The following is a 144,179-nucleotide window of genomic DNA, read 5'->3' on the forward strand; positions in this document are numbered from 1 at the left end:
TATTCCATTATTTTAATATCACATTTTATTCCTTAGCCCTTCAATATATAGGTTGTTTTCCATCAGATATATATATTTCTTATGCATAGTTGTGAATTTCTTTAGGATGCGTATCCAGAAGAGAAACTACAGGGTCCTTTTAAAAAATGTTTCCCTGCCTCAAAGTCACAGACAGGATCCTGTTATTTCCTTCCAAGAAGTTCAGAGTTTGGCTGTTCACATTTCAGTGTTCAAATCCTCTGGAATTCTGTTACTTTATATGTTGTAAAGTTGTATGTAATTTTATTTTCCCCAGTATGGAGATTCAAGTACTCCCAACTATTTTTATTGACTAGGCTGTTCCTCCTACTGTTTTATGATGTCATGCCTAATACACAACAACTTCGCATATATTCACAGGTTTATTTCTAGGCATTCTATTCTGTAAAACTTTTCTATCTACCTATTAATGTACTAATATTACACACTATTAAATGACCATAACTTCGCTATACATATAGTATATGGTAGAAGGTATGTCCTCTCTGTTCTTTTTCAATATTATCTCAGCAATCCATAGACTTTTATTTATGAGGTTTAGAATCATTTTATAAAGATCCTAGAAAATTCCTGTTAGATGTTTAGAACTCTAGCAGGTCTATAGATTAAGTTGGGAAGAACAGACATTTTATAATATTGGGTTTTTCCATCTACATTCTCTCCTTTACTCCAATCTTTTGCCCTTCAATAAAGCTTTACAATTTTTTCATAAGAATCTTGTTCATTTCTTGAGATTATGCCAAGATATTTTAAAGTTAAGTAAAGCTTGGGTTGAGTTTAAAAGAAAGTCTTACTCATTTAGTACACTCGGCGTTTCTCACCTGTATGACCTCTCTTATGTATAGAAAGGGATGCTCTTTGAGAGAATGCTTTTCCACATTCATTACATTCATAGGGTTTCTCACCAGTGTGAATTCTCATATGTATAATAAGTAATGAGCATTGAGAGAAGGCTTTTCCACATTTATTACATTCATACGGTTTCTCCCCTGTATGACTTCTAACATGAAGAGTAAGGGATGAGATTCGAGAAAAAGCTTTACCGCACTCATTACATTTAAATGGTTTCTCTCCAGTATGAATTTTTTCATGTTCAAGGAGGTTTTGTCTCTGACTGAAAGCTTTTCCACACTGATTACAATGATAGGGTTTCTCTCCAGTATGAATTTTTTCATGTTCTGTGAGATTTGATTTCTGACTAAAGGCTTTTCCACATACCGTACATGCATAGGGTTTTTCACCAGTATGAATTCTCTGGTGTCGGATGAGGTTTGACATCTGAATAAAAGCTTTCCCACATTCATTACATTCATAAGGTTTTTCTCCAGTATGAATTTTCTGATGTGTAATGAGATTTTCTTTCCGGCTGAAGGCTTTTCCACATTCATTACATTCATAAGGTTTCTCAGCTGTATGATTTCTCATGTGTACAGTAAGGGATGAACTTTGAGAGAATGCTTTTCCACATTCACTACATACATAGGGTTTCTCACCTGTATGACTTCTCATATGTATAATAAATACTGAGCATTGGGAGAAGGCTTTTCCACATTTATTACATTTATAGGGTTTCTCCCCTGTGTGACTTCTCATATGTAGATTAACAGATGACATCCGAGAAAAAGCTCTACCACATTCATTACATGCATAAGGTTTCTCACCAGTATGAATTTTCTCATGTTCAATAAGATTTTGCTTCTGGCTGAAGGCTTTTCCACATTCCTTACATTCATAGGGTTTTTCTCCAGTATGAATTCTCTCATGTTCAATGAGATTTGATTTCTGGCTGAAGGCCTTCCAACAATCCTTACATGCATAAGGTTTCTCTCCAGTATGAATTCTCTGGTGTCTAATAAGGTTTGACATCTGAATGAAAGCTTTTCCACATTCATTACACTTATATGGTTTTTCCCCAGTATGAATTTTTTGATGTGTAATAAGATTTTCCTTCCTACTGAAAGCTTTTCCACATTCCTTACATTCATAGGGTTTCTCTCCAGCATGACTTCTCTCATGTCTGATGAGGTCAAATCTATGACTAAAGTCCTGTCCACACTGATTACACTTAAAGGGGGTTATGACATGGGATGAACAATGGTAAAATGGTTTCCCATACTTATTACATTCATAACTTTTCTTTTTTATAAAGCCTTTCTCATAACTAAATAAGTCTAAACTATGTTCAAAATCCTTATCAAGTGAGTCACATTCGAAGAACTTTTGTCTTGAAGTAACAATGTCTGAGTCCAGAGGAAATACTTTTGCAACATTTTTATATTCAAGGGCATTTTCCTTAATCAGAGTTTTCTTGGAGATGGATGTGACATTCCTCACAAGGGTTTCCTGTTGCTTCTTGATCTGTTCATCAACTTTCCAAACTTCTAAAATGGAGGACCAAAAATTATTACTTTTGAATATTTCTCCTACTGCTCTATTGATAACATTTCAGAAATTTGCTAAAGTGGGGGGACTTCCCTGGCAGTTCAGTGGTTAAGACTCTGCACTTCCACTGCAGGGGGTGCAAGTTTGATCCCTGGCTAGGGAACTAAGATCCTGCTTGCCACGCAGCACAAACACATACACACACACACACACACACACACACACACACACAATGGAGGATTTAGGTAGGGAGAAGAGTGGGGCTGAAAAAAAAGAGGACGAATTTAAAGTCCGGAGTTACATACTGATTTGAAGGCAGGAACACATCTACATCATGAAGGTACATAAAGGAAGAAGGAGTCCATATGTAATTTAGAACTAGTTTCAATAATGTTCTTGAGGGCTGGAGAAGAGGAATTATATAAAACACAGTCCATAAGGAAATAAGAAAAAATAAACAAATGGAGGAGAAATCAGAATCCTTTAGAGAAGAGTAAAGAAGACATTTCCAAGAAGGGTGATCCCTAGGATCAAATACAGAAGAGACTTTCCGTTTCAGCTTGGTGGAATTAAACATCTCTATCTTCTCTCCTCTCTGCAAACATGAAGAATAAACAGAAAAAGAAATATGTGTTCAATTATACTAAAAGGCAGCTAAACTGCAATTCCAAAGTATAAGGAAAGTCAGAGGATAAACAGAAATAGGTAGGAAAGAAACCAAGAAACAGTGGCTGTTATTTCTTGTCTCAGAGAGAAAGCATGGTGAACAGAGTTCTCCAAAACAGAAGGCACACCCTGTGGACAGAATGAATGAGTCATTTTTTACAACAATGGAATCTGGATGTGTTAAGTCTGCCTGGTGGAACATAATCATCTTGTTCTGGCCCTGTCAAAAGGTAGGAAAGATAGAACTAAATAGATGCAAATATCTGCGGAGATGCAAATAGCTATTATTCTCGTATAAGCACGATATTGACATAGGAAGGTAGAAGAGAAACTGAATGTGAGAGAAAGCATGCAACTGATAATCTCTGATTCAGAAGTAGTAAAGGGCAAACCAACTCTTAACACAAAACTCTGTATGACAAAGGAAGTCGATACAAGCAACAGAGGCTTCCTACTAGCTCAGAGTATTTTTCTGGACAATCTCCAACACTTCTTCAGTAAACAATGGGTCCAGCAGAAAAAATCCTTATTCAAGGATGAGGAATGACAGGTATTCAGGTCTATATGACACTACAAGAACCAAAATATATGAATACAAAAGCTGAAAGGAAAAACTGATATTGACTGATCAATAAGCCTCATAAAGTTCTAAAGCTTTAAAGAAAAACAAACCTATGGGCATCCAGACAAACAAATCAAGTCATGTATGAAGGAACACAATCAGGCTTCAGATTTCTCCAAGCAACATTCAAGTCCAAGAAGCAGTAGAGGACTATCTAAAGTCTTCAGGGAACTGTCTACAAAAACCTCTAGAGAAGACAGTGTGGCCTAAGAATTTTATACATAGCCAACTATCAACTAAATAAAAGGTTTTTTTAAAAAAAGATATTTTCTTAATTTCAAAATCTCAGGAACTCTAGGTCCCATTAAATTATAAGCTCCCTGAAGACAGGACTTTGTTTTTTTATTGTTTTATGCTCATGTCCAGAATAGTATTTTATCTATATTGTTACAACTATTAATGTGGTTTCCTTTTCCTTATATCTTCTACCTGGTTGTTCAAGTATACATGAAAAGAACTGATGTTTACTTGTTAATTTGATATCTTACCATATCACTGAATTCTCTTTAAGTCTGTTGAAGTTGATTCTCTTATGTTTTAAGGGATATAATCTTATCATCTGTAAATAAAGATGGTTTATAGGATCCTTTCCAATTCCGTTAGCACTGCTTGTTTTCTCTTGTCTATTACTTAGGTATAAACTTGGTAAGAAATTTACAAAAGGTATAAAGGAAACCTTGGAAAGCATTTCTGAAGGGTACAAAACAGGCAGATCTGAACAAAGACAGAGAACATGATCTTGGATAGAAAATCTTGACAGTATAAAGATGTCAGCTCACTGAAAGTTCATTTATACTTCTGACACATTCCCAGCAAAAAAATCCAACAGGTTTTTCCCTGGAAATAGATAGTTAAATCTAAAATTCATACAGTGAAGGGGCTTCCCTGGTGGCTCAGTTGGTAAAGATCCACCTGCTAAGAAAATCCCACATGCTGTTGAGCAACTAAACCCCGGCGTCACAACTATTGAGACTGTGCTCTAGAATCCAAGAACCACAGCTACTGAAGCCTCAGTGCCCTAGAGACCGTGCTCTGCAACAAGAGAAGCCACCACAATGAGAAGCCCATGCACACCAAGGAAGAGAAGCAGGCCCCTGTTTGCTGAAATTAGAGGAAAGCCCGCATAATAACAAAGACCCAGCACAGACCAAAAAAAAAAATTCCTTAATTCCTTTAATAAACTGTTCCACCTGAAAATAAAAAACACCAATAAACAAAAAATAAATTAAAAAATAAAATTCATATAGTGAAATAAACAAGAATAGTCAGCACGACTCTGAAAAAAAAAGTGTACTTGGAAAAGAAAGGGACTGAATGTGAAGGGTAAGAGAGAGACTCACCTGTTAATGTTACCTTTTGGATTGTTAATATTTTTCAACAAACGGTGTATATATTATATTTCAAAAAAATTAAAGGAATGAAAGGTGCGAATAAGCAAGGAGGAGGTAACAAACTGTAAGTCAGAGACTTTCAAAGCTATATTGGATTGTGAGAGTTGTGAAGTACAACAGAAAGTGTGAGTATTGTTACAAAACAAATCTGAAGCTTTTCAAAATAGAAAGAAGAAAAGAAATGAAAGGGAATTTAACTCAAATATTGAACACACAAAAAAGAAAACCTGTGAATACAAAGGAATGAGAAAGCTTAAGGATCATAGAAAGGGACACTAATCCTGAAAGTAAGGCTGTAAATGAGCTAGGAAGTTTTAGTATTTAAAATTTGAAAAAAGGAAGAGAGCTGCAACATAAGAAGAATAGTATCTAGGAGTGTCACCATAATTCAAGGCATTCATATCTTTTGCCATTCTAGAAGACTTAAGCAAATCTTGGAAAATGTGAAATGGCATCGACCTCCTGAACAACTGCTATGTGGCTTTCTCATTCAGACCTGCCTTTTCACTTATTCACCTGGACAGTGCCTCCCAAGCATTTCTTCTTCTACCACCCATGGCTCCTCTTCCTGCTCCAACTTGAAGATCACATCTGGTTTGGTGACTTGACAACCTATTTCGAGAGACAGCAAAGGACCTGAATGTTAATGCTGGAGACAACCATCCAGATCTTGGGTTGAGTCCTGGGGACTGGAGGGCCTATGAAAGATGATGGAGGAACTTTCACAATGACACAAAATAATTAGCATTTATTCTAAAGACTAGCACATACAATCATATGAAGAAAGGAAATGCTAGTTAAAGACATATGGCAAGTTGAAGTCTTCACATATTTCAAAAACAGAATTCTGTGTAAGACTGCAAAGCTCCCCTTACCCACTGTAACTAGGTTGCTGTAGTTCTCCAGCATCACATCACGGTACAAGTTCCTCTGAGCAGGTTTCATTTGCTGCCATTCCTCCTGGGTGAGGTCCACAGCCACATCCTTAAATGTCACTGTTTCCTGTTAAAACACAATCTGAAGTCATCAAAGCTAAACACTATGGTCAAAACATGCAAGAACTCATTTAGATAGTATCCAGGTATCAGATACCATATATGCAGTTTTCTAATTTCTAAATACTTAATTTTGTATTTATACTGTGGGAGAAGATATACCATAATAGAAATATCCTGTAGGAATGTGTTATTACTGAATCAGCAAACTTATTAATTCATCATTTATTTTGCAGGACGCCGGAAACAGTTGTCACTGATTTGTACCGGGCTGTGACAGAGATGACACAGATATGATTCACAGGCTCAGAACCTGTCCAAGCAGTTGTGTGATCTAATAAGTAAGAGGACATGGGAACAGTAGGGAAGACAGAAGGTAAATGGGTAAATAAATGGTGGTACACCCAGATAAAGGAATATTACTCTGCTAAAATGAAATGTGCTATCAAGCCAGGAAAAGACATGGAGGAAACCTAAATGCATGTAACTAAGTGAAAGAAGCTGAGCTGAAAAGGCTATCTATGGTATGATTCCACTATATGACATTTTGGAAAAGGCAAAACTATAAATAGAAACAGTAAAAAGATTAGTGGATACCAGGCATTGGAGGAGAGGAAAGAAATGAGTAGACAGAGCACAGAGGATTTTTAGGTCAGTGAAAATATTCTGTATGATACTATAATGATGGATACATGTATATATGTGTGTGTATATGTTAGTTGCTCAGTCATTTCCGACCCTTGGTGACCCATAAACTGTAGCCCATCAGGCTCCTCTGTCAAGGGAATCTTCCAGACAAGAATACTGGAGTGGGTTGTCATTCCCTTCTCCAGGAGATCTTCCGGACCGAGGGATTAAACCCTGGTCTCCTGCGTTGCAGGCAGATATATATACACACACACACACATACACACACACCCCACTCTTTATCAATGAGCTACCAGGCAAGCACCCATATTTATACACACACATATATATACATGTACATACATTTGTCCAAATTCATAGATTGTACAACACCAAGAGTGAGTCTGAATGTAAACTATTGAACATTGGGTGATCATATGTCAATATAGGACCATCAATTGTAACAACTGTACCACTCTGATGGGGGATGTTGATAAGGGGGGAGGCTATGCACATGTGGAGGCAAGAGGTATATGGAGAACCTCTATTCCTTCCTCTCAACTTTGCTATGAACTTGAAACTGCTCGTTAAAAGCAAACAAAATATATATATATATATATGTGTGTATATATATATATATATATATATGTAAAGGGTTACAAACCATTACAAGTGGGATTTATCCCAGGAATGCTGATTTAACAATACTCATTTAACATCTGAAAATAAACTAATGTAATACACAATGTGGACAGAATAAAGAACAAATTCATATGATCATCTCAACAGCTGCAGAAAAAGCACTTGACAAAACCCAATACTTTTTCATGAGAAAAATGCTTACACCTGTTAAAAATAAGACAACAGGCCCAAAATGGAGTCACTTATGCTAAGCCTCACGTCACCAAACTGAGACTTAATTAGTTTCAGCCTCTGCTAGAACTGGACTATTAAACTAGTCAAGCAGAAATCACCTGATGATCATTAGTGAAGTAATCTGTCTGACAGACCCTATCTTCCCCTAAGGGAAAGTAATCGGGCCAGAACCAATCTGCTTTTTGCTACTGTAACTTCCTTGCCCCTTTCCCTCTGCATGTAAAATTAACTTGGTATAGCTCCTCAAAGTTCCTGTATATCTGCTAGATTGGAAGTTCTCTGACTCATGAATCATGAAATAAAGCCAGTAAGATCTTCAAGTGAAGAGGAACTAAAAAGCCTCTTGATGAAAGTGAAAGAGGAGAGTGAAAAAGTTGGCTTAAAGCTCAACATGCAGAAAACGAAGATCATGGCACCTGGTCCCATCAATTCATGGGAAATAGATGGGGAACAGTGGAAACAAGTGTCAGAGTTTATTTTGAGGGGCTCCAAAATCACTGCAGATGATGACTGCAAAATGACTGCAGCCATGAAATTAAAAGACGCTTACTCCTTGGAAGAAAAGTTATGACCAACCTAGATAGCATATTGAAAAGCAGAGACATTACTTTGCCAACAAAGGTCCGTCTAGTCAAGGCTATGGTTTTTCCAGTGGTCATGTATGGATGTGAGAGTTGGACTGTGAAGAAGGCTGAGTGCCGAAGAATTGATGCTTTTGAACTGTGGTGTTGGAGAAGACTCCTGAGAGTCCCTTGGACTGCAAGGAAATCCAACCAGTCCATTCTAAAAGAGATCAGCAGTGGGTGTTCTTTGGAGGCAATGATGCTGAAGCTGAAACTCCAGCACTTTGGCCACCCCGTGCGAAGAGCTGACTCATTGGAAAAGACTCTGATGCTGGGAGGGATTGGGGGCAGGAAGAGAAGGGGACGACAGAGAATGAGATGGCTGGATGGCATCACCGACCCGATGGACATGAGTTTGAGTGAACTTCAGGAGTTGGTGATGGACAGGGAGGTCTGGCGTGCTGTGATTCATGGGGTCGCAAAGAGTCGGACACGACTGAGTGACTGAACTGAACTGAACTGAACTGAAGATCTTCAAAATGTACTCAAGTTGAATTTGTATTTTAACACACCCTTTGACTTGGTCCATGTACTCCAGTGATTGGGCAAGTGAAGAGCTTGCCCCAGGAAGCTGCTGCCCGTTCACCAGAATGAACACAACCTGGAGGAGCTAGGAGCCCATCCCACAGCCTGTGTCAAGATCAGGTGATCTGCAGCCCAAAGCAGAGCCCAAAGTCCACAAAGTCAACCTGCATAAGAATAAAGACCTGTTGTTCTACTCAGAAAAGAAGCAGAAAAGCTGAAAAGAAACCTGATTTAACACATAGTTGATTGAAAATTTTTCAAAGAACTAAGCTCTCAAAATGAAACTGGATTTAGATATTTTTACTGGTCAACAGGCTGTAGAATCCGACATCATGAGTTCAAATCCTGACCTCAAAATTTACTAATTGTGTGGGAATTCCCTGGAAGTCCAGTGGTTAGGACTTGGTTCTTTCACTGCCTTGGCCCAGGTTCAGTCCCTGATCAGGGAACTAAGATTCCCAGTAGCCTCTTGGCATAGCCAAAAACATGTTTTTCTTTTTTCTTTTTCTTTTTTTAATGAATTGTGTAAACTCAACAAATAGCCAAATTTGAACCTCATCTGTAAAGCGGCATTTTCCTCAAAGGGGTGTTATGAGGACTAAATGAGACCAAAAACATGTGAAAAACGCAGAACTGAGCCTAGCACCCAGTAACCATTTAATAAATGTTCAGGAATAAATAACCCTTATTGGGCTTCCTTCGTGGCTCAGACAGTAAAGGATGCACCTGTAATGCAGGAGATCTGGGTTCGATCCCTGGGCCAGGAAGATCCCCTAGAGAAGGAATGGCTACCCACTCCAGTACTCTTGCCTGGAGAATTTCAAGGATAGAGGAGTCTGGTCCATAAGGTTGCAAAGAGTCAGACATGACTGAGTGACTAACACTTTCACTTTTCATGGAATATGAACCATTAAAAAAATAGGCAACAACAAAAACCATATTTTTCACTACCTCTAGTAAATTACCATTAGAACATTTTTCCCACTAACTAGTGTATGAGCATAAATTTCATATCCAAAAAGACTTGACAGAAACTGTAAAAGAAGTAACAAAAGTAAATATCGGTTAATTTCTAGCTGTATACAATGATGAATCAGTGCTTTATAACAGTCTGTTTTCCTAAGATACTGATGCTCTTTACATGTATATATGCCAATAATTCCATCTTTGGAGCAAGGAACAAAGGGGATTGTCAAAAAACATAAATTTAGCTTGTGTCATTAAATTTTTGTTCCTTTTCCTATCAGACAGAACCAAGAAAAAGATGAGAATCACTCTAGCCCTGACAGGAAGCCTTAACATTTCCAGAGGTCCTGCTGGTAATCACAGCAGTCTCCTTCTCCTTCATTTTTAAGATACTTAATATGATAAATCTTTTCTAAAAATAAAGTTTACAGTGAAGGCATAAAGGTAATTACGTATCAATTCTATGGTGTATATGCTGACTGGCAACTTTTTGTAAAAGGATATTTTTTCCTTAAAGTTGTACAAATATTAAATAAATGTTATTCTTTCTAAAGCTTGGAGCATAACACACAGTATTTTTTCATGTTTTTTCTTGGCTATTATATACATTTTTATTTTCCAAATGTCTTCTACACTCAGCTTGAACAGAACTGCCTTATTCTAAAAGGTGTATTTAGAATATCTGAGATTTCAATAAATCTGAAGATTAAAGAGAATTCATATTGATTTAATAATGACATTTTTATTTTTAAAAAGTATACATTAAAAATTTACTCAAATCCTCTTCTAGGTCTCAGTAATGTTTTAAAGGTTTCTTTCTCCCATATACATCTTTTTTTCCTTTAGGATTTTGTTATTACTCTTAACATCTTTCTTCCATTTTATTTTATTTATTTTTAAAATTTATATATTTTTTGGCTGCCCCACAGGGTTTTCAGGATCTTAGTTCCCCAACCAGGGACTGAATTTTGACCATGGCAATGAAAGTGCTGAGTCTTAACCACAGTACTGCCAGGGAATTCCCAGCTTCCATTTTATTTCTGAACTGGTTGTGGTTTATATTAGTATATAGAAATGCTATTAATTTTTGCATATTAATTTTGTGTCCATACTGTTTTGAATTCTCTTGTTTCATCTTCAGGTGTACACACACATAAATGTATCATCTAGAAATAATAATTTTGTATGCACCTTCCCAACTTTTATCTTTTTTCTCTTTTCTATATGTATATAGCTGTGGTGGTGGTTTAGTCGCTAAGTCACGTCCAACTCTTGCAAACCCACAAACTGTAGCCTGCCAGGACCCTCTGTCCATGGGATCCTCCAGGAGAGAATACTGGAGTAGGTTGCCATTTCCTTCTCCAGAGGAATTTCCCAACCCAGGAATCAAACCCCAGGTCTGCATTGCAGGCAGGTTCTTTACTGACCGAACTATGAGGGAAGCCCTATATGTATATAGAATTTTAGTAAATAAATGTGGTAGCATGAGCAATCTGGTCACATTCCTGACTTTAGTAGGAATATGTCTCATTTTCCACAGTAAATATGATTCTGGCTTTTAGCTTATTATGTACGTAAAATGATTTTTTAAAATATCATGTTAAGGAAGTATCCTTTTACTTCTATTTTATAAATATATCCTCCTAAAAGTCTCACATTCTGATTTAAGAAAAATTAGCAGTTCTATGGAGCTGATTATATTTTTTCTTGAATAGGATAAATTAGTGGATTTTCTTAAAATGAAACATCTTTGTGATAGAAAAAAATGTTTCAATTATTCTCTGATTACAGATAGTCCCTAATGTACAATAGTTTGACTTACAAATTTTCAACTTTACAATGGAGAGTAAGTGAAGAAAATGTAGATAGCTCAAATTTTTAATCTTTTCTCATGTTAGCTATATGTAGTAGAATATTCTCTGGTGATGCTGGGCAGTGGCAGCAAGCCATAGTTCCCAGTCAGCCAGATGACCACAAAGGTAAACAACCAATAAACTCTTGCAACTATTCTGTACCCACTCAGCCATTCTATTTTTCATTTTCACTACAGTATTCAATAAATCACATGTGATATTCAACACTTTACTATAAAACAAGCTTTGTGTTAGATGATTTTCCACAACTATAAGCCAATATAAGTGTTCTGAGCACACTTAAGGTAGGCTAAACTAAGCTACGACGTTTGGTAGGTTGGATGTGCAGGCTAAGTCCCTTCAGTCATGTCTGACTCTTTGTGACCCTATGGACTGTAGCCCACTGGCTCCTCTGTCCATGGGATTCTCCAGGCAAGAATACTGAAGTGGAATTTGTAACTATAGCCAAATTCTTCCCTGGAGGAGGGAATCTGGCTATAGTTTGCTTCAAAATATTGCTCATTTTTTCCACAAAGGATTGGGGTCTCCATGCTGCTTGAAGGGAATAGTTTATCCCCAAGCTTTCAGCTACTTGTTGAGTAATTTTAGAGGTAAAGGCAGGTTTAGTATCACTTTGTATAAACTGAGATAATCCGAAATGTGGGATTATCTCCTAAAGCAAGTTTTTTGTTACCTCCGAGACCTGTTCTGTCTGTGTGGGGAAAGTTTCTATTCATCCAGTGAATGTCTTCCACTACTAATAAATATTTGCATCTTCTGGACTTGGGCATCTTATTAAAATTAATTTGCCAATTCTTCTCCATGTTGCTTCCTTGGTGTTGAATGGGTCTAACTAGTGGAGGAGGGGGTGACACTGTTCTAGGATTATTCTGTAAACATGTTATCACATGATTTGGTAACCTGAACCACCACCATATTTATTCCTTTGCTTACAAACAAACTGCAATAAATTCCAAAGGGCTTTCCAAAAAGCCTTGTATCCATAGTGGGTGGTTTCACATAAAGTCTTGATTACTTTCCATTGCTAAACTTGTGGAAACATAAGGTTAGATGTATTAAATATTATTAAATATATTTTCAACTTATAATGTTTTTAAATTATGATGGGTTTAACAGATATAAGTCAGGAAGGTCTGTAGTCTATAATTCTTTGCAATTCCAATTAAAATCCCAACGGGTTTTTTTCCTTAGATAGGAAATAAACGGATTTTAAAATTCAAAGAGAAGCACACAGGTCCTAAAGTAGCTGAGAAATTTCTTAAAAACTAGAACACTGTGCAGATCCCTGTCAATCAAACAGGGTTATTATAAAGTAATTAAAACAATGTAAACACATATACACACACAGAGTATAGTATTGGTATAGATGTAGACAAATAGATTAAAGAAACAGAATAAAGAGCCTAGAAACGGGCTTCGTTGGTGGCTCAGTGGTAAAGAATCCACCTGCCAACAGAGGGGACATGCATTTGATCCCTAGTCCAGGGAAGATCCTACATGCTAGGGAGCAACTAAGTCTATGCACAACTACTGAGCCCACATACCACAACAATTGAAGCCTGCCTGCTCCAGAGCCTGAGCTCAGCAACAAGAGAAGCCACTGCAATGAGAAGCCCTAGTACCGCAACAAAGAGTAGTCCCCGCTTGCCACAACTAAGAAGCCCGAGCACAGCAATGACGGCCCAGCGTAGCCATAAATAAATAAATAAACCTTTAAAAAGTAAATAGCCTAGAAATGATTAAGCATGCATATGGTAAAAGTGGCATCACAAAGGAAGTATTTATTTAACAAACAGTATTGGAACAACTAGTCTACATGCAAAAATAATTTTACTGATATAATTAGCAGCCAATTCCTACCTTGGGCCAATTACAAAATTAAATTCCAGGTGGATCAAAGACTAAATATGAAACACAAAGGTTTGAAAAGAAACTATCCCTATATTATAATATTAAAAAAGATATCTTAGAAAAGACAACATTGGCAACTCATGAAAGAAGACTTCATTAATGTTGCACAGGTCATTTCAAAGAGGGCTTATGAGACCAAAACCAAGAGCTCTTAATGTTGTGACCAAAGATTGAAGTTCTCCATAGAATATAACAGTCACTCAACAGTGCTATGTTTTCCTGAGGAGATAAGATTTAACCACTAATATACAGGATTGGTGATATAGGAAAGTAGAAATAAATGTCCCCCAAGTTTAACAACAATGAAAATTAATGTTGCATGTTAATTTTGATTGAATTCTTATTGTTTGCCATATCTATCATAGGCTAGATATAACTATTCAAATTTAAAGTTTATATACAACAAAAGATACATGATAATATGTAACTGACAAATTAGAAGATACCTGCATAAATCCTAATGCTGAAGCAGGCATTCTTAAAATTTCTTAATTTCAAGTGGAAAAAGGACTAACAACATAAAATGGACAAATAATATGAACAGTCAATTGGCAAAATTTACATTTCTTCACTTAGGAGTGGATTTCCATTTGTATAGTATCATAAGAGGGTGGTCCTAGAGTCAGGCTGAGTGGGTTTGAATCCTCTTTATTATATACTTCATGCATGAAGTTATGAAAGTTTCTTAATCTCTGTGCTTCATTTCCTTTTTCTGTAAAAATTAAAATAATATCGACTTCACAAGCTTCTGGTAATGATTACAGGAAATAAGCTATGTAAAGTTTATAGCACAAAATAACTAGTACATAATAGGTACTCAATAAAGCTATTATACTTATTGCTATAGAATAAGCTGCCATGGAATATAATTTTAACCATATTCTAGAATGAATTTAGGTCTACATGTCTAGAAACATAGGCAGTCCATTTCTAGTTGATAATCCAGACCAAAACGTCTGACTCTGGCATCTGAGAGGAACTACATACATTTTTTGAAAGCTTAGAGTATCCTATATGTAGATCACAACTCGTTACCTCCAGGTTTTTACTTTCTAAAGAAAACTCACAAAGAACTATTTGGAATCCTCTAAAGGATAATCATTACCCATGAATTCAAAATACATCTGAAAAAAAATATCTATCTATACAAATCTGACAGTCTGTTTCTTTGTGACATTTTTATGATATTTTAAAGTATTTACTGGCCACTTGCATTTTTTCCAACTGCTTGCTCATGTTCTTCACCCAATTATCTATATTCTTAATTACTGATTTTAAGAATTATTAGTTGTTTTCTTTTTAATTTTTGGCCACATGCTGAGGCATATGGGACCTCAGTACCCCAACCAGGGATTGAACCTACAACTGCCACAGAGAAAGGTGGAGTCTTAACTACTGGACCACCTGGAAAGTTCCAATATACTTCTATGTTACAAAAAGTGTTTACAGTTTTGCCTTATTACAGTATTTATGGCAGGTTTATTGAAGACAAGGATTACTTTTGTGAACATGAATAAGGCATCTTCTCTTTTATCAGTTTTATATGCTAAACTAAAAAAGTAGGCCAATGAATACAGTTAACAAAAGAAAGTGATATATATATAATAATTATTAACAATATTTATCATTTGTGGAACACTTACTTGTGCATTTAGCCCTCCCAATATTCCTGTGGGATAGGTTCTATTATTATTACATTTACAGATGGCATAACTAAGGCCAAAGAGATAAAGAATAAAGAAACTTGCCCATAATCATGCACTTAGTAAGTCACTCAGCCAAGATTTGAACCCAAGTCTGTCTAGGCCCAGAAAAATCACTCTGCCAAAAGGAGAAATAACTGGATGAGTCACAGGATCATACAATCAACAGAAGTGCATATGTGTGTTTCAAGATGGAAAAGATACGAGCTGAGAAAAAAAGAGCCAGTAAAGTGGGAAATATTTAAAATATAAGAGTGTGAGGGATTCCAGAGTTGGAAACAAAAAGAATCAACAGCAGAGGAAAATGAGTCATTTTGTAAAAATATGAAGAATACTGTCATCTTTTGAGACCATTAAAAAAAAAACATGAAGAGCTATGGATATCAGAACCACAAAAAATTTTGTCATAGAATATTAGTATATATTTTAGCTCAACTTTAAAAATCTCAATGAAGAAAATATTAGATCATTTTAAAGAAGTATTCAAATTACTCTGCCATATAATTCTAATTTTAACCTATGACCAAGAAAGATTTTTAGTAAACTGAGCTTAAAATCATAAGAATTATGGAATTGTTTTGGATTTCTTTTTGATCTGGGTGTCAATGAAAAGGTTTTTTCTTTCCTGAATTATAAGTTTTTTTCCTCAAAAACAGCGTAAGCTATCAGATGAACTTTATGTTGCTTTTGCTTTGTGTTTTTCCTCACCATGATTTTTGACTCATTTTTTTCCAACTTACTGGTAGGTTAAGGTAACTCATTGCAACTGGTTGTAAAATAATACAGGAAACAAATACATGCTTAAAACATACAAGAGAACTGGCCATATCCTCTTCTTCCTGGAAAAGGGCAGAGTCTGGAGAATGCCAAGCTGAGGAAAAAGAAATAAAAACCTATTTACTTTAAAGCTCCAGATAAAGGACTACAGAAATCTTCAACATCACCTACAAGATTACCTGTAACGACCCTCAGAGCTTTGAGAAATATTCACCACCACCAGGCTACAGACACACTGAAATGTACACAGATGGCTTATAATTTAATCCTATAGAATTCTATGGGAATTTCTAGAGGGCTAAGTCTAGGGTGCCCAATGAATCTATTTCCATAGGATCCTGATATAAGGATCCTATTCCTAATAGGAGACATATTAAGTACATAATAATAAATAATACAGAGATTTAAGGATTAAATTATTTATGAAGTACTATAAAGAATTTGGAAAAACTTTAATCATATACAGGTTATAGGCACTGTGGAATATTCATATGATGAAATGAAATACAGTTATAATTCTACAGACATTTTAAAATAACTTAATTGACATTTTTTACCCTAAAAAATTCAGGTCCTTCAGGTTAGAAATCAAAGACTGAACACTTGTATTTATCTCTGTTCTCTCTGAAACACAAGCAAAATCAAAGAAACAAAAGAAAAAAATCTCACAAGGACAAAGAATATAGAAGACTTTGACACATAAGAGATGTCAACACTTCCTTTTCCAGTAAGCAGCCTCAGGTGACCTCTAAAAATGGTGGGCTACTCACTCGACCCAGAAAACCCCACAAAATCATGCAAATCAAGAGGTTCAAATCTTTGTGTTTACTTTAAGAACACTCGTGAAACTGCCCAGGCCATAAAGGGTATGCATATCAGAAAAGCCACCAAGTATCTGAAGGGTGTCACTTTAAAGAAGCAATGTGTGCCATTCCATCGTTACAACGGTGGAGTTGGTAGATGTGCGTAGACCAAACAGTGGGGCTGGACGCGGGATCAGCGGCCCAGAAAGAGTGCTGAATTTTTACTGCACATGCTCAAAAATGCAGGGAGTAATGCTGAACTTAAGGGGGTTAGATGTAGATTCTCTGGTCATTAAGCACATCCAGGTGAACAAAGCCCCCAAGATGCAGCACAGGACTTATAGAGCTCATGGTTGGTCAACCCACACATGAGCTCTCCCTGCCACATTGAGGTGATCCTTACTGAAAAAGAATGGATTGTTCCTAAACCAGAAGACAAGCTTGCACAGAAGAAAAAGATATCCCAGAAGAACCTGAAGAAACACAAACTTATGGCCCGGGAATAAATGCCGCAAAAAATAAATGCAAATAAAAGTTAAAAAACAAAAAGAGAGAGATGTCAACAAAATTTTGAAAGCTAGAGAGCAGACAGATGACTGGTTTCTAACTTAGAGAAGGGTGAAGCTTAACTGAGCTTCAGGTTGGGGAAACCATGGCAGAACACTTGAAAGCCTCAGGAACAGAGGCACTAGTTACTTCTGCAAGCAGGAGATCGGGGTGGGGCTGAAAAACAAGGACCTAAATATAAGGCGGGGTTGAAGCAATGTAGGGAAAATAAGGGAATTAAGTGAAAGTTGTCAGATTGAAAGATGACGTACTCCCCTCAGCTTTTTTCCTTTGTTTGCCTCCCAGTGTTCCAGCTTACACTCCTCAATCTGCCTAGGACTTCTTCCTGGGAGAACTGACTAGCTCAAAAGAAAATGCATATAGATCCTGACACTGGTCAACCTTTAACTTCCAACAAAACACCATATTAAAAAGAAGGGAAAGAACAGTGAGTGGGAGTCAGGATGGGGAGAGGGTGATGAGGAAGGGGTTAGGCAGAAAACAGAGATAAATCCCCACCTCCACTGTCAAAAGTCAATAGGAAATATCTAAAACAGAAATCAAACATTAGCAGTATGAGGATGTTATTCAGGAAAGCAGAGCTGAATACCAGAATATCCAGAAAAAAAATGTTCCAAGTAGTTGCTGATGGCTAGTGGGAAGAGGGTACGGGAAGGAATGGAACAGGAAACTTTAGTGTTTTTTTTTTTTGAAACTTTTGTTTATAGTTATATATTTAACAGCACTTAAAAAAAAATCAAAATGTATTTAAGAGAAATATAAATTACATGAAAATTTTATTTAAAAAGCACTTATCAAGTGAATAGAAACCATCGACAAAGGGACTTCCTTGGTGGTCAAGTGGCTCCATGGTCCCAAAGCAGGGGGCCCAGGGTTAATCCGTGGTCAGAGAACTAGATCCCAAATGCCTCAACTAAGACCTGGTACAGCAAAATTATAAAACAAAACAAAACATGACAACAGTCAATAACCTGTGTAATTTCTTGGTAGGAGTACTGAACTTCTCTTTTTACATCCTCTCTCCTAAATTCTGCTCACCTCTGAGCCACCTCACCTGTCCTTTCCATCATCCGAGTCAAACGCTTCATTGTCACACTGCTACTGTTGATCTCTGAAGGTTAAAATGTCCTTCAGTCCTTCCACAATCCATACAGAGGGGTTAAGACAGGGTGCAGGTCTAGCAATTCCAGGGTCCACTCTATCTCAGGACTCCCCAGCTGGTGGGGAAGGTCTCAGATCAGGAGGTCTCCTTCCATAACAGATACCTGCTCTTCATGCTTCTTTCTCCTTACATCACAGATCTGTCCTATCTTTGTGGAGCCAGGACCTGTGGGTTTATGATATAAATTCAGTTTACCTCATGTCTTCTCACTGCATCCCTATCCTTATGGGAACCAGCCTTCAAGGTGCCCCCAGGGATCACTATCTTCTGGTATTCATGTTTCTCATACACCCCTCCCATACTGAATAGAGTTGACCTGTCTAACCAATAGGATATTGCAGAATGACAATGTGTGACTTCCAAGGTTAGGTCATAAAAGACATTATTGTTTCTCTCTTGCACATTTTTGGATCATGTACTTTGGAAGAAGCCAGCTACCATGACATGAAGATATTCAACCAGCCCTAGGGAGAGGCCTGTGCCAGCAACCAACACCAATTTGCCAGCCATCTTGGAAGCAAATCCTCCAATCCCCATTAGCCTTCTGATGACTGCAGCTCTGCCAACAACTGACTGCAACTTCATGAAATACCTGAGCCAGAATACCCTCCCCACTTCCCACAAAAGCTGAGATAATGTGTTTATTGCTGTTTAAGCCACTAAATTTTGAGTTACCTCTTTATACAGTAATAGATAACTAATATAGTCCCAAACAACTGACTTCCTTGCTTCTAATTCACAGTCCCTGGGGTCACTGACCAGAGATACTGAGATAGCAGGAGTTTGGAAGACAACTCAGACTCAGCAACTCATGTCGAACCAATAGAAACACCAAGAGTCTAGAAACAAAGGGGATAAAAAGTCACGTTCACATAATATCTCCTCCTCAAATATCTTTTGTGAGCATAAAGGTATAGGCCTAATGCACTGACAGATATAAAGCTGAGTCAAAAAACATTCAGATTTTCAGGAACCCCAAACTTGGAGTGAAAGAGAGCTGCATTAAAAGTCCAGCTATCCCATTTCTTATCTATCTTGACAACTGAGGTAAGTAAGAGTTGCAATTTAGAATTCCCATACTCATTTGAAATGAGAACTATACTCATGTCACAGTGACACTGTCATATGACATTAACTCATCATCTATGGTAAAAAAAAATCATACACAAGAGAGGAGACTAATCCTTGTTCTGTATGACAGAAAAGAAATAAAAACAGAAAAAAAAAACATTCAATTATTATAAATTTTGAGAAGCATTATGCCTGGGATATACTCCTAGTATCCCTCACACCATTTCTGTGTTTTTCCAAAGTCCATTATCACTAACAAATTATATAATTTATCATGCATGTTGTCCATCCCCTCATAAAATACATGAAAACAGGGATTTATTTTTGTCTGTTTTGCTCCTGTTAGTAGGTGCTCAGAAAATATGTTGATAAACTGGCATAGCCACTAGGGAAAACAGTATGGCAGTCACAAAATTAAGAACAGAATTAATATACAATCCATAAATTCCACTTGTGGACATATATCCAAAAGAACTGAAAGCAGGCACTTGAACAGGTATTTGTATACTCATGTTTGTAGCAGCATTATTTGCAATAGTCAAAAGATAGAAACAATCCAACTGTTCATTAACAGAGGAATGGATAAACAAAACATGGTATGTACAATCAATGAAATACTATTCAGCCTTAAAAAGGATGGAAATTCTGACACATGCTTTAACATGGATGAACCTTAAAGAGATGCTAAGTTAAAATAGTCACAAATGGACAAATACTGTATGATCTGGTATACAGAGTACATAATGAGGTAACGTCAAATTCACAGAGATAGAAAGTAGAATCGTGGTTGCCTGGAACTGGGGGATTGTTAAGAATGGGGACTTATTATTTAATAGGTACAGAGTTTCTGTTTCACAAGATAAAGAAGTTCTATGGATGGACAGCGGTGATGGTGGCATAGCAATGTGGATATAATGTCACTGAACTTGAAAGTGGTTTCAAGAAGACTTGAAAATGGTTAAGACAGTAAATTTTTGTAGGGTTTTTTTTTCCCTTTATTGAGGTATAACTGATTCACAAAAAACTGCACAAGTTTAATGTATATGTCCTGATGAGTCTGGACATATGTATCTATGATACCAATACCATGACCAACGTACTAAACATATCCATCACCTCCAGAAATTTCCTTGTGCTGTTTAGTTTTTTCAGTAAGAACACTGAACATGAGACCTACTCTCAACATATTTTAAAGTGCATAATACCATTTAAACAATATAGGTACTATGTTGTACAGGTCTCCAAAGTATATTCATCTTACATAACCGAAACTTTGCACTCACTGGAAAACAATTTCCCATTTCTCTCTCCCAGCCCCTGGCAATAACCATTCTACTCTCTGTTTCTTTGAATCTGATTATTTTTGATAGCTCATATGGAAGAATTTTATTTTTGATAGCTCATATAAAAGAACTGTATAAAGAAAAAAAAAGAACTGTGTAGTATTTGTCCTGCAACTGGCTTCTTTTACTTATTTCATAATGTCCTACAGGTTCATCCATGTTGTCACAAATGACAAGATTTACTTTTTTCTTAAGGCTGAGTAATATTCCAATGTATGTATATGCCACATTTTCTTTATCTATTCATCTGTTAATAGAAAGATGTTTCCATATCTTGGCTATTTCAATAATGCTTCAATGAAAATGGGAGTAAGGATATCATGACAGCAAATTTTATGTCATTTGTTATGTTCTCTCTACTTTCCCATAATTTTAAATACACACACATACACACAGAGTAGGCCCTTGAACAACATGGGTTTAACTGCATGAGTCCACTGATACACAGATTTGCTCTCAATCAATCATATTACAGTACTACTACACAATCTGAGGTTGGTTGAATCTGCAGTTGCAGAATCTATGATACACAGAGCCAACTGTAAAGTTCTACTTGGATTTTTGACTGAAAAAGAAGGGGAGGGGATTCATATCCCCATACTGTTCAAAGGTCAACTGTATATCATGGGCAAATGAAATACTACTAATTTCAGGTAATTAAAATTAGAGGAAAGCAATATATCAGATAAGAAAAACAAAAAATGGGTGGATAGTTTGGCGCTCAAGTGTTCTAAAATCTTATTTAGTTTGTGTTTTGATAAACATGCATGTTAAAAATTCAAGGATAGGAAACCAAAGCAGTGGAGAGAGAAAAGGGGATAAGGTAAACCTGCTCAATTAAAAAGAAGGCATAATAGAAAATAAAGCAAACTTTTATCAGCAACCACAATAAATGTAAATGAATTAAACTCACCTATTAAAATAAGTCAAACAGGATAGAAGAGGGAAAGCTCAGCAATATGCTCTTTATAAGAGACAGACCTGAGTATAAAGACATAAAGGGAAGGGGTTGTAAAATGAAATTCCTGGAAAATACAGTAACAAAACCCGAAAAACAATATTAACAGACAAAAGAGAACCGTGGACTAAAAGACATTCACCAGGATAAAGAGGCATGTTTCCTCATGATGCAGATTGAAATCTTAGTCCCAAATTCTTCACCCACCTCTAACAGGATTAGACATTCACACTTTTTGCCATCTAATTTTGCCTCGCCCTCTAATTGTGGGTATAATTAATGTTAAGCTCAGGCATCTGTAACATTAGTATACTTGGGAGCAGAGGTTTTTATGATTATCTTGTACTCTGGTGATCCACCAAGAGAAGAACATGCCCTGGTAAACACTGTCCTTTTTTCCTGAGTTGCATAAAGAACACACGTGGAGCAGGTCTGAACGGATTCTGCAGCCCAGCCCCCCAGGCAAGCCCAGCCCCCCAGGCAAGCCCAGCCTACATAACCTGAACACAGAGATTCTGCCAACCTGTGAATAAGAGAATAAATGCTTGCTGTTGCATGCCACTGAGTTTAAAAGTGGTTTGTTAGGCAGCATTACTATGATCACAATAACTAATACAAATAATAAAAGAAGCCATAGGAAGATGAAATAATACATCTGAAAAAGATCACCAAGGGAAACTGGAAAGTAACAGAACAGGGCTAAGTATGGCTAGGGGCGGGGTGCAAAGAGGGCTGGGAAGCAGACTAAGAATGACCAATAGGGAGGAAAGACCACGTGAAACCAGATACAGAAATTTCTTTCAAGCGGTTGCCAATTATGCCAAAAGGCGACAACAGAAGTCAACTGAGGTAAGACAAGAACCACTACACATCACAATCACAAACATTTCGTCACATTCACACACACTGTACATCTATCTGATAATCACACAGACAACACCGCACGTTATCATACATCACAATCACAAACATCACATGACACAAACATCCCATCTCAAGCATTCCATCACACCCACATAACCACACCCCTCATCATCCTCACATCACAATCTCTCTCTCTCTCTCTCTCACACACACACAGACACACACACACACACAGGGCATCGAAACGTCACAGACCATCATAATGACACACACATACTCTAACTCTCCACCAGTTTCTTGTTCTAAGAACTCCCACCCGGAGCACTCCGCACTGCAACTACTCCACTCTGGGCCTCCTTAAAGGCTCCGCGCGCCAGCCTTGTTGCTTCAGCCAAGAATGTTTCAGGGCCTCCTTAAAGTCCCGCTCCGAGGACGCGGTAGCGTCACCTGCCGGAAACACCCGAATGCGCATCTAGCGCGCAGTATCTGGGACGCCGGGTGAAGGCGACACCCGGGAAGGTCAGGTGCGGGTAACTCCGAACCATCCCTCCGCGCCCGCCTCCCAACGGACGTTCCACAACACAACACCTCCCAGAAGGTCCCGCGGCCGGAGTCAACTTCCGGCCAGAAAGGAGCAGGAGCTTCCTGCGTGAGGGAGGGGGTGAGCCAGGTCCTATCGGGTAGCTGAGCCCAAGCGTGCTGAGATACCGCGAATTGCAACTCCGAGACTGGCTAACCTCTGAATTGAAGGAGCAATCGTTTCGGGTGGGTCCAGGCAGGGCGCTGAGAGGAATCGGCCGTGGGGACAACTCTGGACCACATTTCCCAGAGGGCCTGTCGGCCGGTCACTCTTCTCGCGGGAACTCGAAATTTCATCACGCCTGGCGGGACCGTTAGATCCACGAGGCCAGAGATCGTGGGCCCCTGGGGACCTGGTTCAACTGTGCAGGTTCGGACCTCGGGGGACCCGAAAGGTCTAAATTGAAGAGACTGGAGACCGATACGGAGCTTCTGTGCTGGCGGAATGGAGTGAGAAGGGGGGAGGTTATGCGACCCGTATGCAGATATAGGATGCCTGTCATTGTGGAATTGTGACTGTGTGTCCATATGGTGGTACGTGCTCGTAACACCAAGACAATGGGGTGCCTGCAACTGTGTGAATGTAATTGTGCGTCCTGTGGTGAGTTAGCGATTGTCTGTGTTACCACGTTTGACTCTATGTGTGCGGATGTGCAGTTTGTGTTCTCTTAAGTATGACTGTGCAGAATGTATGGGCTTCCCCGGTGGCGCTAGTGGTAAAGAACCTGCCTACCAATGCAGGAGACTTAAGAGACGCGGGTTCGATTCCTGCGTCAAGAAGATCGTGCGAGGGCATGGCAACTCACTCCAGTATTCTTGCCTGGAGAATCCCATGGACAGAGGAGCATGGCAGGTTACAGGCTATAGGATTGCACAGAGTTGGACACGATTGAAGCGTCTTAGCATCCACGCACGTGCGGAATGTACGAGTCTGATCAGCTGTGCGGTTGTTACTCCAGAGTTCAGTTCTTAGGAAATCTCTGTGAAGTTTGGTTTGATTGGCGTCTTCAACAGCAGTAACTTCAGCTTTCTCCTGAGACACTGGGAATGGACGGGATATCCCATTTTCCTCTGATCTCCTTTACCTGTGTGTATTGAGGGGTGGGGATGATGATGGGGCTGGGCTGGGGCTGACCTGTGACTGACCAGTGTCTTACCATTACTTTCTACTCTCCCATTTCTACCCTTCTCCAGGTGAGGCTCGAAAGAGAAGGAAAGAATGCATGATGAACTTCTGCAAGCAGTGTCCAAGGTATGTTGGGATTTCCTCATTGCTTTCTGTCTTCTGAAAGTTAATGCTTAATAAAGGTATATCATTTGATGATAAGTTCCTATGATTTTCCTACTGGAGAAAAGGATAGTTGAGCCTGCTACTGAAGCACAGTAGCTCCCATATACCTAATGTTTACTTATTTCTACTTCTGTTTGTCAAGTTTTTTTCTTTTTAAATGCAATATTTATTATGACTTTAAAAGCATGACTATTTTAGAGAGTATAAAAACAGAATTACCAAGAAAAAATAAAATAGGACCACTCAAAAACTAGTGTTAATATTTTTGTGTATTTTCATTGTTTTTCCAAAATCAAATTACACTTCATTTACCATTTTGAGTGATAGTCACTCAGTCATGTGTGACTCTTCGTGACCTCATGGCCTGTAGCCTGCCAGGCTCCACTGTCTGTGGAATTCTCCAGGCCAAAAAAGTATTCTCCTCTGTCATCAAATGATCTTTGTAAAGACAGTTTTTCAAAGATACATATTATTTTTTTCATGAATGAGTTTTAGTTTATTCTTCAAATCAGTTGTATGAGACATGAAGTCTTTGCTTTATCTCAGGAAGGGTGTGGAGGGCTGGCAGGCAGCTAGAATTTTGGAGTCTCCTTCTAATAAGAAGAAACAAAAATATCTTTATTCACTTATGTTTCAACATGTCTCTTCTTGGGGAACTCACCAAATCACAAGGCTATCAATCATGTTATTATTATTTTTATTTGAGTTTTAGAGTGTACCCAGGTAGAAGAGTCAGAATAGGGATACTATTTTCTTTTTTTTTTTAATAGTTTTATTTTTGTGTGCAGATTTGCTTAACAGTCACTCGATTTCTAGGCCAGGTTCTGGTAACTAAAGAGCCTTTATAAGTAGTTTATATTGTCTAGACCCGAGGTATGCAGCAAACCCAGTCTGGAGCAAAATGGGAAATCACATCTTTCTAAAGACAGGCTTAGAAATCCTAATCCAGTAATTTAAGATGTTTCCTTTCTCCGGTAGCAGGGCTGAATTATACCTAGCTGCTAGGCCACCATTCACAGAGATAGCCAAGAAAACAGGGTACAGGCCACAGAAAACAAGACCAACCAATTCGCCTCATGTTACGGTGCAGGTTTCACAATGCAGATCACCTGTATTCAAAGGTAAACTTAAAAAATCTTTGTAAGATACATTTGCTGTCAAAAATGGGATCACTGCCCTTGGAAAGCCAGCAGCTATAGGAGCCTGTGTCACTTGTAAGATGCGTCAAAAAAGACTATTTGCTATTAGGCCACAGAGAGCAGCATCAAGTCCAGCATATGTTGATCCATTTCAAGCAGATTCCTTTCTGCTTCTGGGAGTTGGTTAATTTTTCTGGCTATGATATCAGTTAAATTCTTCTTGATGATAGTACCATCTGGTTCATGATTTTCCATCTTGAGCGTTATGAGCTCCTCCGTGCAGACACGGCCTCCGCGGGTCTCCTCTGGCCCCGCGAGGGCTCACGCCACGCTCCCCTCAAGTCGCCCAGGCGTGGCCATTTTGGGCGCTATGTGACTGGCCCCAGGGATACTATTTTCTCAAGGTATAAATTTGGAGCTGAAATTCACTTCTCATGGAACTAAATGTAGAACTCTCAATTTTAAGAATGTGTGTTTGGTACAGAGGCAAAGAAAATCAGGATGAGAATCAGTCTTCTCAAATAAGCTTAAGGCCTTTCTATCTGAATTTCTTCAGAAAGAGTTGAGTCCTTCCAATCCATTCTCCTGTGCCAAAGCCCAAACAGAGCATCTGGTTCCCCTCTCCCGTCAACCTCTAATTACACTCACCAGCTCTATATTGAAGATATTGCCCAATATTAATATTAATATTCTAGGGAGGTAGTAGTATACTGCAGTGGGGAATAAATTGAAATTTGTTTTCAGAAGCTAACCTAATGTTTGATCTGGAAATATCCGAAACATTCCCAGTAAAATCAGAGAAAGACAAGGGTACACACCATTACCAATGTTATTTAACATTGTTCTGTAGGCATTAACCAAAGCACTTAAACAAAAGGAAAAGTTAGGTTAAAAATTAGAAAAGAGGGTGTAAGATGATTACTTTTCGCAGATGACATGACTGTGTACCTGGAAAACCAAATCAACTTATAACCAACAGTCTGAAATAAGCAGTACTTCGTAGGAAGCAAGGAAAAGAATATTTCTTTTCCCAAATTTCCACTCTCAACTCTATGGCTAATTTTTTTGTTGCCCTGGATAAAAGCTTGTGCAGTCCCTGTAATTGTTTTGATCACTCTTCGGTATTTTTGGTTATTTTCAGTCACAAGATCAGTCTTATTTTAGGAATTACACTCTCTGGTTGAGTGTGCTGCTGCTGCTGCAAAGTCACTTCAGTTGTGTCCAACTCTGTGCGAGCCCATAGACAGCAGCAATAATGTGCAAATTTTATTTAAAGCCTGTTCTCTGATCTCAGGCTTACTTCAGGCTAGAAGCTTGCATTGTGAAAAGGAAGACATATGGCCCTAAGCTGCTTTGTTTCTTTAACCTGAACTCCTTTCTTTGCTCTGTAGTCCATTTCTTTCCCATAGTCCTTTATCCTCCTATTCCGAGGTATTACTCTCTGGATCTGCTCCCAGATATTATCCTGGGCCTTGCCTTTTACAATTATACTGGACTTCATTCACCATTCTCATGTTAGTTTCCTAGCTTCTGAATATAATACCTTTCATTTGCTTATTCTCTAGTTTTGATGGAACACATAAGCCAGTACCTTCCCAAGAAAAGCTGGACAGGAAGATATTTAATATTTAAGGAATTAGAGACTTCCCTAATGTTCTAGTGGCTAAGACTCTGCACTCCCAAAACAGGGGACCCGGTTCGATCCCTGGTCAAGGAACTAGATCTCACATGCAGTTAATTAATTAATTAAAAAATCAAGGGATCATTTCATTTTCTTATTTTAAATAGTGCTGTTGAGTCATCCATTGCCATTCCGATTTCTGAAAATTTTTAATGTGATCCACAGAAGGTTTTAAAAAGTCTGTTTTTCCCTGATATTCTGAAATTTTACTCCAAAATGTAACATAAAGTATTTTTTTAAAGTCTATCACATTTCCCCCTCTTTTAGGGCTTAAAGGGAACACGGGAAGGGACTCTTATGTATGCAGACTTTACTGTGGTCAGGCACTGAGCTGCAGGCTTGGTATTTCATCTCATTGGAAAAGTCCACTCTAATTTGCACACTCCTAGACAGATTCCCTCTGTACATAGCAGAAATGGCTTGGCTGATGTAATAGGGTCCAGCTCCTTCAATTAGCTTAATAATCTGTCCTTTTCTGTAGAGCTCTCTACCGTCTCATCCATTCCCATCATTTTCTTCTCTCCTTCCATTGTGAAAGCATGTGTGTCATTTTCAGGGGTCAATGATGTTCAGGGACGTGTCTGTAAACTTCTCTCAGGAGGAATGGGAATGCCTGGACTCTGGTCAGATGAATTTATACAAAGAAGTGATGTTGGAGAATTTCAGCAACCTGGTTTCAGTGGGTAAGGATGACTGTCCCCCCAATTCAGAGTCTGCTCTTGGGAATGTCTCCTTTCTCCACTGTGATTTACTCATTCCAGGTAACCAGCTAAATTCCTGCTCCCTGTCCCCCAAGGAATGGTTGAGTTGGAATGGAATGGAAGAGCTGGAAATGGGCAGCTCTATTGGGATATGGCTGAAGCTTCATCTTCATCTTTTCTCTGGTCCTTCCTGTAGTGGCATCTCTCTTGATCACCAAAGGACTGGAACTGATTTCTGGGACACCAACAGCGTAACCATGTCCCATGTCTTTTCTTGTGATCAGGACTTTCCAGGTCTAAACCGGCTGTGATCTCCTTATTGGAACAAGGAAAAGAGCCCTGGATGATTGACAGAGAACTGACCAGAGGCCTTTGTTCAGGTAAGCGAGAGATGATAGTGCAGGAGTAGAGCCTGAGGAGATATTACCTGTAAGATGTTATCAGGAAACTCCCTTCAAAAACCCAAGGCCTCTTCCATAAAAGATATATCTTGTTTTTTTTCCTCTTATACTTTTTTTTTTCTGTCCAATGTAGCAAGTGTTAATGCCTTCCTTCTTCATTTCCAAGGCAGTTATTCTACCCACTTTTTAGATTTCATTCCTTCATAGGATATGCTGCATTTAGACTTATGTAACAGTAAATATTCCCACCCTAAGAAGTGTGTGTGTGTGTGTATTTGTGTTTTCTCTTCCAATACTGGTTTTCATTTTATCTACTTTCCAGAAAATTACTAGCTGTAATTTTCAGAACTCTTTCCCAATCACTCCCCTCTTTGTCCTCCCCAAAAATACACACTATCTTGACTTCTAACTCTATGAATTAATTTTTGCCTGTTTCTGAGTTGCATGTAAGTGGAATCATACAGTACTTATGCTTTTGGTTTTTTTTTCTCAACTTTATGGGATACATCATCCATGTTATTGCATATCAGTTCAGTTCAGTTGCTCAGTTGTGTCCAACTCTTTGCAATCCCATGGACTGCAGCACACCAGGCTTCTCTGTCCATCACCAACTCCCAGAGCTTGCTTATGCTTGTCCATTAAGTCGGTGATGCCATCCAACCATCTCATCCTCTATCATCCCCTTCTCCTCCTGCCTTCAATCTTTCCCAGCGTCAGGGTCTTTTCAGATGAGTCAGTTCTTTGCATCAAGTGGCCAAAGTATTGGAGTTTCAGCTTCAGCATCAGTCCTTCCAATGAATAGTCAGGACTGATTTCCTTTAGGATGGACTGGTTGGATCTTCTTGCAGTCCAAGGGACTCTCAAGAGTCTTCTCCAACACCACAGTTCAAAAGCATCAGTTCTTTGGCACTCAGCTTTCTTTATAGCCCAACTCTCATATCCATACATGACTACTGAAAAAACCATAGCTTTGACTAGACGGACCTTTTTTGGCAAAGTAATGTCTCTGCTTTTTAATACGCTGTCTAGGTTGGTCATAACTTTTCTTCCAAGGAGCAAGTATCTTTTAATTTCATGACTGCAGTCACCATCTGCAGTGATTTTGGAGCCCCCCAAAATAAAGTCTGTCACTGTTTCTGTTGTTTCCCCATCTGTTTGCCATGAAGTGATGGGACCAGATGCCATGATCTTAGTTTTCTGAATGTTGAGTTTTAAGTCAACTTTTTCACTTTCATCAAGAGGCTCTTTAGTTCTTCGCTTTCTGCCATAAGGGTGGTATCATTTATGTATCTGAGGTTATTGATATTTCTCCCAGCAATCTTGATTCCAGCTTGTGTTTCATCTAGCCTGGAATTTCTCATGGTATACTTTGCATATAAGTTAAATAAGCAGGGTGATAATATACATGCATTTATTGCATATAGCTAATGTTGGTTCATTCTCAGTGCTATGTGGTATTCCATTCTATGGATATATTTTATATTATTTATTCTGTATTGCTAATTATTATAAATTAAGTGTCCTTTCTACTATTGACCGTTGGGTTGTTTTCGAGTTTTTAGCTGCTTTACATAATGCTGCTGTGAGCATCTGTGTACATATATTTTGGCGCATATATATACACATTTTGGTGTATACACAGGAATGGAGTTACTAGGTAATAGGATATGTGTTGGTTCAGTTTTAGTAATGCCAGTTTTCCAAAGTGGTTATGCCAGTTTATATTTCCAGTAGCAGTATGAATGTTGCTATTGCTCTGCATTCTTGGCAGTTCTTGATATTGCTAGACCTTTTAATGTTAGCCATCCTGTGGTATGTTTATGTGCATGTGTGTGTGTTCCGTGACTTGCCCATTTAAGTTTCTTGGTTCTGATCATTGGGTTGTCTTTCTTTCTCTTAGCGATTTAAAGGAGCTCTTGTATATTCTGAATATGAGCCTTTGTAAATATCTACCTCTATCACTTACTTTTTTATTCTCTTAGTGTTGTCTTTTGATGTTATTAATTTTAAGAAGACAAGCTTACCTATCTTTTCCTGTATAGCTGTTGCTTTTTGTGTTTTGTGTAGGATTCATTGCCTACTCCAAAATCATGAAGATACTTCCTGTGTTATATTCTAGTAGCTTTGTTGCTTTACCTCTTACATTTAGATCTCCAGCTCCTTGGAGCTGATATTTGATGTAGTATGAGGTAGGAGTCAAATTTCATTTTTTACCCCCATGTGAATATGCAGTTGACCCAGCAAGGTCTACTGGAAAGACTTTCTCTCTATATAAGGCTACTTTGCCATAAATCACGTGTTGCCGTACTATAAATCTGTCTCTGGACTTTATTATGTTCCATTTGCTTGACTACCTTTGTCTGAATACCATATTACAATGGTACTATAGCATTTTCAAAAACTTGCTCACTGTTCTGTGTTATTGACATTGTTTCCTCTATTCTTTTCCATGAGCACCTGTATTTTTCAAAATTTCTTTTATAACTATAGTCCACATGTCCTAGTGACATTGCCTCCTTTCCAGTACTTTTAATGTATATTAGAAAAAAAAGTGTTTATTAGACATACTTAACAGGGCATTGCACTCTAGTTTTGAAGCTTTTGTTTTTCGTTTTTTCCTTTAAATGCTATTTAAGTCAGTAAAGAAATAAAACCCCAAAAGTACAAACCATAAAGCAAAATCATGAACTGAAAATACATCAAAATTAAGAATTCCTGTTAAATGAAGGACACAATAGATAAATTTAATGCAGAGTAGTTTGGAAGATAGTTGCCAATTAATAGGAAGAAGTTAGTGACCCAATAAAAATACTGATAATGGTTAACAAGGTTAAAATGCTAATTAATAAGCCTTTCAGATATTGACATTTAGTAATTACAAATGCAAATGATGACAATAATGAAATATCACTTTTCACTTACTATACATGGAAAAGTAGGAAGCTGGATAATGACAGCTGTGAGTGGGGACATAGAAATTCTTATGCATTTTTGGTAAAAGTATAAAATGGTATTGCCTTTCTCATCTGTTACTACTTAAACTGGTATACATATGCCCCACTTTTGAGTATATATCTACAATTGAAAATCATACAAAAGGTTAAATACTTAATGTCTTTCCAGTGCCATACCAGTGTATTTTTCACGTTCATTTGAGGATTATTTAATTATTGGGGAAATGTACCTTTGTTTCACTTATTATTTACTACTCATTAGGGACCAAGTTCTCTTAAAATTAGATGTTAAATTTTAAAAGATTGGTAAGTTGCAAATGATTTGTCTAGTGGAAAAGGTAGCCTGGTAGGAATAGGATAATATCTTGTTATCTTGTTCTTATCTAATAGGATTATCCTATTATCTTAGATTTTTACCCTTTTTCCTGTTAATGTGGCTGCTCACCATCTGCTTTTATGCTTGCTTCTGAACATCCTGGGCTTGAAATAAAGATATTGTACTACTGCACTCTATAGCACTGTACAGTAAAATATACAAAAGCACAACCACTTGTAGAGGATGCACACACGTGACAGTGTACACCAGACACGTGAGTTATGTGATTGGACACGTGAAAGATGTACTTTTGCATTTTTGAAAGTTTGCAACTTGAATGTTCGTCTGTAAGGGGCTTACTCTATTGTTTTCTCCATTCAGCCATTCTCTTTTGATTTGAGAGTTTAATCCATTTACATTTAAAGTTATTGTTAATAAGTAATAACTTACTATTGCTATTTTATTATTTTCTGTCCTTGTAGTTCTTTTGTCCCTCTTTCCCTCCCTTGCTGCCTTCATTTTCTTTCTTTATTTGTATTAATATGCTTTAAATCCTTTATTTTTCTTTCATTTATCTTCTATAAGGTGTTTTCTTTGTAGTTATCATGGGGCTTTCAGAAATATGAAAGTATGTTTTATGTTGATAATAGTCACATACAAAAATAATTTTACTTCTCCTTATCCACTCTTTGTGCTATTGACCTTGTACCCATCTGGTATATAGATTAGTTCACCAACCAGGAAGCTTCCTCCAGTCCTTCCAAGTATTTTACTGGAGTGTCATTATTTAGGCAAGTGTGACCAGCCCCATCCCTTGAAACAAAGGATCCACTGTGAACCACCTCTTTATCATAAAGTCAGATATGATCAAAAGACCCTTGTTGTGAATAATGAAAGATAGTCCAGGGGTTTTTGAAGCTCTGCCAGCAACTGGAAACAAAGACTAGATACATTTTCTTTTTAAATATCACAAGTATGTATATTTTCTGTTAATTCTTTCTTCCCAGTTCAGTACCAATGTCCCTGCCTATGCTGGATGTTCCTGACTCCAGATTTTCTCTGGTTCCATTTTTCTAGATTTTCAGTTTTCTTTGAGAATGGAAAACGATAATCATCTTTTCCTGTGAGATGGGGAGGAGATAAACTCTTTGAATTCATCCTTCAGCTTTTACTCTGCTCTGCACTCTGCTATTAGAAGTGCCTGATGCCTCCAGTTCTTATGTATTTGAAGGGATTTGCACCATGAATCAATACTGTGGAATTCACCCACCAGAGCTTGTTTGGTATTCTCTGGTCTGCAGTCACTTATCACTCATCAGTTGACTTTTCAGTTTCCAAGTTCTGTTTCTTCTCCAGTATCTTTTATCCTCATGGGGTTTTCCTTTCCCCTTGTTAAGCTTTTAGTGTAATTTTCTTACGGATTCATGAAAGGCATTGATAAACTTATACCTACAGTCTGCCATTTTTAACAGAAATTATGCCCCCTTTTAAAAAAGTACAGTTGTCCCTCATTAAGTCACAAATTCTATATTTATGAATTCACTTACTCACTGAAATTTATTTGTAAATCTCAAATCGGGACTTAAAGTGTTTTCATGGTCACGAGCAGATATAATGCAGAGTGGCGGAAAATCCTCTTTTCTCACAGAGACTATTTCATTCTTATTCTCTTCTTTCTCACACGCAAGCTGCCTTCCTTCTTAGTGACTGCCATGGCTTGAAGATTCCATTTCTCTCTCCCAGCATCAGCATCACAGAATTTGAAGGCAAACTGTTTTCACTGCATCCCCAACATGTACCAGGCTCTATTCATAGAAGTGATTTACCTGTCTACCATTCTCACCAGTTTCATTCAGCACCCTAGACTTGCTGTGGGCTGTCCCCCAATGTGAATTTGCCAACAGTATACCCTTTGCTTAAAGTCACTAACCCTCCACTGTCCCCATTTATACAGTTCAATACATTTATTCTCAGTAGTCCTGAAAGCATAGACAGTTATCCACAAATTACAAGACATAGTATGGTGCTCTGTGAGTATGTGCTTATATAAATGTATATATGCTTAGAATTACTATGTAATGTGGAGGATAGCCCTGAATAGTGTGGACTCACTGAAGTTGCAGGTGATTCTGATCTCCACCAGGTTCTCTTCAGCTTCCTCTCTTGCCTCTCCTTAATGTCTGTGCTTTTCTTACCAATTTTACAAATTGCTTAGGCATGTTTAAGAAATATCTAACTATTTACTTTCCCAAATATTATTTTCAGTTTAATCTTTGCATTTTTCAGATGTTTAACCTTTCCCAGAATAAGAAAAATAAGCATATGCTTTTCTGTTTTCTTTCAGCTCTGGAATCCATGTGTGAGACCAAGTTCAGTTTAATCTTTGCATTTTTCAGATGTTTAACCTTTCCCAGAATAAGAAAAATAAGCATATGCTTTTCTGTTTTCTTTCAGATCTGGAATCCATGTGTGAGACCAAGTTATTATCTCTAAAGAAGAGACATTTTAGTCAAGTAATATTTACCCATGAAGACCTACCCACTTTTTTTCAGCCAACATTTCTCATTCCACATCAAAAAACTATTAATGAAGAGAAATCTTGTGAATGTAAAATATGTGGAAAGGCCTTTAATCAAAACTCACAGTTTATTCAACATCAAAGAATTCATTCTGCTGAAAAAAACTATGAATGTAAGGAGTGTGGGAAATCCTTTAGTCGTGGCTCACTTGTTACTCGACATCAGAGGATTCACACTGGTGAAAAACCCTATGAATGTAAAGAATGTGGCAAGGCTTTTAGTTGTAGTTCGTATTTTTCTCAACATCAGAGGATTCACACTGGTGAGAAACCCTATGAATGTAAGGAATGTGGAAAGACCTTTAATTATTGCTCAAACCTTATTGATCATCAGAGAATTCACACTGGTGAAAAACCCTATGAATGTAAAGTATGTGGAAAAGCCTTTACTAAGAGTTCACAACTTTTTCCACACCTGAGAATTCATACTGGTGAGAAACCTTATGAATGTAAGGAATGTGGGAAAGCCTTTACTCAACATTCAAGGCTTATTCAGCATCACAGAATGCACACTGGTGAGAAACCTTATGAGTGTAAGGAATGTGGGAAGGCCTTTAGTAGTGCCTCAACACTTACTAACCATCACAGAATTCACACTGGCAAGAAACTCTATGAATGTAAAGAATGTGGAAAGGCCTTTATTCAGAGCTCAGAACTTATTCAACATCAGAGAATCCATACAGGTGAAAAACCATATGAATGTAATGAGTGTGGAAAGGCTTTTAATAAAGGCTCAAACCTTACTCGTCATCAAAGAATTCACACTGGTGAGAAACCTTATGACTGTAAAGAATGTGGGAAGTCCTTTGGTAGTCGCTCTGACCTCATCCGCCATGAAGGAACTCATAATGGATAAGTGATAGTTCCTTTTGATAAATTTGATAGTAATATTTTTAAAACAAGTGATGAAAAAAAAAAGCAAGGGGAAAAAACTGAAGGTTTTTCTGTGTAATAGTTTCCTAGGGTTGCTGTAATGAAGTACCAAGTACCACAAAACAAGGTAGCTTAAAACAACAGAACTTATTCTCATAGTTTTTGAGACTTGAAACCCAAAATCAAAGTTGTTGGCAAGTTTGGTTCCTTCCAGGGACTCAGTAAGAATCTGTTCCACACCCATCTAGCTTCTTATAGCAGCAATTTTTGACATGCCTGGGCTTATAGAAGCATTGCTGCTATCTCTCCCTCCATCTTCACACTGCGTTCTCTGTGTGTCTCGCATCTGTTCTGTAATAGAGACACAGGTCATATTGGATTAGGGCTCACCATAAGGACCTCATCTTAACTAGATTTTATCTGCAGAGACCTTATTTCCAGGTACTATCACATTAACGTACCAGGGGTTTGGACTTCCAACATAGTTCAACCCATTACACTGTTAACACTATTTTTTCTAATGTGTTTGTAATTTTATATATAACATTAATCAAATGTATTTAATAATGTGAATTAATTAATAATGTGAATTTAATAATTCAAGGTCTAAATTAAACCCCCTTTTCCCTCAAAAAATTCTGTCCCCCAAATTCTATGTTTTAGGACCATCTTTTTTATTTCTGTGGCCTACATCATACTACACTGTAAGTTGTGTTGCATAGGCTATCTTTGAATTCATGGTGGAATTATAAATTTGTATTTGAAGAAAGCTCTATTCTTTTTTCCTTTTGTTAAGTTAGTATTTTCATGTTGTTAAAAAAAGACAGAGGGCACAAAGAAATAAAGATTTATAAGCCTGTGAAACAGAAATGACTGCTTTCAAATTATCATAGTATATCCTTGCAGGCTTTATTTCATGTAATCATGACATACATGTTGTACATATGGTACATGTTGTACCATAACCTGCTTTTATCATGCTGCTGTTTAAGTACAGATGTTTATGTATTATTACTTTTAGTGGTGTCATAATCTTTTCTGTGGTTGACTCTCATTTTGCTAAATAACTACTGATAAATATTTTGGTGCCTGTTTAAACTTTTGCAGTTACAGAAGTTGCTTTCTAAATGCAACTTTAGTACTTTTTTTGCTTGAAATTTCAAAACATTTAATTTCAATGTTGAAATAACTAATGAATATTTTCTGCCTGTAAAAAATTGCCAGTAATCCCAAATTCCCTCATAATCACTATTATGAATTTATTTTTATCCGTTGAAACTTTTTTAAAAAGTTTTTTACATGCATGTGCACATACAACCAAATACGTAATCAGTTTAGAAAAAGTGTTGCTTTATACTTTTTTTTGTATAATTACTAATGATGGTTATGTTGGATTGTTGTAAGGATTTAACTCAATTGAGTTAAGTGAAAAATGGGAGTCTTACTAACATATAGTAAGAATGTAGCTGGTAGTTATCCAAAATTAACATTAATATTTTCAACATTATTATTTATGGAAAGGACTTTAACCATGTTTCATCATAATTTGTATCAAAGAATTTATAATGAAAAAAGGACCTATGGCTGTAATGTTTGCAAAAAGCATCTTAGCAACACTTACTCCTTATTCAACATAAAGTTTAAAAAGAAAAATAAAACACTAAGAAAACTCAGAGACAAAGAATGGGTGAATAAGCCTACATTAACACCTTGTACTTCATGCTGCACAATTATCTCATACCCAGCAAAAAACTTATTTATCAAGAATAGTTGAAAACCCATTTGTCAAAAAAGAGACATGAAATATTAAGTTAATAATCACTTCCTAAAAAAATAAAAATTAAAAAAAAATCACTTCCTTCTCAGAAAACCTATAGATCATACTCTTTTCCAGAATGGGAAAAAATTAAAATATAGACAACAATATCTAAATATTGACGATGCTCCTTCAAATGTTGGGGCTTCTCTGGTGGCTCAGTGGTAAAGAATCCACCTGCCAAGCAGGAGACGTGGATTTAATCCCTGGGTTGGGAAGATTCCCTGGAGAAGGAAATGGCAACCCACTCCAGTATTCTTGCCTGGGAAATCCTATGGACACAAGAGCCTGGCTGGCTACAATCCGTGAGGTAGCAAAGATCAGACACAATCGAGTAACTAAGCACACACACAAGCATACAAGCGCATTATGTAGGAAAACTTTTGAGGGTTGGCAGGCAACTAGATCTGTATTTAGATTAGAATGTATAGACTGGGACTTCCCTGGTGGTCCAGTGGTTGAGAGTCCACTTGCCAGTGCAGGGGAAAAGGGTTTTATCTTTGGCCCAGAGTTGGACATGACTGAAGCGACTTAGCAGCAGCAGCAGATTTCATATGTTGCAGGGCAATTAAGCCAGTGCGCCACAACTAGTGAAGCCCGTGCACCCTAGAGCCTGTGCTCTGAAACAAGAGAAGCCACTGGAATGAGAAGCCTAAGCATGGCAACTAGAGTAGCCCCTGCTCCCTGTAATAAGAGAAAGACCCCTGCAGCAACGAAGACTCAGCACAGCCATGTGCCCTGCTCGTGTGCTTAGTCACTCAGTCGTGTCCGATAGTTTGCGACCCCGTGGACTGTAGCCCACCAGGCTCCTCTGTCTATGGGGATTTTCCAGGCAAGAATACTGGAGTGGGTTTCCATGCCCTCCTCCAGGGGATCTTCCCAACCCAGGGATCGAACCTAGGTCTCCTACGTTGCAGGCAGATTCTTTACTGTATGAGCCACCAGAGAAGCCCAGTGCAGCCATACATATATTAAAAAAAATTTTTAATGTATTGGCTTGCTGATAATATCAGGAAATCACTAATAAATGAACTAAATATATAAGACAAAATGTCAGAATAATGAAAGCAAACTAAATTCAAACGTAGAAGAAAAGACTTCCCTGGTGGTCCAGTGGTTGCCATGCCAATCTTCCAATGCAGGGGATGAAGGTTTGATCCTTGGTTGGGGGACTAAGATCCCACATACCTCTTGGTGAGGAAAAAATTAGAGATTGTCAAGAGAATGAGAAGACAATTCATAGGATGGTATAAAATGTCTACAAATCATATATCTGATAGATTAATATCTAGAATATATAAAGAATTCCAAAAGCAATATGAAAAACAGGGGTTTCCCTGGCGGTTCAGTGGTAAAGAATCCGACTGCCAATGCATGAGATACAGGTTAGATCCCTAAGCCAGGAGAATCCCACATGCCTTGAAGCAGCTAAGCCTGTGTAGCACAACTATTGAGCCTGTGCCCTAGATCGTGGGAGCTACAACTACTGAGGCCTGCTCCTTAAAGCCTGTGCTCTGCAACAAGAGAAGCCACTGTGATGAGAGGCCCAAACAATGAAACTAGATAGTAACCCCAACACTGCAACTAGCAAAAAGCCCAAGCAGCAACAAAGACCCAGAACAGCCAAAAATTAATTTTTAAAAAACCTGATTAAAAAATGGGCAAATGTCATAAATAGACATTTCTCCAAAGATAGTATACAGATGGCCAATGAACAGAAGAAAAGATGCTCAATCATTCAGTTCAGTTCAGTTCAGTTGCTCAGTCATGTCCAACTCTTTGTGACCCCATGGACTGCAGCACACCAGGCTTCCCTGTCCATCACCAACTCCTGGAGTTTACTCAAACTCATGTCCATCGAGTCAGTGATGCCATCCAACCATCTCATCCTGTCGTCCCCTTCTCCTCCTGCCTTCAATTTTCCCAGCATCAGGGTCTTTTCAGATGAGTCAGTTCTTTGCATCAAGTGGCCAAAGTATTGGAGTTTCAGCTTCAGCATCAGTCCTTCCAATGAATAGTCAGGACTGATTTCCTTTAGGATGGACTGGTTGGATCTCCTTGCAGTCCAAGGGCCTCTCAAGAGTCTTCTCCAACACCACAGTTAAAAAGCATCAATTCTTCAGTGCTCAGCTTTCTTTGTAGTCCAACTCTCACATCCATACATGACTGCTGGAAAAACCATACCTTTGACTAGACAATTTGTTGGCAAAGTAATGTCTGCTTTTTAATATGCTGTCTAGGTTGGTCATAACTTTTCTTCCAAGGAGCAAATGTCTTTTAATTTCATGGCTACAGTCACCATCTGCAGTGATTTTGGATCCCCTCAAAATAAAGTCTGTCACTGTTTCCACTGTTTCCCCATCTACTTGCCATGAAGTGATGGGACCAGATGCCATGATCTTCGTTTTCTGAATGTTGAGTTTAAGTCAACTTTTTCACTCTCCACTTTCATCAAGAGGCTCTTTAGTTCTTCACTTTCTGCCATAAGGGTGGTGTCATCTTCATATCTGAGGTTATTGATATTTCTCCCAGCAATCTTGATTCCAGCTTGTGCTTCAGCCCAGCGTTTCTCATGATGTACTCTGCATATAAGTTAAATAAGCAGAGTGACAATATACAGCCTTGACGTACTCCTTTCCCTATTTGGAACCAGTCTGCTGTTCCATGCCCAGTTCTCACTGTTGATTCCTGAGCTGCATACAGATTTCTCAAGAGACAGGTCAGGTGGTCTGGCATTCCCATCTCTTTAAGAAGTTTCACAGTTTGTTGTGATCCACACAGTCAAAGGCTTTGGCATAGTCAATAAGGCAGAAGTAGATGTTTTTCTGATACTCTCTTGCTTTGGCATTGCTTGCTATCCCCAATACCAAGAACAGTGCCTGGTTCATGGAAAGCACTCTGTATGCACTTGTGGTAAATGGATATATTACTTCTATTTAGAGTTCAAGAACTCTCAGGAAGGGACTTCCCTGGCAGTCCAGTGGTTAAGACTTTGAGCTTCTACTGCAGGGGGCTGAGTTTGATTCCTGGTTGGGGATCTAAGATCCCACATGTCCTGTGGTGCAGCCAAGGGAAAAAAAAAATTTTTTTTAAGACCCATCAAGCATATCCAGAATACATGGCTCACTCAGCCTTGTTCCAGCACAGTCACCTTCCTGACTCTTTCCTACTTTCAAACTTATTTCCCTGGTGAGGTGGGTAGGTTCTAAGCTGCCTGCAGTGACCACTACCTCCTGAAAAATCTGGAAGGAGGAATTCCTCTTGTTAGGCAAGCGTATACTCCTTGGTTCTGTCTTGTCACAAGAAAGATTTGGAGTGATGGACATTAAAGCCCTCGGTATGTCACAGGTCTCAGGTCTTGGACAGGCTGTGTTATAGCTCTCAGGTCTCAAATGGACTGTGTTATAGCTCTTAGACAAATCAGTGTTACAGCTCCGTGTTACAGCTCTATTTTATTTAGATAATGGCAGGAAAATCCATCCTTGAGGTGTGAGGGCATGTCAACCCAAAGACGCAAAGAGAAGAGCGCCCCATCGTGTGGGAGAGAGAAAGAGGGAGTGCGCTTTGGCTCCTCTTTTTGTATGTTTTTTCCTCCTCCCACCCCGGGCCTGCCCTATGTAAATTGGGTTAGCCAGGAGTTTTGTTTGTTCTACCTGAAGTCCTCATTCCGGTCCTCGGACCTTCTTTTGACCTTCCTTTGTTCTATTTTCGCGGGCTTTTCCCTTCCTTGTCTTTTAGTCACCGCCATTTTGGACTCCTGTTTTCTGTTCTAACTACCTAACTAACACCCTTATGTAATTTCCTCCTCTTGAATGTGACTGGGAACTGTGACTTGCATCAAACCAATAAAATAACAGCAAAGGATGTCACATGCATGATAATAAAGTGTAACTTCTGTATTGGTGAGTGTGTGCTAAGTCGCTTCAGTCGTGTCCAACTCTTTGCAACCCCGTGGATTGTAGCCCACCAGGCTCCTCTGTCCATGGGGATTCTCCAGGCAAGAATACTGGAGTTGCCATGCCTTCCTCCCGACCCAGGGATTGAACTTCCTTCCGACCCGGGGACTCCCAACCCAGGGATTGAACCCTGATAGTGAGAGGGTAACAGGCAGAAAGGCCAGGGGTCTCCAAATGAAGGAAATAGGCTACAAGTGTCAGACATTTTTTATCTCTCTCTTAGGCAGCAGGAGGAAACAAACTAGTGATATATATATATGTATCACTATATATATATCTTAAAACATATATATTTTAAGAGATATCTCCTTTTAAATTTGTATAGAGAAGGAAAAAATATGTATATATATCTCACTATATATATACATATTTTTTATATATCACTGTATATATATATACATATTTTTTTCCCTTCTCTATACAAATTTAAAAGGAGATTTCTCTTAAAATACTGTGTTGCCATAATGACACTCGGTTCCACCTGAAGTTAACTATTCCCAAACCTTGAGTTAACCAATGCATTTTTCTTATGGAAATGTTTGTCTTAAACTATGTTAATATACTATGCATTTACCCCAGACTCTGTCTTCAAGTCGGTTCAGCCTAATGACTCAGAACCCACTTGACAAACCAGTATGTTATACTCAGACATTGTTCCCCTAATCTATGTAAACAAATCTATTTGTATGGTAATCTGTCTTTCTACAAGATTCAAGTCAATCGTTTTATGGCCTGGGATGACTTATCTGGTGCCAAGATTATCCCAAAATACATTTTATGGATGAGGGGCCTGGTGCCATTCTGAGTTTTAAGACATTCTTTTCTTTCATTAACAGACTGCTAGTGACTATATAACATCCAGCTAAAAACAGCAGAGGGGTATTCTTTCCTTCGGGTGTCTATGTCAGAAGCTTTCTCTATCTCCTTTATACTTTAATAAAACTTTATTACACAAAAGTTCTAAGCGATCAAGCCTCGTCTCTGGCCCTGGATTGAATTCTTCTCCTCCGGAGGCCAAGAATCCCGGCGTCTTTTCGCGGTTCAGCAACAACCTTTCAATAGTTCAGTTGGTAAAGAATCCACTTGCAATGCAGGAGACCACAGTTCCATTCCTGGGTCAGGAAGATCCACTGGAGAAGGGATAGGCTACCCTACCCACACCAGTATTCTTAGGCTTCTCTTGTGGCTCAACTGGTAAGGAATCCACCCGCAATGCGGGAGACCTGGGTTCGATCCCTGGATTGGGATGATCCACTGGAGAAGGGAAAGGCTACCCACTCCAGTATTCTGGTCTAGAGAATTCCATGGACGTCTATGGGGTGCACCGAGCAACTTTCACTTTGACTCCTGCATTGCAGGCAGATTCTTAACCACTAGCGCCACCTGGTGTCTGTATTGGTAGCTGATTCCTTATTTGAGGCAAGCTGCTCTGTTGTGAACTGTATATTGGAGAAACATATGGCAGGGAATAGTGGGTAGACTTTGGCCCACAACCAGCACAAAATGGAGGCCCTCAGTCCAGCAGTTCACATGGAATTGAATTCTGCCAACAACTATGTGATTTTGGAAGCAACTTCTTCCCTAGTTGAGGATTGTGTGGTCAACAACTTGACTGCAGCTCTGTGAGATCTGAACTCGAGGACCCAGCTGAGTCGTGTATGTATTGCAGGAAGGGGGACCCTTTCTAGGGCCCCAAACTGGGCTCTTATCTAACACTCGGAAATGAATTGTCTGAGGAGACACATAGGCTGGCAAACCAAGAGATTTTATTGGGAATGGGCACCCAGGCAGAAAGCAGTAGGGTAAGAGAACCCAGAACTGCTCTGCCATGTGGCTCACAGTCTCAGGTTTTATGGTGATGGGATAGTTAGTTCCCAGGTTGTCTTTAGCCAGTCATTCTGACTCATCCTTCCTGGTGGTGCATGACTTGTTCAGCCAAGATGGATATCAGTGAGAATGGTTGGACATGTGGTGTCTCCTTTTGACCTTTCCTGAATTCTTCTGGTTGGTGGTGGCTTATTAGTTCTGTGTTCCTTAACAGGACCTCCTGTCGTAAAACAACTCAAGCAAATGGTTACCATGGTGCCTGGCCAGGGTGAGCAGTTTCAGTCAGTGAGTGCTTTCCCTAATACATGGACTCACAGAAACTGTGAGAAAACAAATGAGGGTTGATTTAAGCTACTAAATTTGTGATAATTTGTTAGGTAGCACTAGATAACTAAAATACTTAGGTGTGTTAGTTGTCTAGAGACCAGGGTTAACAAATGTCATAATTGTTTCTCATTATTATCTGTACTGTGAAGAAGGTGCTTTGTATCAGAGCTAATGATTAGGAGTACGATCCATATCAGAGGTCCGCCGTTGTCTGACCATCAGAATTACTGAAGATGCTCAAAGCCTCTGTCAGAGCTAATCAAACATAATCTCTGGGGCTAATGTGTGCACGCGTGCCGAGTTACTTCAGTCGTGTCCAACTCCAGCCGTGTGCGACCCTATATGGACTGTAGCCTGCCAGGCTCCTCTGTCCATGGGATTCTCTAGGCAAGAATACTGGAGTGGGTTGCCATGCCCTCCTCAGGGCTAACGTGTAATTTTTTTTTTTTTTTTTAAATTATTGAACTTCTCTGGTGGTCTAGTGGTTAAGAATCTGCCTGCCAATGGAGGGGACATGGGTTCTATCTTTGGTTCAGAAGGATCCCACATGGCTCAGAGCAACTGAGACTGTGCGCCACAGTTACTGAGTCTGTGCTCCAGAGCCTGTGCTCCGCAACAAGAGAAGCCACTCAATGAGAAGCCCTCACACAACTAGAAGGTAGTCCCTGCTTGCTGCAACTATAGAGAAAGCCCGTGCACAGCAATGAAGACCCAGCATAGCTGAAAATAAATAAAATAAAAAACAATAAAAAGAAATTATCTGCAAAGTATCCTGCCCTAGATATTAACTACAAAGGCAGAAATAGTAGCTTTAGAGTAGGGAAATCTGACAGTGAGCACCCTGACCAAGGTTAACATCACCAGTAAGATTTATCACCATCATGTGCCTGCTGATATGATGAATGGAAGATGCATCTCTTCTGTAATATTAATGCATAACCCACTGAATCAAACCCAAATGGAGGGATAGTCTACAAGATAACTGGCCAGTATTGTTCAAAAGTGTCTAAGTCATGAAAAACAAAAGACTGAGGAACTATCATAGACTGGAGGAAACTGAAGAGAAATAACAGGCAATGTGGGATCTGGACTGGATCTTGGACTAGACGAAGAACATCACTGGGAAGGGCTTATAATGGTATAGCAATGTTTTCCTGGTTTTGATCATTGTATTATGAGTATATAAAGTATTAACATTAGGGGAAGCTGAGTGAAGACTATTCGGGAACTATTTTGCAATTTTTTTGAAAGTCAAATTATTTCAAAATAAAACCAAAAAAAATCTCTCTACTTGAGGGATTTCTTGAAGTATTGCCTTTTGCTCTTTAGATCTACATGTCTTCTTTTACTCTGGTGATATCCCAAAGACTGGATTAGGGGAAAGATAATAGACCACGCCAGGGTGCCATCCATCTTGTCAGAAAATGAAAACATTTCCCAGGCTTCATGTATTTCAAAACACGTCTTTCCCCTTTATTTTGTTTTTCAAATTACAAAAGTTAATGTTTGTAACAAGTCAAACCTTTAATACAAAGGTATATAAATAAACAACTATTTCTGTTCCCCACCAGGGTAATCAATGTTAATTAACACCTTGTTTTATATCCCTCCACACTTTTCTTTGTCCATATAAACACATGCATGCATATATACACATATAGGTATTTTAATTTTAAAAAATAGATTTTTTAACTTAACAATATACCACAAATATCTCCACAAATGAAAGTTCTACTAACCCTTCAAATTTCTTAATCGTACATTGGACATATCATATGTGGTTCAGATATTTACATATTTTTTCTTCTGGGCTTTTCCCCCCTAAATCTCCCACTAACCACCTACATCACCCACCTCCCCCCAACCCAATGCATACTCTTCTATACTTTTCTCCATGCATATGAAATCTTACACAAACATATGATACATGTTTATCACTCATAGACACCTAGAAGCATTTTGTAACTGATTTACAAAAACAGAGTCATGTTTTACACACTTATTTTTATCTTACTTTTTTCACTCAAGAAAACATTGTGGAATTTCATTCAAGTTCACTAGCATAGTTTTAACCTGTCCACCTTAATGGCTATATATACATCCTATGGAGCGGACACACTATAGTTCCTTCCCTCTTCTAATATCCCTATCTCCTTGCCTCTTCCAATTTCCAGTGTTTATTTTGATGTCAGTGTTTTTTGCCACTAGGAACAGCATCACAATAAATGTAGATGTCTTTTATGTATTGGGGTTTTATTTCTAAGGAAAGATCCCCTAAAGTGAGTACTTTCACTTATAACAGATGTACTTTCAGTTATAATAGATGTCAGGTTGTTTCTCAAAAGAGCTGTAAGAATTTATGTTTCTACCAGCAGTAGCTAAGTTCATTCTTTGTTTCTGACAGCAAAAAGCATTCCTGCTCTTTCTTGCCAGCCTGATTGTATACCGTTATCTCATAAATTTAATCTGCATTTCCCAGCAATTACTAAGGCTAAACATTTTTTGATAAGCCCATCAGTCACTTGGATTTGCTCTTCTCTCAACTATATTCTTTGCCATGTTTCGTTACTGGGCTATTTTTTCCTGCAATATGACGAGCACTTTTTCTCTGACTGCAAATATTTTTCCCCCAAGTCATTGTTTATTGGCTGTTGATGGCATCTTTTGCTGTGCAAAAGACTGAGTTTTTCATGTAGCCAAATATTCATTTAGTCATTTCACAGTTTTTGAGTGTCCTGTATTGGTAAAGTTAATCTCCCCCAGTTTCCAGATTGTACATGTAGTCTCCTTTTATTTCAAGAATTTTATTGTTATTTTAAAATTTTAAACCTTAAGCTCATCTGGAGTTTTTCTCATATGGTTTGTGCTGTTAGTTCAACTTTACTTTCTTCTTGATTAAAAGCCAGTTGTGCCAGAATTTTTTTTTTTAGATAAACAGTTCCTTTCCCCTATGGTCTGAAACTATATGCTTTCCATATGTGATAAAACTCATATACACTGCAGTTTATTCAGTATTTGCTATTCTGTTCCACTGATGTATTTATCAGTTCTTTTGCCAATACTACGTTAATTTGCTTAGAATGACTTCATCTTATATTATGACATTGGCATGAAAATTTCTCTTTTATACTTGTCTAGATTCTCAGGCATTTATTTTTCCATATGGAATTTAAGATCATTTCACATAAGTTTTTTTTTTTTTTAAAAAGGGAGTTCCTTGGTGGTCTAATGGTAAGGATTCAGTGCTTTCCCTGCCATGGCTGGAATTCAATTCCTGGTCAGAGAACTGAAATCCCATAAGCTGCAGGGGGAAAAGAAAAATCAGTGGGACTTAATGTAATTCCAAAAGAAGTGCATGCAAATTTTAAGACGTTTATGGAGAAAATCTCTTGATTTCTATACCCTGTCTTCTTAGAAAATTACCTTTTTAACTCAAAAAAATCTTAAGTCTCTCCATATGTTGATATACAATCCCATCATCAGCAACAGGGAACAGTTTTACCTTTCTTTAAACCTTATTCATAACAATTATTCAATTTTCTTTCTTATCACCTTCACTGGAACTTCCAAGATAATCTTTAGTAAAAACAGATGACAGTGGACATCTATTAAACTATTAAATTCTTGATTAAAAAAAAATGGTTTCAAAATAAATAAATAAATAATGGTTTCAGCATAACATATACTATAGGGTTTTGGTAAAGAAACTCTAGGTAGTTATCATTGCTTATAATTTAATTTATATTTTATTAGATTAGAAATGTTTATAAATTTCATTAAATGCCTTATCAGCAACTATTGATAGCCTCTTCTCTAAGTTAATTTTATTGATATGTTTCCCATTACTATTGTATTGGCTCTTCATATCATAACTTTTCCTTGGTCATTATATTGTTGTTTAGGTATACTGGTAAATTCTGTTTTCTATTATTCTCATTATAGTTTTTGTTCCTATATTCATGAGTAAGGATGGTCTGGAGTTTCCTGTTTTCCTACTACCTTTATTTGGTTTTGGTGTTAAAACTTGTTCTGGTTTCATAAAATAAATTGGGGAGCATAGTCTATAGGATGAAATATTTTAACTAACACTGGAATTACTCTTTCTTTGAAAGTTAGATAGAACGAATCATGAAATCATCTAGGCATGGAGCATTTTTCGATCATGAACCTTTCACTTTTCCAAATTCTCCAATGGTAATTGTTCCATCAAGTTTTCCACTATGTACTACAATTTTTATAGCTTGCATTTTGCTAGAATAGCATCTATTTCCTGTTTCAAAAATATGTTGATCTACAGTTGCATAAAATATTTTATCATTCTTTTTTTTTTTTTTTTTCTTGCCATGCCTTCCAGCTTGTGGGATCTTAGTTCCTCGACCAGGGATTGAACCTGGGCCCCTGGCAGTGAAAGGGTGGAGTCCTAACCACTGTCCCACTGGGGAATTACCCTTATCATTCTTTTAAATACATCTTTATCTTTGATTATATTTTCTTTTTCATTCTAGATTAGGCATTCTTACAGGGAGACAAATCTTGAACAATGTGACCATCTGTTTTCTTATATAAATGACATGGCAGCTCAAAGAGATGGACTTGAATTGGAATGATGAAAACAGTTGGATATCAGTGTCCAGGACACTAGCAGGGAAATGTATAGGGAAGGAAAAAAAATCAATGTTGCTGAATTAATCTGGAGGGAAAAAAGAAAGGAATTCTCCTTCATTGGTCTGTGCATGAAATATTTCTCAATTATAAGACTCATAAAAAGTGTCTTTCCTACTAATCTGCTGCAAGGTATTTTAAGCAAGACTAAGAAAACAGGAATAGTGCACAATATATCAGGGCCACACTACTTTCTGTGCACATGTGCTAAGTTGCTTTAGTCATGTCCGACTCTGCAACCCTAGGGACTGTAGCCTGCCAGGTTCCGCTGTCCAAATCCAGGCAAGAATACTGGAGAGAGTTGCTGTGCACTCCTCCAGGGGATCTTCCTGACCCAAGAATCAGACCCTCGCCTCTTACATCCCCTGCATTGGCAGCCAGATTCTTTAACACTAGTGCCAACACTACTTTCTATTAAGTAATGAATATACTGAGTCATCATTTTGTTCACTGAGTGTTAAGTTGTAAAACCATTCCTTAGCTTTGTCTTTAACATTAAAAAAGGCAAAAAAAAATAATGTTTACTTATTTAATAATATATTTACATACTAAAATAATAAAGGCAAAACAGTGCTTTTTAAAAGTTAAAAACGTTTAATAAAGTTTTTGACTAATTTAACAAAAGATATTAAAAACATTATTATTCAGAAAATGGACCAACAACAAATATTATGGCCATTTACACGTATTACAAAAAGACAGAGAAAATATACTGGTTTAATATGTTAAAGCTTTTTAAAAAAATAGTTGGTCATGCTATTATTATTATTGTTGCTGCTTGTATTGTTAAAGGGTTTCTCAGGTGGCTCAGTGGTAAAGAATAAGCCTGCCAATGCAGGAGATGTGCGTTCAATCTCTGGGTTGGGAAGATCTCCTGGAGGAAGAAATGGCAACCCACTCCAGTATTCTTGCGTGGAAAATTCCATGGATAGAGGAGTCTTGTGGGCTACAGTCCATGGAGTCACACACAGTTGGACACAACCGAGCACGCACACATGTATGTAAAGACACCAAAAGACAATGGTGATATTTAGAGTGAAAAAGTTTGGTGAATGGCATTCTAAATATGTGCTTGATATTCAACTTAAATTCACATTTATAATTCTAAAATATAGTGCTTATTATGTGGGTCACTATGAGACATACCATAATATACTTTTAATTTTCTTCACATATATTTTGTGTTCTGTAATCATTCCATTTAATATATTTTAAACTTTCATAAGCCAAAGTGATCATGTTTATGTTTTAAATATAGAGTACTTTCTATAATCTTTTGTATAAAATTTTCTATCACAATTAGAATATGACTTGCCTTATGATGAAAAACCTGGTCAAAATTCATTAAATATGAGATTTATCCTAAGGATGAATTCCTCCACATAAAATGAAATAGTATATCTTGCTCAAGGCTTTCCTACTATTTTTAGGTCATTCCTATAAGCATTCTTCCTAGCATGAATTTTCTGATGTCTGCTGAGGTTTGGCTTCTGATAGAATGCTTTGCCACATTCATTGCATCCATAGGGTTTTTCTCCTGTATGAGTTCTCCAATGTTTATTGAGGCATGACTTTTGACTGAAAGATTTTCCACATTCTCTACAACGATAGGGTCTTTCTCCTGTGTGTATTTTTTGATGTACATTGAGGTATGACTTCTCACCAAATGACTTCCCACATTCATTGCACACAAAAGGTCTCTCTCCTGTATGTGTCCTCTGATGTTCTCTGCGGTGTGACTTCTGGGTGAAGGCTTTTCCACAAAAAAAACATTCAAAGGGTCTAATACCAGTGTGTATTCTCTGGTGCTTAATGAGGGTTGACTTATGTGAAAAGGCTTTTCCACAGTCAGTACATCCATATGGCTTCTCCCCAGTGTGACTTCTTTGATGCCTAATGAATTCAGACTTGTAGCAGAAGGCTTTTCCACATTCAGAACAGACATGGGGTTTCTCTGTAGGTGGAATCCTCTTACGTTTATACACAAGAGAATCGGTTGCTGGGGGTTTATACATAAGTGCTGGGCTATGGCTGAAAGCTTTTTCACAGTGACTGCATTCCCAGAATTTTTCTTCATTTTGTCTTCTGTCATGCTCTGTATGTTGTAACAGTTTTCCATATCCATAGCACTCATCTTGCTTTTTTGAGTAGTTTTTCTTAAAACCATTTAAGTCTAAATTATTGTTCACACTCTTTCCACAAGAGTCCCAGTTACTGGAGCTTTGAATTGAAGGCAAAAGGTCAGTGCTCAGATGTGATATTTTCCCACACTTATTACATTCATGGCTTCTTTCCTTGGGGAACGTTTTCCTGCTGATGAATGGACCTTGCCTCAAAAGCGTGTCTTGCCGCCTTTTCCTGTGAATGTTAACTTGCCAAATGTTTTCTGGAGAAAATATAGGAAAATGTTCCTTATTAATCTGTGATTATGATCTAGAATAAAACTATTTGGGAAATGCCCTAAAAATTTTAAGGGTGCACAGTATATGAATAGAGGGCATGGATCATAACTAAAGGCACCAATGCAGGGAAGTGTCATATGAGAATAGAAGATTCAGAAACTGGCACAAATGGAATGGACCATGACACAGAAGATAGGAATAATTTTAAAGAAGAGAGGAGTAGTTGGCAAACATGTTCTTAAAGAATCAGAGAGTAAATATTTTAGGCTTTTTGGGCCATATGGTCTTGGTCTCAATTACTTAACTTTTCCACTGTATGGCAAGAACAGACAGTATGTGAATATAAGGGTACACCTGTGTTCCAATAAAAACTTTATTAACAAAATTTGATGGCTAACCTATGGGCTGAAGTTTGCTGATCGCTGTTACAGAGGAAAGAGGTTTAAATATCATATAGCACTTTGTTACCAGCGCATGGTTCTCAATGGTCAGCATCAGCCTCACCTGGGAACTGATATCATGACTGATATGTGGAATCTTGGGCCCCACCCCTAAACCTACAGAATCAGATTCTGCATTTTAACAAATTGCCAATGCTTATCATATTACGATTTGACAAGCATTGATACAGCAGTCAGAGAGTTTATCATGTTGCGATAGTTAGACAAAATATAAATGGCCAGGGCTCTAAGATGAACTAGATAAGGAATTAACCAAACTAACTAGAGTTTAAAGCAGGAGTTCTTAACTTGGTATACAGAAATCTGGGGAGCTGTGAACTTGGATAGGGGAAAAAATTACAGCTTTATTTTCACTAAGTTCTAACTACAATTGAGCATTTCCTTTGATTATGAATGTGAACACCAAAACACACTAGTATTAGCTCCTGTAACTTTGTGAGTAAGGTATTTTCATGTCACATTATAGCTGTCAAAGATTTCTCAAAATGTGTTTACAATCATCTCTATTTTGAGGTCATGACAATTACTTGACCTGATAGATCTCACTATTTATTAATAAGGAAGCATATCTACTATTATCCACTAATATCATTAATATTTTGACATTGCATTTTCCAACTTTATTTCAGTTAATTACTGTATTTTAGTAATTTGTTTTTCATGTAATCTTAAGGATTTTTTTTTTTTTTACATGTTTCACCAGAATGCTTAAGAGCTCTATGGCACAAAAATGATTAAGAATTCCTGACTTAAAGACATTCAGGCATGAGATAATTTGGGTTCAATTTTAGGAGAAGTCAGTGGAAAATGAAACGTAGACAGAAAGATTTAAAGTCATTTTTCAAAGGAAAAAAAAACCAGAACTAGCACATATGCATAGAACAATTAATGAGTTCATGGTAGCAAAACACTGGAATGAGAAGTAAGCTGAGGTAGGTATATGCGTGCACTTGTGTGCATGTGGGGTGGAGGGGAGGCAGCAAGTAGAAAAGAGGATGACTTCAGTTTTTGTCCCCCCAAAACAGGGATGAGTGGCTACAACTATGGAGATGATCCACAGACTGGTAAAATGGTGGGCAGGGGAGCCTAGGTGGTACAAGGGGGATAAAAGTTGGTAAAATGGCAAAGAGGCTAGTTGTGAAGATCTTATGGTTTCAGAATGGATGAACTCTTTAAGGGAGTTACACCATTGAGAAGAGAATCAAGTCTAGAAGACAGAAAATACAGCATTCCCTTGGAAGGAAAAGGCTAGGTTGCAACTAGGGTATTAATATAAGAGGATATAGAGCACTTAGAAAGGAGGGCTGACTGGATAATTTTTTACAATTATATAAAATTCTTGAAAGATGAGAAAGAAAAAGTTGATAGCCAGGTTACAATGGCTTCAGGAAGGTTGATGAGCAATTGCATGAAGCAAAATATACCTCAGAGGGCACTAGACTGTGATGGTTACGAATACTGGTTCTAGGGACTTCCCCAGCAGTCCAGTGGTTAAGACTGCAAGCTTCCACTACAGTGGGTACAGGTTCAATCCCTGGTCAGGGAACTAAGATCCTACGTGTCATGTGGCATGGCCAAAAAACAAAAAAGAATACTAGTTCTAGAGCCTGACCACCTGAGTTCAAATCCTCATTTGGTCCCTTACTTTGTTATATGTTCTTAGACAAGTTTCTTAACTTTTCTGTGATGCTTCCTCATTTGTAAATGGGATCATAAAGGCTAGTAATAAACACCTCACAACTGTTTTAAGGGTTGAATGAGTTGATATATGTAAAGGATTGAGAAAAGACCTGGCACAAAGTGAGCACACACTAAGTGTTGGCCAGGAATTCTAATGCTGTTTCGGTCACTACTACAACCAGTGGAAAGCTGGATAGTGGTAATCCTAAAGACATCATTTTAGGGAGAAGCATGAAAATGACTTGAATGTTTGAAGGTTTTATTTAATATTTAATTCAACTATGTGATTACAACACTAAGTATAAATGGCATAAAGTGATCTGGAAACAGATGGCACTGGCTCTTCATGCTAAACTCATGACTTCATTGAAGAAGCAGAAATCCAGAGGCATCCTAAAGAGTAGGCTACCAACACTCAGAGTACCAGGGATTACTGTTGAGAAATTTTATAGAGCTGATGGGAGAGGGGCAGTTATTCTGAATATTAAATAGAAGGGGTTAAGACAGGCTATCCTCAGCCTCCTTCACTACCCAACTGTTCCTGGTCACTTCCTGGAATTCACTGCTTCCTCCTCTGTGACTTAAGGAAATTGAGGGACTCAGGGATAACTTACAGGATTCAGAAAGGATGGGAAGTGAGACTGAGTATGGCAGGCAGGTCTGGCGCCTTTTACCCCAAAACCGTTAGAGTAGAGGTTAGAAAGGGACCAGCAAGAACAGAAGACTCACAAAACTTACTTGCAAGAATCCTTATATGTGAAAGAGAAATGTACTGATAACCTCAAGAGAGAGAGAGAGAGATCAAGGATTCTGGAGAAAGGGAGATGGAGCAAGCACATGGAGTGGGATGCATGGAGCCTGAAGGGTCACCAAGAAGGCTAAATAAAGCTCTCAGAGAAATGTCTCCAGCTGCTTCAAAGCTCTAAGGCTTTGAAGAGCTGGATCCTGAACAAAATTCTAAAGCTGCCAGCCTCCCATAATACTTCTTTTGCTGGATTGATCATACTTACCCTGACAGTGGCAGCCTGAGCATGCTGCCTCACAAATCCAGGGTGCTTCCTCCTGCTCCAGCTGGAGGATCACATATGGTTTGGTGCCTTCATAACCTGTTCCAGAGAAATGATCCAGGCCTTGGGCTGAGCTCCGTGATCTTCAGGGCCATTCAGGCAACATTAAAGGCTGCACAACAGACATTGTACTTGGGAGGAGACTATACACACACCTTGTCTGGAACTCAAAAGGAACTAGTCATCCAGGACCACTGAAACTCAAGCCACACTTGCTGAGGCAACACAGTATAAGGGTTAGGAATGAAAACTGTGCAGCCAGACTGCTGGCTTTCAAATCCCACTTTGGCTCTGCTATGTACTAGGTGGGTGACACTGGGCAAGAGACTTAACCTGTTTGCCTCAGTTCCCAAATGTGTAAAAGAGTGGTACTAACAGTACCTACCTTGTAAAGCACTTATGAAGATTACACAAGTTAATATTTTTCAAGTGGCCAGGGACTTCCCTGGTGGTTCAGTGGTTAAGAATCCTCCCTGCAATGCAGAGGACATGGGTTTGATCCCTGGTCAGAGAACTAAAATCTCATATGCTGCAAAGAAACCAAGTCTGCACATTGCAACTACTGAAGCTCATGCACTCTGGAGCCGTGCATCCCAACTACTGAGCCCCTGCAGCACAACTAGAGAGTCCCACATGACACGATGAAGATCCCATATGCCACAACTAAGACCTGACACAGCCTAATAAATAAATATTAAAAGAAATAATAAACAAAGTGGCTAAAAGTGTCTGGCACATAGAAAATGTTTGGTACTTCAGTTACTTTTTTAAAAATATTAAATAATTTAATTAATTTATTTTAATGCACCAAGTCTTAGTTGCTGCATGTGGGATCTAGTTCCCTGACCAGGGAATGAACTTGGGCCCTCTGTATTGGGAGCTTGGAGTCTCAGCCATTGGATCACCAGGAAAGTCCCGGTACTTCAGTTACTTTTAGCAACTGAAAGAAGAAAGGTGGTCATTCAAGCGTGATATAGATTGTGCAGCAGAACTGTTCTTACCCACTGAGACGAGGTTGCTGTAGGTCTCCAACATCACATCCCGGTACAGGGCCCTCTGTGCAGGATTAAGCCCATGCCACTCCTCTTGCGTGAAGCCCACTACCACATCCTTGAATGACACAGGTCTCTGCTGAAGATGAAATGACATTGGGTCACACGGGGAAAATGCAGGCAGGAGTGGATGGTCCTGACTTTCTATAATGTTCATAGGTTAGAGCTTATTTTTTAATCACTTACTTAATTTTTTGGCTGTGCTGGGTCTTCCTTGCAGCACGTGGGCTTTCTCTAGTTGCAGCAAGCAGGAGCTGCTCTTTGATGCGGTGCTTGGGCTTCTCATTGTAGGGGTTTCTCTTGTTGTGGAGCATGGGCTCTAGACAAGCAGGCTACAGTAGTTGTGGCACATGGGCTTAGCTGCCCTGAGGCAGGTGGGATCTTCCCGAACCAGGGATCAAACCCATGTCCCCTGCATTGGCAGGTGGATTCTTATCCCCTGGACCACCAGGAAAGCCCCAGGTCAGATTATTCTGATCATTTATCTTTTTTACCTTTTCTATTCCTGGCTTTGGGCTCTATATGGTGGGATTGGAAGCCACTGTCATTTAGACTTTGGGTCAACACATATTGACTGAAGAGTGTGTGTATGACCCAGTCCTGGTCACTGGGGACACAGTCATGGATGGCTCCTGACCTCAAGGAGCTCACAGCCTGGCTGGGATAGCAATATGTAAGGCCATCAGGGTGAGATGGTAAGGGATGTAACAGCAGGGTATCTGGGCTCTAGTATGCAGAGAAGTGAACTGTCCACTAAAATTATCAGGGTCTAGGACTTCCCTGGTGGTCCAGGGAAATGACTCTGAACTCCCAGTGCAAGGACCTGAGTTCAATCCCTGGTCAGGGAACTAGATCCCATATGTTGCAACTAGAGATCCCACGTGCTACAGTGAAGACAGAAGATACCATGTGCTGCAACTAAGACCCAGGGCAACCAAATAAATAAATATTTTAAAAGTTATCAGTGTAGTGAGGCTTCAGTGCTAAGGGATGTGTGTGCAGCTGAGTGTCCTCTGCAGAGATGGAGAAACTGCCTTCCTTGCAGAGGGAACAGCATACGGCAAACAAAGGCATAGGGCAAACAGTGATATGTAAAGGCAGCAACTTAGTTACAGGGGAGAGTACACAGGCCTGTGAGTTATGAGATGATGGACTGGAAGACAATAAGAAATCTATCTAGGAAGTGGTGTGTGTGGAAAGCACATTCTAGAAGGCATGTGAGTTTCCTGCATCCTGTGCCCAGTGGTATAATGCTAACTCTAAGCAGACTGTGAAAAGATGAGTACATACATTGTATCCCTACAGTAATCACTAAACTCACAGTGCAAAGAGGTGTAAACAAAGAGAATTCTAAGAAATATCCCATTAATCCACACAAATACACACACACAAGAGAAAAGAAACAGAGGAACAAAAGCAAATGGGACAAATAGAAAACCTAATACCAAAGATATAAATCCAACCATACCAATAACATTTATATTAAACTATATTAAATTATTGGAGAAGTAAATGGCAACCCATTCCAGCAGTCTTGCCTGGAGAACCCCATGGACAGAGGGCCCTGGTGGGCTACAGTCTATAGGGTCGCAGAGTCTGATATGACTTAGCAACTGAACAACAACATATTAAACTAGAAGGTTTATTTAACACATGATTAAATGCTCCAAAAACTCAGAGACAGTTAGACTGGATAAAAAAGGAATACTGCCTACAAGAGATACAGAACTCAGATAGTTTGAAGGTGAATGGATGGAAAGAGCAATGTGGTGGGCGACCTGGAGGGAGGAGAAAGGAAAGACTCTGCACTAATGCAGATGGAAGATGATGCTCCTAAGTAGGACAGAAACAGTGAGACAGAGAAGGATCACTGTGAGGAAGAGCTGAACCTGCACCTTAACTGGTTGTGGGGGGTGAAGAAGGTATAAGGTTGACACTCAGGTATCTCAAAGGCAACCGGGTGATGGTGGTGGTAAACTGGAGTTGACAAAAACAGCAAAAGTGAAGAGGGCATGCTGTGTTGGGGACACACAGGTGGAGACACTTGACAGGCAGCAGGATGAACAGATGAGCCATGTCAGGATCAAGGTCAGGAACAGAGCTAAAGCTACAGGAGGTGCCAGCACAGATGTGGTAGCTTGCAGTGTGGGATCTCTCTGCAAGGAGACAGGATGAGCAGAGCACTCAGGCCAGAGCCCCAGGGCACACTAATGAGTAAGAGGCCAATGGCAGGAGAGTTCAGCTAGAGACCCAGAGGAGGAATATAGTTTGGGAAGGAGGCTCCACAGCCTGGCAAGCCTCAGATGATAATGTTCATGAAGTCAGTCCTCTGATTTAGGGCACAGAGAACAAATTCTTCAAAGAGCCCTGTGCCCTGGGATAAGACAACTGCTGAGAGAGCTCCACTGGTACTAACCTAAGAAGGCATCTGTTGTGATATTGTGATGTATTAAGAAATATATACTGCTTATAAGAGACCCACCTCAAAACAAGGGACACATATAGACTGAAAGTGAAGGGCTGGAAAAAGATATACCACGCAAATAGAGACCAAAAGAAAGCAGGAGTGGCAATACTCATATCCGATAAAATAGACTTTAAAACAAAGGCTGTGAAAAGAGACAAAGAAGGCCACTACATAATGATCAAAGGAACAATCCAAGAAGAAGATATAACAATTATAAATATATATGCACCCAATATAGGAGCACCGCAATATGTAAGACAAATGCTAACAAGTATGAAAGGGGAAATCAACAATAACACAATAATAGTGGGAGACTTTAATACCCCACTCACACCTATGGACAGATCAACTAAACAGAAAATTAACAAAGAAACGCAAACTTTAAATGATACATTAGATCAGTTAGACCTAATTGATATCTATAGGACATTTCACCCCAAAACAATGAATTTCACCTTTTTTTCAAGTGCTCATGGAACCTTCTCCAGGATAGATCACATCCTGGGCCATAAATCTAAACTTGATAAATTCAAAAAAATCGAAATCATTCCAAGCATCTTTTCTGACCATAATGCATTAAGATTAGATCTCAATTACAGGAGAAAAACTATTAAAAATTCCAACATATGGAGGTTGAACAACACACTTCTGAATAACCAACAAATCACAGAAGAAATCAAAAAAGAAATCAAAATATGCATAGAAACTAATGAAAATGAAAACACAACAACCCAAAACCTGTGGGACACTATAAAAGCAGTGCTAAGAGGAAAGTTCATAGCAATACAGGCATACCTCAAGAAACAAGAAAAAAGTCAAATAAATAACCTAACTCTACAACTAAAGCAACTAGAAAAGGAAGAATTGGAGAACCCCAGAGTTAGTAGAAGGAAAGAAATCTTAAAAATTAGGGCAGAAATAAATGCAAAAGAAACAAAAGAGACCATAGCAAAAATCAACAAAGCCAAAAGCTGGTTCTTTGAAAGGATAAATAAAATTGACAAACCATTAGCCAGACTCATCAAGAAGCAAAGAGAGAAAAATCAAATCAATAAAATTAGAAATGAAAATGGAGAGATCACAACAGACAACACAGAAATACAAAGGATCATAAGAGACTACTATCAGCAGTTGTATGCCAATAAAATGGACAACGTGGAAGAAATGGACAAATTCTTAGAAAAGTACAGTTTTCCAAAACTGAACCAGGAAGAAATAGAAAATCTTAACAGACCCATCACAAGCACGGAAATTGAAACTGTAATCAGAAATCTTCCAGCAAACAAAAGCCCAGGTCCAGACGGCTTCACAGCTGAATTCTACCAAAAATTTCGAGAAGAGCTAACACCTATCCTACTCAAACTCTTCCAGAAAATTGCAGAGGAAGGTAAACTTCCAAACTCATTCTATGAGGCCACCATCACCCTAATACCAAAACCTGACAAAGATGTCACAAAAAAAGAAAACTACAGGCCAATATCACTGATGAACATAGATGCAAAAATCCTCAACAAAATTCTAGCAATCAGAATCCAACAACACATTAAAAAGATCATACACCATGACCAAGCGGGCTTTATCCCAGGGATGCAAGGATTCTTCAATATCCACAAATCAATCAATGTAATTCACCACATTAACAAATTGAAAAATAAAAACCGTATGATTATCTCAATAGATGCAGAGAAGGCCTTTGACAAAATTCAACATCCATTTATGATAAAAACTCTCCAGAAAGCAGGAATAGAAGGAACATACCTCAACATAATCAAAGCTATATATGACAAACCCACAGCAAACATTATCCTCAATGGTGAAAAATTGAAAGCATTTCCGCTAAAGTCAGGAACAAGACAAGGATGTCCACTTTCACCGCTACTATTCAACATAGTTCTGGAACTTTTGGCCACAGCAATTAGAGCAGAAAAAGAAATAAAAGGAATCCAAATTGGAAAAGAAGAAGTAAAACTCTCACTGTTTGCAGATGACATGATCCTCTACATGGAAAACCCTAAAGACTCCACCAGAAAATTACTAGAGCTAATCAATGAATATAGTAAAGTTGCAGGATATAAAATCAACACACAGAAATCCCTTGCATTCCTATACACTAATAATGAGAAAGTAGAAAAAGAAATTAAGGAAATAATTCCATTCACCATTGCAACGAAAAGAATAAAATACTTAGGAATATATCTACCTAAAGAAACTAAAGACCTATATATAGAAAACTATAAAACACTGATGAAAGAAATCAAAGAGGACACTAATAGATGGAGAAATATACCATGTTCATGGATTGGATGAATCAATATAGTGAAAATGAGTATGCTACCCAAAGCAATTTACAAATTCAATGCAATCCCTATCAAGCTACCAGCCATGTTTTTCACAGAACTAGAACAAATAATTTCAAGATTTGTATGGAAATACAAAAAACCTCGAACTGCCAAAGCAATCTTGAGAAAGAAGAATGGAACTGGAGGAATCAACTTGCCTGACTTCAGGCTCTACTACAAAGCCACAGTCATCAAAACAGTATGGTACTGGCACAAAGACAGACATATAGATCAGTGGAACAAAATAGAAAGCCCAGAGATAAATCCACACACATATGGACACCTTATCTTTGACAAAGGAGGCAAGAATATACAATGGAGTAAAGACAATCTCTTTAACAAGTGGTACTGGGAAAACTGATCAACCACTTGTAAAAGAATGAAACTAGATCACTTTCTAACACCCCACACAAAAATAAACTCAAAATGGATTAAAGATCTAAATGTAAGACCAGAAACTATAAAACTCCTAGAGGAGAACATAGGCAAAACACTCTCCGACATAAATCACAGCAGGATCCTCTATGATCCACCTCCCAGAATTCTGGAAATAAAAGCAAAAATAAACAAATGGGATCTAATTAAAATTAAAAGCTTCTGCACAACAAAGGAAACTATAAGCAAGGTGAAAAGACAGCCTTCTGAATGGGAGAAAATAATAGCAAATGAAGCAACTGACAAACAACTAATCTCAAAAATATACAAGCAACTTATGCAGCTCAATTCCAGAAAAATAAACGACCCAATCAAAAAATGGGCCAAAGAACTAAATAGACATTTCTCCAAAGAAGACATGCGGATGGCTAACAAACACATGAAAAGATGCTCAACATCACTCATTATTAGAGAAATGCAAATCAAAACCACAATGAGGTACCACTTCACACCAGTCAGAATGCCTGCGATCCAAAAATCTGCAAGCAATAAATGCCGGAGAGGGTGTGGAGAAAAGGGAACCCTCCTACACTGTTGGTGGGAATGCAAACTAGTACAGCCACTATGGAGAACAGTGTGGAGATTCCTTAAAAAATTGCAAATAGAACTACCGTATGACCCAGCAATCCCACTGCTGGGCATACACACCAAGGAAACCAGAATTGAAAGAGACACATGTACCCCAATGTTCATCGCAGCACTGTTTATAATAGCCAGGACGTGGAAACAACCTAGATGTCCATCAGCAGATGAATGGATAAGAAAGCTGTGGTACATACACACAATGGTACTCAGCCACTAAAAAGAATTCATTTGAATCAGTTCTGATGAGATGGATGAAACTGGAGCCAATTATACAGAGTGAAGTAAGCCAGAAAGAAAAACACCAATACAGTATACTAACACATATATATGGAATTTAGAAAGATGGCAATGACGACCCTGTATGCAAGACAGCAAAAAAGACACAGATGTGTATAACGGACTTTTGGACTCAGAGGGAGAGGGAGAGGGTGGGATGATTTGGGAGAATGGCATTCTAACATGTATACTATCATGTAAGAATCGAATCGCCAGTCTATGTCTGACGCAGGATACAGCATGCTTGGGGCTGGTGCATGGGGATGACCCACAGAGATGTTATGGGGAGGGAGGTGGGAGGGGGGTTCATGTTTGGGAACGCCTGTAAGAATTAAAGATTTTAAAATTAAAAAAATAAAAAACTAAAAAGAAAAAAAAAAATATATATATATATATATTTGGTCTTCTTGCCTGATTCCGGGCACAGAGCTTCTTAAACCCTTGTAACTTCCAGAGTAACAGGAGTCATAGGAAGGTCCTTTATTATTAGTAACAAGCCCATGTCAATTATAACAGAGTTTATACTAACGATGTAACTCTTTGAGGATGGGGTCTGGTTACCAGAGGAACCAACCAGGTATTAGTTGGTTGGGACCTACAGCCATATAGCCCCCAGCCTCTGAGGACAGGAAAGGGATTTGCGATTAAGCTAATCATCAAAGGCCAACAATTTAATTAAGTATGCCTATATAATGGCACTTCCATAAAAATCTTGGAGAGCTTCCAGTTTGATAAACATATCCAGTTTGGGGTGTGCACCCCAAATTCTCTGGAGACAGAAGCTCCTGGGCTCAGGACCCTTCTGTATCTTGCCATACATACCCCTTTCTCTGGCTGTTCATTTGTGTGTGTATTAGTCACTCAGCTGTGTCTGACTCTGCAACCCCATGGATTGTAGGCGGCCAGGCTCCTCTGTCCGTGTAATTCTCTCCAGGCAAGAATAATGGAGTGGGTTACCATCCCTTCTCCAGGGGATCTTTCTGACACAGGGACTGAACCCATGTCTCTTGCACTGCAGGCGACTCTCCTTACCATCTGAGCCACCAGGAAAGCCCAATGGCTGTTCCTTTATATCCTTTAAAATAAATCTGTAATAGTAAGTAAAGTGTTTCCCTGAGTTCTGTGAGTAATATAAAATTATCAGTGGGGAGGTACCCCAATTTATAGTTGGTTGTGAAACAGGAAGGAAGGAGGCAGGACACAACCTTTAAAAGAATGACACAGTTATGGAAGCTATGACAAAAACTGGTCAGAACTGATGATGTCCAAGATGGCGGATGATTCAATTTCCAGTGGACCTTGAGCCTCATTATATGCTCATTGTAATACATTAGCATATGTTAAATGACACACCCACATGTGCCATGACAGTTACGAGGCCAACCATAAAAGGCCAGAAAGGTGAGTAGCAGCCCAATTTCTGAAAGTACCTCAGTTCAGTTCAGTTCAGTCACTCAGTCGTGTCCGACTCTTTGCGACCCCATGAATTGCAATACACCAGGCCTCCCTGTCCATCACCAGCTCCCAGAGTTCACTCAGACTCACGTTCATCGAGTCAGTGATACCATCCAGCCATCTCATCCTCTGTTGTCCCCTTCTCCTCCTGCCCCCAATCCCTCCCAGCATCAGAGTCTTTTCCAATGAGTCAACTCTTCGCATGAGGTGGCCAAAGTACTGGAGTTTCAGCTTCAGCATCATTGCCTCCGAAGAAATCCCAGGGCTGATCTCCTTCAGAATGGACTGGTTGGATCTCCTTGCAGTCCAAGGGACTCTCAAGAGTCTTCTCCAGCACCACAGCTCAAAACCATCAATTCTTCGGCACTCAGTTTTCTTCACAGTCCAACTCTCACATCCATACATGACCACTGGAAAAACCATAGCCTTGACTAGACGGACCTTTGTTGGCAAAGTAATGTCTCTGCTTTTCAATATGCCATCTAGGTTGGTCATAACTTTTGATTCTCCAGGCAAGAATACTGGAGTGGGTTGCCATTTCCTTCTCCAGGGGATCTTCCCTAACCAGGGATCGAACCGGGGTCTCCTGCATTGCAGGCAGACGCTTTAACCTCTAAGCCACCAGGGAAGCCCTCCAAGGAGTAAGCGTCTTTTAATTTCATGGCTGCAGTCACCATCTGCAGTGATTTTGGAGCCCCCCAAAAATAAAGTCTGACACTGTTTTCACTGTTTCCCCATCTATTTCCCATGAAGTGATGGGACCAGATGCCATGATCTTTGTTTTCTGAATGTTGAGCTTTAAGCCAACTTTTTCACTCTCCTCTTTCACTGTCATCAAGAGGCTTTTTAGTTCCTCTTTACTTTCTGCCATAAGGGTGGTGTCATCTGCATATCCCTACCCTTCCCCAAAATAGATGGAATAATTCTCCCACTCATTGTTCAGTCACTCAGTCATGTCTGACTCTTTGCAACCCCATGGACTGCAGCACTCTAGGCTTCTCTGTCCTTTACCATCGCCCAGAGTTCGCTCAAATTCACGTCCATTGAGTCAGTGATGCCATCTAACCATCTCATCCTCTGTCATCACCTTTTCCTTCTGCCTTCAGTCTTTGCCAGCATCAGGGTCTTTTCCAATGATTTGACTCTTTGCATCAGGTGGCCAAAATGTTGGAGTTTCAGCTTCAGCATCAGTCCTTCCAGTGAATGTTCAGGGTTGATTTCTTTTAGGACTGACTGGTTTGATCTTGCAGTCCAAGGGACTCTGAAGAGTCTTCTCCAGCACCACAGTTTGAAGGCATCAATTCTTCAGCACTCAGTCTTTCTTACTGTCCAGCTCTCACATCCATACATGACTACTGGGAAAACCATAGCTTTTACTATATGGAACTTTTTGGGCAAAGTAATGTCTCTGCTTTTGAATATGCTGTCTAGGTTTGTCATAACTTTTCTTCCAAAGTGCAAGCATCTTTTAATTCCATGGCTGCAGTCACCATCTACAGTGATTTTGGAGCCAAAGAAAATAAAGTCTGTCACTGTTTCCACTGTTTCCCCATCTATTTGCCATGAAGCGATGGGACTAGATTCCGTGATCTTGGTTTTTTAAATGTTGAGTTTTAAGCCAGCTTTCTCACTCTCCTCTTTCACCTTCATCAAGAGGCTCTTTAATTCCTCGTCAATTTCTGCCATAAGGGTGGTGTCATCTGCATATCTGAGGTTATTGATATTCTCCTGGCAATCGTGATTGCAGCCTGTGCTTCATCCAACCTGGCACTTCACATGATATACTCTGCATATAAACAGTGTGACAATATACAGCCTTGATGTACTTCTTTCCCAATTTGGAACCAGTGCATTTTTCCATGTCTGCTTCTAACTGTTGCTTCTTGACCTGCATACAGGTTTCACAGGGGGCAGGTAAGGTGGTCTGGTAGTCCCACCTCTTGAAGCATTTTCCAGTTTGTTGTGATCCACACAGTTAAAGGTTTTAGCATAGTCAATGAAGCAGAAGAAGATGTTTTTCTGGAATTCTCTTGCTTTTTCGATGATCCAACGGAAGTTGGCAATTTGATCTGTGGTTCTTCTGCCTTTTCTAAATCCAGCTTGTACATCTGGAAGTTCTTGGTTCATATACTATTGAAGCCTAGCTTAGAGAATGTTGAGCATTACTTTGCTAGCATATGAAACAAGTGCAATTGTGGGGTAGTTTAAACATTCTTAGGCACTGCCTTTCTTTGGGATTGGAATGAAAACTGACCTTTTCCAGTCCTGTGGCCATGGCTGAGTTTTTCAAATTTGCTTGCATATTGAGTGCAGCCTTTTAACAGCATCATCTTTTAGGATTTGAAATAGCTCTTGCTGTTATTGTATCACCCCCACTAGCTTTCTTCACAGTGATGTTTCCTAAGGCCCACTTGACTTCAGACTCCAGGATGTCTGGCTCTAGGTGAGTGATCACACCTTTGTAGTTATCCGGATCATTAAAATCCTTTTTGTATAGTTATTCTGTGTATTCTTGCCTCCTCTTCTTAATATCTTCTGCTTCTGTTAGGTCCATACCATTTCTGTCCTTTATTGTGCCCATCTTAGCATGAAATGTTCCCTTAGTATCTCTAATTTTCTTGAAGAGACTTCTAGTCTTTCCCATTCTATTGCTTTCCTCTATTTCTTTGCATTGTTCACTTTAAAAGGCTTTCTTATCTCTCCTTGCTATTCTTTAGAACTCTGCATTCCCTCATTAGCCTATGAAATTACCTAGTCCATAAATACTAACCACCCCACATTCGGTGTCTCTTGCCTTCTGAGATGGCCCCCACTCTCTCTGTGGTGTGTGTTTCTCTCAGGGCCATTCTCACCTTATGAGAGGGACCATATTCTATGGAATGTGTATCTTTGTAAATAAATCCACTTCTTACCTATCACTTTGTCTCTCACTGAATTCTTCCTGTGATGAGACATACAGAACCTGAGCTTCACTAAGTTCTGAGACCGGACACATGATTTCAATGAAAAGACAATGGATTCAAGTCCCAGTCTGGGTTTTGGCTGGGTTGAAGTCCCAGTCTGAACTGTGTGGTTACAGTTGGTCAGAAGTTCAGATGATAACCTGGGATTTGCGATTGGCATCTGAAGTGGTAGTAGGGGGGCAGTCTTGTGAGACAGAGCCCCTAACTTGTAAGGTCTGCACAGAATTGGAGAATTGTTTAGTTTGGGGAAAAAAAACCTCCTCTACTCTTGTGAGTAAATAGATTTTCCTTCAGTACTTTAGATATATCTTGAAGTGACCTAGAGAATTTAACTTTGCCCAAGGAAAGGTCCACTTCACTTCAAATAGCAAGAAGAGATAAGAAAGCCTTCCTCAGCGATCAGTGTAAAGAAATAGAGAAAAACAACAGAATGGGAAAGACTAGAGATCTCTTCAAGAAAACTAGAGATACCAAGGGAACATTTCATGCAAAGATGGGCTCAATAAAGGACAGAAATGGTATGGACCTAACAGAAGCAGAAGATATTAAGAAGAGGTGGCAAGAATACACAGAAGAACTGTACAAAAAAGATCCTCATGACCCAGATAATCACGATGGTGTGATCACTCACCTAGAGCCAGACATCCTGGAATGTGAAGTCAAGCGGGCCTTAGAAAGCATCACTACAAACTAAGCTAGTGGAGGTGATGGAATTCCAGTTGAGCTATTTCAAATCCTGAAAGATGATGCTGTGAAAGTGTTGCACTCAATATGCAAGCAAATTTGGAAAACTCAGCAGTGGCCACAGGACTGGAAAAGGTCAGTTTTCATTCCAATCCCAAAGAAAGGCAATGCCAAAGAATGCTCAAACTACCACACCATTGCACTCATCTCACATGAATGCTCAAAATTCTCCAAGCCAGGCTTCAGCAATACGTGAATTGTGAACTTCCAGATGTTCAAGCTGGTTTTAGAAAAGGCAGAGGAACCAGAGATCAAATTGCCAACATCCGCTGGATCATCAAAAGAGCAAGAGAGTTCCAGAAAAACATCTATTTCTGCTTTATTGACTATACCAAAGCCTTTGACTGTGTGGATAACAATAAGCTGTGGAAAATTCTGAAAGAGATGGGAATACCAGACCACCTGACCTGCCTCTTGAGAAACCTATAGGCAGGTCAGGAAGCAACAGTTAGAACTGGACATGGAACAACAGACTGGTTCCAAATAGGAAAAGGAGTACATCAAGGCTGTATATTGTCACCCTGCTTATTTAACTTCTGTGAAGTGTACATCATGAGAAACGCTGGGCTGCAAGAAGCATAAGCTGGAATCAAGATTGCCAGGAGTAATATGAATAACCTCAGATATGCAGATGACACCACCCTTATGGCAGAAAGTGAAGAGGAACTAAAAAGCCTCTTGATGAAAGTGAAAGAGGAGAGTGAAAAAGTTGGCTTAAAGCTTAACATTCAGAAAACAAAGATCATGCATCTGGTCCCATCACTTTATGGGAAATAGATGGGGAAACAGTGTAAACAGTGTCAGATTTTATTTTTGGGGGCTCCAAAATCACTGCAGATGGTGACTGCAGCCATGAAATTAAAAGACGCTTATTCCTTGGAAGGAAAGTTATGACCAACCTAGATAGCATATTGAAGAGCAGAGACATTACTTTGCCAACAAAGGTCCATCTAGTCAAGGCTATGGTTTCTCCAGTGGTCATGTATGGATGTGAGAGTTGGACTGTGAAGAAAGCTGAGCGCCGCAGAATTGATGGTTTTGAGCTGTGGTGCTGGAGAAGACTCTTGAGAGTCCCTTGGACTGCAAGGAGATCCAACCAGTCCATTCTGAAGGAGATCAGCCCTGGGATTTCTTTGGAGGCAATGATGCTGAAGCTGAAACTCCAGTACTTTGGCCACCTCATGCGAAGAGTTGACTCATTGGAAAAGACTCTGATGCTGGGAGGGATTGGGGGCAGGAGGAGAAGGGGACAACAGAGGATGAGATGGCTGGATGGCATCACTGACTCGATGAACGTGAGTCTGAGTGAACTCTGGGAGTTGTTAATGGACAGGGAGGCCTGGCGTGCTGCGATTCATGGGGTCGCAAAGAGTTGGATACGACTGAGCGACTGAAATGAACTGAAGGAAAGGTCTGACCTCAGTTCCCAGGAGTTACTCTCTAAGCCCCTGGAATGTCCTCCTAGATAAGAGTGTCTTGGTTTACCTGGGGCCTTGGGCTACACTAGATATTCTAACAACATGATATCTGGGGGAAGCTCTGGCTCACAGGCATCAATTAGCTCAGCCTCCACTAGCAGGCAATCATGTCTACTTGACCAACCCCGAATACACCTCTGGACACCAAGGCTTAGGTAAGCTTCCTGGTTGGCAATACTCTGTACCATCACATGTGGTTGTTGGGAGAATTTCTTACTGTTTGCACTCACTGGGATAGGACACATGGAAGTTCAGTGTGTGGAACTCTCCTGGACTCTGCCCCAAGCACCTCTTTTCTTGGCTGATTTTAATTTTTGTACATCTGCTGTAATGAATCCTAACTGTGAATACATCGTTCTGCGGGTCTTTCTAGCAAATTATCAAAACTGAGGGTGGTGTTGGAAACCTCCACACTTACAAATGCTGCCAAAATGAGAGTGGTTTTGGGACTTCCCTGGTCATCCAGTGGTTAAGAATCCACCTACCAGTGCAGGGTACAAGGGTTTGAGCCCTGGTCTGGGAAGACCCTACATACTGCAGTGCAACTAAACCTGTGTGCCATAACTCCTGAAGCTTGCGTGCCCTAGAGTCTGTGCTCTGCAACAAGAGAAGTGACTATAAAGAGAAACCCTCTGCAACTATAGAGTAGCCCCTGCTCTCTATAACTAGAGAAAGCTCATGCACAGCAATGATGACCCAGCAGAGCCAAAAATTAATTAATTAATTTTTTTAAAAAGAAGCAAAGGTGGTTTTGTGGACTGCTGTCTAACTTTACAGTCACTGACAGACACAAGAGGCAATAGGGCAGATCAGCTAAAAGCATGGACTTTGGGGCTGGACTTACTGAGCTCAAATACATGCTATACCACTAAATGCATGACCCTGGGAAAGCTATTTAACGTCTCTGCCTCAGCTTTCTCATCTGTTGAATGGCAACAATAATAATGTGTGTCTTTCAGTTATTATAGTATGAGGTTTAAATGAGTTAATATATGTCAAGCCTTTAAACTGTGCCTGGAATATGACAGTGCCACATAAAGGTACCTATGTTATTTAATGAGAAAAAAGATTGTAAGTCAATATTTTAAAAATCTGTTAAGAAAGGGAAAACAATTCTAAAGGACAGAAAAAGGGAGGGTGTTAATGGGGTGGAGAGGCCTAGCGCACTGCACAGTGGCAGCGGTACCAGCCCACCACCTCTGGGAGTGGCCAGAGGAAAGAAGCGTTGAGAGGGCCCTGCAGAGACAAAAGGGTTGAGAGCAGCCACTCTCCATTCCTAGGAGACTGCAGGTCTCCTTGATGAATGCTAGTGTGGCACTTGAGGAGTGGCCCACGTAAGTAGATGTGAAGACAGGACCAAAACCAGGATGGAGGCAATGGAAGCTGGCACCTGGGACCCTAAGATTCACACAAAGGCCGTGGAACAGAGAAGGTGCCAATTAGACATCCTCACTGATGCCAAAACAGCATACTGTGGTAGCAGGTGAGCAGCAATCAGGCTTCATCTTAGAGCACAGGGCGTAGCTCTGGGTGACAGGCTCTGGGTCAGTATTCCCCAAACAGAGCTAACTGGAATGGGATGAAATAGGATGGAGTAGAGTGGAGTGGGATGGGATGGGATGAAACACAATGCGGGGGGGGGGCAAGAATAGAACAGAAGAGAAAAAAGTAGAAGAGACATAATTTTGCACCTAAAGGGCCATGCCATTTATATAAGGATGAAAAGGATGGATGAAACACTGAGGCTGTAAAATCAGCAAGACTTAGGTCTCCTGCATTGGCAGGTGAGTTATTTACCACTCACGCCACCTAGGAAGTCCTAAAATCAGGAAGACTTGGTGACTGAGTGTGAGAGATGGAAGGTGGGGAGACGTCAAGGGTAAGTCTCAGGGTCTGGGCTTGCCTGGGGGTTTGGGTTGGTATTATCTCCTGAGATGAGAAACAGAGAAGAGGAGACAGAAAAAATTCAACTTTGCACACATTGAACTGAAGGCAGCCAAAGGCACAGATGTTAGACAAAGCGGTCTAAAGTTCTTGAAGGAGGCCTGGGCTTAGATATGGAGGAGGGAGCCACGTGCAGAATCACCAGCACCCAGGACTTCCCTGGCGATCCAGCAGTTAGGACTCTGAGCTTTAACTGCCAAAGGCAGCGATCTCTTCAATCTCTGGTTAGGGAACTAAGATTATGTGAGGCAGCCAAAACAGAAGAAAAAGAGTGGCACCCCAGAGGCCCCAGAGAAGGTTCAAACCCAGAGGAACATCAGCGTCTGCGACATAAGAAGATGGAAAGAGAAACCCCAGAAGAGGTAGGGAAGCTGTAGGGAAGCACTATCCCTGGCATGAAGGAAGGAGGCCTAAACTTAGTAATAATAACAAACGCATAATAAGGACAAATAGTCTATTTCAAGCACTTTACACATATTAGTTCATTTAATTTACTCTCTGAAGTAAGTGCCGTTATTCCCATATTAAAGAAAACTGGGGCAGAGAGGTTCAGGGACTTGCCAAAGTTGTACAGATGGTAAGGATGGCGATTCAAACTCAGCAATTCAGTTCCAGGTTCTGTGCTCTTACCCAGTATATGGTGCTGCCTTTCAGACACAAGGAGGCAAAAGGTACAGTCTTAATTCAGTAGAACAATCAAACAGCATCTTCTAAATTTAGCCTCAGCAAGGTCACCTGGGACTTTGGCCAGAAAAGTTTTAGTTAAGTGGGAAGAGAGGATTTTGGACTCAAGAAAGAATGAGAAGCAGGAGTGGACACATTAAGAGCAGGGAAATCAATTCAGAAGCTGAAGGAGATCAGGAGGGAAAGGAAAGGACTTTTTGGGTTATAAGCAGTAATGGTTTCCAGGGTTGAAGTTACTGACAATGGTTGTAGGGACAAGGAAAAAGACCAAGGAAAGGGGGCAGGCATGGATATGTTTCCAGAAAGAGATGCCCTTGCTTGAGAAAGGACTCCGAAATGTGGGAATGCAGGAACTCAGGAGCTGAGAAGGAGACCTTCACCATCTCCTTTACCATCAAAAGTCAGTGAGGAAGGTGGGGGAACTGGTGACATCTCACACTGAGACTTGCTGAGGATAAGATGTTCAACTGTTTGCTGCAAAACTAGCAGAGACACTTAAAGAGGAATGACAGTCATTCAAATAATGAGCAGTTCATCGTTTCCTCAATGTAGATACCTTGGACCAAAATCAGAACTTCTATAAACTTGGAGGAATCTTCCTGCCCCCTCACCAAATTGAGCATTTCCCTGCCATTACATATGGGCCACAAAGCACAGAGGAGTTCAAACTTCCTGCAACTTGGATAGAAAACATTGTTACATCATTGGGAGGCTAAGACATGATGGTTTTGGCCACCTGGAGAACTGAGTTTTGTTGTGGTGCTAACACTCAACTCCAAGGGAGGAGTTGAACCACTGTTGAAAACATGCTTCTGTATTTGTCAGTGATTGTTAAAAATTCTGTTCACTCTCTCCGTGCTTCTCACACTTTCAAGCACAAATGGATCATCCAGAGCTTGTTAAACAAAGATTCTCAGGCCCCACCCCCAGTTAACCTGATCCAAAAGGTCTGGGTGGGGTTTGCCACTCTGGATGTTAACAAGCTTCCAGCAGGTGCCTATGTCTTGAGACCACACCAATAGCAGCAGTGCTGCCCTAAGAAGGCTGTTCTCAAAAAGAAGTGCCCTGAAAAGCTAGTTTTTTCCTGGAAATAACAATATGCTCCTTCGTTATGGCCAATGGAAATCATGGGCCATGTCTGCCTGTTTGCTGGGCTACCAGGAAGTCCACTGACTCCTGTTGGACTCGCTCGTTATAAATCTGTATTCCAGCAAAGGATGTTTCCTGCATCGTTGCTTGAAATATCAAACCTGGACACTACCCGAATGTCCATAATATGGAGGGTGGGTTAAATATTCCATGCATATGATGGAGCATTATGTACACTGTTTAAAAAAACAACAACAACAACATGGTTCTAGGTATAATGGTAAAACGTCTGCTGCTGCTAAGTCGCTCCAGTCATGTCTGCCTCTGTGTGACCCCATAGACGGCAGCCCACCAGGCTCCCCCGTCCCTGGGATTCTCCAGGCAAGAGTACTGGAGTGGGGTGCCATCGCCTTCTCTGGGTAAAATGTCTAGGATAATTGAATTGGACAAAAAGGGGAGAGTAGTATGTATAGTAAGTATCTGATCATTATGTGGAGAGAGAGATTGTGGTGTTCCACCCAAATCTCCCTGCAGTACCGAGGTACTTCTCCCAGCTGCTAGGAGACAGCTGGCTATCGCAGGTGTGAAACCTATTGGGAATTTCCTCTGGCCAAAGGGAGCTACTCTAACCAATGTTATGTCCCCTCCATAGCCTAAACCAATGACAGGTTGATTTCAGAATACAAAGGCTTCCTTGCCTCCATTCAGGACAACATTGTGGACTATCCCTGGAGGCTCAATGGTGAAGAACCCTCCTGCCAAGCAGGAGACATGGGTTCGATCTCTGGATCAGGAAGATCCCCTAGAGAAGGAAATTACAACTCACTCCAGTAGTCTTGCTTGGGAAATCCCGTGGACAGAGGAGCTTGGTGGGCTACAGTCCATGGGGTGGCAAGAGTCAGACACAACTGAGCAACAAAACTACTACCAGCTATAGAGCATCTTATAAGATCAGCTGATGCCTCTGTTCAGCAACTCCCTCTGCCCACCTTGCCTCCTTCACTGACTTACAAGTATTCTAAGAGCCTCCCTAGTAAACTTCCTGTGTGCAAATTTTCATCCCCAAGTGTTTTCCTGAGAACCCAACCTATGACAAAGCATACGTGGTTGAAATGCATATATTTTCCAGTTTCCCCAAGAAGGGAAAGTAGGCTCATTAATGTCCCACTTACCTGGTACTCGATCATTTTCTGTTGTTCTTGGGAAAAGATCTGCAGCCTGTGAAGATGGGGGTGGAGAGGAGAATGGAGAAAGAGAACAGAGCTATGAGGGACCAGGCTTGTTTCAGAACTTGCAAATTCCCTATGTAAATCTTGGACAAAAACCCATGCTTTACATCATTGTGGTAGAGGGAAAAAAGGGTGCCATTCAACTTAGAATGTGGATACATACAACAGACTTTCCAGGAAACAAAAGTTGCTACCAAGTAAGAACTGAAAGGGAATAAAATACAAACTCCTTAAAATTTAATCACCTGGCCCCAAGTATATCCTGGGAAAGAAGCTTCTATACCTGTTATGAAAATATTACAAAAGGAACTCAAAGCAAAGTAAAATAACTGTGCAACATTAATAAAACTAATGGTTACTTAAACTGTGGTGCAAACAATTACTGAAAGGCTAAACTTTGTTATTCATCCAGCAGATTATTAAGTGTTGTCATTAAAAAAAATTTTTTTCCCCCACCATTCTGTGCGGCTTGCAAGACTTTAGTTCTCTGACCAGGGAGTGAACCCAGGCAATGAAAGTACCAAGTCCTAACCACTGGATTGCCAGGAAATTCCCTAAAAAATCATTTTTAACAGATGAGAGCAAACAATTGTTACTTTTAATTAAGATGTTTAATTAATGAAATAACTATAAGGCTTAAATCATTTTTTAAAAAGTAAATCATAGTTTAAGAGTATAAGTAAATTCTTTAAATGTCTAATGTCAGAACTATATTAAAATTATCAATGGGATAATTCACAATTTAAAAAAGTTTTCAAAATTAATTTATTTATTTTGGTGCTTCATGTAGCATGTGGGATCTTAGTTCCCAGACCAGGGATCAAACCTATGCCCTGTGCAGTAGAAGCAAGGAGTCTTAACCACTAAACCACTAGGAAAGTCCCAGTTTCCTCTTGACTTGATAAGGTTTGCTAGTGGTTTAATCTATATTACTGACTTTAAAAAAAAATCAGATTTATCAGTTACCCCTTTTTTCTTTTTTAACTGATTAATTTCTCCTTTTGTATCTACTGATGTCTTCCATTTTTCATGTGTATTTTCTAATTTCTTTGACTAAATGTTTAATCAAGACCGAAAATTAAAGCACAGAAAACTACCCACAGTTTGGCAAAACTCAACTGAAGAAACTATCCCACATAATCTCATCTGACCTTTTCCACCTTGATTTTTATAAAAATGCAATATGATTTATATAATTTACTGTCACAGAATCAACAAAACCACAACTTAGCTTTCACAACATGTACAGATCATTTCATCAGGTTTTGACAGTTCTACTACATTTCTGACAGTCCATTTCTTTTCCTTCTCTCACTCCCAAATCCCTCACTATGACAGCGCTTTAGAAATCTATCTGACCAAAGTGGGACCCTAGAGGTTTCCTGTCTATGTGGTCATTTGTCACGTGATCTGACAACTCTTTGTCTGTAAACTGGTCAATCTCTCAAGATGTTTTCTTTGAGATTTAGAGCTCTGGTTCATGATCTAACTCAACATTTTAAACAGATTGTAAGTTTCCAATATGTAGCTTCTCTTTTTGTTTTTAAATATTTACTTATTTGTTTGGCTGCATCAGGTCTTAGTTGTGGCATGTGGGATCTCTCTAGCTGTGGTGCCTGGGCTTAGTTACCCCGAGGCATGTGGGATCTTAGTTTCCCCACCAGGGATCGAACTTTCATCCTCTGCATTGCAAGATGGATTCTTAACCACCGGACCACCCAGAAAGTCCATAGCTTCTGTTTTATATATAACTAGGGCACACTCTTTTATTTATACTGATAAATACATGGGGGATAAAGGAAAGCTCTGACTAATCAATGAAGAAGGAAGGAACTAATCAATATAAAAGCAATTAGAAAAATCATCATTTGGCAACCATAACAGTGGTAACTGATTCAGGCAAAAGTCATTAAAGGATAATACTAACACTAGTGAATAAGGGACTTTCCCTGTAGTCCAGTGGCTAAGGCTCCTTGTTCCCAGTGCAGGGGGCCCAGGTTCGATCTCTGGTCAGGGAACTAAAAACTGAAAGATCCTGTGTGCCACAAGGTAGATCAAAGATCCTTCATGCTGCATTGAACCTGGTACAGCCAAATAAATAAATATTTTAAAAAGATACTAACACTAGTAAATGAAAGTTTGAAGTTATTTACGTGGTCTCAAAAAATGCCCCCATAAGATACTTACTAACATAACTTGATAGTGGACAGCCCTGGTGCATATTACCTTAACCAAATGATCAAGGTGAACATTATCACCAATATGACAAACCAACATCAGGCATCTCCTGACTTGGGACACTGAGAACACACCATTGCTCCAGTAGCAATCATGAATGTACATGACTCTAGACATGAGGAAAATCAGAAAAATTCAACTGATGGTCATCTTATAAAAATAACTGGCTTGTACTCCTCAAAACATCAAGGTCAAAAGAGGCAAAAAATGACAGAGAAAATATCCCAAATTAAAGGAGTCTAAAGAGATATGACAACTAAATGCAACATGTATTTCTGAATTATATTCCTGGACCAGAAAAAAAAAATGCTATAAAGGACATTATTGGGACAATTAAAGAAATCTAAATAACATCTGTGGATGACATTGCTGTAAACAAAGAATGTTATTCACCATTTCAGTTCTACAAGTATTAAGTCACTAGCCACTGCCAGTGCCTACCAACAATAAGCCCTGAGGGAAAAAACAGGAGGCACTCTGTGCTTCGGATGAAGGGCACCTAGATAGTTAAGATGCATATCTAAGAAGAATTTCAAGGACCCCAGATTGTTCCATCTTCTAAACACAGAAAAGCACTAAAATTATGAGATGTCTTTTCTTTGTGATTAGCAGTCATCCTTTCATGCTTGACTACATGTATTTCCCAGTCCCTCCAAAAAATCATATATATATAGGCATTGGCTTCTCCTCTATCTCTTCAGAGCAATTCCTCAGAGCTATCTGAGAGGCTGTCTCCTGGGCTATAGTGCTTAGCTATATAGGTAAGACTGAATAAAACTCAATTCACAGTTTTAACGTTGCGCATTTTTTTTTCCTTTACTTCACACTACTATATTAACAACAATAGTAATATTGCTTCAATGTTAACTTTCCTGCTCTTGATAAGTATCTTGTGGTCATAGAATAAAATGTTCTTGTACTCAGGAAATTTATATTAGGGGTAAAGGGACATCATGTCAACAACTTACTATCAAATGGCAGGCAGGCAACCTCATGAAGGTTTTTTTTTTTTTTGACCATGCCCTATGGCTTGTGGGACCTTAGTTACCCAAGTGGGGATCCAACCCAGGCCACAGCAGTGAAAGTGCCAAGTCCTAACCACTGGACAACCAGGGAATTCCCTGGAAGTTCTTAGCCTTATTCAGGTCACTGCAGCCAATGGTTAGTCTCCAAAGGCTGAGAGATTTTGACCAGGGACTCTTAGGTCCCCCTCCAAATTACCTACAAAGAAGAACCAGCCTTAACTTGTTAACTTCATTAAAAGGATTCTGACTCCAAATCTACTCCAAACCAGAGGATCCACTTAAATGTTCATGTGTTTGGATCCCAAAGGAAGTAACAGAAAACAAGCAATCTCAAATGGCCAAGAAGTGCCATAGAATAAAATTTTACCCTGGTGTGTCTGGTTTCAGAATTTCAAGACAAAACTTCCACATTGTATGAATGGTTTTTGGCTTCAAATAATTTCTATGATTCCATTTAACTCCAGTTCAAAAACAGATAAAACTAATCCATTGAATTAGACCCAGGGTGGCAGTGGTTATTGACTGATAAGGAAGGCTTCAGGGTGCTAGAAATGATGGATATCTTCCCAGATTTTTCTTTTTTTTTTTGCTGTGTTTTGGGGCATGCAGGTGTCTTAATTCCCCAACCAGGGTTTGAACCCAGGCCCTCTACAGTGGAAGCTGCTGCTGCTGTTGCTGCTAAGTTGCTACAGTCGTGTCCGACTCTGTGCGACCCCATAGACGGCGGCCGACCAGGCTCCGCTGTCCCTGGGAGTCTCCAGGCAGGAACACTGGAGTGTGTTGCCATTTTCTTCTCCAATGCATGAAAGTGAAAAGTGTCCAACTCTCAGCGACCCCATGGACTGCAGCCTACCAGGCTCTTCTGTCCATGGGATTTTCCAGGCAAGAGTATTGGAGTGGGGTGCCATTGCCTTCTCCACAGTGGAAGCATGGAGTCTTAACCACTGGACCATGAAGGAAGTCCCTGAAGTGATGCATATCTTGATCTAGGTTGTGTTTACACAGTTCTCTGAAACGTAAAAATTCACTGAGCTGTAGCTTTAACATAAGAATACTTGACTGTCTGTGTGTTATGCCTGGAAATGATCCAGAAAAAATGTTTGTTCCCTAAATAAAATGAAACAATCTGGATTCAAACTTAAAACAATTTTTTTACATGAGTCACTTACTACCACCCCATCATGTATTAATATTCCCTTTAATTAAAGTTCAAAGACAGACAAAACTAATCTGTTATGTAAGAACTGGGAAAATTGTTCCCTATGGTAGGGTAGTAACGGGGAACGGGTATCATAGAGCTTTCAGGGTGTTATAATGTTCTGTTTTCTGATCTGAGCACATTACCCAGAGGTGTTCCCTTTGTGACAATTCATTGAGCTAAATATATATTATTATATGTATCTTATATCTCAATTTAAAAAATTATATTAAAAACTTAAGAAAAGTATTTTCTCCCAAACCTGGCACTAGGCATAGTATAGGTAAAGGAAAAGAGCAATAAGAAAAAGAAAATGCCCCAACTTCTTACCCATACATATGCGTGTTGAGTCACAGAAACTACCTGTTTTTGATTCTGTGCATGTAAAAAGCAGGGACTATCTGTTCTAAAAATGAAAGCTTGACACCGATGGTTTCTAAAAGATGTTACCTGCCTTACTTCTTAACTTCCTTTGTTGCTTAAGATGATATACTCATGTTTTGTCTAAAGACTACAGAAGGATTGATTGTAATATTTATAAAAATAAATACTGTTTCAGCATTTCACCCTTTTATCAAGCTGATGGTTAAAATCTTATTTCCATTACATCTGTGATTTTGTCTCAGTCCATCTTATTCACCATTAACTTGATTTAAAGGTCAGTGAAGAACAGTTTTTACCAGTAGCTTTAACTTTTGTCTTTGTGGTTGGTTGTTATTGCGGTTTTATCTTTACTGAATTGTTCTACCAGGATTTCATAAGGCACTGATTCATGGAAGTCAAATGTGCCATGCCTAAAAAAAACCCCACAGAACAAGGCAAAAAAATTCTTAGAACACAGTAACTTCTAGGTCCAATTTCTTTTCTCTCCATAATTCATATTTTCCCCAGCCTTATAAAAATATAATTGGCAGATAATATTGTGTAAGTTTAAGGTATACAATGCCCTGATCTAATCCATGTATACACTGCAAAATGATTATCACAGTAGGATTAGTCAACATCTTCATAATTACCTCACATAATTACCTTTCTTTTCCTTTCTTCTTCTTCTTCTTCTTTTTTTTTTTTTTTTGGTGTGGTAAGAACATTATTTTTAAGTTAAGCCCAGATTAAAATAATTTCCAAATGTTCTCAAGGTTTGCTCCTTCCACAAAATCTTTTACATTAGACTTAGGTACTTACTCAGTAAATTCTTTGTTTTCTAACCACAGGCAAAGTTACATCCATCCTAGCTGCCATGGAGTCAGAATAGATTTTTAGAAACCAGGCTCACTCTCAAGATGCTGTCACAGATGGACATCTCATTAGATTTTCTAGAAAGAACCTTAAAGGAAATATTAGGACAAATATGCATTAAATCCTTGGCAAAAGCAACAGAGGCCACATCTTAAATAACATGTTACTTTAGATCCTTTTAGAGTACTTTCATTAATGTAGGGAACAAAAAAAAAGAAAGAAAGGCAGAAGGAAGTTTATTTTTGTTTTTCTTTTTTGCTTGTTTGTTTGGCTGCTCTGATTGGCTTGCAGGATCTTAGTTCCCCAACCAGGGATTGAAACTGGGACCTCAGCAATGAACTTGGGGAGTCCAAACCACTGAAAGGCCAGAGAATTCTTGGAGAGGGAGGTTTCAAAAATAGTTTGAGGTGGGCTTTAGCCTTCACAACTTAATAGAACTGGCTGCTAATCAGTTGGGGAATGTCACTCTGCAGAGATGCAGCCTCAACTCCTTGCCTCTCCCATCCCCAACTTCTGCGTTTTGCAAGCCCCAGCATCAACCGGCAGTAAGCCTCTTAGTCACATACATAGCGGGTGTCTCCAATATACAATTATCAGTGGCCATTGCGGTCACAGATATCCCAGAATGTCCAAATATGACTGTCAAAGACCACTAGTCAGTGACTACAAAACTCACTGATCCACTCCGATTGCGGAACAGTGAATTAGGCAGATCTCTGATGGCAAACCCACACTGATCTCCAATGATATCCCAATGACTGGGAACCAATACTGACTTTCACTGTCCCACCTCCCCCCACAGTGAATGACAGTCCCAAATCACTAACCCCCTCCTCCACTGATCCCACTATTCCCCATACTCTGATCTACACAAGTCGGGTCACTGATATCTTCAGATTCCTCTCCAGCGACGATCTAAAGGGTGTCTCCATCACTGATTGCCTAAAGCGTTTCTCCAAACATTGATCCTCACTGACCACCCTCAATGAGTATGAACCTCGAAGTTTCCACAATCACCAGCTTCAGGTACATAAACAGAACTTAGAACCTCCAGTCACTGACCCCTCAGGCTTCTGATCACTGAGTCCTAACGCCGATCAAATCAGCGTCTTCGAAGAAACTCACTTGTCTCAAGACACTTGAAGATCACTATAAACTGACTTCCACGCATTCTGTCAGTCAAGAACCCTAGTTTATTGATTCCCACATACTCCCAATCCATCTTCTTCACAGACACTAACGCTGATTCCCATAAACCCGCCACCACAGACTCTCTCTCCCAAGAGGCTCAGACGCCCAATCACTTAACCCTTCAATCCCCTCACTCTCTGACCCTTACGGGTATCCATGACTGACCCAGTTGGGCCACCGTAGTCGCCTGATCGCCATCCTACACACGTCTTGAATTTTGACTGTTTCTCACATTGATCTTTCCCATTTTCCCCGCATCCGCGCCCATAACCTGAAATTGACTGCCGTACCACGCTGCCTCTCCACGGTATGAGCTCTTCCCAAAACGAGTGGTCGTGCGCAGACTCAGTCGCATCTTTGAGGCTGGCTGCCGCCACCTGGCATCTTTCCAGAGAACAGGATTCTGGGTTTCTGAATGTTAAGAGAAGGTATTATGGCCGCGCCCACTAGCCAACCGCTTGCAGGGGGCGGCCATGTTTGAATCTGCACCGTACAGCGGATGACTAGACCCTTTGTTAGGCTATTAGGCTATTTTAGGGCGGGAAGAAGCAAGTGTTTCTGGGTCCCTAAACACAGATGTCACTGCTGCTTTTAGCATCTCAGAAACCCAAACCTCCTGAGGTCAATATAGCGTCTCCCTGACCTGGAAATTAAGATTTCGTTGTCTCCAGTAGGGCAGACAGTGAGGTAAGATGGCCGCGTACGTTTTATACAGCTTTAAGTGCGGTGTGTGCGGCCATCTCCCAGGAGGAACGTCCGTAAAGCAAGGTACAACTTTGTCTGGGTCAGCTTTGTATGTTGGTGAACAGCGGAAGAGAGAAGCTTTTCTCTTGGGGAGCCTGAGGCCCCGGGAGGAAGAGGAGTCTTTACTAGGGGGGCGGAGCAGCAAGAAAGGGCAAATAGGAAGTACTTAGCTGGTTATTGAAAGAATATGTGAAGAGCCTGGTCTTTATCATAGGTGGCTTTACTCTAGTCACACTAAAAATAAAATGCCCAGTTATTTTACCAGAAAATGGGTTTATTCTGGAATAGCAGGGAACTGCAATTCCAGACAAGCAAGCTACAGCAAAACTCATAGGCAAGTCCAACAAACGAGGAAAAGAAACTTAATTTTATAAAGAAAAAGGAAGGTATTTGGGGGGTGAGGGGAAGGTTGGCGGGGGGCGGTGGTTTTGAAGGAAAGTCCCCTTGGAGAAACGTGAAAGTTCGGAGTGATGACAGTTTCTCATTGGCTGAGTTGCTGGGGTAGTGGATTTCTTATAGGAGGTACAATGTACATCTCTTCTTGTTGAGGCCTGTGAATGATAACTATTTCCTTTTGATTCCTCTGTTGGGGTCTGTAATTGACATTTCTTCCTGTAATTGACATGGGGTGGTACTGCCTGAGATCTCCCCCTTCAGGCCTCCCTACTCTATTTGAGTGAGATTTTCCTCTATTTTCATGCTCCAGAAAACACAAGGGTGTGAGTGCAGTTTGTTTATTTGACAGGTAGGGGATGGGTGAGACCTCGAGGGATGAAGACCCACACAGAGTGCATCCATGAGTAGAGTATCCCTGAGCAATGGGGGCTCAGTCAAGAGTTGATGAAGACGAGATAGTTATATGTCATCTCTGGTTCCTCATTGTTGAGGGCTACTGTAAAGGCCTTAAAGCTGTAGCACTTTCAGCCTGCCTTATGAGCAGGTCTCAGGCAGAGTCTGTAGGTGTGTTCAGGAAGAAGCCAGCCCTCAGCATATCGGCATGGTACAGAGAGCATTCACCAGAGTCTTGTTTTTAATACCAGCCAAAGCAGTGCTCTGCACATCACAGTAATTGTTTTGGAACATCTCTTGAAATGATTGCTTTGTCCTATGAAAATACTTAAAAAAAAATAAACCCATAATTCTATTTGGTGGTCAAAATAGTTGTAACATCTGACTTCTAAAATGACTCCTGGACTTCCCTGGTGGTCCAGAGATGAAGAATTTGCTGGCAGTAGCAGGGAACATCGGTCAGTCCCTGGTCCAGGAAGATTCCACATGCTTAGGGGCAACTAAGCCCTCATGGCACAACCACTGAAGTTCATGCACCCTAGGACCTGTGCTCTGTAACAGGAACATATGAGAAGCCTACGAACCACAACTAGAGAGTAGCTTTTGCTTGCTGCAACTAGAGAAAGCCTGCATGCAGCAATGAAGACCCAGCGAGCAAAAAATAATTTAAAATAAAGTAAAAATAAAATGAAAATGACTCCCAACAATTCCTACCTCCTGGCATTCACACCCTGTGTACCCCCATTCCACGTTGTATCAAGGCAGATCTGTGAGGTTGATAGTATACAATAGAAGAGAGAGTAAGTTGTAAATGACACCCCACCTTCTGACTTGGAGGTGTTCATGCTCTTTCCCTCAAGTAACTTACTCTGAGAGAAGTTAGTTGCCATGTCATTAAGGACACTGAGACAAGACTATGAACAGGCCCATGTAGCAAGGAGCTGAGATATTCTGCTAACAGTCAGGGAGGAACTGATGTCGTTTTGTATCAAGTGGGTCACCTTGGAAACAAATACTATACCCTAATTAAGCCTTGAGATGACTGCAGCCCCCATCAGTACACAGACTGCTACCACATCAGGGACTCCAAACCACCCAGCTAGCAGCTCCCATATCCTTTACTGTCATAAATATTTGTTTTTAGCGACTGAGTTTGGGAGTAATTTGTTATTCAGCAGTAGTTAATTTAGATCCTTTTGGTAAAAATGCTCTAAGTGATCTCTCTGGATTTCTTAAGCTCCTAAACTTGTGATTGTTCTATCAAGTCAGAGGGGATTTTTAGCCATTTCCTCTTCATTTGCATAATACAGAAATTAAAGGTTCTGTTAGATATTTAAAATTTAACAAAGAGTTTAAGAGTCTTGCTTCATTTGAATTAACCCAAGTGGGTTTATGTGACATTTTTGAAATAATTATAGTAATTAACAAAAGTGACCATTTAGAGAGTGCCTGTGACACGCCTGGCCTGTCAATGGCCTTCTCACTTCAAGGGCTACCCTCATTCTAGCACCAGTCATAAAGGTAAAAGGAAAGAGAGTCTTGGAGTGTCTTATGCTTGGAATTAAATGCTCTGCCTCAGAAATGACACAAGTCATTTCCTCTCACTATTCATTGAGTAGTCACCCAACCACATGAAATACAATCCTAACATAGAAACAGAAATACAATCTTAGCATAAGCTTGAAATGAGGACAGCTAGAAATATTTAAGATCCCCTGGAGAAGGAAATGGAAACACACTCCAGCATTCTTGCCTGGGAAATCCAATGGACAGACGAGCCTGGCAGGCTACAGTCCATGGCATTGCAAAGAGTCAAACACTAGTTAGCGACTAAACCACCCACCACAAATTTCAGGATATCCACAAACACTATGAGAACAGTGTTATCATCACCATCCTAAAGAAAATGCAGTATAGAGATGAGGTGACCAATCCATAATCTCTCAGTTAATAAGTAAAACAGAAGGACTCAGAGCCAGGTATGTCTACTTTATACAAAGGTAAAGGATCATCACAGGCTTCCCAGGTGACTCAGTGGTAAAGAATCTACCTGCCAATGCAGGAGATGCATGTTCGATCCCTGGATCGAAAAGATCCCCTGGTGAAGGAAATGGCAACCCACTCCAGTATTCTCGCCTGGGAAACCCAATAGACAGGAGAGCCTGGTAGGCTACATCCATGGGGTCACAAAAGAGTCAGACAATGGCTTAGCGACTAAACAACAACAAAGATCATTACCATTATTGTTAAATTTTTTTTTTATTGTTAAATTTTGCTTCAACATATCTAAGGCACTGAATTAGGGAACAAAGAGAGGACTGAGGTCTCTGATAAAATAAAGGATACTCAAGATGTTGCAGCCTGGTGGGGGAAAGGAATACACAAGAAAATGAGTAAAAAGAGTGTTTAAGAGTATACACTGTAGGATTCAATTTATGTGAAGCTCAAGAACAGGCAAAACAAATCTACTGAGTTATAAATCAGAAAGCAGTTGACTCTAGTAACTATTGATTCTGAAGAGAATCTCTTGGATGATGAAAATGTTCTATATCTTGTTTAGGGTGGTGGTTTCAAGAGTCTGTATAATCATCAGGACTCATCAATGTAAACACTTATGATTTGTGCATTTATTATATGTAAATTGTACCTTAATTTTTTGAAGCCAAAGAGTGTTTAGGGTATTGAGAGATCATGTTAGGGAAAAGAGAGAGATGGGAAAGAACTGACAAAACTTTACCCTAGTTTGTGGAAAGATGAGGCCCTGGTGAGACCATCACAGCACTTATGGCTTATGATAGTGCCCTCTCTAGACTGAGGCATTAGAGAAACAAGTCTCCAAGGATTCATGGTTTGGCAAATTAAAGGCTCTGGGCTAACCTAGCCTGCAGTGACCATCAGCTCTTATTTATTCCCTAGGCTGATAGGTCTCAGCCTGTTGAACCAGATATGGTGACCTTCCACACTGTCATCATTTAAAGGGATGCCAGGCCCCAAGTTTGGCATAAAAGGAGGCATAGCTCCTCCCTACTCTGGAGCAGAAAGAACTGTGCCTTGGCCTGAGCAGAAATAGGCCTTTGCCCTTGCACGAGTGAAGACTGTTCTGGATCTAGGTGGAATGTGACCTGTTTCCTGGATCAAGATAGATCTTGAGAGTAGCCTGGCATGAGCGAAGACCACACCCCATCCTATCCTGTCTTGAGTCACGGCTGTTGTTGGTGGTGGTAATTGGTGATACAAGTCCCAAAGTATAATTTTCAAAAAGTTAGAACTCGTACAGGTACTCATTTAACTTATTAACGAAGGAACTAGCAGGATTGGAGATTTGGTGCAAAGTAGGTGTGATTTGGTTCAAAGTAGTTTCAATCCCTATGTTGGGAAGATCTGCTCAAATAGGAAATGGCAACCCACTCCAGTATTCTTGCCTAGAAGATTCCATGGACAGTGGAGCCTGGCAGGCTACAGTCCAAGGGGTTGCAAAGAGAAACGACAGCATAACACACACACACACACACACACACACACATACACACACACACAAATAGGTATATAGTCAGCGGAATAAAGAATCTTGCAATAAGACTACAAAGTTAGATAGATATAAAACTAATGTCCTTGTAAAAGAACCACTTGTAAAAGAATGAAACTAGATCACTTTCTAACACCGCACACAAAAATAAACTCAAAATGGATTAAAGATCTAAATGTAAGACCAGAAACTATAAAACTCCTAGAGGAGAACATAGGCAAAACACTCTCCGACATAAATCACAGCAGGATCCTCTATGATCCGCCTCCCAGAATTCTGGAAATAAAAGCAAAAATAAACAAATGGGATCTAATTAAAATTAAAAGCTTCTGCACAACAAAGGAAAATATAAGCAAGGTGAAAAGACAGCCTTCTGAATGGGAGAAAATAATAGCAAATGAAGCAACTGACAAACAACTAATCTCAAAAATATAGCAACTTATGCAGCTCAATTCCCGAAAAATAAACGACCCAATCAAAAAATGGGCCAAAGAACTAAATAGACATTTCTCCAAAGAAGACATGCGGATGGCTAACAAACACATGAAAAGATGCTCAACATCACTCATTATTAGAGAAATGCAAATCAAAACCACAATGAGGTACCACTTCACACCAGTCAGAATGGCTGCGATCCAAAAATCTGCAAGCAATAAATGCCGGAGAGGGTGTGGAGAAAAGGGAACCCTGCTACACTGTTGGTGGGAATGCAAACTAGTACAGCCACTATGGAGAACAGTGTAGAGATTCCTTAAAAAATTGCAAATAGAACTACCGTATGACCCAGCAATCCCACTGCTGGGCATACACACCAAGGAAACCAGAATTGAAAGAGACACATGTACCCCAATGTTCATCGCAGCACTGTTTATAATAGCCAGGACATGGAAACAACCTAGATGTCCATCAGCAGATGAATGGATAAGAAAGCTGTGGTACATATACACAATGGAGTATTACTCAGCCATTAAAAAGAATTCATTTGAATCAGTTCTGATGAGATGGATGAAACTGGAGCCGATTATACAGAGTGAAGTAAGCCAGAAAGAAAAACACCAATACAGTATACTAACACATATATATGGAATTTAGAAAGATGGCAATGGCGACCCTGTATGCAAGACAGGAAAAAAAGACACAGCTGTGTATAACGGACTTTTGGACTCAGAGGGAGAGGGAGAGGGTGGGATGATTTGGGAGAATGGCATTGAAACATGTATACTATCAAGTAATAATTGAATCGCCAGTTTATGTCTGACGCAGGATACAGCATGCTTGGGGCTGGAGCATGGGGATGACCCACAGAGATGTTATGGGGAGGGAGATGGGAGGGGGGTTCATGTTTGGGAACACATGTAAGAATTAAAGATTTAAAAATTAAAAAACTAAAAACAAACAAAAAACAAACAAACAAACAAAAACAACAAAAAAAACTAATGTCCTATAGGGCAATAAAACCATAAGCTTGAAGGTAATCTTTTCTTCAGAGAATCAGTTTATATAGAACAAATATATGAAATGTACCAACTGCCAAGTTAACATTTTATCTATGTAGTCTGCATCCTAATTATTAGTAAAAAGTGACCCAAACAAGGGTACATGCTACCAGAGCAGTGGGTTCTCAAACTGGTCGAGTTTTAATCCCCAGGGAACATTAAGCAATTTTTGGAGACAGTTTAGGGGGAGGAGTGGATGCCATGGATGCTTTCAACCACACAGAGAACAACCTGGTACGACAGAGTTATTTGGCCCCAAATGCAAACAGTGCTGAGTTTAGGAAAACTTTCTCAAGAATGGTTTGTTAGACTTTGGGTGGGTTTGTTAGACCATGCTCTAGTATGATTTGAAAAGGCACACAGGATGACACAGTATAGTTTCCTTATTTCCAGGTTTTTGATAATGTTGCTTAACACAAAGTTGGGAAAGTGTTGATAATTGTTGGATCTGGGTAATGAATACTTGGTGATTAATCTTTTCTATTTTTTTGTATGTTTGTATAGCATCTTAGTTCTCTGAACAGGGACTGGGAATTGAACCTGGGACCATGGCAGTGAAAGTACTGAGTCTTAACCACTGAACCACCAGGGAACTCCCTAGGATGGACTTTATGAAAAATAGTAGAAGCCATGTGATTAAGTGCTAATAAGAAAAAGCACAGACTTAAAATTGGACATATTTAAGAATGAAACAAAAATGGTCATATTGCAGATGATGTCACTGGACAACAGGAATAAAAAGACCAAGAAGATCCAAGAATGAATTCATCCCACTCTATATGAGGCATCCTGAAAGAGGATTTTGCATTGAAACAGAAAGTAATTCTGGGACTTCCCTAGTGGCACAGTGGATAAGAATCCATTTGCCAATGCAGGGGTCACAGGTTCGATCCAACCCACCCTCCTATCCTCTCCTTCCTTCCCACAAATTTAGTTCACTCTGTGTGGAGTACTCGGTCAACCTCAGTGCTATTGATATCATTAATCCATCCATTTGACAAACTTGTACTGAGTCTCTACTTTGTGTTGGTGCCATGCTGGGTGCCTTGGACACAGCAGGAGGAAGACAAAGTCCTGACATCATGAGGGTTATGGTCCAGTGGGGAGGGAAGAATGATAAATCAAAAAAAGAAACACTTAATATTAGGTCAGAGGGTGATAAATCAAAAAAAGAAACACTTAATATTAGGTCAGAGGGTGGTACTTGCAGCGCAAATATAGTACAAAATAGGGAGTGTGTACTTCATACACAGTGGTGTGTGTGTAAACTCTCCAAACAAAGAGAGGACAACAAGCTTCATGGAGACTGAGGAAGCAGAGTCTCAAGAGATCACAGCCAAGCAGAGGCCCAAAGAGAAACAAGCTTCCGTGATGTGTTGACAGAAAATAAAAATGGTGACCAGCTACAATTAAAGGGTTTTCCAATCTCATGTCCCCTTTTATTATAGTTATAACTTTACACTATAAACATTAAATGTAAACTTGTAAAAATACAAATAACCAAAATTGTATGTGAAAGACATATGCAAAATAGAAAGTGAAAGTGAAGTCACTCAGTCGTGTCCAACTCTTTGCAACCCCAAGGACGGTAGCCTACCAGGCTCCGCCGTCCATGGGATTTTCCAGGCAAGAATACTGGAGTGGGCTGCCATTTCTTTGGGAGATCGTCCCAAACCAGGGATCGAACCTGGGTCTCCTGCACTGCAGACAGACGCTTTACCGTCTGAGCCACCAGGGAAGCCCGGCTTGCAAAATAGAAAAACTTACATATTCTAATATATAATCATATAGTACATATTATATATCATATAAAATATTTTTATTGTAATAGGAATATACAATAGATACTGCAGTATACTATATTATATACAATGTTATAGTATATAATGATATGCAATATAAAATTATAACTAATGTACAAATCTATATATTTATAATCTAATTTTTAATAAATAATCTTTTATCAAACATAATTTATCATACAGTAAAACATTAATACTTCTGAGATTCATCCATGTTGGAGCTTGTGTCATAACTCAGCTTTTTTATGGCAGAGTAGTATTCCACTGTATAGATATACTATACTGTATTTAGTTATTCACCCATTGATGGACATTTAGGCTGTTTCCAATCTTTTGGTGATTATGAATGCAGTTCCTATGAACATTCAAGTACACACATAATTTCTCATTTCTCTATGGTAAAAACCTAGAAGTGGGATTGCTAGGTCATAGGATAAGTATATAGTTACCTTTATAAGAACTTGTGAAACTTTTGTCCATAGCGGATATACTACTCTGTATCATTCCCACAGCAATACATGAAAGTGTCTATTGCTCTACATTCTTGGTAACTTTTGGTACTGTTATTTATTCACTGACATTCTAACAAGCGTGTAATGGTATGTCATTATGGTTTTTATTTGCATTTTCCTGATGACTATGTCCATTGTCTTTTCATCACCATACTTTCATTTGTAACTTATACAACCATATGGATGAATCTCAGATATTTTAAATGAAAGAAGTCAGACTCAAAAGGAGATACATACTTATATATTTATATGGATACACACACATTCATGACGTGAAAAAGGCAAAACTATAGAAACAGGAAACAGATAAGCAATATCGAGGGGTTGGGAGTAGATAGATTGATCAAAAAGGGACAGGACCTTTCTACCATGTGTAAAATAGCTAGCAGGAACCTGCTGTATAGCACAGGGAGCTCAGCCTGGTGCTCTGTGATGATCTAGAGGAGTGTGATGAGGTGATGAGAGGGAGGGGATATATGTATACATACAGCTGATGCAGGTTGTTGTACAGCAGGAACTAACACAACATTGTAAAGCAATTATACTCCACTTAAAAAAAGAACATTTAAGAAAGAAATACTCATAATTTTTTAAAGAGATAGGAAGGAATTTAGGGTAGTGAACAATCTGTTTTCTTGACTGTAGTGTTGACTCCTTGATTGTATGCTGCATTTGTCAAAAACTCTCAGAACTGTACATTTTTAAAGGTGAGTATTACTGTGTGTAAATGATATCTCAATAAATCTAATTTTTAAAAATACCTCAGTACTATAACACTGGGTTTCCCTAGTAGCTCAGCTGGTAAAGAATCCACCTGCATTGCAGGAGACCCCAGTTCGATTCCTGGACCGGGAAAATCCCCCGGAAAAGGGATAAGCTACCCCCTTTAGTATTCTTGGGCTTCCCTGGTGGTTCAGACAGTAAAGAATCTGTCTGTAATGCAGGAGACCTGGGTTCAATCCCTGGGTTAGGAAGATCCCCTGGAGGAGGGCATGACAACCCAGTCTTCTTTCCTGGAGAATTCCCATGGACAGAGGAGCCTGCTGGGCTATAGTCTGTGGGGTCACAAAGAGCCAGACAGGACTGAGCAACTAAGCATAGCACAGCAGCACTATGATACTATGTTACAGTAAATATAAAAGAGAAATAGTTGAAAGTAATTTATAAAATAACATACATTTCCCTCTGTGAGGTTTGGGTACAGCCATTCAGAGGTTGGTCTTGTGTCAATTTATAACTGGTAATATTATTAACAACAGGGACACTCTTATTGGTCTCTACTAGCTCTGCTCCCCTCATGTGAACCATATTAAATCCCTTCATCTTTCATAAATCTATTTTACAGGTGAAGCAATCAAGGCTCAGGGGAGGTTACTGGGCATCAGGGTTGGCACCAGGATTTTAATCCATGTTGACAGCTTTAGCTATATTGCTTGCATCAGTCCTCATGTAGTAAGTCAGTATCTCAGCATGTGATCTCCTGGGGTCCCCAGATCCTCCCCAGTCTACTCCAGGCCAACAATTCCCTGGACAGTGTGTATGAGGCTAGTACCCTCTCCTTATCCCTTCTCCATCCCCATAGGGTTCCTGTCCATGCAAACAGTGGGGACTTGGACAAGCAATGCAGGGGGACTTGCAGGAGCCACACTAAGTGGCCCGATGAAGCAATGTGAGCAACGAGGAACCAGTAGACATATGTTATTGGGGGACAAATAGGGAAATAGGAATTACCAGGATTTAATGGAAGAGTCACAGATACTGTATTAGTGGGTAATGGTCATTGAGACTTTGTACAAGTTGTTAATGGGGGTCCTACAGAGATGGCTAATGTGAAGTCTATGATGTCTTATCAGTCATTGCCCTTACCTGGGGATAGGGAAGCAGATGAACACAACACACCAATGTTCAGAGAGTATTGGGGGCATCACCACATACTATGTTGGGGATGGTTACAAACACTGCTGTGTGGGGGTAATGGAAGACTGTCACTATCACTATGAGAGACAATTAATGAAGGGAAACAAAAGCCATCCAGATAGAGGTGTCAAAGAATCAGGAGGTAATATTAAAAGTTGGATTTCGTAGGGTATACTATAGTTTCCTACTCTGAGGATTGTTGTAAGCAGTCATCAGTCATGATTTAGGTGAAAATGGGAGTAAATCAGGAGAATGGAGGTTACCAGACTGTTTCACAAATGGGGCAAAGTAATATACATTATGCTGGAGGTTAACTGAGAGATGTAATGAAGAAGCTCTCCAGACATTATTTCCTGAAATTAGTAAGAGGTGACACAGTGATGGAATAAGGTGAAAGGAGGATAATGGAGGGTGTCCAGACATTGTGAATTAAGAAAGGGATAATGGCAAGACCTCCAGACACTCTCCTGAGGAGTTAGCAAACACTGTCCCCAGTTGGGGGATAATGCTGGGTCACAAAACATTTAGTGAAGCCCCAGAAGCAATACTGGATGCAGTAAAAGGGGGTAGTGGGTCACCAGATATTGTTCTAAGATAGTGGGTTCATCAGTTACTGTGAAGCAGTGAGATAAAGAGCTAATGATGGATTAGATATCATCATGAAGGTAATGGGACATGCCACTAATCACTGCCCAATTTGATTATTGGAGATTATATGAGAATCCTTAATCTTGCTCCCTCAACCAGGTTCTGTCCCCATTCTCAATCCCCATGCTGCTATTCAAAATGGTGAGAACAATTCTGTACCACCTATTGCTCACTCTCAGCATTGTCAATGGACTGACCTGGAAGAACCATTCTGCTGGTCCCAGTTTGGCCACCCAACAGCTGATCATTCAATCAGATCCTCTGCATGCATTTGTGAGGCCACTGCTGCCCCAGTCTTAGGCTGCCCATCTGACTTCCAAGGAAAGCCAACCCCTCTCTCTGCTCTTGGTCTCTCCAAATTAGCAGCTTTGGACAGAACTGTCAGGGCATGATAAGCAGGTCTGTACATCAGCTTATGAGGTAGGGAAGGCCCTGTCAAGGTGCAATTGGGGTAGGGCAGGGTTGTGAATGCTTGGACAGAATGAGCATGCTCTTTGTGATCACTTTGGAGCTGACTGAGGTATTTTGGAATCACTGAAGGGAATCTTGAAACATCAAGTATCTATGTGGGACTGATTTCCTGTCTCAGTTCTCTTTTGCTTAAATGGGTTGGCATCAGACCAAAAGGTTTACAATGATGTTACAACTTCTGGGACAGGAAGGAAGGACTGAGGGTGAAAAAGCCTGCTGTATATTAGGTAAGTTGGTTCTCCCCATCAGAGCATCTTATGCTGCAATATAGAAAGCACTGGGCTTCCCAGGTAGCTCAGTGGTAAAGAATCTGCCTGCTAATGCAGGAGACACAAGAGATGGGAGTTCAATCTCTGGGTTGGGAAGATCCCCTGGAGAGGGAAATGGCAACCCCTTCCAGTATTCTTGCCGGAAAAAAATCTCATGGACAGAGGAACATGGTGGGCTATAGTCCATGGGGTCACAAAGAATTGGACATGAGTGAGTGACTGAGCACAGCACACACATAGAAAGCATCAAAGGGAAATCGTGAGAAGAGCAGGGTCAACAGTGCATTAACGTACATTCATGGAAGGACTGCTGTATGTTAGGCATGGGTCTAAGCTCACTATGGTGAACAAAATGGGAAAAAAAAATTCTAGAATGCGAACCATAGACAAACAAGTGAAATATACAGGGTACTGTGGTAATAAGTGTTATGGAGAATGATAAAGGAGGAAGAGGAGAGGGATGGAATTTTAAGTCAGATAGGTAGGGAAGGGAAGGCCTCTGCAAAGAGATGCTGCTGGACGAAAGACATGAAGGAGTAAAGCACACAGATATGAGGAACTGTGCTCTTTGAAGAGGGCACTATAAATGCAAAGGCCCTGAGGCAGGACCTAATTTGATGTGTTTGAGGGACATGGGGGAGAAGGTCCTTGTGGAGTGTATGGAATGAAGATGGATAGAAAGAAGACAGTGAAGGTAATGTTGAGGTTTGTTTTTATGAGTTAGTGATTTATTACTGTCATTATAAAAGGCAAGTCATTAAGGAAGGCAAATGAGCTGGAAGAACTATGACAGCAAACGGCAGACTGAGGTGAAGAGTTGACTGAGATGACCTGAACACTCTTATTTCAGCTTTCCTGAAGGTAATGGGAACTCACAGGACATTATGCTGAGGGGTAATTAAGGGTCAATAAATCTGGGAGATAAGGGTAGTCAGCAGACACAGTATTTAGCATGAATGGGCAGTCATAATGCAATTATAGCCGTCAGAAGACAATGTGCTGTATGGGAGTTGAAGACATCTACTGATAGCTAACGAGGGGTGCTAGAGGATAATGGGTCAGTCAACTGTATACAAAAATAATTTCTCATTTATTGTGGTATCCTTTTCTTGATAAAAATATGCAATAGGGAATTGGATAGACAAGACCATGTTAGATTCAGCAGAAGAATGTCACCCAAAATTCTGTTAGACAATGTGTTCTGCAACAAACACCTCACAGAACTCAGGGCTTATCATTATCATATATATTATGTTGTTCTACCATTCAGCTTACTGGCATGTTACTTATTCCACAGTAAACAGGGTTATCATTAACATGACTTCACATAACGCTTCCACTGCGGAATTTGGTAACAGTGTTCCATTATAGTTTTCATGAGAAAAATTCCACTAATGTACCAAGTTGACACAGTTCTTTCTCAGTATAAATGCCTCAGGGTTTACTGAGGCTGGTGACAATGTGGAAAGGGGCCCTCTCTTTTAGGGCCCTTTCAGAGGTCCTCTTCTGTATACTAATATGTGACATTATGATGGAGCATTTCTATTTAAGATAATATGCATATTTTCTGCTGCATAAATTTCATAATATAAAATCAGATCTGATCTGAGGTTTCTCTCAGACTGTTTCTCTCAAGTGTGAATACTCTGATGCACGTTGAGCACTGACTTCTGAACGAAGCCTTTCCCACAGATGACACACTTATAGGGTTTGTCTCCAGTGTGTGTTGTCTGGTGTTTATTCAGATTTGACCTGTCAGTGAAGGCCTTTCCACACTCTGCGCACACATAAGGCTTCTCTCCTGTATGAATGCGCTGATGCACTTGGAGCTGTGATTTCTTGGTAAATGATTTACCACAATCACTGCATTCATAAGGTTTCTCTCCAGTATGAATCCTATGGTGTATAATCAGTTCTGACTTTTGTCTGAAGGTCTTTCCACATTCAGAACAGATGTAAGGCTTCTCTCCAGTATGAGTTTTCTGGTGTTTACTGAGATTTGACCTGCCACTAAAGGCTTTCCCACATACAACACACACATATGGTTTTTCTCCTGTGTGAATTGGTTGATGCACCAGGAGCTGAGATTTGGAGGTGAAGGATTTCCCACAATCACTGCATTCATAAGGTTTCTCCCCAGTATGAATTCTCTGATGAGTAATAAAGTTTGACTTCCGGATGAAGGCTCTTCCACACTCAGTGCACACGTAGGGTTTCTCTCCTGTATGAATTTTCTGATGCACAATGAGTATTGACTTCTGGTTGAAGGCTTTCCCACATTCATGGCATTCATACTGCCTCTCTCCAGTGTGAATTTTCTGGTGTATATTGAGGTGTGACTTCTGGGTGAAGGCTTTTCCACAGGTACTGCATTCATAAGGTTTCTCCCCAGTATGAATTCTCTGATGTGTAATCAAATCTGATCTTTGAGTGAAGGCCTTGCCACATTTAGGACATATATAGGATTTCTCTCCTGTATGAGTTTTCTGATGTGTAATGAGATTTGATCTGTTAGTGAATGCCTTCCCACATTTAGTGCACGTATAGGGTTTTTCTCCTGTGTGAATTCGTTTATGCACGTGGAGTTGTGACTTGGAAGTAAAGGACTTCCCACAGTGACCACATTTATAAGGTTTCTCTCCTGTATGAATTATTTGATGGGCTATCAAGTGTGCCTTCTGGATGAAGGCTAGACCACATTTCATGCATATATATGATTTTTCTCCTGTATGAATTCTCTGATGCACTGTGAGTGCAGATTTCTGAGTGAATGCTTTTCCACAATCACCACATTCATAAGGTTTTTCTCCAGTGTGAATCCTCTGATGTATAATCAACTCTGACCTGTAGGTAAACGCCTTACCACATTCAGTACATATGGAAGATTTCTCTCTAATTTGAACCTTCTTATGTGTACTGAGGTTGGAATTATTGTTGAAAATCTTTCCATATTCGCTGCACATAAACGGTTTCATTCTTGTGTGAGTTCGTTGATGTACCTGCAGCTGTGACTTGGAAATGAACGACTTCCCACAACTACTGCATTTATACGGTTTTTCTCCAGTGTGAATTCTTCGGTGTGCAATCAAGTGGGTCTTCTGGATGAAGGCTTGTCCACATTCAATACATATATAGGATCTCTCACCTGTATGAATTTTCTGATGCATCTTGAGCGTGGACTTCTGCGTGAATGCTTTCCCACAGTCACTGCACTCATGGTGTTTCTCTCCAGTATGAATTTTCTGATGTATACTAAGATCTGAGTTATAAGAGAAGCCTTTCCCACATTCACTGCATTCGTAGAGCTTTTCTCCAGTATGAAGTCTCTGATGCCTGAAAAGAGAAGATACTTGGAAAAAGGCTTTCCCACATTCACTGCACTTATAGGGCTTCTCTCGAGTATGAGTTCCCTGATGTGTGATGAATTCTGGCTTCTGTACAAAAGCTTTCCCACAGTCAATACATACATAGAGTTTTTCTCCTGTATGAACTTTCAGATGTACCTTAAGTTGTGAATTTTGAGTGAAGATATTTCCAAATTCAGCACATTTGTAAGATTTCACCCCAGTATGAATTTTCTGATGTTGAGAGGGTACTTGTTCATAGCTGAGAATTTTTCCACATTGATTATGGTCCTGTAATTTCTCTCCTGTTGGAGTACACTCTTGTTTAGTATAGGAAGAAATTTTACCATATTCAGTAATCTTATTAATGTTCTTTGATCCACTGTTTCTATTATGATTGCATAAATCTAAATTACAGCTTAAAGCACTTCCAAATAAGTCACATTGATGATGAGGTCTCTTTGGGGAAGGAATGTTTTGGCTCACACAAATTATTTTTCTTATGTCCTTATATGCATAATCCCTTTGTATAGTCAATACTTTCTTGATGAAAGCCACATTTCTTAAAGATCTGTTTTCTCTCTGATGATAGCTCTGTATCTGGTCACCAATCTGCCACAATTCTTCTACAATAAAATACAACAAAACATCATTTGTAGCATCGCCTTCCCTCTCAACATAGAAAAGTTTCTGAGGTTTGAAACCCAAAGTCTCCTTCTCAAAGGAGAATGATTTTAGCTCAAAGAACAGCTAGCAAAGGCAAGATGAGAGGCTCATATGGTTTATCCAAGCTGAACACACTGAAAAGAGTGATGAGGGTGAATCAATGACTTAGCAGACTTGGTGACAGGGGTGATAGGAAACACTGTGGGATCGAATTCAGTTTATTTAGAGAATAAACTCTATGAACTCAATTCACTATGTACAGAAGTGAAAAAAGGGCAAAGAACAAGATATACAGCACAATAACATTTATATAAATTAATAATACATACCTCAAGTCATTTTAAACTTAAAAAGACCACATATGAACTGAAAAATATCTTTCTATCATAAGAAACAATTGCCTATGATGGGAAGTGAGATGAGTATGGGGGAAAAAAGAAAAAAGGAATAAACAGGAAAAAAAATTATAGAGAATCCTTACTCATACTGATGATGATAGTGCATCCTGAATGAAGACATGATCAAACTCAAACCTCATCTTGCGAAGTACAGAAATAAAGCAATTTCAAAAATCAATCAGCCAGGCAGAGACTCCCCAGTCAGTATGAAGTCTCAAGTAATTCTGGAAGGAAAAGTCAGAATGGTACTCCTAACAGTTAAGCGACAGTGAGCCCTAAGTAATCAGTTGGATGAAAGGCATAGGGAATGGGAAAGTGAGAAATCTTAAGTCAGTGACTATGGAGAAAACAGGAAGAGAGCATGACTGGAGATAAAGTTTAGAACCATCTCACAATAAGAAATGAGAGAGGACTAGCAGAAATGGGAGTGTGTGACACACAGTAAGTTTTAAAGAAAGCAAATCCACAAACAGCTGAATACAAAAAGAGTCACTCTCAAACAATGGGGAAAGCTGAAAGAAAAGAGTGTTAGAGAACGTGAGCATAACCAACAAAAAAAGAAAATATTTAATGAGGCAGATTGGCATGTGATCCAGAGCCCAAAAAGCCAAGGAAGAAGATAGTTAGAATTGGCAAAGGCATTTATGTAGAAAGCATTTAGTTATTTGAGAGGCCAATGTCAAGGGCTCTCAAAAAAAAAAAAAAAAATCAGAACCTTCCAGAAGAGTCATACTAATAGCAACTCAAAGATGCTAGCCTTTCTCAAGATGGTTGAGATTTACTCCCCTGTGTCCCATCAGTCTGGGTCACTCTCACTCACCTGGACAGCTCTGATATGGGCCCTCACCTTGCAATGCCCATGGTTCCTTTCCTTGTTCCAACATGAAAACCTCGATTTCAGGAACTTGATATCCTGTTCATGAGAAATGATAAAAGGTCTTGCTTGCTTCTGCCTGTGCTCAGTCATGTCTGACCCTTTACGACCTCATGGACTGTAGCCCACCAGACTCCTCTGTCCATGGGATTCTCCAGATAATAATACTGGAGTGAGTTGCCATTTCCTTCTCCAGGAGATCTTCCCGACCCAGGGATCAAACCGGGGTCTCTTGATTGCAGGCAGATTCTTTACCATCTAAGCCACCAGGGAAGCCCACCATAAAGTATAAACAAATCTACTCTAAAAAGTTAAAATTTATCAAAATTTATGCACACAAAAACTTATAACTGTACATGGCACCATTCACAGAGCACAGAAATGTAGACAAACGTAAAGATGCAATAATAAATTATAATTGCGTAAACTGTAGTACATACTGTACTGCTGTAATAATTTTGTAGCTACCTCCTATTGCTATTTCAGTAAGTTTAAGTGCTGTGAATATCCACTTAAAACATCACTTCATGAGCAATCCCTCTCTCCAATAAATTGCACATAGCACTAAAAACTAATCTCCCTGGGTTGTCATGTACTTTTTCATGTTCACTCAATACCATAAACCTTGAATAATATCATGGAACCCATACTAAGTGCCATTATAAGAAAAAGTTGAATTGCTTGATTAAGGTTCAGCTAATTGTGTTTCAGTCCATGGGGTCGCAAAGAGTTGGACACAACTGAGCGACTGAACTGAACTGAATTGTGTTTCTGAGCCCAATCAGTAAAGTCTTATTGTTCAATGAGGCTTTGTTTTTCAGGAAACTAACCATGTTTAGTTAGAGAACAAAGTACACTTAATCCTTGAACAACAGAGCTTTGAACTGCATGGGTCCACTCACATGGATTTTATTGAAAATATTTTCCAAGCTAAAGCTGTGGTTGCCAGCCATTTCAAGATAAACAAACTCAGTATGAGGACCATTCTAAAAAGAGAAAAAATAATTCATAAAGCATTGCTGTAGCTAAACCAGAAGATACAAAAACCTTGTACTTTTTAAGAAATACTTTTTTATCTTGTATTAAAAGTGGAGTTTGGGGCTTCCCTGCATAGGGCAGTGGCTCAATAGTAAAGAATTTGCCGGCCAGTGCAAGAGACACAGGTTCAGTCGCTGATCCTGGAAGATCCCACATGCTGTGGAGCAACTAAGCCTGTGTGCCACAAAAACTACTGAGCCTGTGCTCTAGAGCCTGGGAGCCACAACTACTGAACCCATGTGCTGCAACTACTGATGCCCTCTGCAACAAGAGAAGCCACCACAATGAGAAGTCTGCACACTGCAACTAGAGTAGCCCCAGCTCACCGCAACTAGAGAAAAGCCTGCACGGCAAAGAAGACCCAGCACAGACAAAAATAAACTTATTTTAAATGTAGTTTTTATGTGGGTTCAGAATTGCTATAAGAGAAGTATATCTAGAAACTCTAATACTATTTGAGAAAAAGCAAAGTAATTATAAGATACAGCAAAAGGAACATGAAGGGCCTAAAGAGAGAGGATATAATCCCAGTAAAGGATGGTTTGATAAATTTAGAAAGAGGTTTGGCTTTTAAAAAAGGTAACAGGACAAGCAGCTTCTGCTGACCAAAAGGGAACACATGAGTTCCTAGATGCCTTTAAGAAAATCATCAAGAGCCGCCAGTCTTTTGGCTGTAAAACAAGAAGGCCTGAACAGCAAGAAACTTCTGGATTGGTTCCACTGATGCTTGTCCCTTAAGTCAGGATGTATCTAGCCAGTAAGAGACTGCCTTTTAAAGTTCTCTTGTTATTGGACAATGCCACTGGCCACCCAGAACCCCACGAGTTCAACACCAAAGGTGATAAAGTGGTCTAGTTGCCCCCAAACACACATCTCTAATGTAGCCCCTAGATCAGGGGGGGTCACAAGGATCATTAAAGCTTATTACACATGGTAGTCCATGGAAAGGAATGTCAATGCTATGGAAGAGAACCTTGACAGAACGTCATGAAAGGCTGGAAGGATTACACCACTGAAGATGCCATTCTTGTTATAGAAAAAGCTATAAAATTCATCAAGCCTGAACCATAAATTCCTGCCAGAGAAACTGTGTCCAGATGTTGTGCGTAACTTCACAGGATTTACAGCAGAACCAATCAGGGAAATCAAGAAAGACATTGTGAATGAGGCAAAAAAATTGGAGGTGAAAGTGTAAAGGATTTGAAGATATGGATCTTAGAGAAATTCAAGAGCTAATAGACATCACACCACAGGCTTGGTAAATATGAGGGCTTCCGAATCAGTGCCAGATGGTAGGAAACAGATATAAAATAAGCAGTGCCAGAGAACAAACTGACATGAGACAGTCTAGCAGACGGGTTCCACTTGCTTAAGACTGTTTCTAACTTCTTTTACCACATGGACCATTCTATGATATGAGCACTAAAACTAAAGCAAATGGTGGAAGAAGGATTGGTATGATATAGAAGCATTTTTAGAGAAATGAAAAAGCGAAAAAATTAAGACAGAAATTATGATGTATTTGCATAAAATTACACTGAGTGTGCCTGCTTCTCTAGCCTCAACTCTTCTACCTCCCCCACTTCTGTTGCCTCTGCCACCTCTGAGACAGCAAAACCAATTTCTTTTCTTCCTCCTCCTCATCCCACCTAATGTGAAGATGATGAAGATGAAGACTTTTATGATGATCTACTTCCACCTAAAAAGCAGTAAATACTCATCGTGCTATACAGTCAATAAACTTATCTGTTGTATATACATGTGTCTTCCTGTGAAAATCTATTGATAAGAACTATATGAGGAGTTTTAGTTTCATCATCATCATTGTATTCATCACCTAAGTATTCATCATGTAGAACGTCATGCATAAGACCTGTACTGAGGATGACAGACTATTCTTACATAGGCATAAGGTGAGTGATATTTAACATAAAGTCAATAAGGTCTTAGTTTTATAACTTTGCTTTCCAAGAACTGCATTACCGTAAGTGTGTTGTGTGCCTCTTTTGTAATTGTTTTCTCTAGCTTACTTTATTATAAGAATACAATATATAATACATACAATATACAAAATATACATTGACTATTTATGTTATTGGTAACATAAATAAAACAGGTAAATAACATAAATAAAAATAAAACATATAAGAAAATGAATAACATAAATAAAATAGGTAACATAAGCCTAATAGGTAGGGATTCTCAGGTGGCTCAGACTGTAAAGAATCTACCTGTAATGCAGGAGACCCAGGTTCAACCCCAGAAGATCCCCTGGAGAAGGGAATGGCCACCCACTCCAGTATTCTTGTCTGGAAAATTCCATGGACTGAGTCTGGAGGGCTGCAGTCCATGGGGTCACAAAGAGTTGGACACAACTGAGGGACTAACACTTTCACATGTTACTGGTAAGTCTTCCAGTCACCAGTAGGCTATTAGTAGTTAAGTGTTTGGGAAGTGAAAAGTTATATGTAAATTTCCAACTGTGCAGGGGGTCTGCGCCCCAACCCCTGTGTTGTTCAAGAGTCAACTATAATATTCACAGTGCCCAAAAGGGAAAAAGAATTCTGGACAAATAAGGGCAAAACCATCATATAAGTCAGATGTCTCATAGCATTCAGCACCTGAGAATAAGAACACTCTCAGTGGGGCCCTCCCTCAGACACCCAGGTGACTGTGCTTACCTATTGAGAGCAAGTGGCTACAGGTCTCCAGCATCACATCCCGGTACAGGTTTTTCTGATCAAGGTCCAACTGCTGCCACTCCTCTCTGCTGAAATCTACAGCCACGTCCCTGAAGGACACTGATACCTGTAAGGGCACATTCCTGTTCAGCATGAATAGTTAGCTTTGGAGGATGGAGACACTTTATTTAGGAATATAGAACTTGAGTTTTGTAGTTATTAGTTTACCTTTTTTTTTAAAAAACCTCACCCCCCTCATTTCCTTAAAAATTTATTATGAAATTTTATACAGAAGATGTAAAAGAATTATATAGGGAAAATCTATAATTATAACCACTTATAATCTATCACTAACATGTTACCCTACTTGCTTTTACCAGATATTTACCCATCCATCAGTCCATCTTACTTTTCTGTGCATTTCAAAAACTATAGGTGCCAGTATACTTCCTTCTAAATACTTCAAAAATGCAAATCATTAAGTAGAGTATAACATGTTTTTATCATTTTTAAGATAAGTCTTACATACAATGAAATGTACAAACCCTCAGAGTACCATTTGAAGTTTTGACAAATGCATATACTTGTGTAATCCAGGAACATTTAAAAAATATTTCATACAGAGTGTGCATGTGTGTGTGCTAGTCACTTCAGTCTATACAGAGTGTATATTAAATATCTAGTTCTACATAATATTTTATGGAAGAAAGAAGTCCAGTAAAGAATTTCTGCTATTGTTCTATACTGCTGCTGCTGCTACTGCTGCTAAGTCACTTCAGTCATGTCCGACTCTGTGCGACCCCATAGACGCCAGCCCACTAGGCTCCTCTGTCCCTGGGATTCTCCAGGCAAGAATACTGGAATGGGCTGCCATTTCCTTCTCCAATGCATGAAAGTGAAAAGTGAAAGTGAAGTCACTCAGTCATGCCCAACTCTTAGCGACCCCATGGACTGCAGCCCACCAGGCTCCTTCGTCCATGGGATTTTCCAGGCAAGAGTACTGGAGTGGGGTGCCATTGCCTTCTCCGTTGTTCTATACTATGATCAGTCAATTACTCACTTTTCAAAACTGAAGATTGAAACAGGCTCTCTTGTAGTTTTCTAGCAACTGGATGAATGACCTAAAATATAATTTCTAATTAATTTAGGCCAACCCATTATGCTAGTCCTGGAAACACAAAAACAAATTACTTATGTTTCTAATCTTCTAGCAACTTAAAAGACTTAGAAAATAAACAAGACCTATGATTTTTAAAAAGGAAGTCACAAATTCACTAAAGGGTTAAAAAGTGAATCTCCATGTAGAAAACACTGGGGTCCCCCAAAAGGAAAAATACATTCTATATGGGGGGGTAAGTTTACATTAATTGAGGAATTTAAGTTAGAAGATGAGAAGTATAATACAGAATGAGGGGGTGAGGGAGGTCATTTCCCAGAAAAGACAAAACCAAAGGTGTGGATATAGGAAAAGACACAATGAGACTGGATAACAGTAAATAGCTCTATGTAAATGAAGAGAAGTCTGCATGACATGCCAGGAAGGTGGTTATGGGAAAAACAGTTTGCTCAAAGAAGAAGTATGAATTTTCCACTTTAAGTAAAGGTAATTAAGCTAATCAGATTTATATTAAAATTTTTTTGTATTGCAGAATAACCAAATAAGTGATGAGGAACAGTTTCTTACAAAATGCTTTCTGGCTAATTAATGAAGAAGTTAGGATAGAATCAGAATAACATCATTTCATAATTCATAATGAAATAATAGACAATAATCACTAAAGGTTGCTCAACTGTTTCATGTGAAAGGCTGAGAAGTTTAAAATGAATGAATGAGCTAAGAAAATCTGCAATGAATCAACAATTTTAACATCATAAAAAGAGATAACCAGGTATTATGGGCCTCCTGATATGATATATAAAGAAAAATACAACCTGAAACTCATTAAGCCTCTGCTCTCTGCTAAGTCACTTTAGTCGTGTCCGACTCTGTGTGATCCCATAGACGGCAGCCCACCAGGCTCCCCCGTCCCTGGGATTCTCCAGGCAAGAACACTTGAGTGGGTTGCCATTTCCTTCTCCAAAGCATGAAAGAGAAAAGTGAAAGGGAAGTCGCTCAGTCGTGTCTGACTCTTCGAGACCCCATGGACCGCAGCCTACCAGGCTCCTCTGTCCATGGGATTTTCCAGGCAAGAGTGGGGTGTCATCGCCTTCTCCGCATTAAGCCTCTAGATCCCACAAATTATTCATATGTAAGGCCTTGGTGCCTCAGGGGCAAAGAATCCGCCTGCAATGCAGGAGACTGGGGTTCACTCCCTGGGTTGGGAGAAGAAAACGGCAACCCACTCCAGTATTCTTGCCAAGGAAATCCCATGGACAGAGGCACCTGACAGGCTAAAATCCATGGGGTCGCAGAGAGTCAGACACAACTTAGTGACTAAACAACAACAATGTGAAGTGTAGAGGAATATGTTCAACATATCAAGACTAAAACATAAGCTAAATCCAGAAGGTAGCAAATGATCTGTTTCTTCAAAAAATAAATCACAAAAGAAAAAATATGGAGGGGAATCTTTTTTTTGTTTTTTAACAGTTTTTAATGAAAGCTGTAGACAAGATGACATTATTCCTGCATCTTCTCAATTGTTTCTTCCTTATATTTGCCCTTTTGCTTTCCTACTTGGAGAGATTTGGCTTTACCTTTGAGGATCTTTTTGTGGTCTTTGTCCAGTGTTAGTCTGGTGATAACCACCTTGCTGGGGTGAATGCCCATATGGACAGTTGTGCCATTAGCCTTCTCCTGCTGCACTCATTCAGTGTAGATGACGTATTTCTTCCTGTAAACCTGGACTACTTTGCCAATTTGCTGCCCTTTGTAGTACCCTAATACAACTGAACTTCATCATCCTTTTGGATGGGCATGGATCGAACGACGTACTTCTGTCTTAGCTTTTCAGAAAGAAGAGAAGACATAATTTTCCTGCGAATGTGGGAAGGTGCATTGAAATGCCTTTTTCGATTCTTGCTTAGGTCAGAAGTCACAAAGGGAATGAACTTCATTTTGGCTGGTGGCGTTTCAGTGATGGCCACAGAAGGCAATAGGGGAATCGTTTCTTTATTAAAAGAGACTAAGAGAAGTCCCTGGTGGTTCAATGGTTGGAAGCTGGAGCTTTCACTGCCGAGATCCCAGGTTCAGTCCCTGGTTGGGATCTAGGATCCCACAAGCCTTGTGCTGTGCTCCCCAACTCCTCCCTCCAAAAAAAAAGACTTTAGAGCCATACTAACCAAGTGCAACTTATGGACCTTATTTGGCTCTTAATTAAAGCAAACCAACATTAAAAAGATACTTATGGCATGTTTGTATGTATGTCTTTGTGCATACTCAGTTGTGTACGACTCTTTGCAACCCCATGGACTGTAGCCCACCATGCTCCTCTGTCCATGGGATTTTCCAGGGAAGAATACTGGAGTGGGTTACCATTTCCTCATCTTAAGAGAAATTCAAATAAAAACTGTATATTCGATGATATCTAGAAATTACTATCACTATGTTATAGGTGTGATAATGGCTTTATGGTTACATTAAATAAAAAGGAAAAAAGAATTCTCATATCTTAAGAGATATACATCAAAGTATTCACAGATAAAATGGTTTTTGGAATTTACTTTAAAATAATCTGGCAGTTGGGAAGGAGTGTGACTTTAGTTAATATAAAAATGACAGAGTATTGATGACTATTAAAGCTGAGTGATCAGTATAATAGATACAAGGGTTCCTTATACTATTCTCTTTACTCTTGGATACGTTTACATTTTTTTTCATAATAAAGTAGTTTAAAAAAAAAAAAAAACCATGATCATTTATATTTAAAAATTCTAGTCTGGAAATGCATAATTGAAGGAATGACTTATTTCCACCTGGAGTCATAAACACTTAAAAAAGGGATTATAGGGACTTGAATATCCCACACTCAGCAAATTGCAGAAATAACAGAGAGGGTATTATCTATGCTATAGAAAAGCAAACACCTTCTAATCAATATTTATAGGATACTTCAACAAAAGAAAAACACACATTCTTTTCAAGAACCCACAGAACAATGACCAAGACAGACCATATGCTAGGGTGTGAAACAAATCTCAATAAACTGGAAAGAACTGAAATAATGCAAAGTTGCTCTCTGAAAATAATAGAATCCAATTAAAAATCAGTAACAGAAAGACAACAGAAAAATCTCCAAAGGAAATATGTTAGAAAATAATAACAAAAACTGAAAAGTCACAAAATATCTTGAAATCAATCAACACACTTCTAAATAAACTTCAAGTCAAAGAGAAATCCTCAAAAGAAATTTAGAAAATGCACAGAACTGAAAGAAAATGAAAAATACTACATATCAATTCATCTTATCTCTCATTACCATTAAGTGCTGTCCTTTTAAAATCTTTGTCATGCTGGGCAAAAATGGTAATGCATTATTATCTTTACAGTTATTTGATTACTAACTAAATCAAAACTTTTATGTTTATTGGCTGGTAAAAAATATGTAACATATCAAAATCTGTGAGATGCTGATAGGGAAATTTATAGAAAAGGAGAAACAAACTCCAAACAAAAAATGGGCAGGGGATCTGAATAAGGCATTTTTCCAAAGAAAATATACAGATTTCCAACAGATATATGAAAACATGCTCAATATCACTAACAATCAGGGAAATACAAGTTAAATTCACAATAAGATACCACCTTACACATATTAGAATGGCTATTATAAAAAAAAAACCCACCACACAAAACAAAAACAAAAAATACCACAAGAAATAACAAGTGTTGGCAAAGATGTGGAGAAAAGGGAATCTTTGTGCCTTACTGGAAGAATGTAAACTGGTACAACCACTATGGGAAATACTATGGAAGTTCCTCAAAAATTAGAAATATAACTGCCTTGTGAAAATTAATAAATATCTTAAACGTTCTCAACATAAGAAAATCATCTGTAACTACGTGTGATGAAAACTAGATTTATTGTGGTGACCATTTCACAATATATACAAAGATTGAATAATGTTGTATACCTAAAACTAATGTGTGATATGTCAATTACATCAATTAAAAAAAAAAGAAGAAGGGGAAAGTTCTCAAGTCAATAATCTAAATTCCTACCTCAGGAAAGTAGAAAAAGAAAAGCAAAATAAACCCAAAGCAAGCAGAAAAAAGAAAAATAATAGAAAGTAAATATCAATGAATGGAAAACAAATTTTTTTTTAACTAGAGAAAAATCAATAACACACAATGTATTATTTGGGGAAATAAATAAATAAAATTGCTAAATCTTGCTAACTGACCTAGTAATCAAGGATTAAAAAGATACAAATCACCAACGTCAGGAATGAAATAGGACTAAGATTACAGATCTGGCAGCCATTAAAAGAAAAATAAGGGAATACAAAAATTCTATGCTGGTAAGAGTCAGCAATTTAGAAGAAATGGACCAATTCCTCAAAAACCACAAACTACCAAAACTTACATTATGGCATAGATAAATTGATAATCCTACAACCATTCAATTAAAATCATAATTTAAAATCTCCTGAAAAAAATCTCCAGGCCCAGAGAGTTTTACTAGAGAGTTCTACTAAATTTTTAAAGAAGCATTAGTCTCATTTTTACATAATCCCATTCAGAAAGTAAAGGAGGAGGAAGCCCTTCTAATTAAGCCCAACTAATTTTATGAAGTCAGTATTATTACCCTGATACCAAAACAGGACAAAGACAGTATCAAAAAGAAAACTACAGACCAGTATCTCTTTTATGAATTTAGATGCAAACATCCTAAACAACATACTGGCAGACTGGATCGAGCAATGAATAAAAATAACCATGCACCACAATAAACAGGAATTTATGAAAGAATTCTCTGTATTATATTCTGCAATGCTCTTTGAATCTATAATTATTCCAAAACAAATAAAAGTTGAAAAACTATATTGAAGAAAGATTATTCTCATAAGAGAACATTCTGAAATGAGTAAAACTGGAAAATACGTTATGAAAACCACCGCATAATTCAGGTGGGAGAATACAAATTTCTTACTTACCTAAAGTAAGGCTGTAGTAAGGCTATAGAACAGACTGCTATTAATTATTAAGGAGGTAAAATTGATACCAAATGTGAAGATAAGATAATGGGACTCAAGTAACTCTCAGTTATCAGTTTTGTGATTCTAAGGTCACAGTTGAATTTAAGGACTAGAGGTGGAGGCTGGGGGAAGAAGACAAGAATTAATAAATTTTGTACATATTGAGGTTTAGGTGGTAAAACATATACAAGAAGGGACACTAGGCAGATGGATACAGAGCTAGTATGGAGATGATGATTCAGTTGTACTAAAGCAGGTCACTGAATTCAGAGGAGGGAATAAGCATGTAGGGAGGACAGGACAGAGAAAGTATTAAAGATACTTGTGGTTTTTCATACCATGGGGCAACTAAGCTTGTGCACCACAACTACTGAAGCCTGTGTGCTCTAGGGCCTGTGCTCTGCAACAAGAGAAGCCACCACAATAAGGCCACATATCACAATAACTAGAGAAAGCCCGCTGGCACCAATGAAGACCTAGCACAGTCAAAAATAAATAAATACAAAAAAATTTTTAAAGATGCTCTTGGTTTTTAATGTTTAAAATTATGATGTTTAAAAGCTATCTTTTTTATTTCTTCATTTAACTGTCTTCAAAGATTCTGGTTTGCCTCTATGCGATGTGTTTATTCTGTTTAGGAGGCTTAAAACATCATTTCTTTGAAAATGTCCCCTATATACTTGAAAAGACTATATATGCTCTAATCTTCCTCTTTCATACACTTGCACATTCACAACCTATTTCACACTAAAGTCCTGGCCCCTGAACCCTATGCCATCAATAATTAAATAAGGAATCAAGAAGATGCCATATCTGTGGCTTTGACTCCACACCAAATGAGCTTCTTATAAACAATCTGTCCAGGGAAAAAAAAATCTCCTTACTTAAAGATAACAATAAAAATCTAATGTACAAAGACACTATAAGCAAAAAGAATAAAAGAAAAAGGAGATTTAAAGGAACATGCTAGAAATAAGCTGCCACACAAACACAATCACCATGAATTCAAGGAATTCACTAAAACAAGCAACAACTTAATTAAGTAAATAGGGATATAAGAGTCCAAGGAATAAATTCTGGAAAAACAAGTTAAGAAATTGTTATTTAATTGTTTAAAAAAATGGCAGATCTCAGTAAAGAAAGAAAAAGTAACACAGAAATGAAGTTTTCTCTGAAAGCAATAAAAACATTCTGTGAAAAATTGGCATTGGCCAATCTCAATCTTATTAAAAGTAGAATTTTTAAAATAAAAGTCATAAAACCTACAAGGGAAAATATAGTAAATGGTAATTAAAGGTTTGATGGGAAAGTTAATATATTCCTCAAAATACACCCATTTCATCTGCAATTTACATTTTATTTCTTTGAGATAAATTATTTCTCTAGATTATTTTTCCCTGGAGAAGAAAATGGCATCCCACTCCACTCTTGCCTGGAGAATTCCACGGACAGAGGAGCCGGACGGGCAACAGTCCTTGGGATCACAAAGAGTCAGACATGACTGTGTGACTAACTTTCACTTCAACTTTTCCAGATTATTTTTGAGCATTGTTTTGCTGTGAATAGTTAATACATTTGACTTCTGAATCTATATTTATAATTTTCAATTCTATTACTATCATTGACTGGTTGGGACATCAAGGTTACATAGTAAACAAAATGAAACAAATATCAAAAACAAGGTTGGGAATAACTTTAGGTATCATCTTTATCCAAAACTTTGTTGTAAAGATCAAACTACTCCCAGAATGAATTTCCACCCACTGGGATTCCTCCTCCTCACCTCACATGAGCCACCACGTTCCTCTGGAGCCAGGCTCAGGGATTTCTGGGGAGAGGTCTGATTGGCTGGCATGGTCATGTTGGGTCTCAACCTTTATTCTCTAAGCAAACTAAAGTTTGGTGCACATATAAACTCAAGCAGAGCCGCTGAAGAGTGGTGAGGTGAAATCGGGAGGAAGATCTAGTCCAGAAGCTTCTGGAAAGATAATGTTCACATGGTCAGTCATAAAATCAACATTTCCAAGGAACTCCAAGGTGTAGTTTCCTGAGCCAGACACCACAGAACAGTGGTTCTCAAACTTGAGTGTGCATTTGAATCACCTGGAGGGTCTGTTAAAATATTAATACAGTTAAAAATCTGCACATTCTAACAGTTTCCAATTCAGCAAGTCTAGGATAGGGCCCAACTCAGACTATTCAGGTTGTTCTAACAAAATACCACAGACTCAGTAGCTTATAAACAACAGAAAGTTACTGCTCACAGTTCTGGAAGCTGAGAAGTCCAAGATCAAGGTGCCAGCACGAACATGTTTTCATGAAGGCACTCTTCCTGATTTAAAGTCAGCACCTTCTAGCTGTGTTTTCACATGGTGGGAGGGGCTAGGGAGCTCTGTGGTGTCTCTTTTGTATGGGCACTAATCCCATTCACCAGGGTTCTACTTTTATGACCTAATCATTCCCCAAAGGTCCCATTTTCTAACACCATAATTTTGGGTGTCTGGATTTTAACATATGAATTTGGGAAGAACAAATATTCAGATCATAGCAGGGCCCCAAAATCTGCATTTCTAACTAGTACCCAGGTGATGCTAATATTGCTGTTTCAGGAACCACATTTTGAGAACTAGCACTGTGGAGTACAGGCTTCCCAGTTGGCTCAGTGGTAAAGAATCCGCCTGCCAATGCAGGAGACACAGGTTCAATCCCCGCGTCGGGAGAATTCCCTGGAGGAGGAAATGGCAACCCATTCCAGTATTCTTGCCTGGAAAATCCCATGGACAGAGGAGCCTGGTGGGCTACAGTCTGTGGGGTCACAGAGCCAGATGCAACTGAACATACACACACTCTGTGAAGGACAGAAAGTTTAACAAATCCTGTGATGTTATTCATGGTAAAATATGGGGAAAAACATGAGATACAGAGAAACAGTATTAAAGATGTGAATTGCAACTCAGCTATTTTTTGGCTATGAGACAATGAAGTTATTTTAGCTTTAGTTTCAAAAATAAGAATTAAAATGCCTACCTCATAGAATTATGAAAATTAAATGAGATGGTGCTTGTAAAGTACTCAATACCTCCCTGGAACACAAGAAGCATGCAATAAATATCAGCAATTACCATCACTATTAGATATTAAAACAATATAAAAACAATATAATCAAAGCAAGGAAAACAACAGACCAGACAATGATTTATGTATGTATTACTGATTTATGTATGTGACATTCAACTGAATGTACACAAGACATTCTTTGCATAAGCAATGTTGATGTAACTGGCCATCCACCTGGAACAAAACAAACTAGATCCCCATCACACACTATACTTTAGATTGACTTCCAACAGGAATAAATACTTAAAGTATATACATTTTTAAAACCTCAAAGAATATAAAAATAAACTTTAGGAGAATATATTTGTATAACATTCTGATGGAGTAGGAGGGATCTTACTTATAAGTATCTAACTTATAAATGAGACCTAACTTAAAAATGAGAGAAAACCCAGAAACTATAAATGAAAAAACAAATATTTCTGATTATAAAGATACACCTTAAAAATGAAGATATATAGATATATATAATTTTTCAATATGTGACGACAGGTTATCCCTACTGGAAAAAACCACCAAAACTAGCAATCAAATAGATTTTTTAAAAAGTGACAAAGGACACGCAAATTCACAGAAAAGGAAATTTAGATGGCCGACTGCATTAGAACAATTAGATATAATTTTACCCTCAGAACTGTAAAAGCTTTTTTTAAAATGCTGGAAAGCATTTTGGAAAATGAGCTCTTTTATAAATTAGTGGTGGGTGCTTAAGTGGCTATAGTATCTTTTGAGTTATTTAGGTTCAACTACTACTAAAAATACAAATAACTGTTCCTAATAATAGTTTCAAATATACAAACCAGAAACTGGCAGAAAGAAGGGCAAGAGGACAAATAACCTTTCCAATGTGAGTTTACCTGTCTCGGTAATTAATTAAGCAGAGAAAATAATCTGGAAATACATTCGCTATTAAACAATGTAATTATTAAAGAACACACATTGTTTTTCCGTAAAAGATGTGTGATATTTATGAAAACTGACCCCGAACTGGGCCATAAGCAATTTTTACCCTCGAGCCTCACCCAGAGGCATTATTTGAAATAAGAATGCCCTTCTGAATAATTTACGGGTCAAAGAAAAAATTGAAATAAAAAAAAAAAAGACAAAAAAACCAAACGCTGAGATGTGAGGAATAAAGAAAATGCTTGTGAATGTTTAGAAAACAAGCTCATGACAGACCCCATGCTGACACCCCAAGCCCTACCACTGACCACAGACTTCCATCACTGGGCCCCAAAATCCCAGTCACTCTTCTTAAAGATACTCATTGTTGCCCAGAACCCCATCACTGAACTCTTTGATACCAATCAAGGGACGCCACAGACACGACCCCCCACCACTGAAGCCGAAAACCATCATCACTAACTCAACGGACAAGCCCTCCGTCACTGACCTCACAGAATTCCTAATCAAGACCAACCAAAATCACCACAGAGATCTCTCGGAAATAAAGTGTGAAAAAGCTCCCCACACAAGCAGCAAAAAAAAAAAAAAAAAAACCTCCGCAGGCACTTCCGCTTCCAGTCAGATCTCTAGCACTGCCCCTTACGGACGGTTGGCATTGCGCATGCTCCGGATTATTTTGACAGTCGCGTTCAACAGGGCGAAGAGACGTTAAAAAGACTTTGTGCAGTTTCCCGGCGAGGCGGGGGGCGCTGTTGGGTAGCGAACATGGCTGCACCCAATGGCGCTTCTGCGAGCGGGCCGCCATCTTGGAAGTGTGTCCATTCCGTACACCGGAGAACTAGGCCTCGGTGGGTTTTTAGAGTGAGGCAAGGGTTACTACCCCTGCAGTATTCTTGCCTGGAGAATCTCATAGAAAAGGAATCTGGCGGGATACAGTCCATACGGTCGCAAGAGTGGGTCACGACTTAGAGACTAAACAACAGCAAGGGACTGTGCCGGACAAGCACTCAGGGAGTGTGGAGAGGTCAGAATGGGAGTCCACCCCTGGATGACAGAGAAATGTTAGAATGGGCAATCCGCTGAGGAAGCGTGGTACAGCCTTTAATGTGAGAAAGCACTGGGGCAAACAGGGTTAGAAGTTAGAATATAGTCCTTAGCTCTCTGGTGGCTCAGATGGTAAAGAATCTGCCTGCAATGTAGGAGACCTGAGTTCGATTCCTGGGTAGGGAAGATCCCCTGGATAAGGGAATGGCAACCCTCTCCAGTGTTCCTGCCTGGAGAATTCCATGGACAGAGGAGCCAGGCGGGCTGCAGTCCCTGGGATTGCAGAGTCGCACACGACTGAGTGACTAACACAGGAAGGGCTGGTGGGGGGGAATGGAGACTTGAATCCCCATTAATCTTCACTAGCCTTCACCTTAACAACTACAAGGAAAACTATAGTAGGCAACAAAAATAAAATAATAATAGTTTTTAAGATGGTCGTGCATGTGCTAAGTTGCTTCTTTCCCGTGCAACTCTTTGTGACCCTATGGACTGCAGCCTACTAAGCTCCTCTGTTCATGGGATTCTCTAAGCAAGAACACTAGAGTGGATTGCCATGCCCTCGTCCAGGTCAACGTGTGGCTCAAAGTACTTAAGGAAAACTATTATTTTTATTTACTTCTTAATTAAAATCTAAGTAATAACAATGTCCTTACTGTATAAATGAAGCCTTAAGTCCCATCTGTGACTCCTCTTAACTTCTCCTATATGGAAATTCTGGAGCAGCTAACACTCTCCCCATCCCCATCCCCTGTTTTTTTTTTTTTTGGGGGGGGGGTGGTGGTGCTGTGAGTGTAAAGTCCACAAAGACAGTAGTTCACAATACTGTATTATACACTTGAAAATTGCTAATAGAGTAGATCCTAAATGTTCTTACCACACACACACACACACACACAAAAGATATTTATGTGAGGTGATGAATGTGTTAACTAACCTCACTGTGGAAATTATTTCTCAATACATCCATGTATCAAATCATCATGTTATGTGACGATTATATCTCAACAGAGCTGAAAAAAGTAAATTATCTCTCATTTTAACTATAATAACCCCTATATGGTTTACTCACAGCTACATACAAACTAATACATCACCTTTCTTTTTTCTCCTTAATAACAGAATCCAGATTTTAATTGAAGCAGCAATGTGCCCAGCTGAAGGATTATCCTGCCTCCCTTGTATATCCTGACTCCCATAGATATGTTCATGTGATTAAGTTTCCATCCCTGAGATGGAGGCGAAAGTGTTGTATAGTACCTTCTGTAATATCTCCTGAGAGGGCTGCTTGAAGCGAGATGACCCAAATGAAAGGTCCACCCTGCTTATCTTCTACCAGCTTTTTCTTTCTTCCTTCTTCCCAGAATGCAGATATACTTGCTGTAGTGGCAGTAGGCTTTTCAGATCATGAGGTGACCTTGAAGATGGAAGTGTAAAAGAAAAATTGCATTGGACAAGTTAAACAGGCAAGGAAGACCTGATTGAAACTATTGCAGTAGGGTTCAAGTCTATTCATATAGGAGAGAGAGAATGAACTCAGTTCTAAATACAACAATAGGGACAGCTCAGAACGGCTAACAGGAATAGGTTGTAACTTCCTTCTCCAGAGGACATTCTCGACACAGGGATTGAACCCGAGTCTCTTGCGTCTCCTCCATCCATCTGGCAAGCAGATTCTTTACCACTGTGCTACCTGGAAAACCCATAATAAGTGTGCCAAGGGTCATCAAAACAGATGCATAGCCATATTAATTGCTATGAAGTAAGATGTTAAACACTTTAAATCCTAATGTGACAGTTTGTTATTTATAAGCATTGTATTCTGTTTTGCTTGTATTTTAGAAAATTTCTTGGGGACTTGGGGCTATCTTGAAAAGCAGAGACATTACATTGCCAACAAAGGTCCGTCTAGTCAAGGCTATGGTTTTTCCTGTGGTCATGTATGGATGTGAGAGTTGGACTGTGAAGAAAGCTGAGCACTGAAGAATTGATGCTTTGAACTGTGGTGTTGGAGAAGACTCTTGAGAGTCCCTTGGACTGCAAGGAGATCCAACCAGTCCATTCTGAAGGAGATCAGCCCTGGGATTTCTTTGGAGGGAATGATTGAAGCTGAAACTCCAGTACTTTGGCCACCTCATGCGAAGAGTTGACTCATTGGAAAAGACTCTGATGCTGGGAGGGATTGGGGGCAGGAGGAGAAGGGGATGACAGAGGATGAGATGGCTGGATGGCATCACTGACTCGATGGACGTGGGTCTGAGTGAACTCTGGAAGTTGGTGATGGACAGGGAGGCCTCGTGTGCTGCGATTCATGGGGTTGCAAAGAGTCGGACATGACTGAGTGACTGAACTGAACTGAACTGGGGCTATCTTTAACATTTAAATTTTATCCAGTTGAAATAATGAGAGAACTTCCCTGGCAGTCCAGTGGTTAAGATCCTGTGCTACTACTACAGAGGGCTTGGGTTCAGTCTCTGTTTGGGGAAGTTCAGCATGCCCCACAATGTGGCCCAAAATAAAATAAGATAATGGGAAATGACTTCTTGTTTGGTATTTTGTGCACAGATATTTACACACACAAATGTACACACAGAGCTAATAATTATATCAAATGTCAATAATTGTTGAATTTAAGCAGTAGATATATGTCCCCATGACTGTAACCCACCAGGCTCCTCTGTCCATGGGATTTTCCAGGCAAGAATCCTGGAGTAGGTTGAGTAGATACATGTCAGAAGATGTTTCTTTCAAGTTTTCTGTTTGAATTTTTCAAGATAAAAAGTAGCAAAAACATTAAAAGACAGTTTTAAATTATATACCTTTATGACTATGAAGAAGTCATTTTAAACAAACAAAGTAAGTCAGGGACCTCCCTGCTGGTCCAGTGGTTAAGAATCTGGCTGCCAGTGCAGGAGACATGCATTCCATTCCTGGTCAGGGAAAATTCCACATGCTGCGGGGTAACTAAGCCCATGCTCTATGATAAGAGAAGTCACAGCAATCAGAAGTCTGTGCACCACAATAAGAGAATAGCCCTCACTCTCCTCAACTAGAGAAAGCCCATGTGCAGCAACAAAAACCCAGAGCAGCCAAAAATAAATAATTTATTTTAAAATAATAAAATAAAATACTACAGAAAAAAATTCAGAGAGGACTAGATGAAACAAGATTGGCAAAAGGTTGATAACTGTTAGAGCTGAAAGGTACACGGGTTGGGTGGGTAAGAAGGGGATGTTGATACTATTCAGTCTACTTTTGTGCTTGTCTAGAAGTGTTTGAGATAAAAAGTTAAAATAGTACATGTTTTGTTTGGCCAGATTATATATGGACACATGTACATATTAAACTATACAAAAAATTAATATAAAAACAAAGTGTATGTAAAAGGAGAAGGGGGTGATGGCTCAGAGAAAAGACAATGTAATTTGCATTTGCTCTCAGTGTGAATTGTAAATGTCCTTTGCTTTCTGTTATTTTACTCTGGTAGAATACAGGGCTGTCTCACCAGAGTATGAATTTTTATTTCTTCAGAGCCCTTTATTACTCACCGGTCTCTTTTTAGGTCTTGGGGTTCTTCTTGTCTATAAACAACTGAAAAACCAAGACCAGCCTCCAAAATGTTCAGAGATTATGTACTGTTGTCAGTTTCTTCACTTCTGAAGGAGCTAAAAAAAAATATCTATGGTCCCTGGGTTGCCTTCAACACAGCTAAGGCTGCAGTCATTTCTCATTCTGAGTTATCTTTCCTTCTCGTCTTGTCAGTTGACCAGTGTTCTCTAGGCTTTTATTTATTTTTTAATGTTTCTTTTCTCTAAGGCTTGATTCCAAACTCATAAATTCTGAGGTCTGGCAGGGCCTCCTTTGCACAAGACTACCTTTATTGCTTTCCAGATGACCACCTGATAACCCAAAGTCTCACTCCCTTACCCCTTGGTATGACTCAGGAGGCAAAAAAAAAAAAAAGGAATGCTGAGAATTATCAAGCATCACTAGTGAGTTTCAAGAAGTTCAAGGTGGCTAAGAGCTGTCCTAATCGTTGGGCCCACAATGTGGGGGAAAGCTGTTAAAAACAGTTTGTCCTTTCCATGTGTCCTAAAAAAAATGACATTGTTAGTTCATTTGCTCTTCAGACATTGTGTAAACATTTCAGGATGATGGAAACGTTAAAAAAAAAAAAATGATGACAGGCCAAAAAAAAAAAAATTTCTTCCAAATATTAAGTTTGATACTGATCAATCTTTAAGTTTTACAAACTTTTTATTTTTAGTCATCCTCATGCATGCGTGCTTAGTCACTCAGTTATGTTCAACTCTTTGCAACCCTTTGGACTCTAGCCCATCTGCCAGGCTCCTCTGTCCGTGGGATTTTTTCAGGCAAGAATACTAGAATGGGTTGCCATTTCCTTCTCTAGGAGAGCTTCCCGATCCAGGGATCGAACTTTGGTCTCCTACATTGCAAGTGGATTGTTTACCGTCTGAGCCACTAGTCATCCTAGTGTGCGTGAAATACTATCCCATTTTGGTTTTGATTTGCATTTTCCTAATGCAAATAACACCTAATGGTGTTGAACATTTTTTAGCGTGCTGATTGGTTATTTGCACATTTGTTTTCTTTGAAGATATGTCTATTCAAATATTTTGGCCATTTGAAAATTTGAGTTATTTATCCTTTTCTAGAGTTGTAACCATTCTCCATATATCATGAATACAAATTCCTTATCAGACATATGATTTGAAATTGGGTTCTCTTTTCGATTTCTTAATGGTGTCCTTTGAAGTACACAGGTGTCATTATCAGGTTGAAGGAGTTCTCTTCTATTCCTGGTTTGAATGTTTGTTTTGTTTTTTAAACCACGAATTGTTACTGGGTTTTATCAAATGCCTTTTTGGATCTATTGAAATGATCATGCGGCTTTTGTTTTCATTCTGTGAATATAATGAATTATTTTGATTGGTTTACATATGGTGGGCCACGCTTGTATTCCTAGAATAAATTTGGTTATTTGTATCGTATTCAGTTCAGTTCACTCAGTCATGTCCACTCTTTGCGGCCCCATGAATCGCAGCACGCCAGGCCTCCCCATCCATCACCAACTCCCGGAGTCCACCCAAACCCATGTCCATCGAGTCGATGTCCATCCAACCATCTCATCCTCTGTCATCCCCTTCTTCTGCCCTCAATCTTTCCCAGTATCAGGGTCTTTTCCAATGAGTCAGTTCTTCACATCAGGTGGCCAAAGTATTGGAGTTTCAGCCTCAACATCAGTCCTTCCAATGAACACCCAGGACTGATCTCCTTTAGGATGGACTGGTTGGATCTCCTTGCAGTCCAAGGGTCTCTTAAGAGTCTTCTCCAATGCCGCAGTTCAAAGCATCAATTCTTCGGCACTCAGCTTTCTTTATAGTCCAACTCTCACATCCATACATGACTACTGGAAAAACCATAGCCTTGACTAGACGGATCTTTGTTGGCAAAGTAATGTCTCTGCTTTTCAATATGCTATCTAGTTTGGTCATAACTTTCCTTCCAAGGAATAAGTGTCTTTTAATTTCATGGCTGCAATCACCATCTGCAGTGATTTTGGAGCCCAGAAAAATAAAGTCAGCCACTGTTTCCACTGTTTCCCCATCTATCTGAAGTGATGGGACCAGATGCATGATCTCAGTTTTCTGAATGTTGACCTTTAAGCCAACTTTTTCACTCTCCTCTTTCACTTTCATCAAGAGGCTTTTTAGTTCCTCTTCACTTTCTGCCATAAGGGTGGTGTCATCTGCATATCTGAGGTTATTGATATTTCTCCCAGCAATCTTGATTCCAGCTTGTGCTTCCTCCAGCCCAGTGTTTCTCATGATGTACTCTGCATAGAAGTTAAATAAGCAGGGTGACAATACATAGCTTTGATGTACTCCTTTTCCTATTTGGAACCAGTTTGTTGTTCCATGTCCAGTTCTAACTGTTGCTTCCTGACCTGCATACAGATTTCTCAAGAGGCAGGTCAGGTGGTCTGGTATTCCCATCTCTCTCAGAATTTTCCACAGCTTATTGTGATCCACACAGTCAAAGGCTTTGGTATAGTCAATAAAGCAGAAATAGATGTTTTTCTGGAACTCTCTTGCTTTTTCCATGATCCAGCGGATGTTGGCATTTGATCTCTGGTTCCTCTGCCTTTTCTAAAACCAGGTTGAACATCTGGAAGTTCACGGTTCATGAATTGCTGAAGCCTGGCTTGGAGAATTTTAAGCATTACTTTAATAGTGTGTCAGATGAGTGCAATTGTGTGATAGTTTGAGCATTCTTTGTCATTTCCTTTCTTTGCGATTGGAATGAAAACTGACCTTTTCCAGTCCTGTGGCCACTGCTGAGTTTTCCAAATTTGCTTGCATATTGAATGCAGCACTTTCACAGCGTCATCCTTCAGGATTTGAAATAGATCAACTGGAATTCCATCACCTCCACTAGCTTTGTTCATAGTGATGCTTCCTAAGGTCCACTTGACTTCACATTCCAGGATGTCTGGCTCTAGGTGAGTGATCATCTTTTTAATATGTTTTTGGATTCCATTTGCTAGTAATTTTTGTGTCTGTATTCAAAAACAATATTTGCCTCAGGTTCTTTTCTCTCCTAATATCTTTATCTGATTTTGGCATCAGGGTAATACTGGTCTTAAAATGATAGTTGAGATATTTTCAATAGCTTTTGAGCATTTATTTTGTATAAGTGAATCTACACATTTTCCCTGATGCAAATGATATTCCTGAGAAGAAAATACATTTATCAAGATTTTTGATGACGTTGTGCATACAGCACAAGTCATTTACTCAAGGTCGCAAATAGTAATTTTCAGAACTGGGATTTGAATCTCAGGCTTGTCATAATCTGAAGCCTACAATCTTCCTGAAAGTTTTAGTTGCTCAGTCGTGTTCAACTCTTTGTGACCCCGTGGACTATAGCCTATCAGGCTTCTCTGTCCATAGGATTTTCTAGGCAAGAATACTGAAATGGGTTGCCATTTCCTACTTCAGGAGATTGCCATTTCCTACTTCTTCCCGACATGGGGATCAAACCCTGTGTCCCTGTGTCTCCTGCATTGGCAGACAGGTTCTTTACCATCTGAAGCACAAGGGACGCTCACAATCTTCCTAACAAGCCATTTTATTGCACATGTTTCTCTGTTACCCAGTTCTTTTCTTCCCTCATCTCTGTAACTGGTGCATCCATACTCTACTTTCTTGTCCTAAGAATGTCTTCTGCAAATTCTGCTTCATCAAGTCCTACTCATTCTACTCTCCTTCCTCTATCTTCTTCCAGTTATGCCAGGCTCAGCTAAAACTTTAGTGTCTTTTTTCATTTGCTCTAGTTTCAGCTATTTTTACATTTTAATCACCATCCTGTTTATTCTGTTAGAAGAAACCAGCCTATCTTTTATAGGACTGTCCTTGCTTCTCAAGTCACCCTAGTTCACATCCTCATTTTAGGGTGATCCTAAATTATACCTATACCTGAATTTCAACTTGATTGTTAACAAAAATATCCTCTTGGCTTTGTTCCACTGATTTCTGGTGCTAAATTTTATTGAGTAGAAACTTGACACTAGCGTATTTCTCTCCTTTAAGCAACTGAAGCTTTTCTCTGATGCTGGAGTCTTCTTCCAGCTTACGGATCAATAACTGAGACATATTTAATTTTATGGATAAATTTTTCTTTAAACATGACTCCTGATCTTGGCGCATGAGTTCCTTATGTTATTCTCCGTGACCTCTACTCTCTTCATGGCAGTTCCCTCTCCTAAGTTTATCCTTCAAGATAAACACCTGCTGCTCCTGCTGCTGCTAAGTCGCTTCAGTCGTGTCTGACTCCGTGCAACCCCATAGACAGCAGCCCACCAGGCTCCGCTGTCCCTGGGGTTCTGCAGGCAAGAACACTGGAATGGGTTGCCATTTCTTTCTAGAATGCATGAAAGTGAAGTCGCTCAGTCGTGTCTGACTCTTTGCGACCTCATGGACTGCAGCCTACCAGGCTCCTCCGTGGGATTTTCCAGGCAAGAGTACTGGAGTGGGTTACCATTGCCTTCTCCAAGATAAGAACCTAGTGTTCCTGAAATGATTTTTCCCCCATGTCTGGAGTCTTCTTTAACAGAGGTTATTAGCTTCTAAGCCTCACTCTCACTTCTACTTACCAGTCCTTATTCTCTGAGATGCTTTTACCTAATCTCAACTGTATTGGGAACTGCTTATGTGTATTTTGGTGTTCATGGGCTTTTCTGTTCTCTGAATTTCACCAAAACTTGAGTTTTCTGTTTTGGTCTCCATTTGTGGATTTTAATTGATTCTAACAGATGAAAGGAGTAGGATTCATACCTAAGCTGGTGTACTGATCATACTAATGAATCCTCCTACCCACCCCCACACCCTCCCCCATCTGCTGGGAGAGTCAGGGATCTAACTATGGAAGACTGGAAAGGAATAAAGTATAACTCTAAATGCTGTCAAGGGAGACTGAAAGTTGTGAAAGGAAAATTAATATTCAATCAATTTTACTAGTAGAGATCTGGAAAATGGAATGGGGAGACCAGAGAAAGTATGACTTATACACATCTCAGAAAGTATGACTTACGATAGAATCTTAACTTCCAGAAACTCAAGATACTTAGAAAACCCTGACTCTAAAATAACTCAAGAGCCTGTCTACTTATCAAACTCTTCCCCTAAAATAACTCAGTGACAGCCTAGTCCTTAAGAACAAATATTTCCTTTTCTAAAGTCAAAGTGTTGTAGCCACGCATTCTGGGAAACAAACTCACTCAGGACAATGCAGAGAGTGGAGTGCAGTTTATTACACCGGCGGGCCCAAGGCAGAGTCTCCTCAGCCAAGGACCCTGACCAGATTTTCCTGAAAACCTTATATACTCTTAAGTTTATGTGCCCAAACCCACCTCCTCAGATTGCCTGAAATCACTTTGCCAACAAAGGTCTGTCTGGTCAAGGCTATGGTTTTTCCAGTAGTCATGTATGGATGTGAGAGTTGGACTGTGAAGAAAGCTGAGCACTGAAGAATTGATGCTTTGAACTGTGGTGTTGGAGAAGACTCTTGAGAGTCCCTTGGACTGCAAGGAGATCCAACCAGTCCATTCTGAAGGAGATCAGCCCTGGGATTTCTTGGGAGGCAATGATGCTGAAGCTGAAACTCCAGCACTTTGGCCACCTCATGCGAAGAGTTGACTCATTGGAAAAGACTCTGATGCTGGGAGGGATTGGGGACAGGAGGAGAAGGGGATGACAGAGGATGAGACGGCTGGATGGCATCACTGACTCGATGGACGTGGGTCTGAGTGAACTCCAGGAGTTGGTGTTGGACAGGGAGCCCTGGCGTGCTGCGATTCATGGGGTCGCAAAGAGTTGGACACGACTGAGCAACTGAACTGAACTGAACTGAACTGAGTCTGAACAAAGGAAAAGAAAGATACAATCAAAGTTAACCCGTGATTCATATGCCTTAAGCCTAGGTAGTTAACAGTGGACAATTATCAATAGGCTCATGGTCATACCCCAATAAAAATAATAGAATTTATGATTCTATTTGGTTACATAGATAATTAGGGTATTCTTTTAGGCAACACAGAGTCTAGGTATGAGCCCTGGGGCTCTTCCATCCATGGGGCCTGGTTTTTCCAGTTGTTATGTTATTTCCATAGATACTGGGCATACAGCTCAAAGTCCGCAGTCCGGCCCAAGATGGAGTCCTGCTTTCAAGATGGAGCCCTGCTTTCAAGATGGAGCCTGTTCTGTCTGTTTCCTTCTTCAAAAGTCAATCATAATTCCTTCCAAACAATGTTATTAACTTTGTGAGGTTTACCTTTGGAAGTCCCTGACTCTCTTCTGGAGCACTCTTTTGGTTTTACCCAAATCAGTCTCCCAAATTGCAGTTCCTAAGACCTCCAAATAAACTCTTATTTTTCAGCCTTCTGTGCTTTCTTGGAAGACAAGGTTTACCCATGAAAAACCCTAAGGCATGGAAGGGTGTGGGCTCCACGGCCATACAAGAAACAAAGCTATGATTTATAAAAGACAAGTCTGAAACTATGTGTCAGACACATTGGTTTGCTTTTTGCTTCTCCAAAAGTCAAAACTGATAGTACCAGAACATGAACCCTAAATGGTCACTGTTTTCCAGATGAAGAAAGTGAGGTAACTCCAATTTCACCTGTGGCTTTACTCACTGGGGCCATTATCAAAGTCGCCATTATCAAAGTCAACATTACCATGCACAACAAACAAACTGCTGGACGGGCCTGATAATCCGTGTTCATCCGCTCCATTCCGGAGTCGCTGATTGCTCTCCTTTACTTTCCTGCTGAGGGTTCGTATCTGAGACTCCTAGGTTTCCGCTCCCAGACTAGCACAGATCACACACCACGTTAATCCACAGAGGAAGGCAAAAATGTTGCTTTAGTCAATCTGAAATATTCTCAGAGTAAGCTACAACTCCTAGAAGAGTCTTGGGCGCCACTCTGTCCTCCACCGCAGCAAACTCTGTGCAAAAAAACAACCAAGACAATCTTCTACTTAGGCGGGCGCCGCACCCATTCTGGTTCTAGACTACATTTCCCAGAAGTTCTTGCTTCTCTAACCTACTTTCGGCGCGAATCTAGCGACATTTTTCTATCTCTCAGGGGACATATGACTCCATAGGATTGGCCTGGCCTTTGGAGGAAGCTTGTCTCTGGGATGTGGGGACTGTATCTGTATCTCAAGATTCTTGGCAGCAATTCCGAGAGGGGAGAAGAGGTATAACTTGGCCCCAGGCGGTGCAGAAAATCCGAGAGCGAGGAGCCATCTTGTCCTAGCGGATCTGGCTCCGGACTACATTTCCCAGAGACCCTGGCGCATATACGGCCGACCCATCACTCGCCTGCGGGACCCTCGGCCTCCGGGGAAGGGGAAGTGCAAGGTGAGCAGCCTAGGTCCTGGGGGCTCGACTAGGTTCCGGATGTGCATCTCTGAGGGTCTGAAGGGACAGTCCAGGCGGGTCCGAAGTCTTGGGCCTGCATGATTTGATAGGACTGGGGGAGGGGGAAGTGTGGGAATCCGTGTGTGTGATTGTGACCTTATGTGACCGTGCGGCGTTGTGTGTGCACGTGTCATTGTGACTGACCACGCGCGCGAAACTCTGTGTGCAGGTGTGATTGTGGATATCCTCGTTGTGGTGTGTAATTGTGACAGTGTGCGGCTCCGACCCCGTAGTGGGACAAGTGATTGTGGGTACCCATACAACTTTGTGCCCTGTGTGTTGGGGTGGGGAGTGTAGAATGTGATTGTGTTGCTATGACTGTGTTATCTGAGGGCTGCCTCTGATGGTGGTTTTATGAACGTTAGCAGTACTAAGTGTACTGGATGTCTATGACTGTGTAAGGATATGTGAGTGTGATCACGTAAGTTTTTGTGGCACTGTGTGTGCGGTTGGAGAGTGCCTGTAATTGTGCCAAGCTGACAGTGTGTGTGTCCCAGTGGTTGATGTGTGAGATCAGGACAGATTTTGGTCTTGAGCAGCAGACTTTTCCCTTTCTGCAACCAGGAATACTCAGGACAGTCTCCACTCCTCTGACCTCTCTCCATCCCTCCTTCCCATGGGTAGTAGGTGTGGGTCCAGAGTAACCTGTTATCTAATCAGTCAGAGCCACAGAAAGACCTGGCATTTCATGATTCCTTTCTCCTTCCTCCAGCTGTCTTTCTCAGAGAGGTCCCCTGAGGAGAAAGAGGAATGGCTGTTGACCAAGCCCAATACAAGGTGCGCTGGGGTTTCCTTTTTGTTTTATAAGTACCCTGGTGCACATGTGCATGCTTTCATAGCGTACAGACATACCAATAGAGTTGCTAGGCCAGAAGATATGTCTGTATTTTCACATTTCCTAGATAATGCTGGACTGATATGGTTGTATCTGTTAAATTCTTACTAGCAGTTTATAAGTATAGTCATCCTGTATTCTAATACTTGGTCAGTTGGTGTTTTAATTTTTGATGACTCATCAGATATAATGATATAGCATGTGGTTTTAAAAGTATAACATACATTATGGTGTGTTACATAGTAGTTTCAATGCCCTAAATATCTTCTGTGCTTTACCTATTCATCCCTCTTTGCTTCCTTCCTCCTAACTCCTGGCTACCATTGATCTGTTATGCCCAAGTCGCGAAATCTCCCAATGACCACCAGGGAGCCGGTATCCGATGCAAAAGCAAGAGAGTTTTTATTACCAAGCTCTAGCTGGGGCTCCCAGCGGCTAAGGAGAGGAGCCCCGAGTTTTGGGTTACACTGCTTATATAGGGAATATTCAGGTGAAAGGGTAACAAAGGGGGTGTTCAGGCTGAGGGACTACTGATTGATTACCCTCTCCTATAGGGTTGTGTGTGGGTCTCTTTTTTTTTCACTTACATGGTGAATCATTATTTCACAAAGGTAAATCATCACTTCCAAGGTAAATCACAAATGTAAATCTTACTTCCAAGGTAAATCACAAATCCTTGAACTTAAAGTCAGGGCTGATTGGCTTGTGCATAGCGGGGCAAGTTTAGGCAATATCCAAAGTCTAAGTCTGTTTGCCCGGTACCTTTGCAAAAATGGAATTCTTTTACAAGATGGAGTAGCTCAGGCTCTACATTGCCCCCTTCTCAAGGACCCAAGACAGACCCAATCATGGGTCTGTAGTTAGCTTTATATTATCTTTTACCAGGGGTGGGTTTGTTATGGCTGCATATTGGGACCTAAGCACCCTAAGCTGCACCATGTTGATGCGGCCTTTGATAAAGTTTATCAACTTGTTTAGTAGACATGGTCTGAAGGTGAATGGCAAGAGTAAAGTGATCAGGGGCCCAGCCAGAGAAGATATGAGGGTCATGAGCCAGGGAGATGAACTGAACCAGGATTCAAACTTTTCTCTTTCTCTTTTTCTCTGACTCAGCCCTTCTCTTATCTTGGCCAGGGACTCCCTGACTATCCCCGAGTGATTCACATAAAAACGTTCTTCCCCTAACGCAGCACATAGGCCCCCTGAGAGACTTCATACTCAAGATACTTCTTGGGAATTGGGGCGGAGGTCTCTTTCTTCTGTAACTTCTTCCTGCTGTGCATGGGCGTAGGCCTGCCTAACAGAGCAGAAGTCTCTCTCTCTACCTGATCTAAGTTGGGGTTTTCCACATCTGAAACCAGCTTAAAATGGTGGTATCCAAGCCTGACACAACTCAGAAAACTCAAGTGTTTAGCAATACAAAGTCTAATCTGAAAATACACCCATAGCATCACCTAGTTATTTCCCAGGATATATGAACCATAGCTATTCTATTTTGACTTTTGATTGTAAACTTTTCCTTAATAGCCAAAGCAGATTTCACCGTTAATGACGTCAGTGTTTCTCTAGGTACGAGAAGATGCAAGAATTGGGATTCATAAAATCTTCTTCTGAAAAGATCTAACTATCTGAAGGCCTGTTCTTCCAGTTTTTCCCAGAGCACAGAGTGCCTCATTCCTGATTTTCACCCTGAACTCCTTTCAGGGGCGTTAAAAGCCAGCAGCTGCAGTGGCCATGATTTAATCTTTGCAGATGTAGATGGCGAGTGTCAGTCTTCAGTTGGCAGAGCCCCTTTTTGCTCATAAACTTGACCATGATTTTGAGGGGGGCATTTCATGACCATTTTATCCCATGGTGCTGAGAGTGTCCATTCTCAGGTTTGGCAAAGATTCTGTTGACAGGCCACTCAATGTGCTGTTACTGGACTAGGCCATAAAACAGTATCCAAAATTCTCTGGACCACCTGTCTTACTAGCTTCTTGGTCCAGGAAAATATTCCCTCTTGTTGCTTCTTGCCATATCTAGAGTTACACTGTTACCATCATCATCTCATATGGGACTATATTATTCTATTAGAGGCCTCACACACATATTTGACAGTGTAAGAAACAGCAATTTTGTAAAACAGGTGAAATACAAATAACATAGCCAGCAGTATTAGTAAAGTCACAAGTAAGACTTATGTTAAGAACTTCCATTAGATGTAGCCTAGTATATCTTCAGGTCAATCTGACTTAGTCTGCCCTGTAGAATCTTTATCTTCCAGGGAAATTATATATTGGCACCATGTATAAGGCACATAGCCCAGTTTTCTAGTGTTACTAGACTGATTATCTTTAGTATGATTTAATTTTTTTTTCCCCCAACACAGAGGAGACTTTAAACCTAAATTACTGTAGTCTGATGTTATCTGTATAAATCCATCCCATAATTGTGGGAGATTTTCCTCTCCTTTGTGGAAACTTTTCTTATTCTGATTGAGCTTGGGTAATAGAAAAAAGCTCAAATTTATAGCCAGAGTGAGAGCAGGCATTATTAAGTGGCCCGGTGAGGGGATCCTATCTAGTAATATCACAGTGACCTGAATATGACTATAATTTTTTAAGTAAATTTTCTCAGGGCCAACCAGTTAGAGTCTGGTAGTAGAGAAATTTACCAAGGTAACCCAGAACTAGACACACGTAATTGGCCACAAACCCAACAATTGGATTGATTTTTAAAACTAGCATAGGATCAGGTCTATGATAGAAAAGCTTTTGATTTATATGCAAAGGTCTAAGAAGTCAAGAAAACATAAATGATCATATGAATCAGGTCCAGCATCTCGGGGAAGCTGTCTACCTCTGATGTCGTCGTCTTCTCATCCTGGTGTAGTGTAGTTTTCCTGATAAACAGTCCTTTCATCCATGTTGGAGACAGTCCCTTAAATTATGTCTTTTTTCCAGTCCTGGTTGCAGGTCATGAGGCATCTGATCTTCATCCAAAAATAGATTACTGAGATAAGCTTCAGAAACAAACTTAGGGTGTTCTTCAAGAATTCAATTAAATTTTACATTAATATCACATAACAGCAAAGAACTATCTAAGAGATGAGTCTTTCTAGATGCAGACCTCCATTAACAAACTGGGATTTAACATTTTGAAATATCTTTTTCTCCTTAAAGTCACCCTTGTTTTTATTAAATATAACCAAATTAAGGCTAGTTTGTTTGCAAAATAGGTTTGTTCTCACTAATTTTGGTCTGATGATTTTTATAACCATAATTGATTATAGGCTTTTTATTTTGCTGAAACATTTATAGAGTCTCAGACTGAACTTTTAAAATAAAACAGGGCTGGGAAACTCACACCAAAGGCTTATCACAGATTTTGCCTAACAAATCTAGGTGAATTCTTCCCTTTTTAAGGTCTCAAAAATTTCTTGAGATTTTTGTACCCATGAGATAACCTTCCTAACTCATTTGATAAACTTACTGGAAACCTAAGAACTTCCAATTTTTAGAGGAGTCAGATAGAAAATATAATTGTTTTGTTTATAACGCTTAATTTTACCAAGGTATTGTCATAATTAGTTTGAGGGGAAGATTTTCCCTACTCCCTGAAAACATAAGATTCAAACCCATAATTTTTCAGATAGAAAAATTATAACCATAAAAGTTATAAGCATATTCCCTGGTTCATTCAGTCCTTTTGTTAAATTTTGTGAAGTCATCAGGTTCTCCATTAAAATGCCAGGACATATCAGAATGTTAAAAACTCTATATAATTTCTAGGATATCTATATTAGTAATTTTACCATACATTATAACATGAGCAGAATTATTACTCATTTGATAATCTTTTCCATGTAATTTAACCAACCAAATAAACACAGTTTAATATCTCTCTTTGGGATGTTCCAGGGGCCCTCTGAAGCATCCCAAAGTTAGCTAGAGATCAAAAGAACTTCAAAAGAGTTCTATTTAGGAAGCTTTCTTGATAGAGTTTATATAAAAGCTCATATCTCATTTACATTTTTTAGAAGTTTTTTTTTTCATTTGAGGTAATTTCCTTGTTGACAAACTTGTAACAGATATAATATTTAACTTATATTAAGCCTAGGTACAATGAAAATATTTTACTTAACGTTAATTACTCTAAGACATGTCTATATTAAATAGGTCAACAAACAAACATTAATATCAGGTATTTAACATTAAATATTTCCCAGTTCACATGAACCTGGAATTTATTGTTTAATTTAGAATTACTTGATTTGTAAGCGCTTACCTTTTTTTAAGCCAAATAAATAGAGCTCATATACAAATTAACCTCAAAAATATTACCCAGAGACAGAGACATACCAAGGCATATTTAGACAGACACAGTGCAAGATGTAGCTTCAAGTCTTTTTTTTTTTTTCTCAGTGTCAGGAGTTAGAGATGGTCGAACCCAGGTCTCCCATATTGCAGGCAGACGCTTTAACCTCGGCTCCACCAGGGAAGCCCTTAAATACAAGAATACAGTCCCTCAGAAAACCTCCTATAGAGACACAGAACTTCAGATCTAAGTACTAACATCAAAGATTTCAAGGGAGGAAAGTAAGCCAGGTTGAAAAAGGAAGGGGGAGGAGGCTTATTAGTTCCATATTCCTTTTATCAGGATCTCCTGTCATAAAACAACTCATGCAAATGGTTACTATGGTGCCTGGCTTCAATCAGTGTGCTTCCCCTAACGATTCCCCCCTGTAAGATGGGGTATAACGGCACCGTGGGTCCAGTTTTCCTGGGTTCCTTCAGATTCCCTCCCACCCGTGTCACCAACACCCGAGTGGTAGAAAGTTCCTGTTGAGGCAAAAAAATGTTACCCAAGGAGGGGAGTGTACTATGATATTTTCCCACACTATGATATAGGGGACTTGGTCAGGGTGTCCGGCCTGCGGTCAGAGGATGATATCTTGGACTTGGTGCGCAGTTTCCAAGTCAAACGTGCCTTCCGAAGGCCAGCCCATATGGAAAGACAGCCATTCTGTGCTGCAAAAAGTAGTTTATCTTTCTTAATTTTAACACTGAGGTCACGGGCACCCTTTTTGACCTCTTTAAAATAGTCATCAGAGATAGAGGAGTAGGGCTAGATTGACGTTGCCCCATCATTCCTGGATTAATCAGGCGTGGGTAAAGTAACACAAACAACACAGATTGCCACACAGACAGACAGACAGACAGAAAAAACAAACCTTCAGGAGTCCAGAGGCAAATCTGAAAGTAGGACAACAGCCTCCGGTCGTTCAGCGGGAGCGACCCGCTAATGTCAACGGAGTACAGGGGCACTCTGTCCCCTTCGGGAGGGTCGGGGACGTCTCCCAATGACCCCCACCGGTGACCTGTCGGCGCGTCCGCCTGAGTCATATACCGGTCTCAGAAAATAGGCCTTATCAAAGACGAACAGGAAAACAGAAAAAACTTACCGGTTACAGATAACTCTCCGGATCGGTCTTCTCATGGAGCCGATGGGAGATCCTGGACGAGCCCCCAAATGTTATGCCCAAGTCGCGAAATCTCCCAATGGCCACCAGGGAGCTGGTATCCAATGCAAAAGCAAGAGAGTTTTTATTACCAAGCTCAAGCTGGGGCTCCCACCGTTACCGACGCAGTGGCTGAGAGGAGCCCCGAGTTTTGGGTTACACTGCTTATATAGGGAATATTCAGGTGAAAGGGTAACAAAGGAGGTGTTCAGGCTGAGGGACTACTGATTGGTTACCCTCTCCTATAGGGTTGTGTGTGGATCTCTGATTGTTTTTTTTTCACTTACATGGTGAATCATTATTTCACAAAGGTAAATCATCACTTCCAAGGTAAATCACAAATGTAAATCATTACTTCCAAGATAAATCACAAATCCTTGAACTTAAAGTCAGGAGGTTTATCTTAAGGGCTGATTGGCTTGTGCATAGCGGGGCAAGTTTAGGCAATATCCAAAGTCTAAGTCTGTTTGCCTGGTACCTTTGCAAAAATGGAATTCTTTTACAAGATGGAGTAGCCCAGGCTCTACAGATCTTTTTTCAGTCTCCATAGTTTTGCCTTTTCCAGAGTGTCATATAGTTGGCAGATAGAGCTTTTCATATTGACTTCTTTCACTTAGTATATGTCTTTTCATGATTCCATAGGCCATTTTCTTTCTTTTTTTTTGGCTGGATAAAATGGCATTGTCTAGATGTACCACAGTTTATTTAACCATTCACCTACTGAGGGACATCTTGTTTTTCTCAAGTTTTTGCAATTATGAATCAAGCTGCTATAAACATCTGTGCACAAGTTTTTGTGTGACATAATTTTTCAACTCTTTGGGATAAATATCAAGGTGCTTGGTGGATCATATCGTAAGAGTATGTTTGATTTTGTAAGAAGCTGCCAAACTGTCTTCCAAAGTGACCATTTTGTATTCTCACCAGCAATGTATGAGAGTTCCTGTTGTTTCACACCCTGGCCAGAATTTGGTTGTCAGTGTCCCGGCTTTTGGCCATTCTCATAGGTGTGTAGTGGAGGAGTCTTTTAATTAAACATTAAAATATATTTGTAAATTATAATAAATAGAGAATGTGATACTGGCAAAATAATAAACAGATCACTGAATCAAAGTAGAATCACAAATCCAAATGTATCATCTATGATAAGGGTAGCATTTATTTTTTAATATTTATTTATTTGGCTGTGCAGGGTCTTAGTTGTTGCACTTGGGATCTCTGCTCTTCATCGCAATGTGCAGAATCTTTTAATTGTGGCAAGTGGGATCCAGTTCCCTGATCAGAGATCAAACCCTGGCCCCTTGCATTGGGAGCTCAAAGTTAGCCACTGGACCACCAGGGAAGTTCCAAGGGTAACATTTAAATCAGTATGGAAAATATATTCCATAGTCATCTGTTCTAGGGCTCATTTCCACGCCCCCCATTTCAACATATATGAAATAAGGTTATTAAGGTTATGTCTTAAATAGTTCTTCCTTTCTTAGGAGCGATAAAATAATGGTCCATGTTAAGTCCCATGGAATACTATATTATTCATATGTGATTTTGGTACATTTGGGTAGCCCTCTCTGGGGGAAAATGAAGTCGGATTCTTAACTCATATCTTTTACTAAAGTAAAATTGTAATTGATAATTTCATGCCATTGTCTTTTACCAAATAATACCAAAATAAAAATAATAGTTGATTAAAGGCTTAAATGTAGTGAAAGTATTACAATTGTAGAAAAAAGAAAAAAAATTTAATATAAATATGTGTGGGTAAGAAAGCTCTTACCCAGAACTAGAAGAGTTGACATTTTAACTTTTGTGTGGCTAAAACACATAAGCAGAGGTTTTTGTTTTTTGTGTGTGTGTGGTTTTTTTTTTTTTTAATATTTATTTGGCTGCACTGGGTCTTATTTGCAGCACTTGGAATCTTTGATCTTTAGTTGCAGCATGTGGGATCAAATGCTCCTGCACTGGGAGCACCGAGTCTTAGGCCCTGGACCGCTAGGGAAGTCCCTGGTGGTTGTTTTTTAGAAAAAAAACAGAGCTAGTGCATAAGGAAAGGAGTGCCTCAATGTGAATATGAGTGTAGTTGTGTGTTGGGGGAAGTTAACCTTCTCAGGCTTGGAAAATGAGGATTGCTTAAGGAAGTCTTTAGCACTAATTGGGCTTCCCTAGTGATTGAGACAGAGAAGGAAATGGCAACCCACTCCATGGGGTCGCGAAGAGTCCAACACGACTGAGCGACTTCACTTTCACTTTTCTCTTTCATGCATTGGAGAAGGAAATGGCAACCCACTCCAGTGTTCTTGCCTGGAGAATCCCAGGGATGGGGGAGCCTGGTGGGCTGCAGTCTCTGGGGTCGCACAGAGTCGGACATGACTGAAGTGACTTAGCAGCAGCAGCATCAGCAGCAGTGATTGAGATGGTAAAGAATCCGCCTGCAATGCAGGAGACCCAAGTTCGATCCCTGGGTTGGGAAAATCCCCTGGAGAAGGAAATGGTAACCCCTTACAGTATTCTTGCAGGGAAAAAATCTCATGGACAGAGGAACCTGGTGGGCTACAGTCCATGAGGTCACAAAGAGTTGGAGCAACTGAGCAACTAACACTTTCACTTCACACTTAGTACTAATTAGAATAAACTGTGTTTCTGGCCACAGCCTGGCCACAGGCACCATTTAGGTAAAGCTGGCTTAGGGACCTGAGGGTTACAGAGGAGGGGTCCACTCAGAGCAGTTTGTAGCAGCTCTGTCTTGGGTTCAGAACAACAGCAGCACGGAGATGGGGCAAGGTCTTGCCTGGATCACTTGGCTGAGGCAGGAACCTGGGAAACAGACAGAGCTGGACTCCATCTTAGGCCAGGCTGCGAACATTAGGCTACACGCATGGTCACCCTCCCAATGGACTCTGAACTTTGTGCCCGGTGTCTATAGAAATGGCATACCAATGGAAAACCAGACCCCTGGAAAAAAGAGCCTTTGGACTTGTACTTGGACTCTTCATTGCCTAAAAGAATATGCTAATTATTTCTGTAACAGAACAAAGTGGTAACAATATGAAGGAGAGGAATTATGACTCTTCATTCCTTTGGATCAACTAGCTGGGATCCACCTTGCTGCAGCAAAAGCCTGGGATTTCTGGAGTTGAGGAATGAGGGGGATTTATTCCAGACTCCCACTCACTAACTAGAGTTATATCCTGAGACCAAGGGAAATGGAAGTAATTTTGCCTGGAGAGTCCAAAAGCTGTAAGGCCAGAGCTGTCTCTAGATATTTCTTTGATTTTCCAGGCCTGCCTTCTCAGAACACTATCCCTTTTCAGGAGAACAGCCCCAAGGAGGACTGAGCATCTCCTGTAATACTGAAAGCCATGGCCCAGGTAAGTTAGCTGAGGCTCTTTCTTACCTTTCGGACATTCCGTTCTTTCTAAGAAAAACAAACAAACAAAATTTTAAGGGTATTTGAGCCCAATTCCTTACTTTGTAGGTAGCCTTTCCATCTCTTTCCTTTCTTTGCAATTTTTGTTGTTGTTGTTAGAAAAAAAAAAAAAAGATTCATTTGTCTGCTATTTGGATTTTGCTGATTTTTTCTCTGGGGTATCATGTAAGTGTTTCCTGAGAATTAGTATGTAGGTCTTGATCAGATTCAGTTGGGATTTTTTGGTCAGGAATATTTCCTAGGTGGTGATGTGTGATTCCATTAGGAGGTGTATTATTTCTGGTTCTTTTTCCTTTTGTAATGTTAGCTACCAGTGAGGATTATTGTCTAGATTCATTAATTCATTAGAGGTTGCAAAATGATATTTAAATTCTGTCATTCATTTTCCATAGATTAGGTAGCATCCTGTGTTTAAAGTAAAATATCTCATCAACTCTTTGGTTACACTAAAGGACCATTTGTATGGGAAAGAATGTTTGATTCTTTCCCCCTTATTTACCAGTTTTCATTTTATTATTTATTTATTTATTGACTGTGCCTGGGTCTTTGTTGCTGCTCACAGCCTTTCTCTAGTTGTGAAAAGCAGGTGCTTCTTTTGTTGCAGAGTTCGGACTCTAGAGCATGGGCTGAGTTGCTCCAAGGCATGTGGAATCTTCTTGGACCAGGGATCAAACCCAGGTCCCTTGCATTGGCAGGTGGATTTTTAACCACTAGACTAGCAGGGAAGTCCTTTACCAGTTTTTAAAATAATGAGTTGGTGTCTTAGAATCCTTCAAAGATAACTAGTAATTTCTTATTCAATATTGTTAGGAGCTAATGGATTTAAACATTTTTGATCTAATCATTCCATTACATTTGAGCCTCAAATTATGCCGTCTTTGGCCAGTGGGAGGCTTTTCAAATTGGCTCTTGAACCCTTTTAACATGATGCCAGTAGTTTTTGATAGCTCTCTTCCTTTCTGAGAGTTTTCACATTCATCCGCTGCATTTGACTCAGTCCTGAAATTGTCTCTTTGCCAACTTTTGTTCCTTGTATTTGAATACAGTGCTTAGAGATGACAAGCTAGCCACTAGGGATGTTCTTTGCTACTGGGTTAATTATTGTTTCTGGGCCTTTTCTATAGACTGAGTCAGGAATTTTTTTTTTTTTAATACGAAATAAACTGATAACTCTTGCATCTACTTCTAGGGTTCAAAGATACTGGTTCTCAGTGATACCAATGTAATTGCTCTTTGCTTTACCCCCAGATATAAGCACAGTAGTCTGTGAAATGTTTCTTTTTGTTGCACAAGTAATACACGTGTTTATTGTTTCAGGGATCAGTGGTGTTCAGTGATGTGTCTATAGACTTCTCTCAAGAGGAGTGGGAATTCCTGAACCCTGCTCAGAGGGACTTGTACAGAGATGTGATGTTGGAAAATTATAGTAATCTGGTGTCAATGGGTAAGGACATCTATACTGGTAATTTTGAGTTCTCCTCTGGAATGTCTTTTTCTTCTGCAGTGAATTTCTCAGCTGCTTTTCAAGTTACCAGCTGAATTTCTGCTCCCTGTTCTCAAATAAATGGTTTGAACTGAAATGGAAAGTAAAAGTGGGAAATGGGCAGCTCCTAGTTGGCTATGGCTGAGCCTCTTCTTTGTTTGACTGTTCCCACAGTAGCATCTCTTCCTTGATCATCAAGGGACTGGTATTACATTTGGGTCTGATTTACCCACAGCTTAACCATGTTCCGTATCTTTTCTTGTGAGCAGGACTTTACATTCCCAAGCCTCAAGTTATTTCCTTATTGGAACAAGGGAAAGAGCCATGGATGATTGGCAGAGAGCTGACAAGAGGCCTATGCTCAGGTAAGTGAGAAATGACTGGACCAAGGCAGGGCACTGTAGGTAATAACTCAGTTGATTCATGAAGAAACAGCATCCTTGAGATGTGACCTTGGAAGCTCCCATCAAAACAGTAGGCCTGTGGGAAAAACTAACTCCTTTGAGCATGAGTTTACAAATGACCTGTTCCATTCCTTTCCTCACTTATTGCTCTTTCTGCTACTCTTTCTCCACTACCTTTCTTAATTTCAAGTAGAAAGTACCCTTCATATCCCCTGCAAAGAAAACTCTTTTACCTGTACTTTTTTTGTTTCCTATTTTTGGGCCATGCCACATGGCATGAGGAATCTTAACCCCTGATCAGGGTTCGATCCCATGCCCCCTGCCATGGAAGCATATTTTCTTAACCACGGGACCTCCAGGGAAGTCCCTACCTGTATTTTTAAATTTTAATTAATTAATTTATTATTTTGGCTGTGCTGGGTCCTCATTGCTGCGTGCAGGCTTTCTTTTCATTGTAGTGCACAGGATTCCCATTGCATGGGTTCTCTTGTTGGGAGCATGGACTCTAGGTGCTTGGGCTTCAGTAGTTGCAGCTCGTGGACTCAGTAGTTGCAATTCCTGGGCTCTGGAGCACAGGCTCAATGGTTATGGAGCACGGCACAGGCTTAGTTGTCCCTCGACATGTAGGATCTTCCCGGACCCATGATTGAACCCATGTCCCTTATTTTGGCAGGTGGATTCTTAACTGCTGGACCATCAGGGAAGTCTTCCTACCTATATTTTAGATTCAGTTCCTTGCTAGGTTTTCTTCCTCTTAGACTCAACTAAATGTTTTCTGTTACCACTCCCAAAATAGTATACCTGTGTGTGTGTGTGCATGCATGTCTGCATGTACCTGCCCCAGCTCCAAGTCCTAGTCTTCATTATAGCTGCCCGCCAATGACTGATTTTTTTTGTTTGTTGTGCATTTTTCTTTTATCCAATATTTTTTATTTCCTAATTTGTGCAAAGGAGTCTGCCATATGATGTATTTTTCTTTTTCTTTTTTTTTTTTTACCATCAACACTCCTTTTCCTTTATTCTGTAGTTGTTTCATATATTTACATAGGTTATAAACACAATAAATGCAATTTATAATTTCCTTTAAACAACAAAGAATTATTTTTAAAAAGTGAGACATAATCATTTTTTAATTTACAAGGTTATTTATCATTTTTATTTTATTATTATTATTATTTTTTTTACTTTACAATACTGTATTGGTTTTGCCATACATTGACATGAATCCACCACAGGTGTACATGAGTTCCCAACCCTGAACCCCCCTCCCACCTCCCTCCCCATACCATCTCTCTGGGTCATCCCAGTGCACTAGCCCCAAGCATCCTGTATCCTGTATCGAACCTAGACTAGCGATTTGTTTCTTACATGATAGTATACATGTTTCAATGCCATTCTCCCAAATCATCCCACCCTCGCCCTCTCCCACAGAGTCCAAAAGTCTGTTCTTTACATCTGTGTCTCTTGCTGTCTCGCATACAGGGTTATCATTACCATCTTTCTAAATTCCATATATATGCGTTAGTATACTGTATTGGTATTTTTCTTTCTGGCTTACTTCACTCTGCATAATCGGCTCCAGTTTCATCCACCTCATTAGAACGGATTCAAATGTATTCTTTTTAATGGCTGAGTAATACTCCATTGTATATATGTACCACAGCTTTCTTATCCATTCATCTGTTGATGGACATCTAGATTGCTTCCATGTCCTGGCTATTATAAACAGTGCTGCGATGAACATTGGGGTACATGTGTCTCTTTCAATTCTGGTTTCCTCAGTGTGTATGCCCAGTAGTGGGATTGCTGGGTCATAAGGCAGTTCTATTTCCAGTTTTTTAAGGCATCTCCACACTGTTCTCCATAGTGGCTGTACTGCATTCCCACCAACAGTGTAAGAGGGTTCCCTTTTCTCCACACCCTCTCCAGCATTTATTGCTTGCAGACTTTTGGATCACAGCCATTCTGACTTGTGTGAAATGGTACCTCATTGTGGTCTTGATTTGCGTTTCTCTGATAATGAGTGATGTTGAGCATCTTTTCATGTGTTTGTTAGCCATCCGTATGTCTTCTTTGGAGAAATGTCTATTTAGTTCTTTGGCCCATTTTTTGATTGGGTCATTTATTTTTCTGGAATTGAGCTGCATAAGTTGCTTGTATATTTTTGAGATTAGTTGTTTGTCAGTTGCTTCATTTGCTATTATTTCCTCCCATTCCAAAGGCTGTCTTTTCATCTTGCTTATAGTTTCCTTCGTTGTGCAGAAGCTTTTAATTTTAATTAGATCCCATTTGTTTAGTTTTGCTTTTATTTCCAGTATTCTGGGAGGTGGATCATAGAGGATCCTGCTGTGATTTACGTCGGAGAGTGTTGATATATTTTTCTAATTGTGTCAACTGTTAAAAACTTGGAGTCAAAAAGTAGGGCTAAACAAATGAACCTCTCTACAAAACAGAATCGGACTCATAAGACATAGAAAACAGACTCATGGTTGCTAAGAGGTAGGAAGGTGGGGGAAGGAAGGACTGGGAGTTTGGGATTACCAGCTGTAAACCGTTAATATTACATATAGGATAGATAAACAACAAGGTCCAACTGAATAGCACAGGGAATATAGTCCTTATCCTGTGATAAACCATAGTGGGAAAAAAAATCTATGGGAAATCTAATGGAAAAGAAACAATGTATGTGTATAATTGAGTCACTTGGCTGTATAGCAGAGATCTTCACAACATTGTAAATCAACTCTACTTCAAAAAAAAAACATTAAAATTTTAAAAAAGTAGTGTTAAAATATATCATAAATAACTTTCATAAAGTAGTGCCTGGTAAAAGAATCAGATGGTGGGGAGCTTAGCAGAAAGTCAGGGGCTGAATATTCAGAAATGGATTTAATCTATACTGAAATAGCAGTTGGAGCCTCACAAGTGATTGCAGTCACTGTCTAAAGAGATGATGTTGGGAAAAACAAAAAGGTCTTTGCCTAACCTGGGAATGAACAGGGCAAAGAAGAAGAGATTCGGTATAAAGTAGGAGAAAGAAAAGAAAACTTAGGGAACAGTACTATATACTAAACTTTGGTTCAGGTGCTGCGATCATAATATTGAACAAAATTCTGCTCTCCTGGAGCTTATATTCTAGGGGATGAGAGAGAAAAAGTATATATATATATATGTGTGTGTGTGTGTGTGTGCGTGTGTGTGTGTGTGTGTGTGTCAGATGATGATAAATGCTATGAAGGAAGGTAGAGAAGGCCTTTTTAGAATTATTATTATTTTTCTTTAATAAATCTCTTTCTTACTTTCATGTATTTGTTTGGCTGTGCTGGATCTTAGTTGCAGTACATGGGATCTTAATCTTTGCTGTGGCATCTTCTGGTTGTGGTGTGGAAACTCTTAGTTGCAGCATGTGGGATCTAGTTCCCTGACTGGGCCCTCTGCACTGGGAGCATAGAGTCTTAGCCACTGGACCACCAGGGAAGTCCTGAAAGGTCCTTCTGATGAGGAAGGAAGTGAGGGAACAAATAATGTAGATGTCTGGTAGAAGAGATTCAGGCAAAAGGATCAGGAAAAACGAAGTTCCTGAGTTAGGAGCTTTTTGGCTCCTGTCTTTGTGATTGGAACAGAATGAGCCAAGAGGGAATTATGTGAAAGGATATCAGCAAAGTAGCAGGATGCATGTGTGTTTGTGTGCTCGGTGCTAGTGGGAGGAAGGGTGTATCTGCAGATAACTTGAGGTCTTACAGGCCTTGGTATGGGCTTTGAATTCTATTTTGTACTCAGTCGCTCAGTCATGTCTGACTCTGCGATCCTCTGGACTGCCTGCCAGGCTCCTCTGGGATATAAAGCCATTCCATTCTGAGTGAGGTGATTTGAACAGGGGAGTGACTTCATGTTTTTAAAGGATCCCTCTAACTCAAAGTTTGCTAATTTTGGATTCCTTTGGATAGAATTGAGGAAACTCATGAACTTGGATGAAAAAAAAAAAAGCATCTTTCTATCTAGTAATCTGTAATTGAAATTTAGCATGTCTTCCTATTATGATGTATGCAGCAAACCATGATAGTATTAGTAGTTCCTGTGACTTTGACATGAATAGAAACTACAGATTTTTCATATCATTTTACTGTTATTGTAGACATACTGAAATATCATTTGTAGTCATCACTATTTCAGAATTACAGGCTCACTGCTAGGACTTACTACTTAATTTTACTTATTTATTTATGGCTGTGCTGGGTCTTCATTGCTGCTTTCTTTAGTTGTGGTGAGTGGAGGCTACTCTCTAACTGTGGTGAACAGGTTTCTCTTTGTGATAGTTTCTCTTGTTATAGAGCATGAGTTTTAGGGCGCACCAGCTTCAGTAGTTGTGGTACACAGGCTTAGTTGCTCCTTGGCTTTTGGGATATTTCCAGACCAGGGATGGAACCCATGTTCCCTGCATTGGCAGGCAGATTCTTAACCACTAGACCACCAGGGACGTCCAGTCTGAGATATGTTCATAGAGAAGAAAACTCGAGGCAAAGGGAAGAACCCCTGTGCAGGCCCTTCTAAGAGGGGAAGGGTTGGTGTGTTTGAAGAACTGAAAGAAGTCAGTGTTGTCACCCACAGGAGCAAGCAAAAGCAGAGCGTGACTTGAGATTGGAAAGACAAGCAGGAACCACATTATTCAGTCTTTGATGGATTTTGAGCAGTGGAAGCCTGGGCCAAATGTCATTTTGGCCCTTGAATAGGTTAGAGAGTATGAAAACTTGGTGGGGATCTGGGTTAGGCGTCTACTTGAGTGGTCTGAGTTAGAGATGATTCTGGTTTGAAAGAGGGCATTGGCAGGGGAGATTAAAAACTCCTGAGGAGGTTAACTGGATGAAATTGCTGAAAGATCCTATGAAGGTAGGAGGAGAAGAATATACTGAAATGAATTCCCTGTTTCTGGCTTGAGATATTCTAATAGGCTCCATTTTGATGTCTTCAAACTGTTTAATTTGCCTAAAATATCAATTAGCTGTCATATACTGAACACTTTACTCAACAACATTTACTCTACTTTTCCTCATCTTCCTAGTAATCACAAATTAAGGACGAGCTCCCTTTTACAGATGAAGAAATGGGTACTAAAAAGGTTAAATAATTGCGCTGGAACCTGTTGTGAGTAACTGTCAGTTTGGGACTCAGCTCTCATTAGTCTGCTTATGACTCCTGTCATCCTTCCATGGCAGTATCTTGCACTGTGTCTTATTATTATTTACAATCCTCATGTGAAACTCCTGAGAATATTTTTTTAATTGAAGTACATCCACTGGATCATCAAAAAAGCAAGAGAATTCCAGAAAAACATCTATTTCTGCTTTATTGACTGTGCCAAACCCTTTGACTGTGTGGATCACAATAAGCTGTGGAAAATTCTGAAAGAGACGGAAATACCAGACCACCTGACTTGCCTCTTGAGATACCTATATGCAGGTCAGGAAGCAACAGTTAGAACTGGACATGGAACAACAGACTGGTTCCAAATAGGAAAAGGAATACGTCAAGGCTGTATATTGTTACCCTGCTTATTTAACTTATATGCAGAGTACATCATGAGAAACGCTGGACTGGAAGAAACACAAGCTGGAATCAAGATTGCTGGGAGAAATATCAATAACCTCAGATATGCAGATGATACCACCCTTATGGCAGAAAGTGAAGAGGAACTAAAAAGCCTCTTGATGAAAGTGAAAGAGGAGAGTGAAAAAGTTGGCTTAAAGCTCAACATTCAGAAAACTGAGATCATGGCATCTGGTCCCATCACTTCATAGGAAATAGATGGGGAAACAGTGGAAACAGTGTCAGACTTTATTTTTTGGGGCTCCAAAATCACTGCAGATGGTGACTGCAGCCATGAAATTAAAAGACGCTTACTCCTTGGAAGATAAGTAATGACCAACCTAGATAGCATATTGAAAAGCAGAGACATTACTTTGCCAACAAAGGTCCGTCTAGTCAAGGCTATGGTTTTTCCAGTAGTCATGTATGGATGTGAGAGTTGGACTGTGAAGAAAGCTGAGCACTGAAGAATTGATGCTTTTAAACTGTGGTGTTGGAGAAGACTCTTGAGAGTCCCTTGGACTGCAAGGAGATCCCACCAGTCCATCCTAAAAGAGATCAGTCCTGGGTGTTCTTTGGAAGGACTGATGCTAAAGCTGAAACTCCAGTAGTTTGGCCACCTCATGTGAAGAGCTGACTCATTGGAAAAGACTCTGATGCTGGGAGGGATTGGGGGCAGGAGGAGAAGGGGACGACAGAGGATGAGATGGCTGGATAGCATCACCGATTCGATGGACATGAGTTTGGGTAAACTCCAGGAGTTGGTGATGGATGGGGAGGCCTGGCGTGCTGCGATTCATGGGGTCGCAAAGAGTCAGACACGACTGAGCAACTGAACTGAACTGATAGATGATTTACAATGTTGTGTTAGTTTCTGGTGTAGAGCAAAGTGATTCAGTTATACATATATATGTATATATACACATATTTTTTATCAGATTCCTTTTCATTATGGTTTATTGTTAGATATTAAATATAGTTCCCTGTGCTATATGGTGGGAACTTGTTTATTTTATATATAATAGTGTGTATCTGCTATTCCCAAAATCCAAATTTATCTCTCTGACTTTTTCCCCTTTGGTAACCATAAGTTTGTTTTCTAGATCTATAAGTTTCTGTTTTGTAAAAAAGTTCATTTGTATAATTTTCTTTTTTTAGATTCCACATACAAGTGATATCATATAGTATTTGTCTTTCTCTGTGTGATTTACTTAGTATGATAATCTCTAGTCTATCCATGTTGTTGCAGATGGCATCATTTCATTCTTTCTATGGTTGAGGAATATTACATTGTGTGTGGGTGTGTATATGTGTATATCACCTTTATCCATTCATCTGTTTATGGCCGTTTAGGTTGCTTCCATGTCTTGGCTATTGTAAATAGTACTGCTGTGAACATTGGGATGTATGTATCTTTTTGAATTATAGTTTTCATCTTTTCTGAATATATGCTTAGGAGTGATATTGTTGGATCATATGGTATTAATAACTCTATTTTCAGTTCTTTAAGGAACCACCATACTATTCTCCATAGGGACAGTACCAATTTATGTTCCCACCAATAGTGTATAAGGGTTTTCTTTTTTCTACACCCTTTCTAGCATTTATTCTTTGTAAATTTTGGATGATGGCCATTCGGACAGGTGTGAGGTGGTATCTTACTGTGGTTTTGATTTGCATTTCCCTGGTGATTAGGCTAAGCACCCTTTCATATATCTATTGGCCATATGATATCTTCTTTGGAGAAATATCTATTTAGATCTTCTGCCCATTGTTTGATTGGTTTTTTGTTTGTTTGTTTGTTTGATATTGAGGTGTATGAACTATCTGTATATTTTGGAAATTAAGCCCTTTTCAGTCGCATCACTTGCAAATATTTTCTCCCATTCTGTAGGTTGTCTTTTCATTTTGTGTATTGTTTCTTATGCTGTTGCACTGTGTCTTTTTTCTCTCTGTATGCCTTAAACTTCAGTGGCCTCCCTTCCCAGTCACTGTGGTGGTATTAGTACATGAGCAAATCTCTCTCTTGTCCCAGGATCAGCATCACAAACTTCAAAGGCAAACAGTATTTTCACTGAATCTCCAGCACATAACATATTCTGAGTCTTTCCTAACTGCTACACATATCAAATTAGTTCACTACCTTAGACTTTGGGCTTCCCCGGTCCACAGTGGTAAAGAATCCACCTGCCAATGCCAGTGATGCAGGAGACACAGGTTAGATCTCTGGGTCGTGAAGATCCCCTGGATGAGGGAATGGTAACCCACTCCAGCATTCTTGCCTGGGAAATCCCACGGACAGAGGAGCTTGGTGGGTTGCAGTCCATAGGATCAAAAAGAGTTGAACACATCTGAGTGACTAAGCACGCATTCACTTTAGACTTATCTCAGGCTAGTCCCCCATGTGGCCAACTCTCTGATCACTTTCAATATGTCCTCACATCCAATATGTCCTTTATTATGGACCCTATTCTTCTTTATCCCCAGCTGGGTGAACTGCAGTTTACTTCTGACTCCCAACATCCCAGAGTCAGCATAAAGCCCACAGGTTAACAGTCAGCCTTACACAAGGCTGTGCTCTCACTCCTGACCCCGGCTGTGAGTCCTACCCACACTTCTGACCAACTGACTATAAATTCAGGTATTTCCATGCCCCTTTGCAGGCTCAGTAATTTGCTAAAACAATTCAGAAGACTCAGGGAAGCACTATACTTACAACTAGAGTTTTACTATAAAGGATATCAGATGAGTTGGTAGGCTTTGGATACAGAGGTTCCACACCCTCTCCCTGTGAAGTCAAAGTGTGTCAGCCTCCTGGTGAAGCACCAACCACAAAACTCCACTGAACTTTGGTCTTGAGTTTTTACTGGAGCTCAATTACATAATTATATTTAAGCATAATTAATTGGCATAATTGATTAGGGCATCAGCCACTCAATCTCTGGCCTCCTTCTCTTTCCCAGGGGTCAAGTAGCTGAAAATCCCAGCCCTCTCATCATATGTTGGGTCTTTCTAGTGAACAGTCCCCATCCTAAATCTGGGGACCCACCATGAGTCACCTCATTAGCACAGTGAAAACACTGCTATCACTCAGTAAATTCAAAGGGTTTTTGAAGCTCTTTGTTAGGAACTAGGAACAAAAATCAAATTTATACTTTATTATACCAGAGAGCCCAAGAATCTTTCCCTGTATGCTTTTATTCCTCTTAGGAGACCTTTAATGGAGGTAAAAAAAAAAAAAATTAGCCACTTTGTATAATACATATAGTATGATGATATACTTTGTTTCTTACATATACATATAAGCTCATATAGATGTATATACAACTAGTCATCTTTTATGCCTCAGTTCAGTTCAGTTCAGTCACTCAGTCGTGTCCGACTCTTTGCGACCCCATGGATCACAGCACACCAGGCCTCCGTGTCCATCACCAACTCCCAGAGTTCACTCAGATTCACGTCCTTCGAGTCAGTGATGCCATCCAGCCATCTCATCCTCTGTCATCCCCTTCTCCTCTTGCCCCCAATCCCTACCAGCATCAGAGTCTTTTCCAATGAGTCAGCTCTTCGCATGAGGTGGCCAAAGTACTGGAGTTTGAGCTTTAGCATCATTCCTTCCAGAGAAATCCCAGGGCTGATCTCCTTCAGAATGGACTGGTTGGATTTCCTTGCAGTCCAAGGGACTCTCAAGAGTCTTCTCCAACACCACAGTTTAAAAGCATCAATTCTTCGGCCCTCAGCCTTCTTCACAGTCCAACTCTCACATCCATACATGACTACTGGAAAAACTATAACCTTGACTAGATGGACCTTTGTTGGCAAAGTAATGTCTCTGCTTTTCAATATGCTATCTAGGTTGGTCATTACTTTTCTTCCAAGGAGTAAGCGTCTTTTAATTTCATGGCTGCAGTCACCATCTGCAGTGATTTTGGAGCCCAAAAAATAAAGTCTGACACTGTTTCCACTGTTTCCCCATCTATTTCCTATGAAGTGATGGGACCAGATGCCATGATCTCAGTTTTCTGAATGTTGAGCTTTAAGCCAACTTTTTCACTCTCCTCTTTCACTTTTATCAAGAGGCTTTTTAGTTCCTCTTCACTTTCTGCCATAAGGGTGGTGTCATCTGCATATCTGAGGTTATTGATATTTCTCCCAGCAATCTTGATTCCAGCTTGTGTTTCTTCCAGTCCAGCGTTTCTCATGATGTACTCTGCAGCACTGTACATTTATCAACTTTTCCAAATGACTCTGGTCCACATCAATATTTGAGAATCATTGTGGTTTTCTATTTCCATAGATTCTGCCTGCTGCTTCCTGCTGTACATCTCATTAATTTTTGTGTATTTCTTGTCCATTTTTCAGATTCAACAGATATACTTGAAAATTCTGTGTCATTTACTACCACATATTGTTTTTACTTTAATTTTTCCATTTCTCTTATACAAGTTTACCTTTTCACAAATGAGGTGGGAG

At 39.6% G+C, this 144,179-nt stretch overlaps 4 protein-coding genes, 1 non-coding gene and 2 pseudogenes across 13 annotated transcripts; 1 reads left to right on the forward strand and 6 right to left on the reverse strand.

The window, feature by feature from the left end:
- Positions 850-23,325, reverse strand: ZNF568 (zinc finger protein 568). Its single transcript, XM_018063332.1, is given in 9 exon segments — positions 850-1,037; positions 1,039-2,420; positions 5,617-5,712; positions 5,976-6,102; positions 16,013-16,071; positions 18,402-18,674; positions 19,269-19,348; positions 21,837-21,904; positions 23,062-23,325. Coding segments are annotated over 6 exon segments (1,779 nt in total). The 5' UTR covers positions 18,436-18,674; positions 19,269-19,348; positions 21,837-21,904; positions 23,062-23,325; the 3' UTR covers positions 850-956.
- Positions 23,377-36,267, forward strand: ZNF829 (zinc finger protein 829). Of its 5 annotated transcripts, none has more exons than XM_013971204.2 (5): positions 23,377-23,858; positions 24,519-24,576; positions 27,992-28,118; positions 28,421-28,516; positions 34,262-36,267. In XM_013971204.2, exons 2-5 carry the CDS (start codon positions 24,544-24,546, stop codon positions 35,239-35,241), a joined length of 1,236 nt encoding a protein of 411 aa, XP_013826658.2. In that variant the 5' UTR covers positions 23,377-23,858; positions 24,519-24,543; the 3' UTR covers positions 35,242-36,267. The 5 variants fall into 5 exon arrangements, with proteins under 5 accessions (XP_013826658.2, XP_013826659.2, XP_005692408.2 ...); XM_013971205.2 differs by having other exon boundaries at positions 23,377-23,774; XM_005692351.3 differs by having other exon boundaries at positions 23,377-23,694.
- LOC106503112 lies at positions 25,055-27,985 on the reverse strand (annotated as a pseudogene).
- Positions 48,750-79,470, reverse strand: ZNF793 (zinc finger protein 793). 3 transcript variants are annotated; one of them, XM_013971211.2, is made up of 6 exons: positions 79,378-79,470; positions 77,843-77,984; positions 72,140-72,185; positions 54,458-54,584; positions 53,400-53,495; positions 48,750-50,232 (listed from the first exon to the last, which is right to left on the reverse strand). In XM_013971211.2, the coding sequence occupies exons 3-6, from the start codon at positions 72,152-72,154 to the stop codon at positions 49,253-49,255; spliced, it is 1,218 nt and encodes a 405-aa protein (XP_013826665.1). In that variant the 5' UTR covers positions 72,155-72,185; positions 77,843-77,984; positions 79,378-79,470; the 3' UTR covers positions 48,750-49,252. The 3 variants fall into 3 exon arrangements, with proteins under 3 accessions (XP_013826665.1, XP_013826664.1, XP_013826666.1); XM_013971210.2 differs by having other exon boundaries at positions 54,458-54,587; XM_013971212.2 differs by lacking the exons at positions 72,140-72,185; positions 77,843-77,984; positions 79,378-79,470 and adding an exon at positions 54,695-54,729 and having other exon boundaries at positions 54,458-54,587.
- TRNAC-GCA lies at positions 62,622-62,693 on the reverse strand. Its single transcript has one exon. It is a non-coding gene; the product is annotated as a tRNA-Cys (tRNA).
- Positions 92,495-110,994, reverse strand: LOC102169506 (zinc finger protein 585A). 3 transcript variants are annotated; one of them, XM_013971137.1, is made up of 6 exons: positions 110,911-110,994; positions 109,428-109,483; positions 108,184-108,378; positions 100,263-100,389; positions 96,490-96,582; positions 92,495-95,231 (listed from the first exon to the last, which is right to left on the reverse strand). In XM_013971137.1, exons 3-6 carry the CDS (start codon positions 108,259-108,261, stop codon positions 92,893-92,895), a joined length of 2,637 nt encoding a protein of 878 aa, XP_013826591.1. In that variant the 5' UTR covers positions 108,262-108,378; positions 109,428-109,483; positions 110,911-110,994; the 3' UTR covers positions 92,495-92,892. The 3 variants fall into 3 exon arrangements, with proteins under 3 accessions (XP_013826591.1, XP_013826592.1, XP_013826594.1); XM_013971138.1 differs by lacking the exon at positions 96,490-96,582; XM_013971140.2 differs by lacking the exons at positions 109,428-109,483; positions 110,911-110,994 and adding an exon at positions 101,323-101,383 and having other exon boundaries at positions 108,184-108,289.
- LOC102169212 lies at positions 102,842-103,334 on the reverse strand (annotated as a pseudogene).

Source organism: Capra hircus, chromosome 18 (genome assembly GCF_001704415.2).
Source record: "Capra hircus breed San Clemente chromosome 18, ASM170441v1, whole genome shotgun sequence".
Classification (NCBI taxonomy): domain Eukaryota; kingdom Metazoa; phylum Chordata; class Mammalia; order Artiodactyla; family Bovidae; genus Capra; species Capra hircus.

Excerpts from the sequence above, each read along its gene's own strand:
- ZNF793 (XM_013971210.2), bottom strand. Across the intron at positions 53,496-54,457 it reads CAGCAACCTCGTCTCAGTGG|GTTATGAAGGCACCAAACCA; the intron begins GTAAGAACAGTT and ends TCTCTGGAACAG. Across the intron at positions 50,233-53,399 it reads CTCAGGCTGCCACTGTCAGG|AAAACATTTGGCAAGTTAAC; the intron begins GTAAGTATGATC and ends TATTTTCTCCAG.
- ZNF829 (XM_013971204.2), top strand. The coding sequence starts at position 24,544 with ATGCATGATGAACTTCTGCAAGCAGTGTCCAAG. Across the intron at positions 28,119-28,420 it reads CAGCAACCTGGTTTCAGTGG|GACTTTCCAGGTCTAAACCG; the intron begins GTAAGGATGACT and ends TCTTGTGATCAG. Across the intron at positions 28,517-34,261 it reads GACCAGAGGCCTTTGTTCAG|ATCTGGAATCCATGTGTGAG; the intron begins GTAAGCGAGAGA and ends GTTTTCTTTCAG.
- LOC102169506 (XM_013971137.1), bottom strand. The coding sequence starts at position 108,261 with ATGACCATGCCAGCCAATCAGACCTCTCCCCAGAAATCCCTGAGCCTG. Across the intron at positions 100,390-108,183 it reads AACGTGGTGGCTCATGTGAG|GTATCAGTGTCCTTCAGGGA; the intron begins GTGAGGAGGAGG and ends GTGCCCTTACAG. Across the intron at positions 96,583-100,262 it reads TAGCCACTTGCTCTCAATAG|GATATCAAGTTCCTGAAATC; the intron begins GTAAGCACAGTC and ends TCTCATGAACAG.